At 43.1% G+C, this 116662-nt stretch overlaps 3 protein-coding genes across 4 annotated transcripts; 2 read left to right on the forward strand and 1 right to left on the reverse strand.

The window, feature by feature from the left end:
* Positions 1-14026: 14026 nt before the first annotated feature.
* On the reverse strand, positions 14027-89348 carry DGCR2 (DiGeorge syndrome critical region gene 2). Of its 2 annotated transcripts, XM_054007023.1 has the most exons (11): positions 89007-89348; positions 65553-65585; positions 56831-56953; positions 51547-51672; positions 47567-47777; positions 46388-46464; positions 39392-39568; positions 37919-38122; positions 22272-22424; positions 20542-20778; positions 14027-18828 (listed from the first exon to the last, which is right to left on the reverse strand). In XM_054007023.1, the coding sequence occupies exons 1-11, from the start codon at positions 89083-89085 to the stop codon at positions 18587-18589; spliced, it is 1662 nt and encodes a 553-aa protein (XP_053862998.1). In that variant the 5' UTR covers positions 89086-89348; the 3' UTR covers positions 14027-18586. The 2 variants fall into 2 exon arrangements, with proteins under 2 accessions (XP_053862998.1, XP_053862999.1); XM_054007024.1 differs by lacking the exon at positions 65553-65585.
* An 11498-nt stretch (positions 89349-100846) lies between these two features.
* Positions 100847-101692, forward strand: LOC128824916 (testis-specific serine/threonine-protein kinase 1-like). Its single transcript, XM_054006844.1, has one exon. The coding sequence runs from the start codon at positions 100847-100849 to the stop codon at positions 101690-101692; it is 846 nt and encodes a 281-aa protein (XP_053862819.1).
* Positions 101693-110092: 8400 nt separating this feature from the next.
* On the forward strand, positions 110093-111187 carry LOC128824859 (testis-specific serine/threonine-protein kinase 1-like). The gene has a single exon (XM_054006731.1). The coding sequence runs from the start codon at positions 110093-110095 to the stop codon at positions 111185-111187; it is 1095 nt and encodes a 364-aa protein (XP_053862706.1).
* The last annotated feature ends 5475 nt before the right edge of the window (positions 111188-116662 follow it).

The following is a 116662-nucleotide window of genomic DNA, read 5'->3' on the forward strand; positions in this document are numbered from 1 at the left end:
GCTACAGGCTATGCTGGGATCAGTTTATGAGCTCTAGGATTAAAGAAATTGCAGATTAATTTGCACAGGGGGCTGGAGGAGGCTGAGACAGACATCTCATCTACACCCTGGTTCCTGAGATGAGGGCACTGGTGAAACAGCAGCCCTGTTCTGTGCGTCCAAGACAAGAGAGCAGGTACCAAGCTCCATCTCCTGCTTCAGCAAACTCAGCTATTCGAGCGAGCCCCGGATGAACTGCTGGGTGGATTTCCTGCAGCGATAGTGCAGGGTAGGAATGGTCTCCAACGATGGAGTAGATCAACGGGCTCAAATCCAGCCCATGCCACCAAAAGCTGCTCATGTGATGGCTGTTCAGGGCTGGCTAAACAACAGGCAAGCGTCTGGTTCACAAAAATTCCCCCCCCCCCCCTTCGTTCACTTGTACTCTCTGAGTGCCAACGGGACATGGCAGGTGAACTCCTTGGGGACTTCTACAGCTGGGTGCCCCAGGCTAGGAGTGAGGTCCAGTAGAGGGGCAGGCTCAGGTGTGCTTTAGCCCACGGTTACCCACACTGTGCCTGTTCTGGGTCTAGAAGACTCCCAATGCCAGCAGATCGAGGAACGTGATCATTCCCCTTTATTCAACATTGGTGAGGCCTCATCTGGAGTACTGTGTCCAGTTTTGGGCCCCACACTACAAGAAGGATGTGGAAATATTGGAAAGAGTCCAATGGAGGGCAACAAAAATGATTAGGGATCTGGAGCACATGACTTATGAGGAGAGGCTGAGGGAACTGGGATTGTTTAGTCTCCAGAAGACAAGAATGAGGGGGGATTTGATAGCTGCTTTCAACTACCTGAAGGGGGGTTCCAAAGAGGATGGAGCTCGGCTATTCTCGGTGATGGCAGATGACAGAACAAGGAGCAATGGTCTCGAGTTGCAGTGGGGGAGGTCTAGGTTGGATATTAGGAAACACTATTTCACCAGGGTGGTGAAGCACTGGAATACGTTACCTAGGAAGGTGGTGGAATCTCCTTCCTTGGAGGTTTTTAAGGCCTGGCTTGACAAAGCCCTGGCTGGGATGATTTAGTTGGGAATTGGTCCTGCTTTGAGCAGGGGGTTGGACTAGATGACCTCCTGAGGTCCCTTCCAACCCTGATATTCTATGATTCTATGATCTCCATGGCTGTCCCAGCATGACCGTCCTGTGGGAAAGGACTGTCCTTTAAAAGCACGGATGGGAAAGGAAGTTCACAAGAGGTGTCCTTCTTGCCGTCCTACCCTGCATTGCTGTACAGCACCAGGCAGCTACTATGTTCCACCCCAGAGCTGGCTGCATTTGCAGGGCAGTCTGATATTTCCTCTCCATGCCCTCTGCAAGGCTCTTCCAGAGTGCAAGGTGCTGCGTAAATGGGAAGCAGGGATCACAGACCCTGCCTCACTAGGCCAGAGCCCAAACCATCTCATCAAACCGCTTGGTTCCCAATCTGGGAGCTTCGCTGCCATCTGCAGCCCATCTCCCCCGCGTCCTGGGAGGAGGGCTGGGCTGGCCGCAGTGGGGAGGGGCCAGCTGAGCTGCTGGGAAGGGGGAAGCCCCAGGACAGCAATAAGCTCTGATAACTTGATCACAGACAGGAGCACTGCGCGCACACACACACGCACGCGCACACACACACACACACACACACACACACACACACACCCTGACCTCTCCAGAGGGAGTCCAGCTAGGGTCCTGCCCCCCTTCAGCCCCACCCCCTGCAAAAATGGGGCAGAGGGGGAGTTTGCAACCCCCAGCAAAGCGCTAGCCGAGACAGCTGCCCCATCAGCTCCAGCATGAGAGAGAAGAGGTGGGCAAGGGTTAATTGCCCTCCACAGCAGCCCTTTTGTGCTGCCCTGCAGCTGCAGGCGGCTCTCTTCCAAGGGCAGGGCTGAGTACAAAGGGCCTGGGAGGGGGGCAGGCTGAGGCGGGGGGGGGCAGGGGGGGGGAAGAGAGAATCCAAGAGCAGCTGAGGGTCCTGGCAGGGATGGTAACAAGGCATTCATGGCCAGTGACTTCAGGTGGCCCTTTTCCACCCCAGCTAGCCACCGTAAGGCCAGGGCTGCCCCCACGTTCGTTAGCAGGGCAGCAGGCCAAAGGATGAGCATAACTAGACCTAAGGGGCCGCTGGTTCAGCCAGCTCACCTGGGGGATCACCACACTGTCAGGCGGGACGCCGGCCATGCCCGCCGGCCACGCAGCAGGAATGGCTACGTGGGCCTTCAACACCCTAACGAGCAGCCTTCCAAGGCAATGCAAGCGTCACATGCCAGCCTCGCGTCCCATACATCAGCCCGGCATCACAGGGCCTCACGGAGGGAGCAATTACTGCCAAAGAATGGCCCTTTCCCTGCACTGCGCAGGTCGGAACGCACGATTGGCTGCCCTGTCTCGTTGCCCTAAAATATCTCCAGCCTCCTGACACTCTCAGCGGCCAGGAAAACAGAGAACGGGGCCCATTACTCTTCTCCAAGTGCTAATATTTTGTGCTTACAACCCTTGGCTTAGATGCCTTTGCAGATCTATTGCTGGGATAAATATCCCCCGTCTGAGCTCAGGGATCCAGCCTGATGGAAGCTTGGCTGCAAACAGCTCTTTGGCATCAATTTGTTCCATAGGAAAAAGGAAGAGTTGGATTTCCCTTGATAAATACTCAGTGATATTCTCCCCCGAGCGCTTTGGGACGAGTCACTGCCGGGGACCAATCCGAACCGGCAGGCCTGCACTTGGCCACCGCCCTCTCTTCGTGGCGTAAAGCAGGGGCAACTGCACCGATTTCTGCTGAGTTCATCTGGATTTACTCTAGTTAACCTGAGCAGAATTCGGCCCCTTGTTGTCCAGCCCTGAGACAGGTGCACTTCTACAAACAGGAGAACGCACAATAACTGCACAAGCCATGGAGAGCAGAGACCATGCTAAGGCAGAGAGCCTGGAGCCTCCACAGCAGTGGTTCTCAACCTGTATGGCCCAATCAGCAAACAGCTGCGGCCCATGTGACATGCTGAGGGCCATACGGGGAGTGTATCTATTGTGTGGATGTGGCCCATTGTAACAAGTCGAGCACTCACTGTCGCGGCGCCGCCTGCTGGTCGTCTGGGAATTGGCGCATCCCAACCTCAAAGCGCCTCCTGTTGGCCGGTGTCTCTCCTGCTGTCGCTACTTGTCTTTTCATTATCAATCTCCCCACTTTACTTCAGGCCCCGCGTCCCTCCTGGCCCGTGGCACTCCTCCTCCTGGGTACTGCCCTGCAGCAGTACCCCCTCACTCGGGGTCCTCCCCTAACCAGGGAACCCCAATCCCCTAATCCCACCTCGCCTCAGTGACCCACTGCCAGTCTTCATCTAGCCCCTTCCCCCAGGGGCACAGAGCAGTCTGAAGTGGCCACTCATCGGCCAGGGGGGTGGACCTTCCCTGGCTGCCTCTCCACAGCCCTGGTACTTCCTCCAGCCCTTAAAGTAAGGCCTCTGCCTGGGGGTTTGCCCGGCTGGAGCTCCCCCAGCTCCTCCTGCACTTCCCCAGCACTGCACTGACTAAAGTACCTTTTTTTCTTTCAGGCAGCCAGGTCCATCTCTCACCCAGGCTGGAGAGACACTGAGTGCCTTGTGGCCCCGCAGAAGGCAGTCAGTCTAATTTGATAAAAAAAAATGGGAGGGGGGAACCCTCCAGTGCCTTCTGTGTACGGCAACAAACCCCCCCAAGAGCCCTTTGTCTTTAACAAAGGGGGGGGTGGGGAGCCAACACCCCAGCTGTGAGCCGTGCAGAGGTGGAAGCGGTCATTTCCTGCTCGGTGGCATGAGGTTCGGTAACGACTTTCTGGAGGGCTGGAAAAGTCTTGTACAGCGACAGGTGCTAGTCTTCTAAAAAGGCAAAGCCCCTCAGCTCCCTTTGCAGCCTGGCGGGTGTAAACGGACCTTTGTGAGGCCCACAGGGAACCGAGGAGAGGCTGTTTGTGTAGTGCAGACACCTTGCAGCCACATTCACGCTCTTCTCAGAAACGGCCACATCGCTGCTTTGACACCAACGCCCTGCGCTTCACCACAGAACAGGATGGAATGTGGCTTTGGACACTTGCCCCCCTGATGTTTTTGGTGCTGCAGCACCAACAAAACCCCAACTGCGTAAAGCAGGTCAGCTGTAGAACCGCAGCAGAATCCCGGATTTATGGGCTTTAATAGAGAAATCATTTGAAGAGCAAATATATGGGGACAATAAGCGACATGACGTTTAGACACAGTCTGCCAGGGGCTGAGAGTATTCGATTGTCAAAGAACACTTGGGTACTAGCAGAGCTCACTGCCTGGGATTGCTGGTGGCTGCAGATTGGGCAGCAGCTAACATAAGAGCAATAGAGCTGGACGGCCCTCCAGCTCCAAGCAGAGATAGTGCCTCTGACATCAGAGAGGAAAGATGGGCCTCTCTATGCACCATGAAAGATGCCAGGCCAAAGGGGAATGTACCCTTCTCTAGATCACCTTCCAGCTCAGAATCCCCATGTGACAAGTGTTATCCCAGCTTCCATGGGTGTGTGGGGGGGAGGGGGGCACAGATGTCACATCAGAGTCAGCAGTGGCAGAAACAGAAGCCATTTGTGCCCCTGGAGCAAGGAATGCTGAGATCCGGATGAAAACTGGAGGATCTGCTCCTGGGCCCAAGAATGGGACTTGAGCCACATTTGCGAAGTGCCCTGCAAGTTTACAGTGGTAGAAAAGCAAGTGTCAACACCACACAAAGCCCCGACCCAGGGGAGTCGACCCGCTGAAGGCAGAAGTACATTGGAAGAACAACTAAAGGCAAGAACGGGCGACCCGAGTGCTGGGAATCCCTGCTGAGGTCTGACCGGCTGCTTTAGATGGATGTGAGGAGCCACCAGTTCTCAGGGTGCTGGAATAAAAAAAACACACAGGAAGAGCCAGTGCTCTTGGAGAGAGGGATCGAGTTCCCTCCAGACACCTGGCCTCCGAGTCTTGTGGAGGGCACAACTGCAGCCCCCTGACTGGGCAGGGTAGAGAAGTGAAAAGCAAGGTCTGGAGGCACCGAGCTTTCTCTGCACCGGGCTGGGGAAGCAGCCTGCCTCAGGGTTTGTCTACACTGGCACTTTACAGCGCTGCAACTGTCTCGCTCAGGGGTGTGGAAAACCACCCCCGAGCGCAGCAAGTTGCAGCGTTGTAAAGCACCAGTGTAGACAGTGCACCAGCCCCGCCCCTTGTGGAGGGGGGTTTTTTAGCGCTCTGGGCGAGCTCTCGCCCAGCGCTCTGCCACGACTACACAAGCCACGTGGAAAGCGCTGCCACGGCAGCAGTGTAGACAAGCCCTCAGTCTTCTCCCCAGCAGCACAGAGCGGCGACAGCCTGTAAAACGTGCCTCTTCCAGGCTGCCAAAGCAATTAAGAAATTGCTGTGAAAGGCCTGAGGGCGGCTGAACAGTGACAGGCGGCGGGATGAGGAAATAGAGGGAGGCAGAGCCTCAGAGAGACTTTACAGGGACCCAGTGAAACCTGGGCAGAAAACTTACCTTTTACCAACCGCCAGTTATGCCGGTAGCCCAGTGGCACCGAGATGTCCCGAGCGAGACCAAGGCCTCTCACGCTAGGCACTATCCAAACAGAGCCAGCCAGCCTGCTGCAGAGAGCCACCAATCGAAATCAGCCGGAAATAGGAGAAAGGGAGCGTTCTTGTCCCCATTTTACAGATCAAGCTGTTCCATTTAAAGAGCGACTTAATATGGACCTTTTGGGAAGGGCCACCCAGCAGAGTCTCAAAATCCAGAGCTTCGGCCTTCTTGGGGTAATCACGAAGCCCCCAGTACCCCCGGGAACGGTCACGTGAGGTTTTTACTCACGAAAGCTTATGCCCAAATAAATCTGTTAGTCTTTAAGGTGCCACCAGACTCTTTGTTGTTTTTGTAGATACAGACTAACACGGCTACCCCCTGATACTTGACAATTGAATGGTCTCTCCCTGGGCACAGATACCGCACACAGCACCATGGAGGGAGAGCCACTGTCGTTCTCCCGCTGGTTTCATTTGGATATGGCAATAGGCTATTGGTAGCAGCACTATGTGCTCTCAAGGCCCAAGCCCGGTCCCTCTGACTTCAGTGGGAGTTGGATCAGGCCCTCAAACAGCTGCTGCGCTCTCCCCCAGAGAAGCCTGCATTTTAGTGGGCTGAGGTGATCCCTCTGTGCATTTCCTCAGGCATGGGTGAGTTGCGGCTCAAATTGCAAAAGCTTTCCCAACTTCTCCAAGGAGAAGCAGCCCTTTCTCTCCCAGGGTTTCAGACCAAGAAGGCAGCCCCTAGGCTCCCCCAGCCACTGGTGCATGGCAGAGGATTCCCACAACACAATCAATACGGACTGACGTCAAGGGCAAGACCAGAAAACGTTGCTGAAGGGCAAAACCAGTGGCTTCAGTTGTGAGATATTGATCGCAGCCTTTGGGCAACATGCAGCACACCCAGGAGTTCCCTTCTGCCTGCGCCATCTGCAAACATTTAGGTGTGCAAGTCTTAGTAACATGAGCCCTGGCACAGGGGGTGGGAGGCGCACAGGTACCTTACTCCTGGAAAGCAAATCTTCCCCCTCTTTTCTGGGAGCATTCCCACGAGAACCCCAACGAGAGAGCTGGGGGCAGGTACAATCCCATGGGACTTGACTGATCAGTGCTAAGCCCCACAATTCACATGGTCAAGGGTAATTGGAATTTTTAACAAAAAAAGTTGAATAATTTCAATAGCTACAAAAATGGACATTCTGTGAACAGAAAGAGAAGCCAGTTCCATCAAACTAAGTGACCTGTTGCAGATTTGCCGAGATCTAAAGCACCTGCAGAACACCCAGGGTGATGGAACAAGACACTTATCACGGGGGATAATCAGTGACCTTGAAAGCACTGCAGTGCCAGATCCATGTACTAGAAAGTGTTAAAACAGCCCCTCTCCCAAGCCCCTGATCACTTTTAACAGGGGGTGGAGCTGGGAGGTAAAGACCATCCGTACACATACACTCGTAAGCGAACCAGAATAGATGACAATGGAGGCAGTGTCGAGAGCAGATGTATGTGAGCTGAAGGCTGACTTCACAACCCACTCATTCACGGCGCCGCTTCCCTCCACCAGTCGTGAGCAGTGACGTCTTTCAATCTCCGCAAACAAATCCAGGCTCAACCCTGCACCCGGCCTGTGTGCCGGAGAAAGGGGGAGCTCGCTCACCGAGGCCTCTTGTGAGCTAGGCGCTCAGCCAGGAGGTTTGCTGTCAACGTTCTGCTCTTCAGCCCTGCTACCGTCATCCCAGTTCAACCCACACCGCCACCACAGGCGCCAGCAGCGACAAGGTGCTCTGGAGCGAGTGCCCAAACCCCCTGGTGTTCTCCTCCACCCCGGAACATTCTAAACAGGTATCACAATGTGAAATAAAGACACGACAGGAGATGCATTTCCTGGAGTAGCACCTGATTGCAAAGCTCAAGAGCTGCTCTCCTGTGTGAACCTTGCCCTCCCCCAAACACACACCACAGCAGCTTTCTTACTGACCTGCCCTGAAGGAGCCTGGGCAGTAGCCGTTGGGATATGAACTAGTGATATGTGCACTTGATCCCTTCGTTTAGACAGAGATCCCAGTCACGGTGTAACGTGGCGGCAGTGACATCCCCGCCAGTGAGGCAGCCAGGCCATACGGCTTTAGCTTTTAACGTGCTCAGTTATCAGACAGAGATGCTCTGAATCCCTGAATAAAAGAACTACGACAAGGTGCCCTAGGAGTCTATATCTGCATAGCAGCTCCTCAGCTGGGGATTACATTTCCACTTGGGTTTAAGCCCATCTCCAACTAGTCCAGACCAGGATGAGACCTGTTGGGGCGGCAGGGGCAGATTATTCCACAGATCAACCCTTCCTCTGAAACCTCTGTGCTAGCCACGGTCAGACACAGGACGCTGGACCAGACGGGCCTTGGTTCTGATCCAATCTGACAATTCCTATACCTTGCACCAGACCACACACAACAGCTTCGTACAGCAGGATTTCCCTTTGTCAGGTGGCTGCCATAAAGAAAGGGCATTTGTACTATACCAAGTTGCTGAGCCACTAACCAAGTCCTGTGCATGGTCTAATTTTAGCAGGACAAATTTGCAGTTGTCCAGAGCCATATTGTTTTAGGCTGGAAGAAACCGAGGCTGAAGTGGCAACATTTTAAAGTGCTAAGAGCCCCTCAGTGCCGACTGACAGAGGGCCTACAGTTCTGTAACTCCTCTCAGGCCTGACAACTCGCCACACCTAGCACACTGCCGCCCCAATATTTATCTGTAAAGAACATTGTGTAAGGTGTCAAATGAAAACATACCTCAGCCTGGTCCCCACAGCTCATCCGCGTACGGGTGTTAATTAAAAAATATTCATCTCCCCACCGGACCGGGGGATGTTGATGGACGGGTCTGCCTTGGAATCAGTTGTGAATTAAGTACTATGAAACCAAAACAAAGGACGCTTCATCTGCATTTTAAGTCAACAGAAGAGCAAGTTATCAGACAGAGAACACAGCACGGCACCGGCTCTTGAAGCACAAACCGCAGGGGAGAAGCACTTCATGCGGGGATACTTCTAAAGAACACAGTTCAAAGGGTTAGTGGACTGTAAGAGGAAGGGGAGAGAATCCCTTTGTTATCCATGACTTCAGGGTCACAAAGAAGTCAACATGCTCTCTTTGAACAGAGAATCCCTAACCCTGTGGGTTGAGGATGCTGAGAAGTAGCTGTAGGTGAGAAAAGTGCCTTAGAGAACGTTTGGAGCCTGCTAAGTTCACATGTAATCGCTCAGAACCGCGTTCTACTTTTGTTTTCTTTGTCACCATTTTCTGTTTCTATTATCTCTGCTTGGTATCCTGTCAATCTGTGTTCTCAAGGAATAGACTTATCCTTGTTTTAGTATAAACTCCTCTGGAGGCTGTTCTGTTAAAGCCAGGCGTCCATCCTCAGTGGAGCCAGCCGGCTGGGGGGTGTTCCTGGTCTTTGGAGACCGCAGGGTTGGTAACTGCAGTGCATGGACCATGACGGGCTGGATACTGCAGAGGAATGCTCATCCAGGTCGTTCCGGAAGGGGCTGGTCCAGCGTCCTGTGTCTGACAGTGGCTAGCACCAGAGGTTTCAGAGGAAGGGATGGTCTGTTGTAATAATCTGCCCCTCCACCACCCCGCACAACAGGTCTTGGGAAGAGTTCCCTGCAAGGCAAGGCAAGACTAGACTGGCAGTGGCCTGAGAAGTTTGCTGGCCTGGCTAACAGACCAGAGCAGCAGGGGGTTGACAACTTAGCAGCAGCAAATCTCTCTCTCACTAAGGCAGAGGGGTAACAGGATCACTCACAATTCTGGACGCCTGCAGAAAGCGTCACAGTAACTTGATTTAACAGCAAGCCTGATTCAGAGACTGCAGCCAGAACACATTGCGCCTGCTGCTGCTGCTGCCCTCTGGAGGCAGACAGCGGCATGGCAGGCGCTTTCCATGGTACTCAAATGGACGGATGGAAGAAATGAAGGAGCTGGGTGACACTATCAGACACTGGATGATTCCCCGCAGTTATGAGCACAGCTCGGTGGGAGTGGGGGACCTGGTTCTGGAATGGCCCCTGCAAATTAGAAAACAGTTCAGGGATGCGGATGCCTGAAAGATAAATTCATTTCATAGCAGGTGGCTTCCAATGGGTCCGTGAAGTGGGCGCAGTATAGTCCAGATACTCCGCTGCTGTAAAGCTTTACACTAGCGGAGAATCTGGCCCATCACGCCAAGTCTGAAATCTGGAGCACGTTTGAACTCTGCATTGTTCGGCCCCTACCATGTAAACGAAACGGGAAAGGGAAACTGAAAGCAGGAGTAGTGTGTGTTCACACTGGACACACTAGTGTAACCGTGAATAGCGAGAACTGTCCTTTGGTGGATGCTTTCAGCTCCAGTTTAACTACTAGGCCCCTTTCCCCCTTATCGTTACCCATAAATTATAACGTCTATTTATCAACTTCCAGGACATGCTTGATCATTTTCTTGTCACTCCTCACAAATAAAAGAAGAATGGTCTGAAGGATAGAAAAATGTATCACCAGCAATAGGAGACATAGCTGCATAAATGCAGTTTTTCCATTCAGAGACAGTCTCAGGTTGGATAGGGCAAAGTTTCAGTTTGCTGCAAGGATTGCATTCTCTGGATGGATCCTGGAAAGCAAACCCCACAGCAGTGACCAATGTACAGGAATGAAGAAAGTCAAGATCTGGGGGATAAAACAGACACCTGCTCAACTGTACCCATAAAGGTGAGAAAAGCAAAATCTGTCATTGGGACCCTCCCATCAGAGACCTAGAACGTCAATAGAATAACAAGCTTTACACACACATCAACGTACTAGACGGAGCGTTTCTCATTCAATGACACCCCAAAGGACTTCACGGGGAGCGGGGAGACATACAGGAGCATGTTAAAGTGAGAGAAACCCAATGAAACTTAAAAAATGCATCTTAAATTGAAGGTCTAGAAAGAGACCTGCTTTCTGAATTCAAGAGACTGTACCATAGACTTCACAATCAGATGGGCAGCTTTTCATGATGGTTTAGCTTAGATTTTCAAGGTGTAATTCACTAGCTCCTTAGAGAATCTTGCGCCGGTGTAATTCTGAGCTCTGCATTGGAAAAGCAGTGCTGGTGTGCTCGCTCTCCCAAGGGTAACGGAAGAGAGTGGCAGCCTCCTTAAATACTCCCCAAATGTCTCCCACTTATTTTGATTATTCTAAAGAGGAAGCCCCATTACAATAAGAGAGGAATTCAGTGCGTCATAGATAAAGACCACAGAATAGGAAGTCTCCCATGTGTCCAAATATCGAATCCTAGGGAGGCCAAGAGAAATGGTATGGAACTACGGGGTCTACTGCCCAGGTGAACACTGCTAGATAGGGACAGATGTGTCACCGTCTTTCTGTACTGCACTATTGGGAAACTATTGATACAACAGACCCACGCTCAGAGCTTTTCAGTAACGTGCGTGGGGAAGCAGCTGTGGCCTGACAGAACAACAGCAAAGACTGATGCCACTAAAGTCTGCAGTGCCACAGAACAGACACCATCTAACGCTCCTCTCAGAGCCCCATGGTACCTACCTTAGCTCTGGATTGCCTGGTTCTCCGAGGCTTAAGAAAAGGCACACTTGGTGTCCTGGAAGGGCCCGGGGCTCTGCCCATCTCTGCATTAACAAAGTTTTGGGGCAGCCGTTTAAGTGTTCACAGCACTGCAGGGAGTCAAAGCAAAAACACACTACGCCGGAAACCAACCCAGCCAATTAACTGACTTAGAAAAATCCGCCATGTGCGGGGGGCATGAACAGTGCCGCCTCCCATGGGCTATTTTCAGTCTAGGCGGCTTACAGCGAGCTGCTTTCGCAATGAACTGTATCACACCGGATCAGTGCTAGGCCCCAGCTTTTAGACATAACCTTGGAGGAACCTCTTCAGTTTGCCCGACCCCCAAAGGGTCCCACACTTCCTCAAGGGTAGGCCACAGCCTCAAAGCCTCCAAGACCGAGCCGGAGGGCTCCAGCACTCCTGTTTCACACAGGAAGCTCTGCCTATGAGTCCAATGGAGACAGACGCCCATTCAGAGACTTTTTGCCCTTTCAGGGATCAATGCATTGTGGCATGTATTTGCAGGGACAAAGTAGGAATTACTCATCAGCCGGATGCAGCACTGGGCAGTCCTGAGGTTAGCACAGAGAAGCAAAGGTGAAGACAGTTCATGAGCCACGCTGCTGTAGGAACCATCTTGGTTTGTTGTCTCTGTGGCTCAATCCCTGGTAGGAGCTCCTATGTTTCTCTGCAGGCTCAGCTCTTAACAGCCATGTAACACCCTTCCTCTTTGTTCTCCAGCTCCGGACCTTCGCTCTGTCTCCCAGCAGGAGGTGATGGAGCTCTCCTTCCCCTGGGCTGTCAGTCATTGGATGGGAATGCCTCTGCCCTTGGGGCTTCCATTGCCTGTTAGCCTCCACTCATAGGAGTGGGTTTCAGCCAGTCCTGAAAGACCCCATTCACACCACCCTAGACAGTTGGGTGACCCAACACCTCATGCCTCCCCCTCTGCCTCCAAAGCAGCTTTTACAATCTGTGCATAGCAATGCAAAGCACAGAGAGAAACTGAGGCAGATAGTAATCAAAAATATTACCAAAACTCCCACCCTTGTCGTACTCACGCCTGCCTCCTACAGATAAAATGGAAGCTTGGGGAGGAGGAGCCAGGCTTCCCGACTCCACGGAGCCCCGCATACCTCAACCATTCAAGTTGTGCTGAAGCGCCATTGTTACCGCCCCTGCTATATAAACCAGCATTAAACGCCACCCACCCAGATTCCAGTCTTGGCTCTGGAGACAGCACAGGAGTGGGAATGAACATCAGGCCCATGCGACATTCAGCTTCCAGCCAGAAGCTCTGGCTACCCGATCCCAGCTTGGCCTCCCACAGGGTTCTCCAGATTTTGGCAGGCTACTGAGGTGGGCATCAGGGGCAAGTGTTTTAATTTCCCAGGTTTTATTAAATTACAAAAAGGCAAAAAAAAAAAAAAAAAAAATCAGTAAAAACTAAAACAAAGGGCAGCAGGGTGAGGGAAGGCAGGAAATACCCACCATGCGGGTGTCAAGGAACCTTTCCACTCCCTGCAGTAGTTGGGCTGTCTTGGCTGCCGGGACCCACCTCCCTGCCCGTCCCACTCCCTCACTGCACAGAGGAAGTAGACAGGGCCACACTGAAGGCCTGGGGTCAGGAAGGAAGTGAAAGGTGGCACCGTCCGTACTGGCCCCCTGCTGGACAGAGCCCTCTCCTGACCTTGCCAGCCCTTCAGCAGGGCCTCCTGTGCTTCCCCTGTGGGAAAAAGGGGGAAAAAATCCAGAAAAAGCTAAAATTTGGGTGAAAAACATCTTTAAAACCTAAAGAGTGGGTTTTTCAAAAGCAGAGAGGGTTTTTTTGTGGGGGGGGTGGGAAGGGGGAGGGAAGAAGAGAAAAATCAGTAAACACATAACAAAAGGCCTTAGGTAGGTGGAACTAGGGGCCTCCCCGTCAGCCAAACAAGTCACTCCCTGCCTTTGGTTACCCCAGTGGCACACCGAGCACTAAGCAACTGGCAAGGGGAAGAGAGGGAAGACCAGCTAATGGTCCAGCGGCTGCTGCTGAGTAGCCCAGAGACCTGATCCTACATGAACAGACTCGCTGAGGTATGTGGAGAGGGCACGGAATGGATTGCGAGGTTAGCTGATGAATTCAAGAGTTATGCAGCAGGTGCCCACTTTATTTTATCCAGATACCATGCAAAAGCTTTACATATGAATGTCTCCATATTTACTAAGCTCATACAGGTAGGTCTGGGAAAACGTATGTTAATGTGTCTAGTTTTATCTTCAGAAGTGTAGATCCAAGTGACATTTCAAATACCATTTGGCCAACAGCTGACAACAATGGGAGGGGGTAAAAACTGTTTAAATTTTAAACCTAATTCACTTGCATTGCAATCTCTTTACTCAACACACTGTGGAAGGACTTTGTTCGCAGCACCTCTATGAGAGAGCTGACTGCCATCTATAGGACACTTGACACTGGCTCTATGAATTCTATGCCTCACCTCCTGTCCCAATGCATTGTGGGTAAACAACAGTGGCAGGATCAGGCATGTAACTGACTCTGACTTGCTTTAACTCACAGACTGTAATGGAACAGTGTTTTACCAAGCCAGGTCAGCAACACTGGGTGAGGCTTTTGCCTCAATTGGTTAGTTGAGGGATAGAAACAAGGTCCTTTCTCCAAAGAAATGGTATCAATGGAATTTATTGTGATAGTTAACAGTATATCAATATTTATTCAAGGGGACTTCTAGGGAGCTACACGTAGTGTGTAAGTTAAGCATGTGCACAAGACTTTGCAAGATCTGGGTTTAAGACTGATTTGACCAGTGGATCTTTTACTGTTCAGAACAGAGCAGATTCAAACACCACCATAACATTAACAGTCCATTTCTCTTACAGAACACCATTTATTTGGCATTTGGATGAAATGTTTCTCACAGCATCTTGAGAAAAAAAAAGATTTAGTGCCAACCCCAAAGAAGAAATTAAAACATAAAAACACAAAATGTCACAGACAGAATTATTACAGTATCAAATTTCATTTCTACATGGTAATTTCATGGAATATCAAAATCTTTTATACACTGCCACGGTTACATTCAGTCACAAATCAACTACACAGGAGGAGTCTGCAAATGCAGCCTTGGCTGAAAGTATTTTTCAAGAGAAGGTAAAAAGCTGGGTCTCATTCTCTCTCTCTCTCTCGCAACCTCCCAGGCATACAAAAGTCTGGCACTCAGATCACAATACAGCATGGTGATGAAAGTGGCTGAGAGTGCAGCAAGTCTCTTCTAGAACCACCCCCAACACATTCTGCTCTGCAAGGTGCACAATACTGAAAGAAAAAAAAAATCTTACGTTGTACCTCAGCAGCTGCTTGATCCAGAATATTGATATGGGAAGCAGATCTTTGTCATTTAATTAATCTAGCCAATATTTTATTGGGAGTGGAATCAACGTCAGAACCCAAATGCATGGGCTGCTACTGATTCACTTTCACTATCTTTGCAAGCTGTAATTTAAGGGTCTAGCCTCCAAGTCATGCATAAGGGCTTTAGAGGGAAATTTCACATAAAACAAGTGTTGGATAACTTTTCTTTCCCCCACCTACTTAATGGGAAAGCAGATTTTCTAGAGGAAAGAAACTATGCTTTGTACAGAAAAAACTAGTGCTTTGAAACGGAGATCCACCACTGAAGGGAAGAACACTTAGTTTGCCAAACTGTGTGTGTGCAGAAATTCATTATTTGATAAAAATCCTCAAAACACCCTTATGGCTTTAGGTGGGGAAGGAGAGCAGTTTAAAGTTCATGAAGCTGATTTTTCCAAATGAAGACTGACAACGTTTAAGAGTGCAATACTGCAATCCTTACACCGGAAAGTTCCCCTTGAACCGTGACTTCAACGAGAAGACTGCCTGAACAAGGGCCACACAATTAGGCCTTAATGTTAAATTCGTTTCACACTTCTGTTCAATCATGCACCGTCATGACAGGACAGAAGTCTAATTTTGAACCTCAAACTATTCCAAGACTGAACATCATGCAAACAAAATAACTCTTGCCACACCTACATGACCATAATTTTAATCTCTGGTATAGAATTAAAACCTTTTAGCTTTCTGAAATTAAAATAGGCTATTAACCCACCCAATAGAACACTAGATGCTGCAGTGAGAATACGTGGGCATGCACAGTTGATAACAATCGATACAAGTGGATATCTAAACAGTTCTTGGAGGAACAGCAAAAACCTTAACAATATGGCACCACATTTTGTTGTAGGGGAGGGAGATCTGAGGAAGAGTATTTTGTACAAAGCCAAAATGGAGCCCATCAGCAAGCCCTAGATGGAACAGTCTTGGAATCTTGCAAAACTAACTGCAATGAACAATTATTCAAAGTGGAGAGAAGTGCACATTTTTCACTCACTTGCACTGCCAGGAATGACGAAGTAACAGGAATCTTTTCAACTCGCTCCCTCATGCTTGGAGAAAGGTTCAAGATACACCACTATTATTTAATAACAGCAACCAGAGGAGTGTGATAAGGAATCAATGCGTAAAATAAATGTGAATTCCAAAGAAATAATCAACCCATTGGCATTAAGAGGAAGGGTTTCCTAGGCTGAGCACCAGTGTCTTTTGAATTGGGTTCATAACAGGAGCTTCACAGCTGCCATCTTTCCACTGGCTCTGAAGTTCTGATAAGGAGTCAGCTGCTCTCATAGAAACTAACTCTTCCCCAGTTGGTCCTGAAGTCTTGGTAGAAATGACATTTTCAGAGACAAAGGATCTTACTCCAAGAAGGAGTATTATATATGAAAAAATGCTACAGTGATCTAGGAAAAGAGAAATATGACCATTTTATTGCCAAATTAGATGCTCATGGAGAGGTAAACAAGATCTGTACCGAGTGAGCTGCTTTGTTCACAGCAGAGTTTTCCCATTTACTGTTAACCTTAACAAAAACAGGGAAAAGCTGTAGCCTTTATTTCACCACTGAAGTGGGAATAGATCAGAAGCTATGAAACATATTACACTCAGACATCTACAGAAAAGAGTCTGTATTTGGAATAATTACAAACCATGAGCCATCACGAAATTGAGTTGAAACCAAGCTTATTTTCATATAAATGTACCACTGAGAAACAAGTGAAAGTAAAAACTGACTGAGGTCAGATTCACGCAGTCTTGTGAGACATGTGAGGTAAGGTATCTGTTCACCTCAGCCAGGAAGCTATTAGAAGAGACAAAAACAAGCCTAAAGGCCTTTCATTATTGCGCTAGGAAGTTATATAGAATGAATATTCCACCTGGCTTTAAAGGAACGATAAGAAAGAAGCTTGCCATTGGCCAGTGCTAACAAAATCCTTGGCCAGTGCTAACAAAATCCTTTCTGGAACAGTTCGGAGTAGAGACTTTGTATCCTAACCATGTGAACTAGGATACTCTGTCCTATCATATAGTGTAGCCAGCTTTATAGAAGCGTTAACTCTGCAGCCTGGGAGACAAACTCATATCCCAGAGCTTAGCTTCACCTAGTTTGATGCAGCACAAAGGGTACCATCTACAGCATGTATTTATTAATCACCACCCAGAAACACGCACTCATACAGATAAAACTAAAGAAAAATCAGTACATACAATGTATAAAACGTATGAATGTGCTCCAAAAGTGCACAAAACCCGCTTTATTTTCATACTTCAGAAATGCTTGATATAGTCATAAGCTGTATGCATGGCTCTGACTTCTGCTATCCCCTCCACTTGACTGGACCAGGACTCGAATTCAGAGGAGGAACTGGCAATGACTCCATTGGGTGGAGAACTGTGCCACTCATTTTAAAACAGATTATAAGTTAAACAGTGAATGGTAACAGGCCATGTTTACAAGATTCCCCAAGTGGAGGGGCTTTTCTAACAGTGCTTCCTAATGCACTCACACCTGCATTAGCAGCACATGTGAGAGCTGTTTTATACACTCCAAGGGGTTTAAGATTGTTAGCAAGTGCCTGAATTTCAAGAGACACTAAATACAACCTGGATGATGAAAATCAGGTGTTTTGTGCGAACAGGCTGAACTATCAAGCCACTCCCCAAGTACAATAGGGCAGATAGCAAGATACCAAATAGAAAGTAGCAGCATTTACAATGGAGGGGAAAGTCAGCTACGCTGGGAAAGCACATTGCTGGGATAGGATCCCATTAATCAATCCTGTACTGTTTCTCTGTAACTAGCAAAATTAACCAAAACAGCACAATACCCTTCCCATGCAGTGCTTTCTTCCTGTCCCTCTAGGCTTGCTACCTTTCATAAGGCAACAGGACAACACTCATGAGAAGTGTTCAGTACAAATTCCTTATATGACTAACTTGATCTGCTCTGACTGTGGGGACTGCTACAGTAAGTCAGGGAGAATCAGATGCAAGAAAGATGGGGTAGAAGAGAAAGGAAATCCCGTGTACATTAAAATCCCACTTCATTTTGAGAACACAAACTAAAAAAAGTATTCAATATTCATAAAATCCAAGCCAATAGAATCCATCTTTGCCTAATTTGAAAGTTAAGTTTAGTGAGTGATTGACAAGAGCCTCATGTTGTAGTACACAAGTTAGTTTTGCTAATTTAAATGAAGCTAGATTTAATGGAAAGGGATGATTTAAAGGTTTAAACACAACGGAAAAAATCTCAAATGACTGAAGTATCAATTAGGGAGTTAATCCCTTCCCATCTCTTCCCCAAAGCACTACCTAACACGTGCTGTGCCTCTACTAAAGAGATGCCAGTATTATAGACACATCCTTGTTTATGAATCAGAAGTTTACCCCTCAGTACAAGATTTGCAGCTACAGATAAATAAATAAGTTGTAACTGCAAATCCCAGTTTTGTTTTGCTCAATACCCATTTCCATAGAAAGTAGAAGAAATCAAACGTTATGCTGATCCTTTTCATCCTCCAGTTTTTCCATGAGTGTAGCACTAGAGCACAAAAGACAACAGATTACATGGCAACTGCCCCTTCTCCTCTTTTCTTGTCAGTGTCCACTTCCTGGGTCCCACGGTATTCAAATTCAAAACAAGCTTTTTTCTGATGTCGATTTTTTTTGTTTCTGCTCTGTGATTAAAAAAGAAAAAAGCTACCCATGCTTTTTCCTCTTTAGAAGTCAAAGAAAATTCTCTGCACCTTCTTTCCCATAGCCAGTGGAAAAAAAGCACAGGTTCAACAATCCGTATTTACAGGACAAACTAATTAGTGAATGAAATGACAGCCAAAAACAAGAGGCACAGTCCTATACTAGAACATAAAAGCAGGGTGCTCAAAATCAAAGTGGAGCTTCCTTCTGAAGTTCACCCCATGGATTAGTGTTTGCCTGTACAGCTGTGTGTAAACAGTTGCTCATATTATTTCTGCCAGCAGTAAGCATTTTATTCCTTTATACAATGGTATTAAGAGAACAGTGACTGTGGCGGCTTCCTGCAAGAGTTTCTGACGGTGTGTTTTCGCTGAGGGGCGTGTCGGGAGGTACAAGGAAGGTGCTACTATCTGCAGAATCTTCTAGTTCCACGGAAGAAGGGCCAACTGAGGGAGGATGAGATTCCTCAGTAAGCCGTGGTGATAAATCACTGTTTCCTAGTGATGGTTGACTGCTCTGCACTGTCTGGGAGAGAACGCCATCTGCAAGGGAGAAAGGCAAGAAGAATCAGAAAGCTCTGGCCTATCAGTGTGTACTCTGGGTGGTTATTCTATGAGGAAGTTGCATTTAAGTTTGTTTGATTGTCATATGAGGTGCTCCTCACACCTAACCCCAGAAAGACCAAACAAGTAACTGGCAGGAGTTAAATCTAGCTAGTTGGTCCAAAGAGACAATATTTGGTATAAGCAACAACATGACAGGATGTGACTCATTAGTCAACATGTATACTTTGGGTGTGCAGCACTTCATGAATGTGCACTTTTTAAAACAAATAAGGGGTTGGTTGCTTACGTCACTTTAGAAATATAAATACCGTTACTGTATCACTAACATACAAATCTATTAAAAATGAGAACATTTTGCAAAATCTAGTTTACTCTGCTATTTTTGTAGGCTATTCATCCAAGGACATTTGAAACAGACAAGTCAGTTTCATGTTTCTAGTTAGTTTTACTTGCAACGTTCTCAGGCACTGAAAGTGCTGTAATGCTTTGGCTAGGAATTATTATAGAAAAATGTTTAAAGTTATACTAACTGCTTTCACCAAAATTATTTTTGTTTTGAAGTTTCATAAAAGCTTCTGATAGATAGCATCTGCAAAACCTAAATTTAAGGTCAGTATCTCTTATACTATGAACCCTGAACTCTACCTTGCTCTTCCTTGATGCCAAATACTGGCATTTATAACTTCAATGGCTCAGAATTCAGGGTACAAAGACTGTTGCTGCATTTGAGTCTCCCCTATTTAGGTAGTTTTGTTTGGCTGTGTTCCTCATTTGTGTGCCATTAACACATGCACACTTCAAGAATTCCAGGATAGCAAGAGTATACTCAAAGGTGATGGTAACTGCATGTATATGTAGAGCTCTCAGAGCATATTACTGGTTTACATTTTAGTTACTTTTATAAACATTCAACCCAAAACAAAATAATAAAACATTCCTCAAAAAGCTTATAATATATTGAAGACACTTGTCAATTTTTTTTCGAACTTCAAAATACCCCAAGGTGTCCATCATCCTGCTATCAAGCGTACTGAAGTGCTAGTGACCTACCGTTTGTTTTATAAAAATTCAAGCTTCATCTCAGCTCAGGATGTAATACAACAATATCAACTTTTAGTTGACCACCTACGACAACTAAAGGACTAAAACCTTCAATTAAACAAAACACAACCTTCATCAGGCAAAGGCCTGTATGAACAGGTGAGCTGTGCATGAAAGGTGTGCTCTGTAAGGCATGGAGGAAACAAATTCCAGCATCAAGAACCCTCCCGTTGTGATTACTCCACCAGCGTACACCCAATTTACCTATCAAGAGACTGTTCACTCTCCTGCCTCCAGCTGCTGTAGTTTAGGTTTCCTCCATCACATTTAAGTCATAAAAAACTTTAAAGAGCTAAAAACAAGTTTGCAGCACTCAGACAAATACTGATTTAGAGGCCCAGCGAATTTTAGTATTAAGAGTAAAATTATTATAGAACAAGATTTGTATTAAAACATTTGCCACAAAAAGTGAAAGATTTGATTCTGAAATACATCGTTGCTCTTCTATCATAGAATCCTTAAAATAGGTGTACGTTCCAGTTTAGTTTAGATTATCTTCCCTTTAAGCAGAACAAAAGAGGACTGGAGTGTTCCTCGTAAGATATTTGTTACCAAGCTCGTAAAATTATGAAACTCCTGCCCACGTACCTGGAGTAGAACAAAGGATACTGTCTGGATTGATGGAAGCCTCATAGGGAGGAGGCGGGTCATCAGGATGCTGAATATCAGGATATTTGTAAGCTGTATAGGGTGGTGGGGGGTCATGGAAATGAAATGCCCCGCCTTCCCCATCATCTGAAAGATGCAGTGGAGTAAGGCCAGTTCCAAAACCATCTGGACCATAATCAAAACCAGGCATCCTGCGGCCCAAGTTAAAATGGTGCACTGTTGAAAAGAATAAAATATGAGAAAAATGTGTGGCTTTATCCCATTTCCTTTCCCTCCAGACTAAGGCCCACCTCTGCGCCTTCTTCCATTCTGCCCCTTATTCACAGAATCTCTCCTAAAACCTACATAATGAAGCCATACTTTTGCCTCATTCAAACTCACCCTAAATCCCACAATGCTACTGCCATGCCTAAATGTCAGTCATCCAGAAGCATATATAAACCTTAGCAAACCACCACAAAACATCTATCATTTCTCTCTCCCCCCATTCATTTGTCCTCACCCATGTCACATCTAAATTCTAGACTTTAGAACTCTTTAAGGTAGTGATCTTGTTTATTTGTTCTACAAGGCGCCCAAGCACACCTCGGGGCATGGTACAAATGTTATTACCATTGATATTCCCTCAACGAATGGATAAAGAGAAGAATGTTGGAACTCTTGATAAGGGTACCATGTCAAATGAGGACTTTATCATGTGAGCAAGTATACTAATCAGGCACATTAACGTTTCTACCCATTAGCCTACCAATCAGAGAAGGAGAAACAAGACTGGTGTCAGTACAAGATCTTTAGAAAGATCAGGCCTGCCCCACAGAATTCAATTTTTTGAAAATCATGACAATTAGAGCCAGTATGCAGAGGTGTTCAGGTACAGCCACTGAACAGGTCAGCTCATAGCCAGACTCCCATTTCCACTTGCTCTCTTTACATGGTAGAGACTTGTAATTCTATTACTAAGGGCTTGTCTACACAGGGAATTCATGGGGAAGTTAGTGTGCAACAGCTAGGCTGTGAATGTAAGGCGCAGAAGCTATTCCACACTATCACCCCATGTGGACACTTGGATTCCACACTAAGATGCCTGTGTGCAGTTTAGGTTAATCCACTTTGGAAGCACGCTTATATAACTGAGCTAAAGCTGCAATGTGGGTGAGGCAATATCTTTTATGGGACCAACTTCTGGTGGTGAGAACCAAGCTTACACAGAGCTGCTCTTCAGCTGGGAAGTGTACTCTGTCACAGCTAACTACAAGGTGGAACAGATTGTTTAGTATAAGTAGTAAACACACATTTCAAGGAACCAATCAAGATGAAGGGGACAGCTATAAATCAGTGTGTCTATTCAGCCCATGATTTTTAGTACCTAGCAAAGTTATGAATTTAAGCTCCCAGGTTTATTCTTTGATGAGTAAACAGGGGAGGATCCCAGTGTCCAGGCTCCAGTCCGAGCGCCTACACATTTTACAGCCTGCAGCCTGAGCCCCACAAGCCCATGTCAGCTGACACAGGCCACCCGTGAGTGTTTAATCGCAGTGCGGACACACCCTTTAAGTACATTTCCTAGACCTGAAGAGCTCTGTGTAAGCTCAAAAGCTGGTCTCTCTCACCAACGAAGATATTACCTCACCCACATTTGTCACTCGAATATCCTGGGACCAACACAGCTACAACACAACTGGCTAAAACTGCAGTTACAGAATACTTACAATTTACTCCAATCAAAGACTCAATGCGCTCTCTGCGTCTCTGGCGCAGCCGGTGGACCATGAAGAGCAGCAGAGATAAGATAAGGAAGGAGGAAATGCAGCTTACTATCAGCCGCATTCCACTTGCCATCGAGTCAAATAAACTGTTGCCATCTGTTAGGTGAATTAAATTAAAAACAAAAAACAAAAAAACAATTACTACTTTGACCAAGTGTTATTTGTCTTGAAGTTTTCTTTCAATACTGGGGAAGAGTGAAAATTAATAACTAGGTTTTAAAAACGTATCTATATTTCATACATGCAGAAAATTGTATAATAAAAAGTTATTAGGAAATCCATCCAATTTGCTCAAGGTCACACTGCAAGCCAATGGCGGATCCAGGAATTGTACCAGATATTCTACACTCCCACTTCTACGCCATATCCACTAGTTCCAGATCCTTGGACCTCCTGTTGAGAAAGTATCCATGTTCCTCAAATGGCATGCACTAGAAGTGTATTATTTGTACCATAAATAAGAATCATCATCATTTTTAAGGAGGGTACACATGCAGATTTTTTGTATGAAAATATACACAAGTGGCCAAATCCTGTCCCCTCACATAAATCGCATGTTAGAGGCCTTTGAGTAGAGGACCACCACAGGGTTAGGAGGGGATTGAAGCATGACATGGGCATTTGTCCAACTTGGCTACAGCAGTTATTGCAGATCACAAGCTCTACTAACTAGAAGCCCAGGTGTGCACCTCACTCCCAAATAAACATTCCACTGACGGGTTTGTAGCCACTGAATCAGGGCAGCTCACAGATCCACTAGCCACTACCTGGCCCACCCAACTCAGACTATGTCTCCCACATGCCTTCTCCTGTCAGCTGCGTCAGAGCTGGGAGAATCCATTTATAGGAAGAGGATAGTTAAAAAGAAGGCCTGCATGAAGTGACAACAAAGATTTGCAGTTTGGCCTAAGTGCTAACGAATATCACAAAATACCACCTTTAACTAATGCTTTGTTAAATATCATGTTTAGCTGACTAATCACTTATTGCATAAATTATTGCCTCGTTCACTTTTGAATCGCTAACCATGTGTTATGTTAATAAAGATAAAAGGGTTTTTTAAAGTATTGAGATGATGTAGAAGCCTGGTAATTAAGCAGTTTCAAATCCCAAGACAGTGGTAGGTTAGGTTGTCCATCTGAATGTACCATCCCCATATTCTAATTCGACACCACTCCACAGAAAGCCATATGCCATAATACTCTGCCAAACATGACAGGTATAGAAAGTAAAACTTCTGCGAGCCATAAAATCTTCTCCACTGTTATCACAGAATGGTGGCGCTCACCACAGGCTGCTTGAAGGTTCCAGTATAACTTCCTGAACAGTCTGGAGACTGCCCTTGGTCCTACTTCCAGAACACGAACGCTGACACTACAAATGGCATTGCCTGGCTCTAATGTACAGCCTTTTTAAAATAGAGTAGGAGTTTTTTAAATCTTTAAAAAGGTTTAAATTTTTAACTGAGTTAGACGTACATATTGAAACTTGATACGGTCACAATTCAAATCATGTTATTACAGCTACTTTAAACTTTTAAATGAACTCACTGAAGTTGGAAATAAGTTTTGGTTCAAAACATGCAAGACACGATGCTGAGATACCAAAGCCGGCAGCGAGTGCTGAATCTGGGCATTTATAAAGCGCGTACCACAGCAGAACTTTGGTATTTTACATGAACAAATAACAACAGAATAGTGATATATGCCCAAAAGTGATAGTCAATGCTCCATTCTACTTTCACTTCAGCTGTCAGCTTCTACATCTGCAAGTGCTGCCAGTTTATGCAGTAACTGTGGCTATTTAACAAATGCTTTGGCAAAGAGTCTGACATGAAACTTCTAGACAGCAAGTGTTGTACTCTTCCTGGTCTCCATTCCGGAGACTTGGTCTGTTGAAAGGGTTCTGCCTCTAGCTCTTGTGACCCCATGGCTTTGTTAGGTGCAGCATGCCAGACAACTGAAATTCTGGCGGTGGGCTGCAGAGGGAGAGGACATCTTTGAGATAACGTGGACCTATCCATTAAGGGCTTTGTAGATCAGCATCAGAACCTCGACATGAACATGGAGTCAGTGCACTTTGCAGATACGCTCGGTTTAGCTTGTTTTACTTCAGGGATGAGCTGCTGTGAACTTTCTGCCTATTCCCACATAGAAGCAATTACAACAGTCCAACCTGAAGATGTCCATCAGATAGTCCACAAAAACTAGATCCACCGTCCAAGGATTCAGCAGTCTTCTTGCTAGCCAAAGATGGAAAGTATTTTTAGTGACTGATCCTGAACATCCAGGTAACAGAGAGGAGTTCTACATGACTCAAAGACTGCATCCTATCCTGATTAGCAGCAGGTCTTGTATCAAATGAACGCTAGCCGTTCAGAGTCGCCTGGAGTTAGCTTTATCCATCCTTTTTTTCTTTCAGGTACAGCAACGGCTAAGAGACAAGACTGTCTGCACTGGATGAAGAGGACACAGCTGTAGATTACCTGCATATTGCTGTTAAATAAAAGCAGTGATTACACGGATCTCTGCAAACTTCTGCGCATGAGCTGTGGGAAGGGTTGAAACCTTATCCTAAGTATTGTGCTTCTAGAATGAACTTCACCACAAATCTCCAGCACTTTTTATGTCATGCACCAAGTTATTTTGTAAAATGAGCACAATTCTATAATTGATTTTGAAAACAAATCACTTGATCCAAAGACTGCCCTACTAGAACAGCCAGAAACATGGGAACATAAGCAACTGTGCTAAGGAATTACTAATTGGGCACGGTCTTCAGTGCTGCTGTTCCTTGGAAGGGCTGCTCTTTTACAGCTGGACATTTCCCAGCTTCCTATGTCGCATTTTATGGATCACTCACAACAGATTAATACATCCACATACAAAATAGTCTGACTTGTGCTAAGCTTCTATTAGAGAGACTTACTACAAGGAATTTTTGCAAAAGGTCTTCTACACTTTCCAGTTTGATTCTAAAACTGAACTACTTAACTTTAGATAATAAAATTAACACACAAAAAAAACATTTCCTCTGCATGATGTACTCCTATTAGTATTCTGCATTGGTGCTATTATAGTAATAAAACGGTCAGATGAGGTTATAGCTGTGAAATATTTCAAATGGGTTTATTTTCTATGTGTTTATGAGGTTATGAATCCCACCTCTAGTGTTTATACACACTGCTTGTTTCTATAACTTACTGTCTCACAGCTAACACACAATCTTATTTTTAATTCGTAATAGAAGCCCTCCCCACGCAATGGACTTTCATCGATATGTGCCCCCTCACAAGTTAGCCAGATATCTCCCACCCAGCTGTTCAACGACCTCGGAGAACACCCACAATCCCAACTGGGCTCTCCACTCCCAGTGACAATATTTGCCTCCCCCTTCAGAAGCTTATGCATCCCAAGCCACCATTCCCAGCTTGCACTGCTCTTTAGTTGCTGCCTGACATTTGCATTATAGCAAAATTTACCTTGAAATAGTTTAAGTGCCATTTTACAAAGCGTGTGTGTGTGTGTTTCTGAAAAGACAGTGGAAGTGGGGATGTAGGATAAGGCTCTTCCAAGTCTTTTCCTTCATTTTCTGTCAAATTCAGCAAGTGAGATGTATCCTTTAGGAAATCTTGTATTTCGACCGAATAGCTTTACCAACCCTCCTGACTCGTCACCGTAACCCAGAACTATCTTGGTTCCCTAAGCTTAATCACAAGCAGAACTAAGCAACCACCCAAACAACTATAAAATCACATGCAGGGTTTGCAAATGACTTACATTTTCAGTATTTTAGCTAAATGTATCAACAATAAATCTGGATATAAAACCTACCTCACCTGCCATCTCATTTTCTTTTCTGCTATTCTCCTAGTTTTCTGCATTTAACAATGTAAATGAAACAGTACTTTCTCTACTTTCGCTGTAAGAGAATAGCTTTAACAAGCTTCTGCAGCCTCCCTCTATCTATCTTCCCCTCCAGTATCCCCTTCTTTAGCTCGTCACTGCCGCCTCCTAATGGCACACAACAAAAAGTTAAGTGGATTTATCAAATTATCATTTTCACTTTTATCTAAAGCTGCCCCTTTAACCTCATTTGCTCAGTGTGAACACATTAACACAACAGCCTTCCTCTTTTTGCTCGCAATCATCAGTTTGTGGTCATCCCCAACTCACTCCCTCACCCCTGCCCACAACACAATATATACTGCCTGCTTCTGCTTCCATGTATTCTCTTGACATCCTACCACAGCTGCAAGTCTCAGCTCATTTCTGGTCACAGCCCTCTTTCAAAGTGACCCTTGTCATGGTCCTGAAAGGTTTGCCTAGAAATTCTGCCTGCTTGGCCTGGTACCATTAACCAAGTCCTGGCAATGGATGATATTCTACTCTACTTTTATAGAGGTACAGAACATAGGTCTCTAGTGTGACATTTTATTCCCAAATTGTCTATTTCACCAAATGCTGGCAGCTGAGTGTACAACAGCTTTCCGGAACTGGAGACAGCAACAGTATCCTATGACTATGCATCAATTTACAGTCACTACAGAGGCTTCTACACACTGAGCTCTCTAATTCATAGAAATATTAAAAGAAACAAAATACACTGAAAGATACGGGTGGATCTGTCTGAACAGATGTCACACAAATGTATTACTTTGTCACTCCCACAGAGAGCAAATAGAACCACATACATACTTCTCCTCAGTTGTGGTATTGTAAATGCAAGGCACTACAATAATTCTTCCTCAACAAGTCAAAATGGATACAGTGTCTTTTGAAGTATTGCAGATGTGACAGCTCAGCAAATTCCTAGCACTGAAGTGTTTCCTCCCTTCCCAATTCCTTTAAAAAATAGTCTTGTGTACTATTACAGTTGCTGCTTACCCAGACAGTAAGAGCTTACAATCTGCCAACTCAGCAGCAAGATTTATTTCCCCATGGTCTCTCTTTGGAGGATTACTAATCAACAGTAGGTAAATTAAACAGTTTGTTTCTCCTGAGATAGAGGTTTTGGGAAGATATCCAGAAATATTTGACAAAGACAAATCTGTGCTGATTAAAGAAAGCAACTTACTAGGGCCTGGTCTACACTAGGCGTTTATGTCGAAGTTAGCGCCGTTACATCGAATTAACCCTGCACCCGTCCACACCGCGAAGGTATTTAGTTCGACATAGAGGTCTCTTTAATTCGACTTCTGTACTCCTCCCCGACGAGGGGAGTAGCGCTAAATTCGACATGGCCATGTCGAATTAGGCTAGGTGTGGATGGAAATCGACGCTAATAGCTCCGGGAGCTATCCCACAGTGCACCACTCTGTTGACGCTCTGGACAGCAGTACGAGCTCGGATGCTCTGAACTGCCACACAGGAAAAGCCCCGGGAAAATTTGAATTTGAATTCCTTTTCCTGTCTGGCCAGTTTGAATCTCATTTCCTGTCTGGACATCGTGGCGAGCTCAGCAGCACTGGCAACGATGCAGAGCTCTCCAGCAGTGATGGCCGTGCAATCTCAGAATAGAATGAGGGCCCCAGCATGGACTGATCGGGAAGTCTTGGATCTCATCGCTGTGTGGGGCGATGAGTCCGTGCTTTCCGAGCTGCGATCCAAAAGACGGAATGCAAAGATCTACGAGAAGATCTCTAAAGACATGGCAGAGAGAGGATACAGCCGGGATGTAACGCAGTGCCGCGTGAAAATCAAGGAGCTGAGACAAGGCTACCAGAAGACCAAAGAGGCAAACGGACGCTCCGGATCCCATCCCCAGACATCCCGTTTCTACGAGGCACTGCATTCCATCCTCGGTGCGGCCGCCACCACTACCCCACCAGTGACCGTGGACTCTGAGGATGGGATAGTGTCCACGGCTGGATCCTCGGACATGTTAGCGGACGGGGAAGATGAGGAAGGAGATGAGGAGGACGAGGCAGTCGACAGCGCTCACAACGCTGATTTCCCCGACAGCCAGGATCTCTTCATCACCCTTACAGAGATCCCCTACCAACCCTCCCCAGCCGTTACCCCGGACACAGAATCTGGGGAAGGATCAGCCAGTAAGTGTTGTAAAAATCTAAACATTTATTTGTAACAGAACAGGAATATTAACAATTTAAAAAATGGGTTTCTCATGATTAGTTTGATTAGCTTAACGGTTCAGTCATGGGCAGTGCAACTATTGAAAAAAAATCTAGCAATGTCCGGTTTTGCATGATTGTCCTGCCCAAGCCGCTCTACTGGTTAGTCACTGCTACAGCAGCTACAGTAAAATGCGGTCTATATGTCCGGGGATGGAGCAGAAATCCTCCTGTGACATCTCGAGGAAGCTCTCCTGGAGGTAATTGGAAATCCGCTGCATTAGGTTCTTGGGGAGAGCGGCCTTATTGGGTCCTCCGTAGTAGGACACGTTGCCACGCCACGAGACTATCAAGTACTCTGGAATCATTGCTCTGCACAGCATGGCGGCATACGGCCCTGGTCTTTGCAGGCTTTCCCGGAGCATTCTCTCTTTCTCGCTGTCAGAGATCCTCATGAGGGTGATGTCGCTCATGATGACCTGCTTTGAATGAGGTAGGGGAATGTTAGTGTTGGGACTGCTTTGCCGTTCCTTTACAGAACTGTAACCGCTGGTTTGCAGCCACGCGGTGGAGGCGGGAGAGGGGCAGCCGAAAGGGATCGTTCCCGGGGACAGCCGCGAGGGTGTGGGACAGGAGCAGACTTCCTGCTTGCCGAATTGCTGGCAGCAGGGACCGACATTGATTTCAATGTGAAATGAGGCCATTGCTAATATTAAAGTTTTAAGCTGCCACAAGTCTACGGCTTACCATGTCTGCCTGCAACAGAAATTCCGTTCTCCTGAGAGGCTTCTCAAAGCCTGCTGTAGAAGACCCCAGGCACTGAATGCGAAGGCCGAGAATTCGACCTTGTGCTGAGTGCGCGTGTGATAGGTGCTGTGCGTGGTCTTGTTAACAGAGAAAGACTATGTTCTTTGTTCACAACTACATTTATCTTTCTGAGGAATTCACTCCCTTTTTCCCATTCCCACAGCCCCATCTGCGACTGTCTCACAACCTAGCCTGTCATCACACTCCCAGAGGCTAGCGCGGATTAGGCATAAGAAGAAGAGGACACGGGAGGACATGTTCTCGGAGCTTATAGCCTGCTCCAGAGCCCAGGCAGCACAGCAGACCCAGTGGCGGGAGAACTTGACCCGAATGCACCAAGCCAACATGGATCGGGAGGAGAGGTGGCGTCAGGAAGACCAGCAGGCGACTCAAACCCTGCTTGGACTAATGAGGGAGCAAACGGACACGCTCCGGCGCCTTGTGGATGTTCTGCAGGAACGGAGGCAGGAGGACAGAGCCCCGCTGCAGTCCATCTCTAACCGCCCTCCCCCGCCACCAAGTCCCATACTCCCCTCACCCAAAGTGCACAGAAGGAGAGGCGGCAGAGTCCCTGCTAACTCTCACTCCACCCCTGCAGAGAGCTCGAGCAGCAGAAGGCTCTCATTCCCCAAAATTTGACAAGTTCTTTCCTTCCCGCCTGACACAAGCCCCCGTCCAAGTTTCACTTTCCCAGTTCCATGTTTGGTTGATAATAAAAAATACGTTTCTGTTAACTACTGTTTCCATCATGTTCTTTTGGAGGAGGGGGGGATAGGGGGTTGGTAATTCGACAGGACAGTCACCTTTGGCAGGGTATATAGTCGGGGGCAGGCACAGCAGCAGGGCACATACATAGTGCAGTGATGCAGTGACTAGTTACCCTGGTTAGTCTGGGAGGTTGTTTTCATGTTATGTGGTGGGGGGTGGGTTGCTCTGTGACTTTGTGGCAGGGGAGGGCAGTTACAGATCTTAAGCGGCGGTCCTTAGGCAGGATCACAGAGCCACACAGCAGGGGATCTGTAACCGTCCTCCCCCTGCCACAAAGTCACATAGACCCCCCCATACACACAGTCCCTATCAGGAGGGGTGACAGGCTCCGTTGAAACAACCATCCCACCGCAGCGGAGCCTGTCAATCCTTGAGTTTAGAAGCTGCATTCGCGCCACTACAGTACACCCGCTCCGCACCACAGTCTGCGGCCCAGTTTTAAAAAATTCCCGCGAATACAGTATTAAAGAAAACGGTGTGCTTTAACAAAGTACAACTATTTTTATTTTGAAACGTGTGTTGGAAGTGGGGTGAAGGGGGTATGTAACTGGATAGGATAGTCAACATTAACTGGGCAAAGAAACGGGGGCAGGTTTAGCTTCTCAATACACAAACTTTAAAGTCACAGGTTACCCTGCTCACTCAGGAACTTTGCTTTCAAAGCCTTCCGGATGCACAGCGCTTCCCGCTGGTCTCTTCTAATCGCCCGGCTGTCTGGCTGTGAGTAATCAGCAGCCAGGCTATTTTCCTCAACCTCCCACCCCGCCATAAAGGTCTCCCCCTTGCTCTCACAGAGATTGTGGAGCACACAGCAAGCTGCAATAACAATGGGGATATTGGTTTCGCTGAGATCACAGCGAGTCAGTAAGCTTCTCCATCTCCCCTTGAGACGGCCAAAAGCACACTCCACCACCATTCTGCACTTGCTCAGCCGGTAGTTGAAGAGTTCTTTTTCAGTGTCCAGGGCGCCAGTATAGGGCTTCATGAGCCAGGGCATTAGCGGGTAGGCTGGGTCCCCGAGGATGACTATAGGCATCTCCACATCCCCAAGAGTTATTTTGTGGTCCGGGAAGTAAATACCTTGCTGCAGCCGTCTAAACAGACCAGAGTTCCTGAAAACACAAGCGTCATGAACCTTGCCCGGCCATTCCACGTAGATGTTGGTAAAACGTCCCCTGTGGTCCACCAGTGCTTGCAGCACCATGGAAAAGTAGCCCTTTCTGTTAATGTACTGGCTGGCCTGGTGTTCCGGTGCCAGGATAGGGATGTGAGTTCCATCTATGGCCCCACCGCAGTTTGGGAATCCCATCGCTGCGAAGCCATCTATGATCGCCTCCACGTTTCCCAGGGTGACTACCTTTGGCACAGTACATCAACGATTGCCTTGGCTACTTGCATCACAACAACCCCCACGGTAGATTTGCCCACCCCAAACTGGTTCGCGACTGACCGGTAGCTGTCTGGCGTTGCAAGCTTCCACAGGGCTATGGCCACTCGCTTCTGGACAGTCAGGGCTGCTCGCATCCGGGTGTCATTGCGCTTCAGGGCAGGGGACAGCAACTCACAAAGTTCCAGGAAAGTTCCCTTCCGCATGCGAAAGTTTCGCAGCCACTGGGATTCATCCCAGACCTGCAGCACTATGCGGTCCCACCACTCAGTGCTTGTTTCCCGTGCCCAGAATCTCCTTTCCACGGCATCAACATGACCCATTGCGACCGTGATGTTCTCGGCGCTGGGTCCCCTGCTTTCTGAGAGGTCTGTGCTACTCTCAGACTTCAGGCCATCACCGCGTTGACGTAGCCTCCTCGCCTGACTTTTCTGCATCTGCCTCAGGGAAAGGTGTATGATAAGTTGCGAGGCGTTGAGAGCGGCCACAACTGCAGTGATGGTTGCAGCAGGCTCCATGCTCGCAGTGCTGTGGCGTCCGCGCTGTCACTGACTAGAAAAGTGCGCGAACTGATTTCCCGCCGGCGCTTTCAGGGAGGGAGGGCGGGAGTGATGGACGGATGACGACAGTTACCCAAAAGCACCCTGGACACATTTTTTTTACCCAGAAGGCATTTGCGGCTCCACCCAGAATTCCAATGGGCAGCGGGGACTCCGGGAACTGTGGGATAGCTGACCACAGTGCACCACTTCCAATGTCGACGCTTTCCCCGTTAGTGTGGACTCACAAAGTCGAATTACTGTCCTTAGTGTGGACACACACGTTCGACTTTGCAATATCGATTCCAAAAATTCGATTTAAGTAAAATCGAACTACTCTCGTAGTGTAGACAAGGCCTAGTTTAGTCACCTAATATCTGTAAAACCTCAGAGGGGAAAATTGACATGCTTCATTTTGAAATGTCAGTGTTGAACACCACCAGCGCAGACTTCATTATGAACTAAGTTTTACAGCTGCTTAATGAATCTCTTCCCCAACAATTAAGTTACTTAATAAAACAAAACTAGCTTCTCAGACAAGAATACAATGCTATTTCTAAGGTGTCTTCAGTTTCACTAGAGAATGAAGCGTCTTAAGACAGGGAGTACAGAGAGGTAAAATATACTCTTCAAAAATTGCATGAATGAAATAGTTAAAATCCACAGCATAAACAAGGATTAAAGAACACCGCAACTAGGTTATCCCAGGTCATCTCAATTCTGTCTGTTGGCCGATGTTGCAGTAAAATAGTTTAAGATAAGAATTTGGTGCTAGGGTATAGGCAAATCTTAACACTGCTGATAATAGGAGGAGAAAAGCTGTCATTCCCCCCACCCCTTCCTAGTGCAAGTTTAAGCTTAACTTTCATACTGAATGTGACTGAAAACAGGAAGCAGCTAGCAGCTTTTAATCATGAACATAACTTACAGATCAGTCTTATGATAAGCATGGCTTCCGGACAGATTTGTAGTCGATAAGCACTTGCTAGGTTTCTGTTGCCACACACTCAGTAGAAGGGTTTGGGGGTGGGTTTTTTTTGGGGGTGGGGTGGGGGTGGAGGGAAGAGAAGAATCTCCACACATGCCGTATGGTAGGGTGTTCTGAAACACAACCACATCTTTTGTAACCTGAAATATAATTAGGTGATTTTATTATGCAGAAAAATGTCAAATAAAAAAAATTGTTTTTTGAATAAGCCCCTTTTAAAGGGAAACCAAGACTTAAATTCACATCCCAACTTACAAGTAATACAGTGTAGAATGAACTTCAATTTGTACGTCTCAAGAACAAAAAAAAAAAACAACCAGCTTTCAAATATCTGTTCAAGTGATCAGTATGTTGCATGTGTACTGAGTGATTACTGAAGCTCTTCTGCACAATTTATAACTACTTCTTGAATTATACCTACATATAGGTAGCTAATACCTGGAACACAAAGCCATAATCATCCAATAACTCCCTTGAGAAAACAGAATCAATAGATTCTTAGACAAATGCAAGCAAGAAAACTTAGATCAATTTCTCCTGGACCATCCTGTAAAATCATAACTCACAGTACACAGTATTTGTACCAACACAAAGTCTGATGTACCTTAATACCAAGTGAACATTAGTCCTTTCTCCCCCCCCCCCCCCCCCCCAAAAAAAAAAACCAAACACATTCTGGTATGAGTGCTCTAGGGCAAAGGTTTCTCTTGTGCCAGTTAGGTAATGTGGCAGAGAAAAATAAGCTTCAGTGAGGTAGGGATTATCAGTGAAAGAAAGGAACCTGCTTCCAAACAATTCTAGCGGAGGTGGTCCCAGGTACCCCAGGTATAGATTTCCTATCTCGTGCTTTTAGATGGCCAAAGCCCCTTAAAACAATTGAGGCAAAAGGAATTGGCCATGCTGGGTTAAACTGTGTCTCCACAGAGACTGCACCTTCTCATTTTGGCTGTAACCCTGGTTAGAGAGAGTTCTGGATCTTAGCCAGTCTGTATACCTATTTGCATAGTAGTTAATGCACGAGAGGCCATGGGCACTGAAGCTTCAGTTAGACACTGTGCAAAAGTGCAATACCAGTCTGACATCAGGAAGAAACTTATAGAAAATCTTTCTAAGTGACTTAAAAAAAAATCCTATGTTGTCAGTCCGCCTAGTCTTTGAGAACTCCAAATACTCTGTTACCTAGAGAACTATTCCACCTAATGAAGATGAAACAAGTTGGGAATCTGACCTGGCAAGCACCTTACATAGCATGGGATGTCAAATTGCATAGAGTGCTCTCTCTCCACTTGCTGGTTTGAATGAAGTATATCCAAATGACTGGGCTGGTACAGAAGAATAAAAAGAACAGTGAGGACATTTGCTTTTTTAAATAACTGAATCTAATAAAATCATCAGATTATTTGCACCAAATTCTGTACAGTGATGAACAGCACCATCTACTGGCTAGCACACACTAAAAAAGAAAATGAGTTCTAGTCCAGGCTGCCTTGTTCAAAGCTATTGTTCTGATTGAATTTTGATAAACAGTAGCATCATGCTATTCTCAACGAAAACCAGGGGAAACTGACGAGTGAATAGGTTTGTTAAAAATAAACTCAGTCTTTACTTAACATTACTGAAAAAAAACAAAACCAAGCTCAAAAGCTTCTGTTTGCTGTCTGAACCAAGGTATACTGGAATTGCCATACCAGATCACACTAGTGGTCTATCTGGTCCAACATTCAGGGTCTAGAAGTGGCTAGTACTTAGATGCTTCAGAGGAAAGTGCAAGAATTTCTGTAATGGACAATTATGAAAACCTGTCCATAGAAGAAGGTTTTTTCCCCTAATCTGCAGCAGTTGCTGGCCTGCTTGAAGGAAGAGTTTCTCTCTTTATAGTTTAGCAATTCCCTTTTATCCACCAGACCAGGGGTTCTCAAACTGGGGGTCGGGACCCCTCAGGGGGTCACAAGGTTATTACAGGGGGGGTCGCGAGCTGTCAGCCTCCACCCCAAGCCCCACTTTGCTCCAACATTTAGAATAGTGTTAAATATATATATAAAAAAGTGTTTTTAATGTATAAGGGGGGGGGGGGGTGTCGCACTCAGAGGCTTGCTATGTGAAAGGGGTCACCAGTACAAAAGTTTGAGAGCCACTGCACTAGATGATGACATGCTCAGGAGTTCTGGACTGGAGATTATTTTTCTTTATAGATACCCTGCTGATTTACCGTATCTAGATCAGTGGCTCAACCTTTCCAGACTACTGTACCCCTTTCAGGAGTCAAGTTTCACCACACTTAAAAATTATTTGCTTACAAAATCAGCCTTAAAAATTCAAGTGTCATAACACAAGATTACTGAAAAATTGCTTACTTTCCTCATTTTTAGCGCATTATAAAATAAATCAATTGGAATATTAATATTGAATTTACATTTTAGCATATAGTAACTAGTGCAGTATAAACATGTCATTGTCCATAGGAAATTTTGACTTCGCTAGTGCTCTTTATGTAGCCTGTTGTAAAACTAGGCAAATATCTAGATGAGCTGATGGACCCCCTGGAAGACTTCTGCATACCCTGGCTGAGAACCACGGATCTAAATTTCTAAAATTTTCAACCAATTCACTCAGTACTGAAATAAGAATTCACTGGTTTATAATTCTCAAAATCCTTGCAACACTTATGGCAAAATGCCCTTCCATTGCTAGGCATTCTAGGTCACCTATTTCTGCTTCTAAGCTTCTTGCATTGGTATACAGGCACATACAGGTTTATTTATCAGGTTTAAATTTGCCTCATAGTAGACATCATGGGTATTTTGGCCCTGAACCGTACCACAGATTTCAACCTGTCCCTTCTCCATTTCAGTAGTAATTTCTGTCCTATCTTTCACTACCATCTACAGATACTCCTTTATGTTTTTATGGAGTTCTTGGTGTTCCCAACATTCCTAGTAGATATTACTGGGACCTGAATGCTCCTCAGACCCTGTGGATCAGTTCCCTATCTTCCAGTTTAGGAACATCAAACACTTGCCAATTTTCTGTGCTGTTTTCACTTTGATTCTGTGGGAAACACATCTCTTGTTGTTAGCTTTCCTCTACCCCAAAAGTTCATCAGTGCCATATAAACTTAAACCTCTTTATATCACCTAACACTGAGGCTTTGAATTTCCTCATCTAGCTGGTCCTGCGCAAGGAACCAAAAGCATTTGAACCTATAGACTTTCCTAATCTGAATTAAGGTGCTGGGACTTCTCTTCTATCCCCCCAAGTCAATGGTGGTAATACGTACCATGATAGGCCCCTGACCACCACTCACTAGAACTCTGTCTACATGTTTTGAGAGACTGACCACATACACGTGGCAGGCAAGGCACCAAATGATTTTCATTGTCACCATCTTCTTGGGTATCAATATTCCCAATACCAAGAACTTTCCACCATATGGTAAGAATGACACACACCACTGACACCCCTTTCTATCCTGAAACACCAACCACCACCAAAAAGCCTTTGAAACAAATCAACTTAAGAACAAAAATAATAGAAGTACATGAATAAGATTATAGACACCAGAGAAAAGGAGACGTACCCAGGACTCCAGCATAACATTAACTGTAACAACTCTGAACAGTCGTGTTATCCATCTGTGTATCCAACCCTTTTTTGAAGCTTGCTATGTTTTTACCCTCAGTGACATCCTGGAGCAATGAATTCCACAGCCTAATTACATGTTGTGTCAAAACCTTACAAGTTTTGAATCTGCTGCCTTTCAATGTCATTGAATATCCCCAACTCTGGAGAACTGATGAACATAGAAAGAAGAGGCTTCTTATGAGCTCATCTCCAGACTGAAATATTTGTCTATACTGAGCAACTTGTGTCTCTAATACCCTGGAACCAACACAGCTCCAACACTGCAAATGCACTGAGCACGAACATTCAAAGTTACAAATACAATTAAGATACATTAAAATACACTCTGGGGATTAGGCACAGCAGCTAATATAAAGAACAGGCTCAAAACTGCAGAATGTTTTGCCCTCATTTATCCATAGATAGCCAGCAGGTACCATCAGGACACTTGGGAGGGAGGGGGCAGACAGATAGGCCCCTACTCAGTCCCACCAGCAGCAGGCTTTTAGACACTGTTGGCCAGTCTAAGCTCTTGGGTTACACCTCCAGACTGAACCTAAAGCTATTCCTGTGGGGTAAATGAGGAGAAAGGAGGGCACTCTGTGTCAGCAACATCAGAGGCACCTGGAAAGAGGAGAGGGAGCACTGTGTACCACAAGTTTAATAAAAGGCTACTTTCTACCAATACAGATTCAAATACTTTTATTAATCTGTTCCTGGCAAGATCACCTTAACATTAATGTTTCTGTCAAGGACATACCAAGCCCCACCAAGATGAAGAGCAATATCTTGGTTCTCCTCAGTTTTCTGTGTGCCACCCTCACAAGGCCCCTGCAAGTCTCCTCATCCCTTCCTTCATGCCAGAGTCCCACATTGTCACTCCTCACACAAGGGTCTGTGCTCTCCACCCATCTCCAGATGCCCCCCTCCCCACTTCAGGCCCTGCTTCCAATCCTCCCAGCCCCCCTGCATTTCCTTGAGGGTCCCAGATTTGCTGCCCACCAGTCACCAAGTCCACCCCCTTCCATATCCCTGCTTCCCCAGAAGATCCCCAGCAGTACCATTTCCCTACTTCCTCCCTCCACCACCTGTACTCCCCACTCCACCCAAGTCAAGCTGCTGCCTCTGACCTGTATCTGGATGTAGCAGGGGGCCACAGGAGACATTCTTCTGCCTGCAGCACCAGGCAGAGTGGGAGCCTACTTTTCCTGTCAGTTAGGCTTTTCCAGTGTTCCTTAATTTGGTGCAAATTTGGAGGTTTGTGCCCACTGATACCTAGAACCTTCCCTGGAATGTGGTAATTGATGGGAAATAGCATTCCAAAGTTATCATGTTACAAAGACGCCATCCAGTTGAGCGTTAGATCTCATTTCACTCAGCCGAAAATATGCAATTTAAAACATTTACCTGGGTCTAAACATGTAAATTTGCAACACTCCTTTGGGTCTTTGCGATACTGCTGACAACCCTGGGGCCGTTCACACAGGGCTGCCACACACATCTCCGGTTCCCCATTGTGACAGGTACAGCTCAAACAGGGGTCATCCCCTTTTGGGGTGAAATAGTAGCCTTCATCAACAATGTTGTCTTTGATATCAACACAGGTCTGGCCTGGAACAGAAATGTGTATCAATACCTCACCAAAAGAAATAGTTTGTGCAGCTCTTCCTGCTAGAGTAACAGGCACCTAACTCAACCTGTATGTAAAACTGCTTAAAAATAAGCAAAAGCTGGAAATGAAAAGACAAGTACAAACTGGATTGTTTACATTAAAAGAACTGTGAAAAGCAATCCTCAAGGGTTATGGTAATACCATGGGCTGGCATGACAAAGCTGAAAGATTCTAGACATGCAAGGTTGTTTTGGGTTTTTTTTTTTAAATTGAAGGCAAATGTTAATAGGACGTAGTTGCTAATCTTTTAGACATTTCTTATCTGAGGGTCATTGAAAGAAACAGCAGTGCAAGTGGACTTCTGCTCCTGCCATCTCCTAGGACCCATAAATGCCACTTTGCTGTACTGATCCTGAAAGATGCCTTAATTAGACCAAGTCAGAGAGAGGAAACCAGAATTTAGCCAAAGCTGGTGGAGGTGGTAATACTGTCTGACCACCTAGGATGTAAGTCTTCAATTTCTGCTGTCATTCCTTCCCTTATGTATTATTTTTCTCCCCCATCATCTCTCTCTCTCCTCTTTCCTGTCTCTCTTCCTGCCTTCTGTCTATTAACAGTCTGCTTAGCTGGACAAGACAACTCCAGTCATTGAAACACTGTGCTTATAACTAGTGACCAGAAAGGCAAGCTAAAAACAATGCCTTAAACTGTCAGATGCTAGAAGTTTGGCAGGTCTCAGGAGTAGCAGTCAAGACCATGTGCTGTGTCTGCAATTTCTCAGCACCTAGAGTGCAAGCAGCAGAAAGCACCAGAGATAGAAGTTATTTTTCTCCTCCCTTTCTGTGAGAGTTAATCTTATCCTGTTTCCTTTATAACAAAGTCAGACTTCAACAACAGCTCAAAATGATCTAAACTTTCTCCCAAAAAGGGCCACTAATACCATCCATCTTCAATACCATCAGAAAAGATTGTGAAGCAGGGGCATCCTTCTAAAGAGACGACTTTATACAGCTTGAGAGGGAATAAGAAAGTCTTACTTCTTCACATTCAAATGCTTTAATCGTTTTTTCTACAACTGGCAACCAATGGTGTTAATTCTCCACTTAAACAGGCAACTAATTCAGAGAACTTTTGCAGCTGTTTGAAATTCATTGGTGCAGGACAAGAGGCCCGAAGGACAAAACAGACTTCTACTCAGAGCTCTGCATGTTTATAAGTCATCTGCACAAACATTTGTATCCGATTATCTGCACTGTATTACAACTTACTCCTTTTGCAGAGGAACGAAGATTTCTCATAGCAGTTTTCAGCGTACCAGCTGTGTAAACCATGGTGCCGAAGGGTGGGTAAATGGAAACATTGAAGCTGGGCACAAAGAACGTTTTCATTTTCAGACATAGCCGTACCAAAGATAGGATCCGGAGGCAAGAATACTTCTGAGGAACCTAGGGTGAGAATTTATTATTGGTGTGAGCAGCCTGCAGGTTTATGAAGCTTTAGAAAAGCTCTCTAGAGTGTCATTTACTCCGTGCACAGCCAACTTCTAGTACAAGGCTACTATCCTTTAATTTTAGCAATGCTCCTTGAGGTGGAAGGGAGTTGGGAGGAACAGGAAGACAAGTTGCTGTCTCTTAAGATAAAAGGTGTTTGGTAAGAGGAAAGGCTGCCATAGCTACACTTTAAGGTGCCAAAATGTCATTTTATATACCCTTGTAATCTTATTCTTAACATGGACAGATCCTGATCCCACTGCAGCTGCTTTGCTCCAGCCCACCCTGCAATGCTGGTTTGGTTATTTGAGGATTCCATCATGCTGTAATGGCCGTCTGGAGTCATTAACCAGCATCTTTATTTCTCCCACCCGCAGCAACTCTGATGGTTTCCAACAGCCAGGCCTGAGGATCTAAGCCTATGTTTTTCATGCTAATGTTTTCACAAGGTAATCTCATTTTCCCACATTTGTGTATGTCTTGGGGCACAAGGGGCAGCTGTGGATTAGCGGATTGAGCACAATGCATGGAGTCAACATTCCTGGACTCTATTTTGCAATGCCACTGACTGCAAGAGACGACATAATTCAAGGTCTTTGTGCCACAGCTACCCTGCCTGTAAAATGGGGATTACACTTACCCATCTATACTAATCCCTTTCAAAAACTATGAAAAAATTGCTGTGAGTGCAAACCGTTTAAATAATATACTAATTAGGGCTGTCAATTAATCACAGTTAACTCACGCAATTAACTCAAAATAACTGCAATTAAAAAAAATAATCGCAGTTTTAATCGCACTGTTAAATAATTGAATATCAACTAAAATTTATTAAATATATTTGGGATGTTTTTCTACATTTTCATATATATTGTATTCTGTGTTGTAATTGAAATCAAAGCGTATATTTTTATTACAATTACTTGCACTGTAAAAATGATAGAAATAATATTTTTCAATTCACATCATACAAGTACTATAGTGCAATCTTTGTCATGAAAGTGCAACTTTAAAACGTAGATTTTTGTGTTACATAACTGCACTCGAAAACAAAACAATGTAAAACTTCAGTGCCTATAAGTCCACTCAGTCCTATTTCTTGTTCAGCATAACCTTGCTAAACTGTTTAACCAACACACAGGTAGAAATCAACAAATGAAGGCAAGGAAAAAAAACAAATTGGTAAAAAAAATGTAGTTACACAGTAACTACAATTGGGTAAACAAATTGTGTTAGTACCCGTCATAATTTGGGCTACTGACACTGCATCCTAACTAAGACAAATGTTATTCAAAACAATCTTGCTCAGTGTCTGAATACCAATACTACATCTTAACACTGCAATATTTGATAAATTGGTTACTGTCCATTCAGTAGGTTATCTGGAAGACAGCATCCATAAAAAACAACTGGATCTACATCAACAACTGGTGTATCACAGAGCAGTTCAACCAATGGAACAGAGAAGCTAGCCACTTCTGTTTCCTGGCCAGTAAAGCTTACCAGAGGGTGACAACCAGCAGTAAGGGTAATCTATAACATGGATGGGCAGTACTGGGTAGTAACTAGTTACAGTATATTTATATATAAAGGCCTCAGTGGTAGTGTCACTACTCCAAATTTCTGTTTTACTTCTCATATACATAGAACACATTATCACAATCCCTATCCCAGTATTTCAAAACACTCAGCCTACTACTAACAACACCACAAATGGTAACTGTAATTGCCCTAATAAAAGTGGGTTGCTATCTGCAGTACCACAAGGGCCAAAATACACAGATTGAAAAAGAATTGTTATGCTTAAATATAAAGTGCTGTTATATGTATGTATACATACTATACATATATGCCATATCCATATTATTCATAGAGAGAGAGAGCGAGCAAGCGCGAGCGCCCCTCTAAGGCTCAATCATAATACTACATTCCTCAGTCATGGTCCCGGGCCTAACATTCCCAGGCCCACCATAAGGGACTAAAAGTTATTAAACAATAAAATCTGTCCATCAGTCGTACGAGGGAATGTGCAGACTAAGGACAGATGGGGCATAAGTGTATGGATGGTAAAATGAAGTGACCACATAACCCAGTGGGCTAAACACGGTTATCTTTAGTCCATGCATTATGCTTTTCTGGGACGATGGGTAAACTCCCTCCCCATAAAAAGACAAATAGCGGGGGAATGTAGTAAGATGAGGCCCTGAAACAAACCCTTGGTATCAGAGGCCCAGTATAAGGCCTGAACTGAAGTAATGGTCAAGACATTGCTAACAAAGCAAAGTTAGGCTGTGAGCCAGAGGCCGGCCCTGCTCACAGAAGTTGGCAAGAGCATATACACATGTAAGTACTAATAAGATGAACGTATGCCAGGATGGCACCCACACAGATAACAAGGAACAGGCAGACCCAGTCTAAAGACAGTATGAAAGGACAACACGATGAATAGACAATATGATGAATAGACTTATTTGTTCGAACCAATCCGCACCATGAGAAAGGCAACACCGTAATGCATAGAGGGGCTGTACCTCAGTGCATTCAATGATGCAAAACCTGTTTGTACCGGTGTATAAGAATGCTTCCCTGAGTGGACGTCTTTGTCTGGCCTAGGGGGCAATGGCAAATCCCACCACTGACTGAGCTGATTGTCAGGGGGCACGTCTTCGGAGTATGTCCTGTAGAGTCTGCAGGAAACTATTACTGTGCTTCGTTTGACAATAAACCTGGCCGGGTGCCTTCGTACCTTATTGGAGTCTGTGGTCATTGAGCGGTTAACTCAAGATCTGCTGTGCCAGTGATCTGTGCAGAGCTGGGAGAGAGACACACGCACGCAGCCAACTGTTATCTTTGTACTGAGCAGAGCACCACACTGGTGGCGTCTGACGACAGCATGAAAGGACATACTAATTTTTAATGCATCTAGCATGTCAATATCTTGCGACACTGACTACAACAGTGCCATGCGAATACCTGTTCTCACTTTCAGGTGACACTGTAAACAAGAAGCCGGCAGCATTATCTCCCGCAAATGTAAAAACTTGTTTGTCTGAGCGATTGGCTGAACAAAAAGTAAGACTGAGTGGACTTGTAGACTAAAAATTTTACACTTTTATTTTTGAATGCATTTTTTTTGTTTGTTTTTTACATAATTCTACATTTGTGAAGTTCAACTTTCATGATAAAGAGATTGCACTACAGTACTAGTATTTTTCAATTCACCTAATACAATTTTTTTTTTACAGTGCAAATACTTGTAACCAAAAATAAATATAAAGTGAGCATTGTACACTTTGTATTCTGTGTTGTAATTGAAATAAATATATTTGAAAATGTAGAAAACGTCCAAAATATTTAAATAAAATGGTATTCTATTATTGTTTAACAGTGCAATTAATCGCGATTTATTTTTTTAATCGCTTGACAGCCCTAATACGAATATAAATCACCTTTGTTAAACTCAGATTTGCTATCAGCAATACTAAACTACTAATCTGTTCAACTCTGGAGAGATTCAGTATAATTGAAATATAGAACACACTGATTAAATGTGATTCATGACACAATCCAAAGAACATGAATGTTCCATATGGGCAACTTCTCTAATTTATACATTTTAATGACAAGCGAAAGTGATACAGATAATGTAGCTGGAGATTAGAGGAGCCAAGTGTGTGTTTTGTAATAGGTTTGAAAATTTTGACCCTAAGTGCCTAAAGTTAAGGTGTCTAAATTAATATTTAGACAATCAAGCCTAAGTGGCCTGATATTCAAAGTTGAGGGGCACTTGGACCCTTCCATTGACTTCCAGGGTCAGCAGCTGTGAAAAAAAATTAGATCAGTGCATATGGATTTAGGAGCCCAACATTAGGTACCCAGGCTTGAAAATGTTGGTCTTAATGCCCTGACTCCCACACATCATATGGTTAAATGATAAAATGATCCTCTGATAGCCTGCTGAAGTAGTGTTTGACCTGATAGGAGAGATTTCTTTTATGAAACTAGGATCTCTACTGCTATCTCCTAAGAAGAGAGTCCATCCACCAAACTATACAGAATTGTCATGGAGCAAAATTTTCAGAAGTAGCTAAATGATTACTTTTGAAAATGGGACTTGGGTACTTTTGAAACTTTCCCCCATAGCCCACTTTTAATAAACTTTCTTAAAGCAAAGTTCTATGGCATCAAGAAAACATGAATTGATGCCACCATCTGACAAATGAAAAGTCAGAATTGTAACATTAACTACTAAATGGTACACATTAAGAAAAAAATAAAGTTATAACTGCTCTAAATAGTTTCACCAGCAGATGGTAGTGCAGTCAGCTTCCCAGTAAAGAGCAATGACATTTCCCTTCAGGAGAAATAGAGATCTGTATTTTCCCTAGGTTTTATAGGTTAACTGATAATTTAGGATACTTTTTGTCCATCAAGATCCATTGCAATCCAATCCAAGAGTTTGCAATTTTTCCCCCTCGAGAAACACTGAAGTGCTGCTCTAGTCTTCTAAAGCAACTGTGAAAGTGGTACTTCCTGGCTTAACAGAGAAGTGCTCTATGAATATTCAGAGTCAGATCTGCTCACTTTCGTGGCAAAAATAGGTTTAAGTACTTCGATTCCTGATGGCACTGTAAAGCCAATGTTACTGGGGAACAGTTGAGCTGTATGTTACTTAGGCAGGCCATTCGTCTGGTTTTAAGCTGGACTGTCCTGATTTTGTATGGTTTGTTCTCTACCCAGTTCTATCATAAAACTGGATGTGGTTTGGTCTGGTATCATGCACAGAGGATGCCATTTTGCAGAACATGCCACCTTACCTTGAAAAGGTGTGACATCAAATGCATGGTGTGTATGAGGTCACACCAGAGGAGGTGAGGTGGCACATTCGGTAAAATGGCATCCTCAGTGCAGCATGACCTTGCGTGCACTGTGCAAGGTCATGCTGGCAGGGGCAGGGACAGGGACAACTGAGGGGATGTTCTGTATACTGGGGATGTGTCAGTGGCTACCCCATTGCTACTAATTCTTGCACATCAACTGAACGGTTAACCAAGTTCTGTTTGGTCAAATTCTGCTCTAAGTTATGTTTACGTATAATCGGTTCGCACACAATGGAGTTAGAAGGGTGTGAGCGCAGGATTTACCCTGCACATCCTCTATTGCCAAAAGCGATGCCTGAGAAGGAAATAAGGCAGATTGACTTAGATTTTAAGGTGACTTTGCAGCACTGCCTATCCGAAAGCTTGTTTTTCCACATGTCAAGGCACCAGTCCAGCAGAGCATTTAAGCACGTGCTTAATTCTACACAAACAAGTAGACTCATTGACTTTAATGGAACGACTCATGCTGACATGCTTTGCTGTACTGGGGCAGTGGACATATTTGATCTGAACATTACTGCAAGCAAACATCCAGGGTGGTTTAAAAAACAGACCCAAAAAGGCCTACATTCACTTTTGAGAGTACAGCTGCTTTTGAAAGTCAATCAGCTTGGCAGTCTTGCACTGGCAGAGCATTTTGTTCCGTTGGATAAACTAAGGGAGAAACTATTTATAACCTAGACAACACTGTACATCAGCATTTCAGAAGAGTTTTCTTTTACATTTTTAAAAAGTTTTAAGGAGGTTTACAGCTATTAGAGCTGTAAATTGACAGCCTTGCAGACTGAGGCTGTTTGGGTATAAATAGTATAACATAGGTGCAAGCTTCTTCGTACCCAGGAGTCAATGTGCTTTATCTTTGTTCTGGAGAAGGTATAAATGCAAATATTTCAACCTCCATTTCAAACAATTTGAAAATTAAACTAGAACAAGAAACAGGTGATAGTATCGCTGAGTTTTTAAGTGTTATTTCAATGAACTCTATCAGAGGAATCAAATGATACCTGCTATATGGAAAATTCTGGCCCGTACAAACTAGACTCACTTTAAAACACCAATGTGAAACAATTTTGTCACTCATTCTGGTACAGACACCTTCTATTTCCATACCTACCTGTTTATGATACTTGTTAATTTTTATGGAAATGTGGGAAAATTAAACTGTAGATTACTTGTATGTAACATTCACTTTGTTAACACTGCAGATTTAAAACTCAGATTGCTCAAAGCTTAATCTTGGAATTTCCTGGGCTAATAAACTATTCAGTTGTTTACTTATTTTTGTTAACACTGAGCTGCTGCAAACAGCTTCTGATTAACATCTGAGTAATAAAAGAGGTAGCAATACTTTCACAGGTGTCTGGAGAATTGAGTGACTCTTCCAAAAATGTGGTCAGATTACAAAATGAGAGAAGGCAATACCCATGCATTTCAGTGTTCTTTATTCTTTTTACACTGAAACCACAAACTTACCTCATCACAGCTAAACCTACTTATTCTACAAAGTGGTTTCCCACAGACGACAATGTTTTTTATGGAGATTCTGTAAATAAGATTAACCGCTAGTATATGGAACTACAAAATTCAGCCAAATGTAGTTCCCATCTTTCTCAAAGGAAACCCCCACATAGGATAGAAATCTTCCATTCTATTGTATTTTGCAGTCATTTAGTACCAGGAAATTTCTAAAGCCTAAACTAAAGTGGTAGTTACCATTCCAATTGATGTTGTGAAGCAGTTCTCCCTTTGAATTACAGCAACTTCTCTCCCCTTGAATGAAACTATCTTTATAGATTACATTCATGCTTGAGGATAGCTGTTTTAAGCTTATGTTTAACTAGCTTTATTTTTAAGCGAGCTGCATGGAAGTTAGCATCTAATTTCAGAAACTTACCTTTATAAGCCACCTCCCAGTGACCTTCTAGAGAACGATTTCGGTTGGTTATGACATACTGATATCCAACCCAGAACCTAGTAGTTAAAAAATAGGCATTTTTAAACAATTCCAAAAAGCAAGAGGAGAAAAATACTACCATAAAAATGAGAACAAGTAATACAGAACTTTACTACTAAATTTCCTGTTTTTCCACTTTTAAATTGACCTAAAAATATTTTAATGCTTTACATTGCTATATTCCAAGTCCACATTTTGGAAATATATTCACCAACAGTAACTTATTTTTAAAAAGGGATTGATAATACTACATAGATATCAGTATTTATTTTATTGATATACATTATGTTGTGATTTGTAAAAACTATACACAAAGATCAAGCTCATAATTTTGTTGCTTTGATAGCGCTGAAATATCTTGAAGCACCACAAATTCAACTTACTGCAGTGCATGTTCTTAAAATATCTGTCAAATGCATTTCCTGTCTGATGCTGAATTAGAACCAGAAGTAGCAACAGTAACAAAAAAGAGTAATAGTACTGGTGACCGGACAGCACAGCAGAGAACTGATGGATAAAATAATGGATAAAATAATGGTAATTCTATTTTTTAAGTAATTATATTCTGGGGGAGTAGTCCTCTCTCAAATAGAACAGCTGAGAACATCCTCGCCTCAAACTAAACTAGCGCAGATGTTCAGAGACTTCTCTCAGAATGGCCCTTTCATTCCTATCTCACGCTAGCAACGTTGTCCGTGTTATTGGTCTTTTATTGCCAATAAACTTGAACATTCAGTTTAAACGTTTAGAGAAAACTAGAACTCTCCCAGTACTCCACTGAAAACCTCAACATAATGCACACCGCACTAAAATAATTAATTCTTCGCTACGGTTGTTTTCTGTTCAGCAATGCAAAGACATTCAGACTGAAAAAAGTTATTTACTTGACTGCAAGCAATCATATGAAGTTTGCAGTTTATTCATTAATGCTGGTTAATATATAAAACTGATGACAACTGGCAGTAGCTTAGTCAGAATGGTAACAGAGTTACTTAAATTTTTTATTAAATTCTAAGCAAAGTGAACTACTCAGTTTGCACAACATTAGCAGTTATTTGTTAATTCATGTAAAAATCACTTTCATCCAATATGAAATGGTTATTTTTCCTCTTGACTCACCTACGTTGGTCCTTCCTTCCAAAGGCTCTCTCTTCTAGGTCCCACTCCTGGGCCAGGATGAACCTGAGCTCCTGATCTGTGGTAAAAGTGGCCAGCGATCCATTCACCCTCTGACATGTCTGCACAGCATCCCAGTAGTTCTCTCCATTTAAATACACCCTGTAACAACTGGCTGTGCCCTCATAGTGATGCCATCCTGTTGGGCACTTTCCTAGGAAACATGGAGAATAGAAGGGAAAACCATCCCCCAAAATTAGGATCTTAACTTGAGACAACACAGACCTACTAATTAAATAAGCCAGTATATATTATAAATATTTTCAGAACACTATACACACCTCTACCCCGATATATCACGACCCAATGTAACACAAATTCAGATATAACACGGTAAAACAGTGCTCGGGGGGGAGGGGGGGTAGAAGTGGGGAGGGGAGCTGCACACTCCAGCGGATCAAAGCAAGGTCGATATAACGTGGTTTCACCTATAACGTGGTAAGATTTTTTTGGCTCCAGAGGACAGCGTTATATTGGGGTAGAGGGGTGTGTGTGTACACGTACATGTACACACACACACCCCTACGTATATAGATATAGACACACACACACACACACACAGTCTAAAATCCACCCCACAACTGTGAGATGACGTGCATTAAAGAGTATGGTGACGTTTCCTGATGAAAAAGTTTCTTGACAAAAACTTGTCTTTCTAGGATTTCATTTAAACATGATTTACTTCTTACCACTTTTCATTTGCACTGTGGTAGCACTCAAAGGCCCTGATCAGGTTAGAGGCTCTACCACGCAAGACATCAAACATAAAAAAAAGACCTGATCACACCCCATCACTGCCCTGAAGATCTTAGTCTAATTTGAAACAAGCAGCAAAAAGTGTAATAAACAGTAGGAAGAAAAGAGTGGGAGCAGGAGGAAGAGAATGATATGATCATGCAGTTACACAAGTCAGCAACATGCACAACTTGATGCTTCCAAAGGTTTTTCCTTCTTTTATTACAAGTAATAATTGTTAAGTAAATAGTATCCATGTTCCTCTATTGTCATTAAACACAGCCACTAGTAACCCGTTACATTTCTTGTAGACTTCACAGCAGAAGTGGGTCTTTAAGAAGGATGTGAAGGTGGTCTTATGGATTAGTTCAGGGAGGGCAATTTATAAGGAAGGTGAAGTGCAGAAGAAAGCATAGAAATGTTTGTTGAAGAAATGGACATTCAAGGCTGACACTACTGGAGTGGATGAGCATCCAGTGGTGGGACTTAGGGAGAGAGAAAGCACAATCAGAGTTAACAGGAAGAAAGATGATCTTAGCTGTTGCATTTGGTATGGACTGGAAGCAAGGCAACATTAATTCTGCAACACTTGCCAGGGCACAGTGATCTCATCAGTTACTTAACTCTTGCTAGAACATTTATCTGGTCTCTGTTCATAACCAAAAGGACCCCAAAACTTGCTTTGGAATTACCGTGATCTCTGTCAAAGTAGTGAAATAATACAACTATTTACCATACCCAAGTTCTTTCTAAATTTGCTAAAATTCAACAAAGTGGAATATTCATTTTTCACATGCTAGAGAATTATCAAGGTTTTTACAGCTCTGAAGTCCTTTTGTGATCTTCCAACCCACGTCTTTAGAATTACTTAATGTCTTAAACGAATAAAAATCTGACTAATCTGTAATCATTCAAATGCTTTGAATGAGATACAGGTTGAATGCAATACCATATTATTGACCCAAATACGAAAATGACGTAACCAGGATTTGAGGAGTCACATTTATGCGGAGTTCATTGAAACAGACATAGGTAGTATAGCATAACTGAAACCATGACCTGATAAATCATGTTTAAATACTCAAATCTCAGTACCCCCCTTCTGCCTGATTTATTTTTAAGTGCATGATCAACAGCTTGCTTTCAGGGAAGAGAGGAAAAGTTTTATGCAGTGGGTTAACACAGTTACCACTTACTTCCTGAACTACAGCTCTCAAGCCTTTTTATAAAATAGGGTTTCCTTGACTATTATTTGCAGTTACATTTCAGAGACAAAACGCTACCACAGTGGTGTGAGTGGCGTAAGAACAGATAGAATGGTCTGCCAACACACTGGATTACATGGCATATTAAGTTATAGCCACCAGAACTACTTCCATACCAATTTGTTATAAAAGAATTAAGTAATTTAAAAAATCAGCAATTTACCAAAACTAGTTAAGTCCATCACAAATTTTATAAAATATATTTAAAAAACCTCTTTGCTTTTCTTTAATCTTAGTGAAATGTTTATTTTAATTTTGGCTTGTGTTAGCTGTCTGCCTCTGTGACACAGCTTCTGTTTATAGCAATACTATGGTTGAAAAATTTCACTACCGCTTTCAACACCTGTCCCCTTATCCACTTATCAATGAAATTCCTCATTCTACAGAAAATGCATTCTGTGTAAAGTCACCACCACACACGTTACAGACTAGTTCTCCTGTTGGAATCTAGATCTTCAACTCTACTTAACTACTATCCAGAAATTGCATTAACCACCCAAAAAGCAGCATTTAAGAAGTTTAACACTAGTCATTTCAGCATAGGGTAGGAGAGTTCTCTACTCTAGTCAAAAGGCATTTTATTTTAAATAGCATATTAAATGGTGAAGCAACATTTTTCTGCATCTTGCTTCCAATAAAAGAAATTCTTAAGCCTTACTTATTTGGATTTTCCGCTCCTATGTATCTGCTTTTAGTTTAGTCTCTATCACAATAAGAATGCTAGGGATTAAAAACCTAGGCTAAAACAACCATGCAAAAAGTTTTACACAGTATTCCCATTTACCAAGACTGGGTCATTTTCTGACTGGCAAGTACCTCAGCCTAGTTATCATCATCAAGGTTAAGTAAAGAGCACCTGTGCCAAGGTTGGAGAATATTCATGACAGCTGAGCAAGGACAGGTTAAAGTGATCATTAACAAAATTTAGGTAACTGACTTCTGAGTGGGTTTTTTTTTTTTTTCCCTTTAGAGGGGTGAGAGGTAACAAATTTCCAAAGTGCTTTATTTCTTAAGAACATTTTTCCTTGAAGGCTAACACTCATACTATCAGATAAACTGCTATTATAGTTCCCAGTTTTCTTAAAAATTCAATATTTCCCTAGGAACTCACTGTTGAAAATTTAAAGTATTAAACGTGAATGACTTAGGTCTAATTTTTATCCCACCATTTTTCTAGAGCAAACTCAAATAAGTAAGGTTTTATTCCCCACTTATAAATGTGAGCACCTGAACTTACCCTTAATGAGCCAATTGGACTACTCATGTGCTTTACTTAAAGCACGTGCATAAGTATTTGTAACACTGGGGCACTAGTTTAAAAAGAATGCTTCTGTGCTGAAACTAGTCTCTCAAGACAAAAAAAGACCAGATTTTCACACCCACTGAAGACCCATACTTCCAACTGAAGACAAAGCAGCCCAGAAAAATTAAAGCCCATAATTTACAACAGAAAACTGCAACTCTTTTTTCACAAAACCACTAATATGAAGTACTATTCTATATTAATATATTAGCAACAATAAAACACAAGGACAAAGATGTATTTTAGGGTTCCATTCTCAATCTACCATGACATTAGAATTGCTTTAAGAAACAATTCATAATTACCATGTTATATATACACCAGTGTTACAAATAACCTTATCAAAAGGATAGCATACAAATATTTAGATCTCTGGCATGTATGTTCTTCGGGGCACTTTAGTTCAAGAAAAGCATGCAATTTAATGACAACTTTTTTTAAAATTAAGTGTCCTTGGACATTTTACTGTCTACTAGCTCTGGAACCACTACTTTTAATACAAAAATAAATAAATAAATCCTGCATCCTGAAGTATTAAATCTTTGTCTTGAGAGGAAATGGCCTAATTTTGTGAACTGACTTCTAGGAATTTGAACCAGGTTCCCCAGTCTGCAACTTACTGCTAAACCGGACAGGCTGTGCCACATTGACAGTGTGAAAGCGAGTTGTGTCTCCTCCTCTTCCTCGATTGTGCCTGGAGTCCACATTTTCTTTCCCATGATAAGATCGTTGGTCCCCTGTCAAGCCTATAGATAAAAGAAACGCACATGCAAGGCAGTTTTTCATTTAGCCAAAGGTAAACTCTTTCATGAATGTCTCTCTAGGTTTGAATTCAAGACAGACAAAATAAAAAATAAAAAATGACAATAGTAATTATATATTTCAGTTGTACTGTAGTTGCCTGTAAGAAGACACACGCAAACTATACAGACGATGCCAATGTGAAACACCTACCACGGAAAAGAGCCAAACTGTTACATGAGTCTTGCTGATTAAGCTAAATATTTGTGGCAGGGTTTCAATCAATGCAGCACAGAGCTTGACATGCTGCAGTTTTAGCTGTTCCAGCAGATGCGTCATTCCCAGAGTTTATCTATTCTTCTTTGCATAGAACAGTCCACGCTCCTGCTGCTCAGTTTGTCAGTTACATGAGTGTGGTTATTCGAGAGCTTTCTCTGTTCCATACATTTTCAAAAGCTTTTTCAAAATTCTTGGACAAAATTAAGATGCTTGTCAAGGCAATCTCCAGACAACAGGCTAACACTTTTCCACTTACTCCCAAGGCAGATGAAGGTCTAATTTCTTGAGGTAAGTATCAGCTTATACATAACCCGCTACATGCAGAAGGACCACTAAAGTAAACCCATGGAGAGTGAAAAACACACTTTGCCCTCCCCAGGCTCAATATTGTTGAAGAGTGCCCTGCTTCAAACAGGATAAACAGACTGAGGTGGGGTCAGGCCAGGAAGCTACTGAAGCTGGGACTGAACTGGCCCTGTATCAACACAGCAGAAGAACTGAGCCTGCAAAGAGACATTTCAGTTGGGATATTTTGATTTTGGGGATCCACAAAAGAGGAGGGACTATAGCCTATAGGTATGAATTAAGGCAGTAGCGCAAAAGCCTACAGGCCTCAAGTCTGTAAGACAATAGCCTTGGCAAATTAACTGAGGCCAAAGGCCTAAAAGTCTCTACATGAGCAACTAACCAACAGTGACCCTATAGCACAAGATAAAATGGTGTAATAAGCAAGTACGGCTAAACTGCTGATAGGTAACGCCGATATTATAGTGATAAGTGCTACAGAACAGCCCTGAAGGAAATTACTAATTATGTTCAGAGCAGGATTTGAACAGTGTGCAATAAAGTAGTCCTCGGACCGCACAATGAGGATGAAGCTATTTAATAGCTGCTCATTCAGCAAACACCCTCCCTCTGATGTGCTGAATGAGACCGACTTCCTGTGGAAGAAAATAGTAATCATGTAATTAACCATCTCAATGCATACACAAAAGGCAACCTACATTCTGGCATTTCCTAATTTGAGTGCTAGGCTTTGTGACCTAAACATTCTTTTAATGTAGATTTCTGTATGACATTTCCATAAAGGTTGCTGGTTTCCATACATGAGCTGCTAATGTGCTCATCTGCTGGGAAATGCAGGAGCTATTGGGGTTTTTTGTTATTGTTGTTTTTAAAACATACACACGCTCACACTCTCCAGCTGTTTTGTCCAACAAGACAGTTTTAACTGCACAGAACAACCTACTGGATAATAAAGTTTCCAATTCTGATTTATAGTGGAGGTGGGAGGGGAACTAGATCTCAAGATTAACTGCCTTTTGGGCCTAAAATGAACCCACCAATTTTTTTTTTATAAATACTTCCAGTTGTAAGTGTTTTTTTTACCTGTTTTCTACTTTCATTGTGCAAAGGACATTCAACAAGTTTAGCCCAGACATTATGCAAATAAATTCCTATTGGCTAACATTACTTAACATCATGGGACGACTAATTCAGGTCACATATAGTGCATGTGTATTTTAAGCTTTCATGAGAACCAAGTCAGAAGAATAATTTCAAAAGGCTTGAGTTCACAGCAATCAGACTACTGCTAAATGATTATGTTTATAAAGATTTAATAATGGCCATATCTTTGGCTGATTTTTCTGTGAAGAAGGGTGGGTGTGAAGGAGTGCAGGACCACATAGGAGTTCTTCCTATGGATTCACAAAAGGTCATGTTACGAAAAGTAATTGAGTGGATGTTGGATGAGACCAACACAGTTTCCTCTCAAAGATGTTGCTCCTAGATTACTGGGTTCAGCACAGACACCTTGTTACCAGCTGGATTGCAGACCCAGGAATGGAACCATAAAGTTCTGTTGGAGAGCATCTTGAAACATTGAGGTCTCCTGACCAAGGGCCCTTGGGAAAAGCCTTATTGTAGGGCAATTAGTTCAGGGTGAAGATGAAGTTATACAAAAGGGCTGTGATACAGTGTCTGATCACAAGAGTTTAAATGTTAACAGTCAGACATGAACTGCTAACTCTGCACTGCTTACTCCAGTGATAGGGGCTATAGAAAACAGAAAGAGACAGAGATGATTGTCAGCTATAGTTGCTTGAAGCAACTGCTGTGGAGAAGATTTGGAAAAAGAGTTAACAGGGTAAATTTAGGACAACCATTCCCTGTCCGTGAACAGATTTTATTTTATCACGTTACATAAAGTATAAGCAGAACAAACTGAAGACGTTCTGCACAATTCTGGCTGTTTATCTGCTCACTCCCACTATTCTCATTACTGAACGAAGCTGATCCACACAGTTGAGCTCTTTTAGTGGCAAAAAAGAAATTGGGGAATCCAAAGAGGAGTAAGAAAAATATCAAAATTCTCATCTCCTATTGGTACAATTACAGAGGGTGAAGGTGGAAAAGCACAACTACTGCTACCTCTGAATATATATTGGCATTCTTAGATTCTTACCATTTACATCGAAGTTTAAACTGCAAGTAGCTAGAAGTAGAGACTAGTATTAACAATTAAGAAATTACTACCATTTTAGTGAGTTTCAAGTAAAGGCCTTAATAGATATGACCTTCTTATTTACTAGAAATTTTACAGCAAATACTGTTTCACCATGAATTACTTTCAAATCTATTACTCCTGATAAGGATCAGAAAAGAATCATTTCATGTGACTCCAAGACTAAAGCAGAAAGGAGTTGCAAGCACGTGCTGTGTAAATCCTCCCAATAATTTCTAGTATGCAGACAGAATCAGCAGTCAAAGGGCTTTATCCTACTAGAGCCATGGATCAAGGACAAACACAGATGCAAAGATTCCACTAATATTTATGCAAGAGTATGGAAGAAAAGCAAGCATTTCTACATACCAGAGCTTAAAACTAAAGTTTGGAATTGAAAATAATTCTATCTTAAAAATAAATCTGTATTTTAGGAAGGGAAGAGAGAGGGAAAACAGGATGTTATGAGACAAAAAGGCTATTCAATTTCACATTGGCTTTTGAAAGATAAATATTACAGCTCACTAACAAAAATATGCATCCTGTATACTTATCCTGACTGGTTAATGGCTATTAACCATTTATTGACAAAATGGGTTTTGAAAAAAAAAAAAAAAAAAAAAAAAAGATTGGAACTGCTGCTAGCAAAAGGAAATTGTTGCTTGTGGGACAATAGCTAAACTCAGAACATACTGAATTTATTGGGAAAGTCCCATATCATACACAATTCAACTCCTCTTGGGGTGAAAGGGAGTTTTGCTGCTAACATGAATGGAACCAGGCCCTAAAAGAAATAGGCAGGCAATAGGATATAGCTTATAATGGCCTTTCATTGACCTTTGGAAAGGGAAATACACCACAGTAACAAGTTTATAGTGTGCATTCCCACCGAGACTACAAGAACCTAATCACCTTTCATTAACCTTTACTGTATAAATTGCATGACTAACAATTTCTAGCCTCTGGACTGCTACAGCAGTCCAACAATCCTCCCATTTCCATATCTGTAAAGCTTCTTTCCATAGTAAAGAGCAATTATGACAGCAGGAGTAACCATCTTACGTTTATGGTGAACAGGAGATATCTACCCCACATTTTCATAAATCCTTCCTTCAATTGAAAGCTGAAATGCTTTCTAGTAAAAACTATTTTACCCAGCAAATCTGCTACATTTGACAAAAAGTTAACCCTAACGAGACTGATTTCCCCATTTAGCCATATGCATAGCACGAATTTTGTTCAGGTAAAACCCTGAACACAATATGCAAGATAGCTGCATCAAGGCTAGCTAAGACAAGTTCTGGATTTATGAAGGTCAGGCTCATAAAATCCACACAAAGTGTGCTCTATACAGATATGTAAAGGATGTAAGAAATGAGCAAAGTTTGGCAGAGACTGTTCCTATAAAATACTTACTCTACTGCAAGTATTGGAAATACTGTAAAAATAATTCTCAGGCCCAGAATTCAAAATGCAGCTGGGCAGCCCAAAGGAGTTAACTAGATGCTCTACAGTTCTGATTCATTAGTTCAAACAGAGAATGAACTCAAAAACTGCAATACTTCAGTGTAGTTTGAGTCTCTCTAAAGACCCTAACTTAAAAATCTAACCCAAGCTGCAATTTAATTCTAGTTGTCATTTCCAGATTTCTACTTCGCTATCCCAAAAGAAAGCCTTGGGCATTTCCTCCTGTTTTTAAATTATCTTAAATTGTACTGGCCAGATTTCCAAGAGTGTTTGGTCACAACTGAGGCCAAATAGTCAGAGACCAATGCACAGCTGTTCCCACTTAGAATAATGGAGCTGATGGGTGATCAACTCTTGAAAAATGACCTTATGCAAGTTTGAGGGCAAAAAATAACAGTTTGATTGCTTCCTGCACTGACGTGTTCTGTTTATGCAAGTGAACAGCACAGCATAGGCAGCAACAGGGCAACCTCCCCTATACTGTCCAACAGTGTGCCTCAATCCAGTTTCTGTGTGGTACATTTTTAAGGGCAAGAGACAAGTTTAGACTTTAACTGCAGATAAGGGTATCTGTTTGATTCCACTGTAAAGGTAGTTTTTCCTGTCCCTTAAGAATTAAAACAGTTTAGCAACTCATTTCACATTTAGAATACCTACACATAGATTGCAAGAACAGAGGTGTAACCCAATCAAGGAAAAATTGCTTGTGATGTTACTGAATAAGCTGAAAAGCGAAGCTGAGTCAAGGTTTATCATAAGGAACATCCTCTACCAAATGTAATAGTGTCCTCCCATAGTGACGTCTGTTTGAACCTGGAATTGCTGTCATTTTATAAAAACCAAACCTGAAGCGTAACACTGCCACACAAAGTAACAGTTCAGAGAATAGAATTCTTTTTAGTTCTACTTACCTGGACAGTCAACTTCATCACTCTCATCCTCACAGGTGGGCCATCCATCACACTGCCAGTTCAAAGGGATGCACTGGATGGTACCACTGCGACATGCAAACTGCCCTGGGGTACAGCGGAGCTCTATGGAAACAAAAAGGAAAGTTTTTTCCCCCTAAAGAGATATATTCTATCCTGAATAAAGCTACAAAGAAAACTAATTGTCCACCACTATGCACACTACAGACAATATTTAAGCAACTTGGCCCTTCAAAAAGATCTCTAATTCATACTGTCCCCTGTTTTAAAGGGGAAGATTAATAGGACTTTCTTTGCCCAGACTACCACTTGAGGAAGCACTTTATCAGACCGCTTTACAGCAAGAACCTTATATTGAAGCTGTCAACATTTTAAAGCCACATGTAAAATTTACAGGCCAGATCCTCAGCTGGTCCATGTAGGCATAGATAGCCCCAATTAAATCAACCTAACTCTCTAATTTAAACCAACTGAAGTTCTAACCCTACATTTTTAATTTCAGTATTCTCAGAGATCAGTACTTTTCTTCATTCTAGGAAGGACATGCAAACTGATTAGAGCAATTCCCCAACTTTCTGTAGGATGAATACAAAATACGTCTGACATGCGTCTGATGAAGTGGGCATTCACCCACGAAAGCTTATGCTCCAATACATCTGTTAGTCTTAAAGGTGCCACAGGACCCTCTGTTGCTTTTTATAATTTACTAAGACACCCTTGTGGAATTTCTACACAAGTACAGCCTTTAAATGAAACTATATGGGCATATTTTCACTATTTCACATCATGGTTTTGCTGCCCTTAAAAATAATTATAGAAATAAAGATTTCCAAAGCTCTAGTCATTCCCTTCTATCAAATACCACAGCTTAAGAATTCTGCTGCTCTTTCAATTTTCCTTAAAATATTTTGCAGAGATCAATACAAACGACTGTCTAAAGGGGAATTTAGAGCTGTTCATCTGACTGCAAGATGTCATTAACCTCAGTGGACTCACCTTCATATCACCAGAAGTCCATCTGTCACTGCAATTAAAATCTCTTAAAGAAGGTGACTATATGCCCCTGAATCTCCTACGTTATCAACAACATTTCTGTTTTCCTATTAGTGAATTAGAGTTCTCCCAGTTTATCTAGGTTGGAGAACAGCTGCATTTCCATACTTTCACAATTTTAGGCACAAAAAAACCCAAAAGCCAAACAAGATAAAAAACCTTATCTTAACTCTGAAAGATGTAGATTTACAAGGGCTTTTTATGTGACTTTACTTTAAGATACAAAATCCTTATTCTTTTAAACCTTCAGTTATTAACATGTATTCTCAACCTGAGCTCCATCTTAATGAAGTTTGTTTTTAAATTAAATAAGGTTTATTATCATGTTTTTTGTTTTCCTACTGAAATGTATACTTCCAAACTAAACACAAATCAAGGCAGACTTACTTTAGATACCGTGTGGATAAATTCCTACAGCATACCAAAGTTCAATGGTTTCTTTATAAGCATCACTTTACCTTACAGAGCACAGGAACGTTCACATTAGAGCTAGAAAATAAAAATAGGCATATCCGCTTCTTAACACACCACCTACGCAGAACGAACACTCAGGTCACAAAATAGCTAAGAACTCAGACAGACCTGCTAGACTACAACTGACAACAACATATGGTACAACTAGGCAAGACACTTCTGACCCATTTACAGAATTTTATTCAGCGTGAACATATCCAACAATCCAAAAACAATGCATGAACCACTTCTAACACCATAAGAAATAAAGCAAATACTGAGAAAAGTGAGAATGAAAACTAAGTTTTTCAGAATATAACTATAGCAAGTACCAAGTGGTCTCAAAAAAGGAGAGAGGAAAAAGGAGGAGTTGGGAGGAAAGGTGAAGCTTAGATAACCAGAAAGTTTTTGAGATTAAAAATCATAAGGGCCACATTTGAAAAATCCAGTTAATGTAAGCAGTAGGGTGAAACTTCCAAATATTCCTATTTATAAGTTTATGGTATTATGGTCACACTTCACTAAGTTACTGACATTGATTTCATCATTTTAGTGCTGATGTCAGAAATATCTTGTTGCCATTGCAAATGTGGCATTGCATTGGAGACTATGGTAATTTTGTGAATGGAAATGCTGCAGAAATTAAAATTAAAAAAAATAAACAAAACCCTTTACATTCTAGCCAGCTACAAGTTTCTATCACTCTTTATCTGCAGCTGTGGCAGAGTTTAATTTGCACTTTATCACACCAGATTTTTTAATATATATAAAAATAAATAATTCTGGAGTACTTCTGTTTAAATGCAAACCACACATGCGGGATGTAAATTAAGATATTCTACCACACTGTGTAACAAGAGAAATCTGTCTGACTTGCAGAATCAACAGAATGAGGATTATAGGACACCGCATGGGAGCGGTTGTAGAGGCGAAAAGGGATGCAACGACAGGAGTAGAAGGAGCAAAAGGACAATACTAACAAACAACCAAAGCGTTACTATTTTATGCACAAATAATTATACACTCAGAGGCCAAGATAAAAGGATATTATCATTAGTGGCATTAAACTACTTAAGCAATGCTCAAGTAGTTTATGAGGTCAACAGAAATACTCAATGGAATTACAGCCTTATATGGATCGTAAATGCACTAAATAATTAGGTTTATATAATGTTGCCTTGATTATTCATTTGATCTCTCTTCTACATATTCAAGCAAGAAAGGTAAGTGATTGCAAATTACATGCCATACCAATCTTCCCAGTGTCAATACCTCCCACATTAGACTATTTTTATCACAAATGTGTGTACATTTTAGAAGTTTAAGTAGAGAATTTTTTTTTTAAAAAGTAAGTTTAGAATAATCAACTGAATGTATCAATGAATATTTTCTCCAAATGCCAAGCACACTACTAATGCCACATAACAAAATGTTTCAAACTGAAAAGCAGGAATTGTAATATGATTCGATTCCATTCAAAGAAATTATATTAAAGGAACACCGACTACAAAGTGAAACTCTCTCTGGAAATACCAAAAATAAGGTTCCTGTCAGTCTTAACTCTGAACCCTTGTTTCCCTACATTTTGAAGTTTAATGATAAGATCACATTTTTTTTTTTTACACAGAACTGCCTGATTCACTATGCAGTTTGGACAATACTGTCCAAATGAAAGCTTTGAAATATCTGTATCTTCACTTTTTGATGTGTGCCCATACTTAACACATTACTGCACTGACGGAACTCCATCCTCCATAGGGGGTCTTAACTCCTTTACTATGTGCCTTCAATCACCATATGGAAGAAGGCAAGACTCCATAAAAAGTTTCTTTACATTCACACTTCTGTGCAGGGTGGAAATAACACTGATAAAAATACAATCAGTGAATAGTCTAAGAAGTGGACTTTTTAAATCCTTACAATAGTAACAAACCACAACCAATCTCCACAAAATCACTAATGAGATACATCTGTGACCTAGCAGTTAAAGCCATGCCAAATTCCAAGTTTCTGGTAAATACCATTGAAATGCCAGAGCAAGTGTTTAAAATAAATACTGTATATATAGTTTTTAAAATGGGAAAAGGGCATCTCCTTCCAGTAGGCACTCTCAAACATTTTAACTCTATTTTTCTAAAGGAAGTTTGCTTCTGGGCTGAAATCAAATGTGCCATTTCTGAACCAATCGCCCCCCCCCCCTCCAAAAAAAAGGTGGGGGGGAGAAGAAGAGTTACAAACAGCTACAATCCTCTAGACTTAAAACTTTTGGACAATCTTAGCTCCAGGCATCAATATGTACTCTGTCTATAGTATTATGAGACAGTTCTTCCAATTACATAACTTATTGGTAAAAAATGTTTTTATTGAATTAAAGAAAATACCCCCAAAAATTACAAGAGAATTTGTTAGCACTGTAGCTAACGTTTCTGCACTTAGGTTGACTTAAAACTCTCTCCCCATTTCTACACACATCCTTTCCAATTTACAGTGCTATATACTGTGTTCAAGAATACCAAGCCAAGACTTAGACAGAATGAATTGGTTGCAGAGACTAAATGTTTTCTTTTTCAGAAGGTACTGAACCAATGGGAAACTGAACACTTGCTCCAAAGTTAGAATCTAAAAGCAAGGCACACATGCAAGGTGTAAGTACTAATCACTAGATTCAAATCAAGAATCCCATCTGACTGACAGCCTATTTCTACGTCATAACAGCACAAAACTAAATAATGCTTCAGGGAATCCTAGTCCCTTGCTGCAAAGGCCAGGGCAATAATTGACCAGAAATGTAATATAATAAAACTCCCTTGCACCTCTGAAGAATAATTAGCATTAGCAAAGAGAAATGCAACATCTTTTGACCACCCAGAGCTTTTGTAAAAGGTAATTATGCATAGCATGTATGGAACACATTGATTCAACTACATTAGGTCATAGGAGACTATGCCTATATATCCTACATCACACAGAGGTCCTTCTGAAGACTTGGTAGCAGCTGTCACAACATTTGACTTGCTCGAGGTGCACATATTTAATCACTGCACACTTTTAAAACCAGTTATGCTTATGTGATTTCTCAAACAACTGATCTCTCTCATCCCTTATGTATTTGCATGCAATCCGATAATGATTACTAAGAATGGTGGGAGGAGGGACACTAGATATTTTACTTGTCTTCAAAAATCAAAACAAAAAACTGTGTTTACCCTGGGGAAACCAAATATAGCAAGACTGAAATACTAGAAATACCAAATATCCAAGATACAGTATCAATAATATGCATAATTATGGTATTAGAAAAATCTCTTCTGTACTACTTCCCCCTATTCCTCTCAATTCACCCTCCTTTACAGATCTAGAGTGCTCAGTAAAATGTAAAACTTCGATTAAAGAAGTTTGCTGGTTTTTAGAAGTAATACTTTCAACCATTCAAGTAGAAAAATGTATTTATTTTGCATTTAGTATCTTGGAGATTACATAAACAAAAAGTCTATATGTAGAAAAAGTGCTTTATCTCAAGAAGCAAGTGCACAGTATCAAATAATTTCTTCAAGTCCCATTGTTAACTAAGAAGTATGGAGAATGCACTGGTGATGTACAAACACCAGTATAGACAACACAGAAATACCCAGGTTGTCGGTCTTATGGATCTCCCCCTTCTTCACACAAGTGGCATCTCTATATACCAACTCTAGCCCAGTATTTTACACATTTAAAAACCTCTCATCTTCCACAAACCTCCAGCCAAAGTGGACTAGATGGGACTTTTAGGTGAAGGAGTCTACCGTTTTCTCTCCTTTTGAGGCTAAGCCAGAGATGGGCAAACTCCAGCCCACGGGGCCGTCCTGCCCAGCCCCTGAGCTCCCGGCCAGCCCCAGCCCCGCCCCTGCTGTCCCCCCTTCCCTGCAGCCTCAGCTCACCGTGCCAGCAGCGGAGCGGCATGGCTGGCTCCGGACAGGCAGCGTGGCTCAGGGGCAGATTTACAAGTGAACCCAGGGAGCCCTGGCACAGACCCCCCCAACAACAGGGGGCCCCAGGGCCAGGCACTCGGGCAGCTCAGCACTGGCAGACCCCCCATGGTGGGTTTGCACTGCGGAGGAGGGGAGCAGGCGGGTGTGGGTGATGGGAGCACAGGGAACACAGGCGGAGGACTCAGGAGCGGCACTGGGAGGCCACACAGCTGGCTGGAGAGAAGTAGCGCTTTGAAGGGGAAACCACCTCTTCTCTCTGGCTGCGCGGCTGCCCCTGCTCCCCCTGAGTCCTCCGCCCATGGTCGCAGGGCCACATTCTGAAAGGGGCTGGGGGGGATGGATGGGGGAGTCGCAGGGGGGCAGTTAGGGGCAGGGGGTCCCGGGGAGCGGTCAGGGATCCTGGGAGGGGGTTGGGAGTTCTGAGAGTGGCAGTCAGGGGGCACAGAGCAGGCTGTTTGGTGGGCACAGTCTTTCCTACCCAGCCCTCCATACCATTTCGCAACCCTGATGTGGCCCTCGGGCCAAAAAGTTTGCACACCCCTGGGCTAAGCACTACTTTAGCAGTGCTTGCTAGGCCATTAAACCAGGAAGAGAGCTTGCATACTTTTCTGGAAGGAGATAAAAAGTGTCAGAATGAATATGGGAGGGATTTTTGTATGTAGGGCTTGCTGTTTTAGTTTGCTTTGGGGAGTTTTAGTTGTAAAAAAACTTAATCTGATAGACATCTTTGGGTTAGAGTATGTACCAATTGTGTGACCTCAGACGCAGGATTATTGTTCTTGCAGGATCCTTTTTCTTATAAGGGTCAAGCACACAATCACTGTGCTATAACGTGAAATGTAGAAAGTAGCTTAAATTGTTTTGGATGGATTTCTGATGACATCTGTCCTCAAAAAGACAAAAATAGCACTAGAAATAGCCCATGAAAACAGTTTTAACCGACATCTTTAGTTTGAATTTACTAATAGGACAGAAGGTTCATGAGTGTTTGGTTTTCCCTTAATTTTGAGGATGTGGAAATAGACTTGAAAAACATACATAAGATACCTTCAAAACACTGAATAAAGGGACTATATAAAGACAGTACTTTTTAAACATCAAGCCTCAAGTAGTATATCTTTTTTACAAGTGGGTAAACTGAAGAAAAGAAAGGTAACATTAGGCTAAATATGTTGCCCATCAGCTCTGTGGTCTTGGGGGAACCAAAGCACAATACCCAGCCTGTCTGACTCACGAAAGACCTTCCCCCACCCCAGCCTCTGCTTGAACCAAAGCCAAACTTACAAAAAGCAATGAAAAGGCAGTGGAAAAGACACCTAAACCCCTCCGGACCAGCTTCATTTGCATCGAAGATGAGACAGGGAGGCATCTCCATTAGCATACAGAATGGAGAACAGAGATTCCAAAGCAAGAACCGCACTGGACTATGGGACCAGAAAAGCAGGGAAGCACTGCATGATGGGAACGTCTCCTCCAGATGTTAATGAATGCACGCCTGCACATACCCAGCTCAGTAGTTATCAGACCAATTCTAGTAATAAATCCTTTATTGGTATCCAAAATACTGAAGCTGCCTAATTGCATGGTGAGCTCCCTTGAATGAACACTGCCCATAGCCAGGAATGAGTAGTTCCTATTGTCTAGCCTGAAAAAAACAACTTTGGTATACTCCCTTGAGACATCAGTTTACCCACAAACAAATCTAGTGTTCTCCCTTGAACCACTGTTTTTTCCCTACAAAAGCCCCTACCCATGCTCAAGTAAGTGCTCTGATGCCTGGATCCAAAATCTGCATCAGTTCTATTGGGACTGCATCTTCTTCTGACTGATCGTGCTAGGGGCTCTGCCTGTCTCCAGCACTCCAGACCCTCAGCTACCACCACCACCACCACCAGGGAACTCTGATCGATTCAAGCTTCACAAAGTAGTGAAAACCCAGCGCTCTCTCTCTAGGTATAGCCTTCTGACCTGGTCTTGTATGATTAGTTAAAGTTGAGTTTTCTAAACCTGACTTTTATAATCAAATAAAAGTTTGATTTAATATTATAACTGTTGTGTTTGTTTGACTCCCTGTGTATGGTTATTACCGAGCAATAAATAACTTCCATGGTTAAGCTGGTTGCTTCTCTTTCTCTTCCCCTCTGCCCCTTGTAGGTGTTTTTTGGCTTCCCCATTCGCTCTGCAGCAACACTTCTCGTAACTAAGCTAAAGATCCCTGCAGCGCCCAAAAATCCTGTGGGGTTTGCTAATCAAGTGGGCTACTACCAGATAGGATAACCAGTCAGCAAATGTGAAAAAATCATGACGGGGGTAATAGGAGCCTATATAAGAAAAAGACCCCACAATCGGGACTGTCCCTATAAAAATCGGGACATCTGGCCACCCTACTACCAGAACAATTATAACATGAAAGTGGGGATAGGGACGTGCTGAACCTGGGGCATATGAGGGTGACAGCTTGGAAGTGCTGCTCGACCCAGCCTACCAAGTCCAGGGACATATTAGGAGTCAGCTTGGGAGTGCTGATTAACCGGGTCCTGTCAGATGCGCTCTGTTAATGTGTGTGTGTTCGTCTGATTCTGGGGCTGAAAGAACCCAGCCCTGGGGAACCAAGGTCCTGCAGGATAGCTCCATTGGGAGGGAACTTGCAGAAGGGAGAAGTAGAGCTCCATATGAGAGCACAGATGGCACAAGCAGTACATTGATAGAATTACAGAAACACCCCCCACCCCAGAAGAGTAACCCTAATAAATCAGCATACCCCAAAGTAATGGGCAAAACTGGTAACACCAAGGTCAGAGTTCAAGTCAGCAACAGCTGGAAACAGAACCAATGAGTCCTGGCTACCAGTTCCATACTCACTACAAAGCCACATTTCCTCCCTATCAATCACCACTATGGCTTTTCAATTCATCAGCATACTTCTAAATAGAACAAACTCTGTCCTTTAGACAATATCAATGTTCATCAAATGTGGTAGTACATTTTCTGGAATAGCAACAGCTTATCAATAGCTGTGAGATGATCAATGGGGTAAGCATGAGGGGTGAGGTAGATAGGAAATGGAAAAAAATGAATTTGAAATATTAATTTAGTTTTCAAGTCAGTTATAAAAGGAAAACATGGAATCCAATATTAAACTTCAAAAGCCTAACGAGTTCAAGAAGAGACAGCCTGTTGGTCAATGTATTAAGTAGTAATGTAATCTGTCCAGACGAGACACTCACCTGAAAGAAGTCTTGCCAGAGCTAGTCGTGAACCTGTAATTTGAAATTTAAAAGAAAACTTACAAAACAGTTGGAAACGTAATTGATCAAACACCAGAAATAAAGGATAAAACTGTCAGTACGTTAAAACAATATCATTTACACAAGATGGCAGGAAATTTGTATCTCCCTCGACCAAGTACTACTTTTCAAGTCAATGACACACAGTAGAAAATTTAGGATCCAGTGTATGTAATCCAATCACAAGCATCTCATTTCTCTGAAATCTAGGTCTTTATGTGAGAGGAAAGAACTTGTAGCAGGAACTGGGTCACAGTTTAACATTAGCAAGTTCTTGGAATTCCTGGACAATAAAAAGATCATTTTGTTTAATCCAAAATCTGGTACAGTTTCACAAATTTCATACAGTAAATTAACACCTTTCCTCAGTTACAAATACAGTATTTTTGGCCCCAAGAGGCCTTTGTATCATCTGATTTAACTCTTCTGCACTATGTAGGACTTTTTCCCTACATTATTCTTACTAGATGGAAGCCTGAACATTAAAAGGTCACATCCTTAAGCACAATTCTCAAGAACAACATGTTGAGCTAACCAGAATCAGTTACTTTAAATCCCAAAGCAAGTAAGTAACTTGTATTTTCCAGTTTAGTTCATATGTATTTTAAGTTGTTTGAATGGCAGGAGCACTATCTGCTCTTTAGTGAAGAAGTACTTAACTCCAGCTCATCTTCCCCTTTCCATTTTACAGTCTAGGGAGTATATACTTTCTAATATTACATTATTTTACTAATTATAATCACTATCTCTGGCAGAAGAATCCTTCTAGGACTTTCTGCCAAGTTATTCCACCAGTTTACAACAGCACTCTTACTTTTTCAGCTTCAGAAGTATGGATCCCTCGTAGACCAGAAGGCAGTTTATCTACAAGAATGCTTCTCTGAAGTTAATATCTCAATTCTCCCTCACCTACCAATCTGCCTTTTGAGATCGGTTTCATCCAAACTCAACTTGGGATCTAAGTTTGGCGAATTACTCCGTTTAATCAAGTCATAAATTATGTCTCCAATAAAAATACCAGAGGCCATACGACTCAAAAAGGTATACGTGATAAATATGTAGATAATTCAGTTTTCAAAACCTTATAAAATTATTTTAAATTTGCATAATACTGAAATCTAGCAAAGTTACCAGCTCAGAAAGAGAAGAGCTTGAAGCACTACCACTTTTAAAAGAGATGCAACATTCACCATACTGGTCTGAGAACTTCAGCTGGCTCTCAATTAAAACAAGGTGTGCAGATGCTTTGGCCCCGATTAAGAATAGCACTTGAGCACATGCTTAACTTCAAGTCTAATTAGCTCCCACTAACATCAATAGGAACTAAGCATGTGCTTACCTAAACATTGATCTTAGCCAATAATTTGGCTAAGGATTACATATTAATAAAGACAAAATCACTAATAACTTTTGAAAATCATAACCATTATATATTACGTACACATCTTGTTTATAGAAATTTAAAAGCAAGTGCCATGCATACGTAAGTGGTACTTTATATTTCTATATGTATTCTGCATATGACCCAACACATACATTTGAAAAGATGCTAACAATTCTACTGATAACTTGTCGCAGTTAAATCTACATGCTCTTCAGTATCAAGGCAAGAGAATCCTTCAAAATATCTTTGATAGATCCAGCATGGTGGCAGTGGTACCATAAGTTGTCGGCGTTTAAAATTACCCACTTTTCAGAGGACTAAAAATCTTTCAAGCACAATGGACAAAATTAAGGACAGGTAACAGAGAAATCAATTTTCTTGCTTTTATCCACTTTAATTAGGTCTCTGGTTTTGACTGAAAGCTTCTTGAGGCAGGAACTGTCTCCCCGTGTCTTATACAACAATCAAACTATCAGCACCTAAATAAAGGATCATGAAACAAATCATCATGAAACCTGTCTTAAATGATCATTCAAGGCACTAACAAAAATCAGGCGCTCAAATGGAGCTAGTCTTCTAATGAAAGACACGTAACATTGTACTCAATACATTTCAGGATACTATGGAATGGTCAATTCAGATGGCAGGTTGTTGAATAAGAACAGCCTCTTGAATACATCTGTCCACTTTAAGCTCATCTTTCATTTCTGATCAAGAGTGCTCTACAGTACAAAGTCCCTATACAAAACATTGGTCTCAAAAGAAGGATACAAAAATTAAGTCATAGCTCAGTGGGATCTCCTCTCAGCTATAGGCCTCAAAGAGACATTTCTCCATCTGTAGCCACTCATCCAAAACCTGGTTTCTTTGCTTCACTACCATTGCCACTGTACTTCCTTCTGATGCACCCTAGTGACATCACATTGTGCATTTACATAGGTCCTGGTAGTTTATAGCAGTGGTTCTCACCCTGGGGGTACACAGAGATCTTCCAGGGGGTACATTAATGTAGCTAAATATTTGCCTAGTTTTACAATAGACTAGAAAAAGCTCTAGCTAAGTCAGTACAAACTAAAATGTCATACAGACAATGACCTGTTTATATTGCTCTATATACTGTACACAAATATAAGTACAATATTTATATTTCAATTGATTTTTTTGTAATTATATCGTAAAAATAAGTAAGCAATTTTTCAGTACTAGTGCGCTGTGAGACTAGTATTTTTATGTCTGATTTTGTAAGCAAGTAGTTTTTAAGTGAGGTGAAACTTGGGGATACGCAAGACAAATCAGACTCCTGAAAGGGGTACAGTAGTCTGGAAAGGTTGAGAACCACTGGTTTACAGCAGCTCTAAGACAGTAAGGCAAATTTTCAGTGGACGTTTGCTGCCTCCAGTTGATTTTCTTTGATAGTTTCTCAGAAATGTTTGCACCATTTTAGCTGAACGAATTTAATTAAAAACAGGCAATTTTTACCTTGGTTGGGGAATTTTGTTATTGTTGGCAAATGGACGACTTGATTTATTTCTTTTAAATATTTCTAGCATCTCAGGGGCTTGGAGTAGGAATATGAAGTTACAAGGAGCAATAGTCCTAGGGTTAGAAAAGTGCCTTTTGCTATCCGCATGAAAATCAAGACAGATTTGATCAAGGAATAAGCCACAGAAAATTCCTATTTGCATGCACAGAAGAACTTGCTAGAAGCTTGTATTTAATTCTGAGCATTCAATCTGCACTGTGCATATGTTCCCCAGTCCTGCCTACCCTCCTGCAACATTCTAGAGCAGCCACACAGACCAGAACAGATTGCACAGATAAGAGACAATCGCCACCTTTACAGAGGTAACCTTTGTCCTACAGAGGACTGAGCTGGAAACAGCTCTTCTGACTGGTGTTAATTCTCTGAATTCCCTAACCTCTAATATAAGCAATGCCGCAAATCATAGAATCTCAGGGTTGGAAGGGACCTGAGGAGGTCATCTAGTGACTCCAACCCCCTGCTCAAAGCAGGGCCAATCCCCAGACAGATTTTTGCCCCAGATCCCTAAATGGCCCCCTCAAGGATTGAACTCACAAACTTGGGTTTAGCAGGCCAATGCTCAAACCACTGAGAAGGAAAACCATCAGCCCCTCCACACACTGCCTTGTCCATGTCCACTTTGCAGAAGAAAAATCCAATAGGTTGTACAGTCAGTTCTCATAGAGCTAGCAATAAAATCCAGGTCTCCAATATGCCAGACTCTACATTCTGCCACTTAGCCACACTGCCTATCATCAGAAAGTGACTCCAAATCTGTGCACTTTAAGTATGTCATCAGTAAAGTGGGACTACTTTTATATAAGTAGTCGAGTGTTTCAGTGAGTTATATGTGCACCCTCCAGCTATTCCACAGAAGATTACAGTAGCTAGCAGAAAGAAGGTGGTTATTACTTCCCGAATTCAAGTAGCAGAGATTTCTGCAGCACCGTTGAAGGTTCTAGGTTCAAACCTTGCTGATTATTTATTCAGTGGATTAACTGTACAATTGCATGTGATGGTGTTCTGCTCATTAAATAGTCAGAAATCTTGTGGGAAAAAACTAGTATGCGATTGTTTTAATTAAAGACTGCATCATAATGCACATAAAGGAGCAGAAGTAAGGGTTTACAAACAATCGTCATTTCTGCCATTGCCTAGCATTTGAAAGCTAGACTTTTCAACGATAAATATAAATATTACATAAATTGTTGAATGTTTATGTACTTTATAAACACAAGGCCCTGCTTTTAGTAAGCACATTTTGATAACCAGTACTACTGCCCAATTTTCATATTAGATAGCAGAATTTGTAAAACGGACAAGAAATCACTGTCATAAGAACGGCCCTACTGGGTCAGACCAAAGGTCCATCTAGCCCAGTATCCTGTCTTCCAGCAATGGCCAGTGCTAGGTGCCCCAGAGGGAATGAACAGAATAGGTAATCATCAAGTGATCGATCCCGTTGCCCATTCCCAGCTTCTGGCAAACAGAGGCTAGGGACATCATTCCTGCCCATCCTGGCTAATGGCCATTGAGGGACCTATCCTCCGTGAATTTATCTAGTTCTTTTTTAAATCCTGTTATAGTCTTGGCCTTCACAACATCCTCTGGCAAGGAGTTCCACAGGTTGACTGTGCATTATGTGAAGAAATACTTCCTTTTATTTGTTTTAAACCTGTTGCCTATTAATTTCATTTGGTGACCCCTAGTTCTTGTGTTCTGAGAAGTAGTAAACACTTCCTTATCTACTTTCTCTACACCAGTCATGATTTTATAGACCTCAATCATATCTTCCCTTAGCCGTCTCTCTTCCAAGCTGAAAAGTCCCAATCTTATTAATCTCTCCTTTCTTTTGTTTTTTACATTGCAAATATTTGTAAGCAAAAAATATGAAGTGAGCACTGTACGCTGAGTGTTCTGTCTTGTAATTGAAATAAACATGTTTGAAAATGTAGAAAAAACATCCACAAATATTTAAACCAGGGGTCGGCAACCTTTCAGCAGCGGTGTGCCAAGTCTTCATTTATACACTCTAATTTAAGGCTTCGCGTGCCGGTAATACATTTTAACGTTTTTTAGAAGGTCACTCTATAAGTCTAATATATAACCAAACTACTGTTATATGTAAAGTAAACAAGGTTTTCAAAATCTTTCAGAAGATTTAAAAATTAAATTAGAATGTAGATCTTATCAGTTTAGTGTGATCCTTGCTCTTCCTTGCTGAGTTTTCCAATGTCTGGCATGTATTTGAATACTTTAAGCTGCACACAGGCTTCTGAGTGATCACTTGTTAATCGGCTCCAAGAGGGACAGAGGACAGATTTCATGTGTGAAAATACCTGTTCACACAGGTATGTGGATCCAAATGCTGAAAGCACTGCAAACTCAATTTTCTTCAAACAGTTAAATGTCACTGGCAGGGACGTCCAGCAGGTTAGAATAGAGGCCCCATGATCTCTCGCGGTAGCGTCAAGTGTGCGCCGCAGATCCACAAACTTTGATGTCCACAATTCTGAGCTTTTTAACTGAATGAGTTGCATTTCGAAATCTTCAACACCCATCCACTGAAATACAGACCAATCCAAGTCGCTTTCATTGAACTTTTCAGATTTAATTAGAAGAGAAAGCATTGGGCCAAAATCGCTGGAAATCTTGATTCCAGTTCTTGCATGTACTTTCCAATCTCATCGACACTGACAGTGCATCGTGTCAATAGCTCTTTTATGAGTTGGAAGTAGTGGAAAGTAGAAGTTTGAATATCTCTGGAAAAAACTTCTAGTTTCACAACAAATGCTTTCCAGGCTTCATAAAGATCCAGAACTGTTTGCCCTGCACCCTGAAGACAGAGGTTGCATTCGTTTCGGTGAGCGGTGATAGTTAGAAACACGAGCTTACACAGCCATTTGTCATCATCCAGTTAGGGGTAGTTTTGTTCTTTTTCCAACAAAAAGGTCTTGATTGCATCAAAACAGTTTACAAAGCGCACCAAAACCTTGCCACAACTTAGCCACCGAATGTTGCTGTGAAGTGGGATGTCATTATAAGCACTGTCCATCTCTTCTAGCAGTGCTTGAAATTGTCTGAGTCGAAGTAGATCGAGCAACAAGGAAATTCACAATTCGCACCACTATATTCATCACATTAAGCAGCTCTGAATTAGAAATTTTAGCACACAGGTTTTCTTGATGGATGATACAGTGAAATTTGACTGTCGGATGGCCAATTTGACCTTCAAGTAACTTTACAAATCCCTTCTGTTTTCTGACCATGGCAGGAGCACCATCTGTTGTCACACAAAATATTTCTGATGTCAACTCCTCGTTCTTCAAAACAGTTTACAGAACTTTCCAGTATATCTTCCCCCTTTATTGTGCCATGCAGGGGTTTTAGGCAACAAAGTTCCTCTTGGATTTCATTGGAAGCACAGTATCTTGCAACAACTGCCAAACGTGGAACGTCGTTTATATCCACGCTCTCATCAACTGCAACACTAAACACTGCTGTGCCTTTCAATGCAGTCTGCTTTTCCTTAATGTTTTCTGCCATTTCACTTACGCGTCTCTCAACTGTTCTGGCAGAGATGGGCAGTTCTTTTATTCTAGATATGATTGTATCTTTCTTTGGCAAATCATTGAACAAAACCTCCGAACTGCTGAGAAAAACTTTTTATATATTCCCCATCTGTATACAGCTTTCCATTTTTTGCAATGCACTGTGCAATCTTGTAACTTCCTTCTGTAGCTTGATTTTTACTTACACTTAAGCTTTTAAAAACATTGCTTTGCTTCTCATAGGCTGCTACTGCCTTTTTGATTGATTCAGTCTTGTTTGCTTCGTCAAGAAAGGTTCTCGTGCTTCGTTTCAAAATGTCGAACACTTGATGTGCGACAAACAACACTTTCATAAGTGCATCTGTCCAAGGAGGCTGAAATGATCGGACATCTGGCTTCGCTTTCTTAGGAGCTGCCATTTTGTCAAGTGTTCCCTTCAACGCTCAGTGGGGGAAAATATGGCGATAGAAGGCAGGCACAAGGTCAAACGCAGTGTGGTCTGATATAAGCAATTTTAAGCTCAGCACCCCCTCTTGCCTTTGTGCAACCCTCACTGTCCCAGGCTGGGGACAGTGGGCCATAGCGGGGAGGCTGCAGAGCAGTGATCCAAGGCCAGGAGCAGAGCCCAGGGTGGCCTGCTGGGACTCCAGGGCGGAAAGCAGACTGAGCAAGGCTGGAGATCCAGACCCCGGCTGGCACGAGGTCAGCGGCTGGAATCCCAGATCAGCAGGTGAGGTGAGTGGAGCCGGCGGCTGGTAGCACTAAGCAGGGCCAGAGGCCTGGATCCTGTCTAGCAGGGGGCCTGCACAAGGTGAGTGGGGCTGGAACCCCAGAGCAGCAACTGAGCGGCTCAGCCCGCCGCCCCTCTGGAGTTTCGGCCACTGGCTCCTGCCAGCCAGGGCCTCAGCCCGCTGCCAGCCTGGGGTTCCTTCACCCAGGCCAGCAGTGGGTGCTGAGTGGAACCGGCGGTGGGATCCCGGCTGGCAGGAGCCAGCGGTGGAAACCCCAGAGCGGCAGCGGGCTGAGTGGCTCAGCCCGCGCCGCGTGCCATCAAAAATTGGCTCGCGTGCCACCTTTGGCACGTGTGTCGTAGGTTGCCGACCCCTGATTTAAATAATACAGTACCATTTAACAGTGCAATTAATAGCGCAATTAATTTTTTTTAATCGGTTGACAGCCCTAATTAATACATTTTATATATTATTTATTGGTTGTGTTTTGGCACAAAAAGTTACTGCCAGATTAACCTCAATTCCATTCATGGAATTTGGATCATTCCAAGAAATTCTAATAGAATATTTTCCACCTTCCTTTAAACTGCCCCTTGTACATATAAGCTCGGAACTCAGCCAGATTCCTCTTGCTCACAAGTGTCACATTCCAACTCATTTTCTATTCTTTGTTCTGAAGAGGACAGATGCCGTGTCCTTGTGCTCTTAAAAACAGACTTTCAATGGTTTATAAATATGTGGACACATTTCTTATGCTAAGGCAGGAAAAATATATTTTTCCGAATTCCTCAGGCTTCCCAATATGAAGCAGAAGTAAAAAGAGAGAACTCGCAGCCTCAATTAAACAAAAATATTGTGGATTATGTAATTTAGGACTTTGGATGGAACAGTGGTTTTTTACCTCTAAGTCAGTGCTAAGGAGGCCAACTAATCAACAGGCTTGCTTACCTTTCCTGAGTAACTATTACATCATGACAGCAAGTGAACAAGAAGCAAGTGTGTAACAAAAATATTGGCACAAGTCAAATGAGAGCAATCCATGACCAGTTTTGAACCAAAACCACCACCACCTTTGCTCCAGGGCCCTTTAAGAAAGTTCTGAATTAAAGCCTCCATGTCCACTCCACTGATCACTCTGCTTGGAACTTCAGGCATTTTTGTAAGGTTTTATTGCTCAATGTTTAAATTTAGAAATTTAAAATGAAACTGCAAAGTGAATGCAATCTGCATAATGCCAATTTTTTCCACAGTACTGGGGTTTTAAATGTTTAAATATTTACTACAAAAGAAAGAGTCCGTAATGACCAAGATTCTTATCCTTTAGTGAATTTTATAGATGGTCAAAACAATACAAGCAAGTGAGCAGAATTAGAACTAACCTTCATGTTTAAACTATATTTTTTGCAATCTTTTATACTTGCATCATATTAATCCCTCCAAAAGATGTAACCAACAGACATAGGAGTAAAAAACTCAGTGAAGGAAGACAAGAGCACTGGCATCCTAAAGAAGTTGGAAATTTTATCCAATAAGGAATGCTGTTAAAAGTATAATTTTTTCTGTACAATCCAAATGACCATATAGACCAAACAGCAGGGTGGATTAAAAAAAATAGATATTTTTATTTAAGTTGGATTTGATTTTTTTTTTAAATAAATTTATAATTTCAAACAATTTTGAAATAACTTCTATGAAGACCTAAACTTACTATAATTAGAATTATTATTTTTGTGTTTAATTTACCATTTCATTTAATGTTAACTGCTGAACTTTTAAAAAAAGTCAAACAATGAACTTTGAGCCAGAGTTTGCTGAAGTGCTACACCAGCTTTTGACAGCAGTAGCCTCTTTCGCAGATGCAGAAAGAAAGTTTTCTTCATTTCAGTTCATTTAACTAGTTCAGTTCATGACTAGTTCACTTAAAGTTGAAAAATCTACTGGGAAACAATCAGGAAATCTTCCAGTCGATGAATAAAAATGAGATATGAGAGGTCGAGCTCTACTAGTTCTAAAAATCTTGGACATGGTGATCAGAAACAATCAGTTAAATTCATTAACCACAGATTATACTTCCTCTGCTTTAAAAAAGTGATTTTATTTATTTATTTTTTTTTAAATAACACAAAACATTGATAAACTTTTTTTTAAATGTAGCCAGCACATTTAAGGTAGATTTTAAAAAACAATTCTAATATGATGTTTTTGTGCATTTTTTATTGAAGTCCAACTTCCATTCAAGTGCATGTGCTTGACAAATCATGAGTAAAAAAAATTAATCTAACAAATAAGAAATGTCATTCACCATCTTCTAACATTAAAAAACTTAAGCTATATAATGGCTGAAATAAGTGTGTATATATAGTATATCCTCTTGGTTAGCAAAAAGTACGAAATTTAGCAAAAAGGCTATTTTATTTTTTTTGCAAATCATATTTTAATGATAATCAACCTTTCTTTAGGAAAGCACCTAAAATGTAAGAATGCATAAGATTACAATTTATTATTTAAACCATGATTAAAAAGTCAGTGATTTAAATCAATCCACCCTTACAGATAGGCTTCAGTATACTCCATTTCAAAAATGCACTAGTAACCAGTAGGCAGAGTTGTCTTGCAGCCCTCTTGTAATTTCCCTTTAAAGAATAATACACTATATACGTGAGTGCTATAAAGTCTTAGATCAATATATGCACACTTTTAGATCTTTTTTATTGGTTTCCCGTAGGAAGGGGTCATTCAGAACAGACAGGCAGAGAACGAAGTAAATTTTGGGGCCAGACTCTCGGCTCTGCCTCTTAAATTGGAGGAACTATCTGCACCTCCTGGGACAAATTAAACACTAGCTTTCCATTAACCTGGTCCCCTCAAGGTTACTCTGGACTCTTATGTTGGTACCATCAGCCCTCAGCATGACAAATTGGGATCATTTGGGCACAGGGACATTACTTTTTCCTCAATTTCTGAGGGTGTTTGCAACAAACAGCTTTTGTGGAAAACACCTCTGAAATACAGCCAGAGAAAATAGAGAGCTATAGATTACCCATCAGAGGGCACCAAAACATCCTATTTTACTGACTGATTGCAGCATGTTCACAATTGACATATGTGGAAGACATGCACTGCGGGATAGTCCATTTTTCCCTCCTAACCACTCAATTCTATTCTAAGGGTCAATCCAGTGCACTTCAGATGCAGCCAAACTTTTACCGATAACCACCTACAAGCGCAAGCTGATAGTACACCTCTACCCCGATACAACGCTGTCCTCGGGAGCCAAAAAATCCTACCGCGTTATAGGTGAAACCGCGTTATATCGAACTTGCTTTGATCTGCCGGAGTGCGCACCCTCCCCCGCCCAGAGCGGTGCTTTACCGCGTTATATCCAAATTCGGGTTATATCGGGTCGCATTATATCAGGATAGAGGTGTACTTATTCTTTACCTAGCAAAAATGACTAACTTCAACAGAAGCATAGGGACTCCACAGCAGAATACAATAACTAGTCAGAAAAGAGCAATACTACTGTATAGAGCTTTGAGAAATTGCCTCTAAAGAAATGGAAAACTTAATTCCAAAATATTAGATGAATAGCACTTGTGTAAAAATCTGAGATTAAGGAAATATGGAGTACATTCAAATGAGCCATGATTTACAAAATTCCATCACGTGAACTACCAAAGCAGCCCAGGATAACTCTTAGCAATCATACAATATTAAACAACGCTTTCAGAGTTTATTAGGAATATTGGTGAGTAACCGATTTGTTTCCTCAAGGGAAGAGATGTTTCTAGTCTGCGGGGCGGGGGTGGGGCGGAGGAGGAAGACAGGCACAAATTAAAACGCCTTTAGCAAGTATTGGAGCACATGCCTAGACTTAAAGCATATGAGAAGCCCAAATGAATTTACTACTCAAGAGTTAAAGGTTAGGCACAAATACCTTCCTGAATCAGGGCATGATTCTTGCCCAGAACTTGAATAAGTGAAAGCATGCATTTCAAATCTACTCTATGGAATCATCAGTAGTTTAAACCACTAAAACTATTTCCAACTTCCAAAGCCAAAAGGACATTCTAATACTAAACAGGAGTAAATTGTAAGAGACTACCTCATATAAGATCCCAAACAGTATTAAACCTACATCTAAAACAGTGACTTTCAACCTGTGGTCTGGAGACCCCTGGGGTTCCACTGACTGTGTCTAAGATTTCCAAAGGGGTCCGCACCTCCATTCAATTTTCTTTTAAGGGTCCACAAATGAAAAAAGGTTGAAAGCCTCTAATCTAAAGGATGTATACCACAATATAAGTGCACATACATATATCCGCAACATTCAAATACTGGTTACACTAAAGAAAAATCATTTGTTGTTCTAATTTTTCATAATACTTGTTACATAGACACCCATAAAAGGCTTAGCGGGAAAGTTCTAGAACACTTGAAAGCAGGGTCCAAAACTAAGTTACATAGAAACATTTTATTTTGACTCTGTATATATGAAAGTGAGTATTCTTTCCTTTACGAGCTAGCTGATCCAATACATGACAGAAATTGTAGCAAATGGTTCATGCTCTGAATAGCATTCCACTGCTTAAATTAAGCCCTAACATGATAGGAATGTAGTCAATATTAGTTACTACTACATATATCCAGATTATTTGAGCCACTCACTTTTATTCTTCCATCGAATAAATGCAGTTAACCCAAATAAGAGTTCCAGATATTAGAATCCAGTGTAGACCTACGAAAATATCATGGTAATAATGAGTTTTAAAAGTTGTGTTTGAAACCGCCAATATAATTGGCTGGTCTTTGAAAGATGCCATATCCATTAAGTCAGGGATCGGCAACCTTTGGCACGCAGACCGCCAGGCCAAGCACCCTGGCAGGCCAGGCCGGTTTGTTTACCTGCCGCATTTGCAGGTTCGGCCAGTGCCGCGTCCGCAGGTTCACTGTTCCAAGCCAATGGGGGCGACGGCCAGCACATCCCTCAGCCCGCGCCGTTTCCCGCAGCCCCCATTGGCCTAGAGCGGCAAACTGCGGACAGTGGGATCCACGATCAGCCGATCCTGCGGACGCAGCAGGTAAACAAATCGGCCCAGCCCTCCATGGTGCTTACCCTGGCGTTCCGCGGGCCAAAGGTTGCCGATCCCTGCATTAAGTACACCTCTACCCCAATATAACATGAATTCGGATATAACGCAGTAAAGCAGCGCTCCGAGGGGGCGGGGCTGCGCACTCCGGGCGATCAAAGCAAGTTCGATATAATGCGGTTTTACCTATAACATGGTAAGATTTTTTGGCTCCCGGGGACAGCGTTATATTGGGGTAGAGGTTTATATAGAAATCTATACAAAAGGCTACCAGGCCCCACATTATGCAACGGTCAACTTAATGCCAAGCTTCTTTGAGGCAAGGCCTATCACTCATGTTTGTGCTAGCCTAATCTTTATGGTTTGTGGGCACTACCTCACTATAAATATTAAATAATTTGTTATTAGTCATGTTATTACAGTCATGTTATGTTAAGATACAGAGGGCTGACAATTTATAACAGGGCCTGAAAAAAAAATCCATCTGTCAGTTGCATGCAGAAACTTTTCCCTGACTTGCTCAGGGATTTAAGCTATCAATTTATTTAGAGCAGAGGTTCTCAAACTGTGGTCTGCGGACGAGTTCCATTCAGGTGGTCAGCGGATAGTTCCCTCTAAGATGCATTCCTGGGTGGCCGCACATGAGAGAATGAAGGGGCACCCACCTAATTAGTGGAGCCGTGCAGGCGTGGCTCCACTAATTAGGTGCCTGGACCCTGGAGAAGACGCACACGTAAGGTGAGGTGGTGGCCTTTGGGGGATAGGGGGTAGGTGTGAGGGGGCAGTGGGGTGACAAGAGGGGGTGTGGGGAATTTGGGACATGCCGGGCTGTGGTGGCCAGAGAAAGAGGCAACTTTCCCCAGCTCCAGGGCTGTGGTTGCTGGGGAGAGATGGCCCTCCTTCCCAGCCTCAGCTCTGTGGCTGCTGTGGTGGGAGAGAGACTCCCCCTCCTTCCCAGCCCCAACTCAGGGGCTGTGGCAGCAGGGGAGAGAGGGCACATTCATTGCATTAGAAGGGTAAGGCTACTGATATTAAAATAGGAGTTCTGTGTTTTTATTTGTAGAACAAAAAAAGTTAATTACTCGGGTTTTTTTATATAGCACTTTTATCCAAAGCACTTTACAATAGTTAGCTAACGGTACAAACAACATTTGGAAAGATCATTAAATGGTCCACCAAGATCTTAAACAATTTCCAATGGTGAAAAAGAAAATTTGATAACCGCTGCTTTGGAGTTTAAGCCTTCATTCTTCAAAACAAACAAGCAAGCAAACTTTTAGTCTGTAAGATTGCAAAGAACCAAGAACCGGATGCAGTGTTATCTTCCTGAGTCTAAAGAAAGGTCCAGTACGACTGTTGCAGCACACAGATTTGTCAAGCAACAGCAAAGTGAATTTGAGACTGGTGAGGTTAAGTTCAGAGCCGCATGAATAAAAATGAAGCTGCTGTTAGAATCGTGTTAGTGTAGTTCTGCTAATGCTTCGTAACGTTATGAGCACCAGAAGACATTGGTGCTATGCACAGGGAAGGAAGACTTAAGAGAGACTATGGGAAAGGATGGAATTATGGAGACATAATTGCTCTTAAAGCAACCAGAAGGTTCTGAATGTGGAAAAAAGAGCTGCCTCCTTTAGGCAGATTCAAATTAAAACACCTATTATCCAGAGACTGACAAGATCATAAGCCCCCTCAGCCAGGTCCAAGTGGCAGCACAGAAATCCTAGTGTCCTACTCTTTCCCAGATACCACCAGAGGCAGGGGGCAATGCTTCTTACTGTGTCATTGGGTACATGCCTACACTGCAATCCAAGGTGTGACTGGAGCATCTGTAGACATATGAGAGCTAGATTTCATCTAGTTAGCTTCAAATACAATAGCAGTGAAACCACAGCAGCATGGAGTAACTGCTTGAGTACATCCCAGGGTCCCAAGTAGGCTTGTCTGAGTATTGCTGCAGCAGCATTCCTACCTTTGTCTTCTATATATTTGCAGCAAGATTTTCCAACCTCTGATATTACAGAGTACATTTCTGTTCTGCTACTGTATTTAGTGACTAAGCAGCACCTTTGAAATATAGCCCAAATCATTCTCCAAGACCTGCACAGCTAAGCAGATAAATTAATAACCTAAAGATCACAGAGCAAACGCAGTTTGCAACTCTAAATGACAGTGGTAAGGAAAACTCATAAGATCTCATTAGGTAAGTTGTTCACAGTAGAAAAATAACGGCCTATAACTTAGCACAACTAATACCTAACCTAGACTATGAAAAAATGATGTAGTGTTAGCTAACATTCCAACCAACATGTTCTAAAAGTTCTTACATTCAACCAGCTAAGCCAGTGTTAGCAGCAGTGTGATTTATCTACGTTACACTGTTAGATCATCTTAGTTAGAACATGCTGGCAAACACACACACCCCTTTTATTCTAGCCTGGACAAGGCATATTCATCTTAGATGAGAAGAAATCCAAACCTATAAAACTATACCGACTCAATGCCAACAGAGGCTCATTCTAGCCATCTGCCTAACACCATTCTCAAAACCCTCAATCCCATAAAAAGTCACAAGAACAGCAGTGTCTTGCACTAAGCCCTGAAAGTCATCAGATCCAGGTTCTGGTAGAACAAGGAGAAGAGGTGAGTTCCAGGGTCAAGTATCCCTTACCATGAACACCCACCTGTAGCTCCTTCCAATTTAAACCAAAGACCCTCTAACTCATGCACCTCAGATGTCTGTAGGGTGACCAGATGTCCCGATTTTATAGGCATAGTCCTGATTTTGGGGTCTTTCTTATATAGGCTCCTATTAACCCCCCCACCCCCTGTCCCGATGTTTCACACTTGCTGTCTGGTCACCCTAGATGACTGCAACTGTGGGGTCACCCAAGGTGGTCTCTACTGGTTTGTCTACACTGTAATCAGAGAATGTGACTACAGATCACCTAGACATACCCAAGCTAGCATTTTAAGCTGATTAGCTCAGGTACCAGTAGCAGTGAAGCTGCAGCCACACTGACTTCAGTGAAGGCTGTACAAGCCTGCCCAGAAGGCTTGGTAATTACTCAAGAAGTTAAGCGCTACCATAGCTTCTTTGATACCAGTAGTCCGGCATGTTCTATACAAGCTGCAATCACTTTGTGGACATACCCTAAGGTGGGTGAAACCCAAAACATTCAGGGCTTTAGAATATTCAAAAAGAACACCTTAAACTCCATCCAAAAACCACAGTGTCAGCCAGTACAGAACATGGAATAGATGTGCATTCTGAGAGAAACATCACTTAACGTAGATGCCTTTTTCAGTAGCTTTACTTCCCAAATGATTTTAAGGTGTTGCCCAATGTAGAGTGCATACAGTAGTCCTATCTTATGGATAGAAAGGCATGGTTGACCATGGCAAGGAGGTAGCGCACATGAGAGTAGATGACAACTCAGGAGAAGACACACTGTGATCCATTACAGAGAAGAAAAAAAAAAAAAAAAAGCAGTGGACTGAAATCGGGAAGCCAAGACATAGAAAAGTGAGAAATGTAGCAAGTAGTCAAATAGCATTTGATGAATAAATTTTGACTAATTCCACCAGTATTGACTGAATATTTTATTAGACACACTTTGCAATGGTCAACCATCTCTACAAATGGTCAAGTACTAAGGGATAAACGCCAGTAAAATTAACTGAACCTATTCACTGAATATTTTGTTCTGCTGTATGACCAAGTAGTAAGTCAATTTTTTAAAAATATTAATTAGGAAATGGATTAATGTTTCATTTAAGTACCATAAACAATAAACATGACAACTGTGACTTGAATGGAACGGAGGGTGTCACGGTGACCAGAGTAAAAAAAAAAAAAAAAAAAAAAAAAAAATCTGTGCTTATAGGCATCAAGTCCTGTATGCTGTCTTGTTCTACAATATCTAGCTCATTTTCTCAAAAGTTCCATACAATTAACAAATACCATTAAAATGCTGTTACCTCATAGAGGGTTAGCAGACTGATTTTTTAATTAAGAGACAAGAGGTTAAAATGTCACCCTAGACATTGGAGTCTCCAGAAATCGCTGGCTTGGGAGATAACAGAGCATACCATTTCTAGGTTGCAGGTTAAACTTCAGCCCAGGTTTTTAGCAACAGAGTTATAATCCCGTAGTTATTCCAAGAGACAAATTAGTCGGGGGCTTAGTCCACTACTCAGTGAATAAGTGTCTATGCTAAAAAAAGCAACCCCCACAGTTGGTTCTCTTGTAGACAATCTCCAAGGACAAAAGCATGATTAGCACTGAATCTCAACAAACCTCACCAGCAGAGGTGGTCTTTCTAGATTAGGAGAGAGGCACGCTCTACTTCTCCAGAGGATTTGATACTTCCTTCTCTGGGGCTGTCAATCTTGCCCTTTTCATGAACACTCAATTCACTTTATAAACACTCATTCTCAGTCAATTATTTAGTCCACAGTATACCTGCTACTGAGCTATTTCTATATTCTGTATCCCATAACGACGATAAATGAAGTAGACAATTTTCTATTGGATAAGCATAAACATATAGAATATAAATAGAAGTTTTGCTACACTTAATAAACTCGGTAGAAAATGTCAGCTATAATCATCTCTCAGGATAACAACAAACTTCTTTGATTAAGTTACAAGAAATTATCCAATTCATATTAGAAAGAGAGCTCAGAAGTTAAGAGGCATTACTCATGAAGACAGATTCTAGAGCTAGTTACAACTCTTGCATTACAGATAAAGATCAAAACCAAAAAAAGGACAGGATTAATTCCAGAGAATTGATTTGCTAATTCAAGTCTTACACTATATATTTTTCCATACACTGAGTGGGGACCTAGCTAAGGGTTTCTCCATCTTTCATATCAAACTTAGGGCTTGGCTACACTTGCGAGTTACAGTGCAACAAGAGCAGCCCTGGGCACCCTAGCTCACTACCCGTCCACACTGGCAAGGCACATAGAGCACTTTGACTCCGCGGCTACAGCGCTGCTGGTACTCCACTTCAGCAAGTGGAATAACGTTTGCTGCACCCCCTCTGGAGTGCCACAGCGCCAGTGTGGATGAGGTGTTGCATCACTGCGCTTCGATTAGCCTCCGGGCTGCCAGCGTCCATCCCGGTTGTCGAGATCCGCACCGGGGCCTGCACCCCACCCTGAGACCCCGGGCTCGCTGGGATACAGGACAGGGATCCCCACGTAAAACGTGGGGGTGCTGCAGCACCCCCCGCACTCCTAGTTCCCTGGGTAAACGTTTAACCGTGTAACCAACAGAATTTTAATCAGTTACATGGTTACTGTTTTTACATGTTATTTACATCCCTGGTTGCTGCTCTGTGCGGTGCAGCAGGTGCCTGCGAGAGCCTGGTGGCGGCCCACTCCCTCCTCCCCTCCCCCAGCTGCTGGAGACTGGGGCCAAGCAGGCCGGAAATGTGTTGGTGGAGAGGGGGGCCTCTGGCTCACTCGGCCCCTGTCCTCGGCAGCCGGGCCCAAGCTGTAGGCAGGGTGAACTGGTGTCCCAACCAGGCTCTCTCAGGCAGCTGCTGCACTGCACAGAGTAGTGACGCAGAGCGGCCAGTATGAGAAGCAGCTGGTACCGCCCCCTCCACTCCCCACCCAGTCCCGGCTGTCAGGAAAAACTCTCGTGGGGGTCCCTGTGGGGCCCGGGGCAAGTTACCCCACTTGCCGCCCCCACCCCCAGGCGGCCCTGGGGGCTAGTATCTGAAGAACGTATTTAATTCAACTGGAAAAGAGAGGGTAAAAACCATCCAGTCATAAAAGTGCACTTTTTCTACACAATACACAAATACGGGTGATCATTCATGAACAATTTTAACATGTCTTGTGATTAGCTTTCTTCATCTAAGAAAGGGATCAATTCTGTATTTCATATCTATGACATTTTAGTGTTAGTACATTAAATACAAAAATGTTGAATTATAGAAGTGATGTTAAGACCTATAAAACTGTTTGGGACATGGGAGAGGATGACAAACTCTTGGTGATTTAAATGCATGTCATGCGTCAGCATATGCGTAAGGCAAACCGCAGCACAACATTCACCCACCTGCAGTACGCTTGCATCAAAGCAAATCAAAATTTTAACCTCACAGCTAACGATAAGATTGAAATCAAATTTTAATTAAACTACCTGCGCTGGCAAGTCTTGTAGCTAATACTAATTAGCCCAGTCACACAAGATTTTAAGCATTAAATTATTTACTCTATATAGTCCACTCATTCTTACTTCTTGTTCAGCCAATCGCTAAGACAAACAAATTTGTTTACATTTACAGGAGATAATGCTGCCCGCTCTTATTTACATCACCTGAAAATGAGAACAGGCATCCGCATGGCACTGTTGTAGCTAGCACTGCAAGGTATTTACATACCAGATATGCTAAACATTTGTATGCTCCTTCATGTTTCAACCTGTAGGCTCTAAAGTTTTACATGGTTTTGTTTTTGAGTGCAGCCATGTAAAAAATAAATTCTACATTCATAACTTGCACTTCTATGATAAAGAGACTGCACTACAGTACTTGTATAAGGTGAATTGAAAAATATGATTTCTTTTATCATTTTTACACAGTATATTTTTGTAATTAAAATATAGCGAGTACAATACACTTTGCATTATGTTGAAATTGAAATCAATATATTTGAAAATGCAGAAAAACATCCAAAATATTTATAATAAATTTAAATTGGTATTCTATTACTGTTTAACAATGCGATCAAAACTGATTAATTGCAACTTTTTTTTAAATACAGCCCTAATAAATTACAGCCCTAATAAATGGACTATTCTGATATTTTATAGTTCAAAGTTCACATCTCAACTTTTAAAAATACACAGCCAATAATGCAAGTACTGTCCGGACAAAAAAAAGTAATGCCCCTTGAATACTTAATCAGTGCCTTATACCGAATATTTTAGACATTTTTAAATGTATTCTCTTGATCAAAAATAGAATCTCACTTTTTAAATGTACAACAGAATAACTGAGTCTCAAAGGTACGGTTAAGTGCCAAACTCCCATGGAAATTTGATGGCAGTTAGGCACCCAACTGCCTTTTGCCTTTGAAAGCCTCCCAAGTGTCTAAGGACAGACCTAATGTCTAGTGCTTTAGGAGTGCCTGATAAAGTCATGGGTGACCACAATAGCCTAAAACGAACAAATTTATAACAACCCTAGGAAGATAGCATGGTTGATTTTTCTTCTAATTGGCTTTGCTCTTAGTATTAACTTGCAAAAAAACAGAACATGCCAGATACAAGATGTAGGGCCATTCAAACTATTTTCTGTGGGGTTGCTCTAAAAAGGTTATGCACTTGTGAAGGCTTGGAGAAAAGAAGGAAAGTTTTGAGTCTTTATTTTTAAAATATTCTATAGCAACAACAGGGGCACATGGCAAGTCTAGAATTAACACAATAGAATATGGAGCTGCGTGACGAGAATGGACTGAGTTATGCAAGCAGCACCTTCTGCCCAAGGTAGGAAGTCTCATATTGCTCTGTAACCACCCTTTTGGTTATTTGAGAACAGCCTTACGTAAGCTGCAGCCATCCTTCCTGAATCAATGGGACAGTTGCTGCAACACAGGAGCCTTCAGAAAATGACAGGAGAACCATTGTTGGGAAGACTGAAGTCCTCAGCGTTCCAAAACCTTTCCAAGACTGCCCCCACCACCACCACCCTACTAAAGGTGGACCTGGCCTCAGAACATGAATCTTCTAGACTGTTATTGACTTCCAATAAAAGTATTGTGCCTCCCACACCTTTGATTTTAAGGCAATATGAAGTGAACTTCGTACACACCTTTCACTTAAGTGAGCAAGTCTTTTCCAGTCTGCAACTCTGGAGTCATCAGATCCAATACAAGTGGGATACAGCAAGATGATTTCATTTACACCATTACAGTTGGAGCTTTGTTTGTGGCTGGTAATTTGAAGACATTAAGTGTAAAGAAAACAACACTGGCAAAAAGTCTAAAGTTCTTGTATATACTGACAGGCTTTGAAGTTGTGGGCTTTTTTGAGAAAAAGATGTGGGAGTCACCATGGACAGCTCAATGAAGATTTCTGCCCACACAGCATTAGCATTCAAAGTAAATAGGATGCTTGGGTATATTCACAATCGGATTAAGAAATTCCACAAACAACAAATGGCACATTCCATCTGGAATACTGTATCTGATTTTGATTACCTCAAAATAACAGATCAGAGTCCAGAGAGGGGGAAATGGATACGGTTATAGGTATAGGAGAATCTTTCTGTTATTGCCTTCAAAAGCTAGGATTATTTGACCTGAAGAGGAGACAAGGGGAGTTAAGGTTTGTCTACATTGGGGAGGTTTTCACTAGTGTAGCTACACCAGCACAAACTCCCTGAAGTAGACATACTGCACCAATGTAAGATGAGGCTTGCAACAGTGCAACATACCGCAATGAAGGTCGGAACTTACTAAGAAACATGAGGGATTGGCCACTGAGAGGTGTGATGTCATACTAGATGGACCAATGGTCTTATCCAATATGGATCCCTCTGTTACATGAATTTCTAAAAGACTACAATGATCAGATGTTCACTCCATCAGTGTTTAGGGTCAAATTTCACAACCTGCAAGAGTATGTAGAAAGTCTGAATCTCTATAGAGTATTTGTAAGTAGCAATTCTGCTGACTATTACACTTAGGCCTGGTCCACACTAACCCCCCACTTCGAACTAAGATACGCAACTTCAGCTACGTTATTCACGTAGCTGAAGTCGAAGTACCTTAGTTCGAACTCACCGCGGGTCCAGACGCGGCAGGCAGGCTCCCCCGTCGACTCCACGTACTCCTCTCGCAGAGCAGGAGTACCGGCGTCGACGGCGAGCACTTCCGGGATCGATTTATCGCATCTAGACAAGACGTGATAAATCAAACCTAGAAGATCGACTGCTTACCGCCAGACCCGGAGGTAAGTATAGACGTACCCTTAGATGATTTGATTTATATTCAGTCTTTTTACTATCAGCTAATTTGTTAGTTAGTTTTAAAACAGAAAACTTATGACTATAGAAATGTTAATACAAGCTCCTACTAACCTATAAAACCAATTTCATCAGGAGAACCCAGTTACAACATGGCACTGAACTGTGTTGGTGGGACTGAATACATTATTTGATCCAGCTATGTTTTAACTGTGTTTGGGAAATACTGTCTCATAAGGACATCTCCCAACATCTCCGTTTCATAAAACAGTTTGTCTTAAGGTCAAAGTTATGACGCAAACAAGCAAAACCAAGAAGATTCAAAATTATGACTAGAACTTTACCCTTTTTATCTCAGTTCAAAAATGGCCAACCACATTCAAGAATGAACTGAGTGTTAAACAGTAGGGTCCTGGCTCAACCTATGCCTTGCTACAGCTCCTCTCTAGTGTCAATACTTTTTAAGAGATGAGAGAGCCCTGCCATGACACCCATGAATAAGAATACAAATAGACTGTACTTTTAGATAAGCAGCAGCTAACAAGAGGTAAACAGTAATGACTTTTCAAATTTCCATATCTTGACTAACATTTTAATGAGTCACTTCTTAGCATACGTGTAACGTGCTTCAAGTGGCACATGACCAGGATTCGTCACTGAATTTGGTCCGCTGGTTGGATCATTAGCTTCCCCAGTGGACCAAATTCCATTTAAAAAAGCCACTGACCTAATTTTTAATACCATCACTACCCAAACACAACTGGGAAACCAGGGAATGGGGACTGAGGGGTCAAGGAGAAGAGAATCCTTTAAGTGATCAAATGGAATTTAGGGACTCTGATAGGAAAGGAAACTTGGAATCACACTGCAGTAGCACATGGAAATCTTTCAACACTAACAGTTACATATTTTCTACTGAAGTTTTCAAAGGTTATAAAATATTAACTCCCAATCCACAGAATGCCAATTTCATCAAGAAGACCAACCAACAAACTGAGTGACTGACGTTTCCCCTTGTTCAATCACAACCAACATCATTTTATATTTACTAAGGAGTTAACAGTGAAGACTGCTGTAGAATCTGCATGCACAATTTAACACAGCGAGGGTTCTCCCATCAAGAACTTGAATTTCAAATCAGCTCCGAGGCCCCAAGATGGAGGCAAACCGAACTTTTCTCAGTTCTTGGCCACATTAGCAACCCACATATAATACAAACTAGTTTTAACGCAGATGTATTCCACTAAAAATACAACCCCAACAATGTTAAATTTTCTATAAAAGCCTGCTTAGTCTTATTATACAACAAATGATTTCCAGCTAGAACTAAGTTCTTGCTCATTAAAACAAAACATCACAGTATGTTTTCCTACAGCTACATGCAAAGCCCAAATTCCTCTGACAAAACAAAATGCAATATACAAACTGATCTATTACTACCCAACCAGGGCTTATAAGTCATCTCTACATGTAACTACAATAGGTACAAAACTTTCAGACAACTGAGAACACTATTAACTTGAAAAAATCACTTAAATAGTCTCAGAAATATTTACGACGACGACAACAAACCACTTTACAAAATAACGCAATCCAACTCCCAGCTGCTAACGAAGGGTCCACTACAACATGAAGTTCTGTGTGGGATAAGGGAATGAGGGGAGCAAACAGCCCCTGAATGCAGTGAGGGGCAGAAGCAGATCAGCTACACAGTCCTCCTACCTGGAAACGGTAGTATAAACAAAATTTACTAGCGCAGCCTGCAAACAAACGTTGAGCAGCACAGTCCTCACTACAAATAAAGCAACCCTGGGTGCAATGCTACTCCCCCCAAGCAGAACATTGAAAGGACCACACACACACCCCATGCCTCCACTGAGGTTAACCCCACAAACCCTGACTTGCTCCGCAGGCAGGGCCAGCACACCCCACTGCACAGCCCGCCCCCTGCCCTCCAAGCTTCGCCCCTCCCTGGCCCTCTTCTTCCACGAGTGGCCCTATTGCATCACCGTGAGCCTCCCGCCGCCCTTCTCAAATTGCCAGCCCCTCGCATGCACCTTTCCCTCCCTCCCTCCCCCGGTGCCCCCGCCTGGGTACCCCTGGGGCCCCGCCCCTCGCGGCCCCCGTACCTGGCCGCAGCGGCTCGGTGATGCTCAGCACCAGGAGGAAGAGGAGGAGGAAGGTGCCGCTGTCCGCTTTGGGCACCATTTATCCTCCGTTCATCCTCCCCCAGCGCAGCACCATAAACCCGGGGGAAGGAGGGAGGAGGAGGAGGAGCCGCCGCCGGGCCGCTCGGGCCCCGTCCGCACCGAGCCCCCCCCCCGCTGGAAGCCAGCGGCTCTCGCTGCTGTTGCTGCGGCTCGCCCTGGCACCCGGTCTGGGAGGAGGTGGGAGGCTGGCGGGGGCGGCAGGAAGGTCAGGAACAGGCGCCGAGGGCCGCTCGCCTGGCTCTGGCTCCGGCTCCACACAAGATGGCGGCCGCACCCCCCCCTCCGGCCCCTCCTCCCCACAACAAAGACAGGCAGCCAATCAGCGCCGGGGGGCGGGGCTTTCGGGTGGTAATCTGCATATGCGCCTCCTCACTGAGGTGAGGGGCGGCTCTGGGCGCGCGGGTGGCCGCTTTGAACAGGGGGAGGGGACGCGGCGGTTAAAACCCCGGGGGGGCTGCAGGATTCTGTCTTCACTAGAGCTCCAGCCATTGCTACCCCTGGTGGAACTGCCGGGGGGGGGGGGGAATCTACTGCGGACACAACCTGGGAAACTGACCAGTAGCTGCCACTAGTTTCCATTCATCCTGCAAACAGTGAGGGGACTGGGGAAGAGATGGGACAAAACCATGTTCAGGATAAGTGCAGATGCAGAATTGAGACTTGGTTGCATCGAGTGCGGGTATATTATGATCTGTTTCGTGGTTGCCCTCATCACATTGAGAACCCCAGATTTAATCTGCATTGAGTGCAAATCTTTGATTGGCTATCACTAGTATTAGAGACAACTTGGTCCTGCCCCTGCTACAGTAGTTTAAATGAATGGTCTTTGAAGTGGGGTGCAGACACACACACCCCAAACATCTCAAACGGGATGCTTTGTACACAGTAGTGTTTAAAAATGAAAAGGACAATGAAATGTAGCTGTGTCCGTCCCAGGATATTAGAGAGACAGCACCTTATCTCTCTGAGGACAATGAAAGTCCCTCTAAAACTAAAAATCTGCTAGTAAGAATTGTAGCTAGTGGCCATCAGTCAGTTGCTGGGCTACCTGATTTAAAATCAGCTGGGGAGTATGTAGTTTCTTTTTCACTATGATTTTTAATATAGGTTCTAATAGATCAGTGACTCAGTGAAGTAAGCTTTGAGGCGGTAAACAATCATTTCATAGTTAGTCCCTCAGTAGCCCTTCTGTAGGTCCAAATCCAGCCCAAGTACATTGAAGAGCAGGGGAACTCCCTGGGCCCAAAGGAGGGATGGAGTCTTCTCCATCAGCCATGGAGAAGGACTAATTATTATAATTATTTATATTGTGGTATCACTTAGTAGTTCCGATCAGGGCCCCTTTGTGCTAGGCACTATCCAAACACAACATCAAGACTTCCTGGAAGAGCTTACAGTCTAACTCATCTCTCCATCTATGCATTTATATCATGCTCATCACCATGTAGGATGACCAGATGTCCTGAATTTATAGGGACAGTCCCGATTTTTGGGTTTTTTTCTTCTATAGGCTCCTATTACCCCCCACCCCCGTCCCAATTTTTCACACTTGCTGTCTGGTCACCCTATCACTATGGTATCTAAGTGCCTAGCTTTGTTACTATGTCATAGTACAAGTCATGAATGCCTAGAAAGATCTGTTGTGGTACTGGTAGCAGCAGATCCTCCAGTCTTGTCCCTCACATAGCCAGCCCCCATTTCCCCCTGTGCAGCAGCATGCAGGCAATTCCTGCTGATGTGCTATCTACAGAGGGCATTTACACTCTTTGCAAGGTCTCCCCTGCGCAGTAGTTCCAATACCCACAAAAGAGTTAAAGCCGCTGCAATACAGCATGCTGCAGTTTACTGATCATATATCCCCTGAATTACCTTTGTATGTAAACACTGACAGTCACAAATTGCACTGACGACACAGAGCACAGTCAGCTGTTCAGAAGCCCCCAGTGCTGGGAGATATAACTCGACTGGAAAAATGCACATCTGAAAGCAAGGTCCCGCCTTGTATGGCTTTTTTCTTGCAAAAGATTGTATTTTTTAAAAATAATTTAATTCAATGAAATGTTAACTCCAGATAGGGGCCAGTTTGTGATACCATCACTCACAGTGAATACTACCTTACACTACAAGCCATCTGTAGTCCTTATGGAGTAAATAATGAATCACTTTGAGTAAGGGAATCACAGTCTGTCCCCATGTTAGTGATGATTAAAGGTACCAACCTGACAATCATTGAGATTTAAGTTCTCTCTAGAGAACAGAAAAGTACAGGCAGCAGCAGTTCAATCTTCCTCGCCAATACATCTCAAGCCAAACTTGGAAGTAGAGAGGCCAAGGAATAGGGCACCAGCCCAGGAGTCAAGAGATCTTGGTTTTTATTCTTCACTCTACTAATGACTTACCATGTGACTTTGGGCAAGTCAGCATTCCCTCTCTGGGCCTCAGTTTCTCAATCAGCAAAATGGAAACAATTATTCCCATTTTTGTAAAGGACTGGTTTCATGACACAATGTACACGCTAAATATTGTTATGGAAACGGTTGGTGCTAAGGCATTGGATTAAGGTGCATCCAGATAGAGCAAGCAGGGGTCTGGTCATGGTAGGGGAATGGACAGTTAGAGCAGAATACAGTTTTCCGAGGTGGATCAACAGAGATGGAGGCAGCTGTTCCTGGCTAGTGGGGACTGACCTAAGGTTTGAGGAGTTTCCTGTCCAGTCTTTGTGATCACTTATGAATTTGTTGTAAATAAATCAATCACAGGAAAGATACCTGACTCCACAATCCAAATTTCTCTCTCAGTGGAAACTGACTTGCTGCTACGCCCTGAAATCGACTATCACTTGGCCAATTGGCAACAATATTATTACTGTCTAACCTCTCTAAGGTATTCCTAGGGAGCCTATCGCCATGCTGTCTGAGCTACAATATGGGAGTGAGTGACTCCATGTTCCCACATGCCTCTGCTGATACTGCCAACTCCCCAAAAGGGTTTTTCAGCATCGCAGAAATCACGCTAACAATTATTACTGCAATCAAGTATCCAACACTGCCACATCATGCATTAGTTTCACTGTATGTGTAGGCTCAATAATTACAAAAAGCATTACATTTTAAAGCAAAATAATATAAATCAGTTTGTTTTGTCATACCAGCGGTGACAGTTCATCCCAGGTGTCAAAGCCCATCCAGGAGGGAGAAAAGAAGAAAATATACAGGAAACTAATTATGCAATTCAGAGCATCTTGGAAATTAGTCAAGCTGGTAAGGAAGGAGGCTGGACTGCCTGGATGCAGCAATACTTCCTGCAGTATCACAAATTGCAGACCTATAAAGCTGGGAGAGGAGAGTGAGTTTTAATTTCAGCAGGTTATTATGAATTAATTCTTTCCACTAAGATGTGTGCACACTATAAATGAGTAACCATGTGATCCTGATATAGAGTAGCAGTAACCACCCAATATTGAAGCAGAAGCTAGTTTCCCTTTGTAAGCCTAATTATTCAAACAACTGACCTCCCACTCTGCCATAATAAACCATTGTCTTGAAACTTTGCATGCCATGTCTCAGTCCTGCTTAGTGTTTTTCTGAGACATTTAGGGGGGAAAATCAGAAAAGGCATTTTTAAATTATAATATCTAAAAATTGACTTCAAAGTTCACTACCTGGCAGCCTGATGTTTGGGGGTTTGAAGATGTGGAATGTTTGTAAGGTAAGTAATATTGCTTTGCAGAATAGCACAGTCCATGCAAACCCACTTTCAGCCTTAACTCCTTTCTAATGAAGCTTTCTGTGTATGTTCTCCTTCTTCACTCCATCATACTCCTTTGGTTTGTTACTGTCACGCATTGCATCACATCTGTAATCAGACTGCGTGCTCCTTGGGGCAGGAACTCAGTCTTTGCCTTTGTTTCGTAAAATGCCTCACACTATGGGTGTTGTCTAAAACAAAATAAACAATGCTTTTTATACAGCACCTTCCGGAACCCACACTAAGATCATTCCTGAGCTATGCTTCTTATAGTTTAAATGCCTGAAGGCTTGTATGACCTGTTGAGGATTAGTCTGTTAATAATTTGTTTAGAGTTAAGGGCCAGTGAGTATAGGACTGTCTCTTTGGTTCATAAGAGCAGGTGAAATCCTGGCCCCACTGAAGTCAATAGAAGTTTTGTCATTGATTTTGATGAGGCCAGAATTGCACTTTATGTGCATACTGTTCCAATATATTTGTATACATCTATTGGGCTAAGGTACAGCAATCCACTTGTATCTTTTTATTCGCCCTCTGACTGATTATGCCTAGTTTATAAGCAATATGGGAGAGACCGATCTCACACAGCGACCTGCTCTTAATAACATGCTACAATTTGGCAGGTAGATATAAAGTGATCAAGGAGGTTACTCCTTTTCCCACAGTAGCTTCTGCCACCTAAGTAAGAAGTCAGTAGTAACATGAACAAGTGCAACTCACTCCCTTGGTAAAAGGCGGGTTTCTGCTGGCAGGAATTGGCCATAGCCCAACCAGGGCCGGTGCAAGGAAGTTTCGCGCCCTAGGCAAAACTTCCACCTTGCGCCCCTCCCCCCAGCCCTGCGGCAGCTCCCTGCCCCCCCTTCCGCCCTGATGCGCTCCCCCCGCAGCACCTCCCATCCCCTGCCCTGAGGCTCCACCCCCCCCACGGCAGCTCCCCACCCCAGCTCACCTCTGCTCCGCCTCCTTTCTAATTCTCCCCTCCCAGGCTTGCGGCGCCAAACAGCTGATTGGCGCTGCAAGCCTGGGAGGCAGAAGAAGTGGAGCAGCGACCGCACGCTCGGGGAGGGGGCGTAGGAACGCTGTAAAAAAAACTGGGGGCACCGCATTTTTGTACCCCCAAATCTTGGCGCCCTAAGCAACCACCTAGTTTGCCTTAATGGTAACACTGGCCCTGAGCCCAACCGAAGAGACTGTTTTGCCCCCAACTGCCATTCTCAGAAACTTCTAAAACTCCCGGTTTGACCAGCCTTTTCCAGTGCTTGGCAGCCCTTTAAGAGAAAGAACTACCCTTAGAGATCACCCCCGTTAGGTATCATTGCAGAGCAAAGTATGGTTAACCCTTCCCTGGCAGTTGGACAGGCTGTCCCTTCTGCTTTCCCAAGAAGTGAGAGAGCAAATCAGTGATGTTAATGTATATCTATACAGCACAAGTTAGCATAAAGATATAAATACATTCCTAACTGCCATGTAGGACTGTTACAAATGGGTGCTGTACAGCCCAAAGAGAAGTTTGCAAGGTGTCTGCATGGCTGCACACAGATGCATGTTGCATTAATCAGTTATCAGGAGACTTAACTGCTTCCAAATTCAATTTGGAGGGAGCAGGAAGCCAGAGTCTTAAGTTGCTTTGATCCACTCTGTGAAGCTGGGAGCTTGAAGTCACACAAAGGATTTGTTTGCTTTCTGGGAGGTCAGAGGAATTAATAAGAAAAAACTGGGGAGTTAATCGTGAGCTCAGCCTCTCCTACCTGAGACAACTCTAGCTGAGGTGTGTAATGAAAATTCCCCAGAAGATCTAAAAGAAATGCAGAGGAAGTCTCCAGCCTGATCTAAATCTCTGTGAAAGGTTAATACAAGGTATTTCCCGCCTGTCATAATTAGAGCTGGTCAGAAACCAGAATTTCCACTCTGTGGGAAATTGACGTTTAAAACAAAATTAATTCAGAACCAGAATAAAAAGACAATATTTTGAAATTTCTCATGAAACAAGTTTTTCTTTGGTAAAGTTGAAAGTGTTGTCTCTGTTTTGACCTTGTTTATTTTGTTCTTGTTATATTATATTGTCATTTAAAATATAAATTTCAAACCAAAAAATCATTTCAAAGCAAAATGTTCTCATTATGGAACATTTTGACCTTATCAAAATGCTTCATTTCCCTTTTTTTTTTCAAAATTAAATGTTGTTGACATTGCCACCTTCCCTCAGACTCTTTTGATTTTGACAAACCAACATTTTCCAACAGAAAAACGCTTGTGTCCGAAAATTTTCCACCAGCTCTAGTTATAAAGTGCGTATAGTTCTGCCATTGCTTTTATAAAACATTTGTTTTCTTGTATTATATACCTGTAGCGTGGTTATATCAGACATAAGAAAAAGGCCTGACCTCTCACTTCGTCTCTGCTGCTTCTAAGTCCTAAGGAACAGTGATCATGGAAGGAGTGAAGCATTTTAATGTGACCATCTTTGAGGCCATCACTTTAACTTCAGAGAGGGATTATGGTAACAATCCTGAGCACTGAACATTAAACAGGGTTAATTTGATGGCAAGCTAATTATAGTTCACACTTTTATCTGTGCCAAGCAAAGTATTGTGTAAGATCATAGTCCAGCGTATATCAGAGGCAGTTGATAGCGTTCTCAGAAAAGAGCAATCTGGTTTTCGGAAAGGGCATGGATGCACAGACCAGATCTTCACTCTATGAAACATAATAGAACAGTGCTTAGAATGGCAACGGCAACTCTACATAAATTTCATAGACTTTGAGAAGGCGTTTGATAGCATTCACAGGACCAGCCTATAGTGCATTCTTTCCTTATAATCAACGTCATCAAAAGCTTCTATTTCAACTTTACATGCAGTGTTGATCACAGTGAGTTCAGTTTTGAAGTCAAAATAGGAGTATGTCAGGGGTGTGTCATGTCTGCAGTCCTCTTCAACATTGCCATCAACTGGGTAATGTGGCGTGCAACAGAAGACATGCCAAGAGGCATTAAATGGACACACTTTCATCCCTTGAAGACCTGGACTTCACAGATGATTTTGCTCTCCTATCACATACCCAACACCATATACAAGGAAAAACAACTCAACTCAACACATTCGGCCAGCAAATTGGACTGAAAATCAACCACAATAAGACAGATATCATGACCTTTAATATTGCCTCACCATCACCAGTATGGATAGAGGATTATGTTCTCATCAGTATAGAAACATTCACTTACTTGGGCAGCACCATCAGCCAGGACGGTGGAACAAACCAGGACATCTGGAACAAAATCAGTAAAGCCAGGAACACCTTCAGGAGCTTATGTACAGTCTGCAAATCATCAAAATACAACACCAAAACCAAACTCAAGATTTAGCAGAGCTGCATATTTTCAACAGTGTTGAGTGTTGAGATTGGCTAACCTCGTGAGGAGGGCTTTAAACTAGGTTTGACGGGGACAGGTGAGCAAAGCCCACAGGTAAGTAGGGAACATGGAGACCTGGGAGATGGGTCGGAAACAAGAGGGAGCGTGGGCTATAATGGCAGAGAGAAAGGAGGGTTGGGGCAAAATTGGGAGGCAAGATCAAACCAGTATCTTAGATGCCTATATACAAATGTGAGAAGTATGGGTAATAAGCAGGAAGAACTGGAAGTGCTAATAAATAAATATAACTATGACATTGTTGGCATCACTGAAACTTGGTGGGATAATACACATGATTGGAATGTTGGTGTGGATGGGTACATCTTGCTCAGGAAGGATAGACGGGGAAAAGGGAGGAGGTGTTGCCTTATATATTAAAAATGTACACACTTGGACTGAGGTGGAGATGGGGACATAGGAGACGGAAGTGTTGAGAGTCTCTGGGTTAGGCTAAAAGGGGTAAAAAAACAAGGGTGACATCATGCCAGGAGTATACTACAGGCCACCTAACCAGGTGAAAGAGGTGGATGAGGCTTTTTTAAACAACTAACAAAATCATCCAAAGCCCAAGATTTGGTGGTGATGAGGGACTTCAACTATCCAAATATATGTTGGGAAAATAACACAGCGGGGCAGATTACCCAATAAATTCTTGGACTGCATTGCAGACAACTTTTTATTTCAGAAGGCTGAAAAAGCTACTGGGGGGAAGCTGTTCTAGACTTGATTTTAACAAATAGGGAGGAACTCGTTGAGAATTTGAAAGTAGAAGGCAGCTTGGGTGAAAGTGATCATGAAATCATAGAGTTTGCAATTCTAAGGAAGGGTAGAAGGGAGTACAGCAAAATAGAGACAATGGATTTCAGAAAGGCGGATTTTGGTAAGCTCAGAGAGCTGATAGGTAAGGTCCCATGGGAATCAAGACTGAGAGGAAAAACAACTGAGGAGAGTTGGCAGTTTTTCAAAGGGACACTATTAAGGGCCCAAAAGCAAGCTATTCCGCTGGTTAGGAAAGATAGAAAATGTGGCAAAAGACCATCTTGGCTTAACCACGAGATCTTGCATGATCTAAAAAATAAAAAGGAGTCATATAAAAAATGGAAACTAGGACAGATTACAAAGGATGAATATAAGCAAACAACACAGGAATGCAGAGGCAAGATTAGAAAGGCAAAGGCACAAAATGAGCTCAAAGTAGCTACAGGAATAAAGGGAAACAAGAAGACTTTTTATCAATATATTCAGAGCAAGAGCAAGACCAAGGACAGGGTAGGCCCACTGCTCAGTGAAGAGGGAGAAACAGTAACAGGAAACTTGGAAATGGCAGAGATGCTTAATGACTTCTTTGTTTTGGTCTTCACCGAGAAGTCTGAAGGAATGCCTAACACAGTGAATGCTAATGGGAAGGGGGTAGGTTTAGCAGATAAAATAAAAAAAGAGCAAGTTAAAAATCACTTAGAAAAGTTAGATGCCTGCAAGTCACCAGGGCCTGATGAAATGCATCCTAGAATACTCAAGGATCTAATAGAGGAGGTATCTGAGCCTCTAGCTATTATCTTTGGAAAATCATGGGAGACGGGAGAGATTCCAGAAAACTGGAAAAGGGCAAATATAGTGCCCATCTATAAAAAGGGAAATAAAAATGACCCAGGAAACTACAGACCAGTTAGTTTAACTTCTGTATCAGGGAAGGTGAACACTTGGAAGGTGATAAGGAATAGCCAGCATGGATCTGTAAAGAACAAATCGTGTCAAACCAATCTGATAGTTTTCTTTGATAGGATAACGAGTCTTGTGGATAAGGGAGAAGCGGTGGATGTGGTATACCTAGACTTTAGTAAGGCATTTGATACGGTCTCACATGATATTCTTATCGATAAACTAGGGAAATACAATTTAGATGGGGCTACTATAAGGTGGGTACATATCTGGATGGCTAACTGTACTCAGAGAGTTGTTATTAATGGTTCCCAATCCTGCTGGAAAGGCATAACAAGTGGGGTTCTGCAGGGGTCTGTTTTGGGACTGGCTCTGTTCAATAGCTTCATCAACTACTTAGATATTGGCATAGAAAGTACGTTTATTAAGTTTGCAGATGATACCAAACTGGGAGGGATTGAACTGCTTTGGAGGACAGGGTCATAATTCAAAATGATCTGGACAAATTGGAGAAATGGTCTGAGGTAAACAGGATGAAGTTTAACAAAGACAAATGCAAAGTGCTCCACTTAGGAAGGAACAATCAGTTTCACACATACAGAATGGGAAGAGACTGTCTAGGAAGGAGTACAGCAGAAAGGGATCTAGGGGTTATAGTGGACCACAAGCTAAATATGAGTCAACAGTGTGATGCTGTTGCAAAAAAAGCAAACATGATTCTGGGATGCATTAACAGGTGTGTTGTGAGCAAGACACGAGAAGTCATTCTTCTGCTCTACTCTGCGCTGGTTAGGCCTCAACTGGAGTATTGTGTCCAGTTCTGGGCACCGCATTTCAAGAAAGATGTGGAGAAATTGGAAAGGATCCAGAGAACAGCAACATGAATGATTAAAGGTCTTGAGAATATGACCTATGAAGGAAGGCTGAAAGAATTGGGTTTGTTTAGTTTGGAAAAGAGAAGACTGAGAGGGGACATGATAGCAGTTTTCAGGTATCTAAAAGGGTGTCATAAGGAGAAGGGAGAAAACTTGTTCACCTTAGCCTCTAAGAATAAAACAAGAAGCAATGGGCTTAAACTGCAGCAAGGGAGGTTTAGGAAAAAGTTCCTAACTGTCAGGGTGGTTAAACACTGGAATAAATTGCCTAGGGAGGTTGTGGAATCTCCATCTCTGGAGATATTTAAGAGTAGGTTAGATAAATGTCTATCAGGGATGGTCTAGACAGTATTTGGTCCTGCCATGAGGGCAGGGGACTGGACTTGATGACCTCTCGAGGTCCCTTCCAGTCCTAGAATCTATTAATCTAAAACACTTCTTTATAGTGCAGGATGCTGGGGAATGAGAAAGTATGACGTGTCCAAACTGTCTTCATTCCATACAACCTGCCTCAGAAAAATCCTCCGTATCTTTTGGCCCAGAACAATCTCAAACCAAGATCTATTGACACAGTGCAGTCAAGAAGATCTGAGCACCATCATTGGCGGGAGGCGGTGGAGATGGATCGGTCATGTGCTTCGGATGGAAACTGATTCCATCACTAAAGTAGCAATAAGATGGATACCTGAAGGCAAGCGAAAACGAGGTCGCCCCAAAACAACATGGTGAAGAGCTGTGGAAGCCGAGCTGAAAAACGTGGGGCACAGCTGGGGAACCATTTGAAAGACTTGCCAGAAACAGACCAGAGTGGAGGCTTTGTCACTGCCCTAAACACCAGAGGCGTAACAGGAACATGATGATGATGATGAATTATAGTTCACCTCTAAAAGTAAGACACCAGCTCCCTTTTGATAGCTGGCTTTTGGGTCTGCTGTTGGGATTTTTAATATATAAGACTCCACACGGACATGTTTACAAGACTTGTATCCAAAGCACATCTTGAAACACCTGTTGCAAATTCTGTAGGCCAGCTCCGAGGAATAGCTCACCTCTTTAGGAATGCGGCAGTGGGTCTGGATTTTTAGCCATGATATGAAGGTATGGAGTTCAGGGTTTACGGCACCAGACTGGAAGTCAAAAGATCTGAGTTTTCTTCTGCTCTCTGCTACTTGACTTTGGGCCTCAGTTTCTCAATCAGAAAAATGGACAATACCACCTGCCTTTGTAAAAGGCTGGTTTCATAGATTCTGCCCCCAACACGTACTGGTCTCACAACCACCTAAACTCCCTGAAGTTTCCCCCCACTGTTCTGGGTTTGGCCAACCTTTTCCAGTGCTGGGCATCCCCAGCCACGCATAGCTGTTGTCTGTCACAAATACCTGTGATGGAGTTCCCAATATACATACTGAAGTTTTAGTGCTTATGTGATTGGGTCATGAACAGCAAGGAATGAGCATTGCCTTATTTTTCCCCTTACATAACCTCTCCTTCCTATGTACAAACCTGGCATCAGTACAGCTATCCACCCTAAGGATAGTACTTTAGACCAAATTAAAGGATTTTTAGGCTAGAAAATTCGTGTGCGTTGAGGCTGCAGTAGAGGCACAGAGTAGCAGGCTCAGAAGAAGGGATATATAATACCTAAGTACTAGGCTGAGCAAATAATTGGAATGAAGCGATTTTAGTTTCAAAACCAAACAGGAGATCTTTTAAAACCAACCTCTTTCCCCTTGCAAGATAGAACAATCCTCTATTAAGGAGTTCCAGAACACGAGGTGATGTCTTTTTTCGTTGATGCATGAAACTTTATCATCCCTGTGCTTGGCTTTCACTTTATAATGCCACTGAATTATACAGTCTGTCACCACTCATGACAGCTTTGCTTTATGACCTCACCTGCTGACATCATCTATTAAACAATGCCAAGAGGTTTCAGATCAGTAACCTCCAAAGGACTCAGGCACCAGAGTCAACCATCATGCAGTGCAAAGGAATACACTGCTAGCTTATGTACAGATGAGTTGTAGGTTTCACCTTCCGAGGCACTTGTTGCTTCTGGCACCATGGATGATGCTGCAGTCCTTAAGAGGAAAGGTTACATCATGGGGAGCAATTTAGGAGAGAGCTCTTTTGCCAAAGTGAAATGCGCCTACTCTGAGCGCCTGAAATTCCACGTGGCAGTGAAGATTACAGATAGGAAAAATGTTCCTCCTGAGTTCTTGGAAAAATTTCTCCCCAGGGAATTGGAGATATTGGCAACAGTGAGCCACTGTTCTATCATCAAGATCTATGAGATCTTTGAGACATCTGGAAAAGTCTACATAGTCATGGAGCTTGGTGTACAAGGAGACTTACTGGAGTTCATCAAGAGAAACAGAGGTCTGCCTGAAGAAGTAGCACGCAAGATGTTTCGCCAGCTATCTTGTGCCGTCAAATACTGCCACGATTTGGACGTTGTCCACAGGGACCTAAAATGTGACAACATCCTCTTGGATAAAGACATGAACATCAAACTGTCTGACTTTGGCTTTTCCAAACGGTGCTTCCAGGATGAGAATGGGAAAGTGATCCTCAGTCAAACCTTCTGTGGTTCTGCTGCTTATGCTGCTCCTGAAGTGATAGAAGGTATTCCTTATCAGCCCAAAGTTTATGACATCTGGAGCCTGGGCGTCATTCTGTATGTGATGGTCAGCGGATACATGCCATACGATGACTCCAACGTTAAGAGAATGCTCCGCTTTCAGAAGGAACACCGAGTGATCTTCCCTGAGTCTTTGACACAAGAATGCAAAGATCTTATTTTCCGTATGCTGCAACCCGATGTGTCTCACCGGCTACAAATCGAAGATGTTTTGAACCATGCTTGGGTGCAGGGGAAGCGCCAGAAGCCACACACCATGCTTGAATAATCAATCAATAAACCACTAAGCACAAACAAAGGGGAAGGCATATCTGTTTCTAGAGGCTGTCACACCGCAGAGTGCTGTAACTGCGGCTGTGATCCATGGTTTCCTTTGCTCAATGTGCCCTGTCATTCTCATGGTGAGATTTCTATCCACTTGCATATTTAGAAACCAATTCAGTTGCAGCCAGCTGCTGCGTGGAAGCTATTATTTCCTTTATTTGCCTTGCTGCTGAGGTCAACATGAATGACAATTTCTCAAGGCACTCAGATTTTTAGCAGTAGTTCTCCCTCCAGTGAGCCAGCCAGCAATTTTAGCCTCTGCCCATCCCACTGTTACCTGACTTATTCAGTGTGTCATAAACATGCCTTGGTGCTCAATGGACAGAGGCTCTGTGCTGCCCCAAAGAGCTGCTTACAAGTTAAGGTTGACACAGGATGATGAGAGATGGGGGCACACCAGCAGAGTAGGAAGGGGCCTCCCATAGTGATCCCGTAGAATTAGTGTCGGCAGGAGAGAGGGCTTGGTTATTGATTCCAGGGGCAGTCGTGGTAGAAAGGCCTGGAAGCTCCTCAGAGTAGCTGTTTGCTTTTCTCAGCCTCCAAATATTGTTTCTTCTTGCTTCTCCTCCTAATCATCCTCAAACAGAACCCTCTGCCAATCAGAGAGGGGCTCAGGATCCGAATCCAGGGCAGGTGGAATTTGTTCCTCTGTTGCTGGTATCTACTAGTGAAGAAGGTAATTTGTAGTCAGCCTGACCAGAAGTCATGGGAGCTGATGGCTTCTAAGTCCCTGTTCTCACTCCAACTTTGAACTTGTGATCACTTAGTGCCAGGGTTGGTGTCACAGTTCAAAGCTACTGCACCTGGTTTTCCCCTCCATGGTCCTTCTTCTGAGCTGTCACTTCTCTGGGCAGAGACCCATGGCTCTCTCTCTCCTGACCGAGAGTTCATCCAGGCTTCAGAATTCCCCGCCTACACTGTGATACTCCCAGCAAGCCAAAGTGCCTAAACAGGCCAGCATCTGCGCTTTGCTCTCTCTCTTCAGAGCCTATACACAGTGTGATTGCCCACAGCTCTTTCTAAGCAAGCACATTTATTCATTACAGAGAAAACATACTAAAGCAATAAAAGAACCTACACGCATGCTAACAGGCTTACCAGAGGTCACCCCCCAATTCCAGCAGGGGTTCTGGTAGGAGTCAGTCCTTCAAATCACACCAAGGGATTTTTCTGTGTTACAAGTTCATAGCAGCTTTAGCTCAGAACTAGCTCCCCCGCCACCCCCCGGGAAGCTCAGTTTTTCCTTTAGACAGCTTGGGCCTTTGATCTTGAGACTCCGAGGTAGACAATGGTCCTCTCTTCAGGGCGTAGCTTCAAAAGGCTTGTTTTTTTCATAACTGGAGGTGGGAATTTGCATTCCCCTCCCCCTAGATACTCCCTAGGAAAAACCACTTGACCCTGTTTGTCCAAAAGTCTATTCCTGTCTGGCACATTGTCCCATGATAATACATACACCATTCATTTACTAAAATGGACCCAAAGAGATGTAAAACTTAATTCAATGAGATTTTGCAGGAACTTGCTATATCTGTCACAGCTGGCCCTACACAGGGTTTCTGTCACGCCCAATCTGGTGAAAGCTGTTAATAGCCATGCCAGCTAGGATTTTTTTGCCCCTGCCAGTGCCTAAGCTGACATCAGTTCAGTCCAGGATGTTCAGTTTTGTTTCAGTTGTGGACAGAATCCTCTAATCAGGTTTGTGTTGTAAATTTGGTCAGTGGTCCTCCCTTCCCAGCTGTATGAAATGGGACATCCCAGACTGCATTGCTGCACAAGCTGCTGATTCCGTTGGGTTTGTGTCCTATGGGTGCTCTATCCCCTGCTGAGGCACTATGGGATAGCTGTCCCGATTTTCCTAGAGTGCACTATTACAAACACTACTAGGTGGCACGGAAGTGAGGAAAGACACACAAACTCAGCTGTGATGGCAGAAAAGCTGCCATTTGACACAATCTGCACCGCACAAGTTGTAACTGGTCAAGGGGGTTGTACCACTCACCAGTTACAAAATCATGGGGAAGAGATGTACAGACAGGAGTTATATAGCTTTCCATTGGTCTCTTTCCCTTCCTAGTGAGGCATGGTTTGCTCAGGACTCTGCCTCCGGCTGTGTAGTGCAGTGCAGTGAGACCCAGGTCCAGCAATTGTAAGCCCAGGTTTAGCGTGAAGTGTGGACACTTAGGGCTGGTCTACACTGGGGAGGGAGGGGGGGGTTGATCTAAGATACGCAACTTCAGCTACGCTATTCGCGTAGCTGAAGTCGAAGTATCTTAGTTCGACTTACCTGGCCATCCTCATGGCGGCAAGTCGACTGCCGCGGCTCCCGCATCAACTCCGCTTACTCCTCCTGCCGAGGTGGAGTACAGGCGTCAATTTGGGGATCGATTTATCGTGTCTAGATGAGACACGATAAATCGATCCCTGATAGATCGATTACTACTCGCCGATCCGGCGGGTAGTGTAGATGTGGCCTTAAGCACAGGCCTGGAAACACTGAGTCCACAAGCCCAGAACCCACAGACCCACATTTACAATGCAGTGTAGATATACCCTAAGGGGGCCACTTAAACTGTCACCAGAACTGGAGCCACAACATCAGAGGGGAGTCACCCAAGTGGAAAAGAAGACCAAAAAGGCAGCCACTGCTAGAAAAGGAGGGAAAGAGGCAGCTCTTGGGGGGAGGAGGGAGGAATGTGTCAATTTCTTTGTAACTTGCTCACTTGTAATATACAGCATGAAAGAATAACAATCATCACTCTCTGTTGACAATATGCATTTTTTTCTCCTTCTGATATTTCGGCAAAGAGCCATGATCGCCCTGTGCAGCTGGGCAGAAGACAGAGTAGGACGGAGGCTTGCAGAGGGACAGGATAAAGGCCTGAAGAAGCCATTGATTTACTTTCAGATTTTAAAAAATGCTCTCTCCGAACCTTGTGAAGCAACACGACTGAACAACCAAATATTATCAAGCGGCACTTTGCTGGGAATGCGTTCCTGGAAGATAGCTTGAGTATATTGGTCGTGTATCAGTGGTCAGCTTGTCTCAACGGTAGAGGCGGGAGGAGTCTAGTCTGGCTATATCCTTCCCAAGGCATTCTTTGTTAATACTCCACACTCGGCACAATCTGGTCCATTGCAAAGACAAACTGATGCTGCTGAAGTATTTTTACAATGCCCAGTGATATGTCACCTCTGGCAGGGATGATTTAGCAAAGTCCACCTGAGGCAGGAAAATCATCCCCACTTCCCTGTAATCTAGTGATGGATTTTTTTAACATGAGCCTCCCTGCCGTGTGCTGCTGCTAAAATATTTATCTTCGTTAATAACAATGGTCTCAAAAGCCCTGTTTAATTCAGCTTTGACATTTTACCCAAATGCACAAAGATTTGTGCTGTCTAATAAATACACACCATAGACTTTGCGTGCATTGTGCATTCAGTGGACTCTGCATTGTCCCCAACTCACTGTAGTTTAAGATCAAGTCACTCATTGCTGGCCCCATTTAGTGTCTGATGTAATTCTTAGGAGGCTGGAAACGCCAAGATATTTTCAAACATTTGTTATAAGCTACTTTAGTTGGCCGGTTTAATATAATGCCAGATTCTGCATCCACAACCAAGCCACATATTGCAGACAGGGCTTTACCCATTCATAAAACTGGGTGTACTGTCACTAACGTAAAGATTTCATTATTCCAGAGTGCCAGAAAATCTTTCCAATTATTTTATATTAGAATCCCAATACATATTTTAGCAATGTCAGAATTAAGCTAAAATACATGCATTAAGCTTATGAAACAAGCAGAAAATGTTGTGCATACATTGTAGACACAATCTGTAACTAGCTAACAATGCCCAGAAAAACTGTCGGTCAGTGCAAGCATTTCATTTAAATATTGGCCACTCTAAGTTTTACAGGTTCTTGGCCTCCCTTTTTGGCTGTTACTGTTTTGTAGTTCTTGCCCAAATGTGCATTAATTTCACTGTTTATACATTTTAGGCTGGTCTTGCTGTGTAATGTATGAAAAGTTCATAAGTGAATGATCAAAGTCTTCCTTGAACTATGAGGTAAATGACTGTAAAGTATTCATGGGTGCTTGACTCATGATATTAAAGAAAATGTGATGTCTCTCTGTGGTAAAGTATTGCATGTGGGTGTGCATGTGTAAGATACTTTAGATAAGTAATTCATTTTTTTAGCATGCACCTTTTTCTGTGTAGGCCTAGCCTGAAAAGATGCTGAGCGATTGAAAATCCCACTGATTTCAAATGGAATTTGCAGGTACTTAGCAAACTCTGGGGATCAGCCCTTATGTGCTTGGTTCTGCATAAACCTCCCCACACTTTTAAACAGTAGATAGATGGGGAAGCAACAGGAGCTGTTCAGCATATCAGCTTTAATGGGCAATATTTGCAGGAGGGCACTTGCTTAGAGACTTGTTCACACAAGGCTACCCCTCTTCCTTCCCCAACTCCGCACATACAGTTATTACCCTACAGAAACTCCTCACACAGGCCAGAAGAAGAGAGTCACTGAAGTCAACGGCAGTTGCGAGCACTCAGTATCTCGCAGGATTAGGCTGTGACATTCCCCTCTGGTGTTATCTGGACCGGTGATCTGCTAGGTCACTCCAATCCTTGACTCTGGGAGCCAGCCTTACCCTGCTCTGGTGTGAGAACCCCCACTCCTGGACTGTTCATGCACAGCCTCTGGCAAGTAAGCTACTCCTTGGATTGTGCAACCGAATGCCACTAGCCAATATCTCCGGTCCCAGGCACAACCCTAGGAACCTCCGTCTTGCAGTGTCCAGTCATGCCCACTGGATGCTGCAAGATTATATGAGTTCGTCAATTTAACAAAGAAATTGATATGCATCAGGCTTGTTATCCCAAGGGGAGTTACTGTAGATGTCGGTGGAAGAAAGAGGAAGAGCATAGCAAACATCTCTCCCTTTTATCATGTCCTTTCTTCCCTCTTGGCTTTGCCCCCCTTCAGAGTCAGGTGAGCATGACCTCATTGCAGTTCCAAACTGACCAAAAGAAAGGGGGTGACTCACTCGAGAGTCCAACAGATCCTTTGTTGTTGCCTAGGCCAGTGTCCTTTGTTCCTGTGAGGCTGGGCTGGGTTTGTCCCATACATGCCCTGATGAGGTGTGAACTGCCCCTCTGCTCTTGGAGAGCCTTTGCCTGGGCTTGCTTTAAGCCATGAGAACACATTCTCAGCCTCATAACTATATACGTGAAATTACAACCTATAACAAACATTGCTATAACATTATTATAACAACAATGCTCTCAGTGCATCATGAGCCTTCCAAAGACACCCAACATGACAAACTTTGCATTAGATACCACGCAATCACATTATAAGGATGAACATGGGGGTGGCTGCATGTTCCCCCGAGGTACAGAATGTCACATAGGCCCATAGATCATTTTAAATGGTGGAATCTGGAAATTTCCAATGTTAAGAGCTTTTTTTCCCAGCTGAATCAGCTCCCATCAACATACTGAGGTTTTGACATGTTAGATGCTGACTGTTTGGCCACAGGATAGAGAGCCAAACAGGGATAACAGATGCTTATCACTCTGTTTTCCATATTTTTTTCCATACCATCCTGTGATGAGATTATGAGGTCATAATCTAATTCATTGTTAAATCAGAGGCATGGTCTGCAATGTCATATGGCACAAGGTATTGCCTAGTTAAAGAGCTAATACAGAATCTGCACAGAGAAGAGTCACTATGTCTGGATTTTTTTTTTTCTTGATTCAGACAAAAGACTGGTCTAGATCAGAGGTTCTCAACTTTTTTCTTTCTGAGCCCCCACCCCCGCTATAAAAACTCCACAGCCCATCTGTGCCACAACAACTGTTTTTCTGCATATAAAAGGCTGGGCCAGCGTTAGGGGGTAGCAAGAAGGGCAATTGCCCAGGGCCCCACACCACACGGGGCCCTGTGAAGCTAATTTGCTCAGGTTTCAGCTTCAGCCCTGGGTGGCGGGGCTTGGAACCCCGGGCTTCAGCCCCATGCGGTGGGGCTTCAGCTTTCTGCCCTGGGCCACAGCAAGTCTAATACCAACTTTGCTTGGTGGACCCCCTTAAATCTCAGGGGCCCCAGACCCCTGGTTGAGAACCACTGGTCTAGAAGGCTAGATCCAAGGAAGGCTCGGGAGAATACTAAACCATCCCCTAAACTGATCAGGCAGCGTGAACAGGAGTCAACCAATGGATAGGAACAAAAGTGAATCACTTGACTAGAAAAGATGGGGGGAGGCAGGGGACGAGAAAGAGCGAGAGAAGCAGAGATCAAACTAGAGGACACATGGGAGCCAGATGTGGAGTGAGAACAGGAAAGTTCAGCTCAGAAGGCCAAATAGGGACGTGGCTGATCTCATGCTAAGATTCACTGATCTCTACATAACCTGTACGATTAGCCCTTCCTGTTCAATAGAATCTTGGCCTCCCCAGCAAGGTTGCGCGTAACCTTCGACTCTGACATGGCTTTGCAATTTACGTTTCTTTAGTCCCTCTCCATTCTCCCTGTTGAATTAATGTACTGTATTTAAACTAAGTCAGAGTTGGCAAGGGTTTGGGGAGTTATTGCTGCCATCTATTCCGAGGGGAAGTAAATGATCCTTCTGCCTATAGAGGAGGAGATCAGAGTTGGGCATCTAGACCTAATTCCAGCTTGGAGTCTCGGCCAAGGGGTCATTTCCTAGAAATTAATGTTAGCAATCTGGCTGCAGTCAGACCAGAGCATGTCCGAAGCCCAATGACTGTGGATCAGAGTTTGAAATGAAAAGGTAACAGACCCCGGAAAGGTCTTTAAAATACCAAGAAAGAAGTGTTTCAAACCGCAGCTTCCTTTCTGAGCTAAGTAATCAGGGAAGTGAAAAAATCAAGCTTTTAATGGAGCTGTGTTTCAACCTAAATCCTGTTTACAATCTAAACAATGAAACCGTTCTCAAGCAACTCTATAATGGCGCTTTGCACTTTTATAGCATAGTCCCTAATATCAGAGGATCTCAACCCTCATGACAAACATCCGAGTAGTTTGGCCTCAACAACCTGCTGATATAGGAAAGTACTGTCCTCTCCAACAAGGAAGGAGGGTCCAGTGGTTCAAGTACTAGCCGTGGACACAGGAACCTAGATTCAGTTCCCTGCTCTGACATAAACTTCTCGTGTGACTTTGTGCAAGTCACTAAGGAAAAGGAGAGGCGATGGGGGCCATAGTGGATGGATTTCTACATAGATTTTACAGAGGAGGAAAATGAGGCAGGGAGAGATTAATGAATTTGCTCAAAGTCACAAAAGAAGTCTAGAATTAGAGCCCATGCCTCTCACTCCTGCACTTCCCCCACAAGAATCATAAACCCGGGCCTGACACACGAGGCTACAACACTGTTTTTACAAGACCCAGATTCAAATACCGGTAAGATTCCATGTTCCATCCATGACCGCTGCTCAAGTCGGGACTGCATCACCTGGTCTGGATGCTTACACAGAGCACCCCTCAGTCATAGCCCTCGCTGTGTTGCCAGATTAGTCTCACCACGTTATTCGTTCCTGTGTGTTGGAAAATGGGTTTACCATTCACCATTGTCTTACTAGTGACCTGCAAAGAAAAAACAAGTTGGGATTTGTTCTTGTTTTTACTTCTTTATGGCCTGAAAGTTGCTGGGTGGGATTCACGGCTTTTATATATTAGAAATAATTCTCTTGGACTTCCCATTTTTATAGGCAATACTGATCACATTCCATGCAAAGAAGCATTATCCAATCCCATATCTCATCCTGGATCTCCTATCACTATCAAAACGCTGACATGGCCAAATCTGAACGCCTTATTTTCCCTCCAAAATACACAGCTCTCCCTTCATTCTCTGTCACTGTTAACACCACCCACTTCTCCTCTTGTCCACTCAGGCTCATAACTTAAGGATCCTCTTTGACTTTTCCCTCTCCTTTGCGCCATATATCTACACTGTATCCAAATCTTGCCTCTTCTTCCTCCATAAAATATCAAGGATTCAACCTTTTTCTGTGTCGCCATACAGCTAAAAATCTCTTCCAGGCCTCCTTATGTTCCCTTCCTGTCCAGCTAGTTTTGTGGGAAATAAGTCATATTTTATACATTCAGTCACCACTAATATCAGCTCTGCTTTATGACATCATGTGCCCACATCACATATAAAACAATGCTAAAGGTTCTACATCATCCAACTAAAGAGAACTACAGTATCTCAGATGACCACCATGGAATGTACGAGAACAAGCTGTTAGCGTGTGTGATGCACAGTCAATTTCAGTTTAGAAATCTCTCGTTGCCTCTGGCACCATGGATGATGCTGCAATCCTTAAAAAGAGAGGCTATGTCTTGGGAATCAATCTGGGAGAAGGGTCATATGCTAAAGTGAAATCTGCCTACTCTGATCGACTGAAATTCAACGTGGCTGTGAAGATAATCAACAAGAAAAAAGCTCCTCGTGACTTCCTGGAAAGATTTCTCCCCAGGGAAATAGAGATTTTGGCCAAAGTGAATCATCGCGCAATTGTGAAGACCTATGAGATTTTTGAGACATCCGATGGCAAAGTCTACATCGTGATGGAGCTTGGCGTACAAGGAGACTTACTGGAGTTCATCAAGAGCAGAGGCGCCATCTCTGAGGATGTAGCTTGCAAGATGTTTCACCAGCTGTCTTCTGCCATCAAGTACTGCCACGATTTGGATGTAGTCCACAGGGATTTGAAATGTGAGAACCTCCTTCTAGACAAAGACTTTAATATCAAACTGTCAGATTTTGGCTTTTCCAGACGACTGACTCGAGATGAAAATGGCAAGCTTATTCTCAGTAAAACTTTCTGTGGTTCTGCTGCGTATGCAGCCCCTGAAGTGTTACAGGGCATTCCCTATGAGCCTAAGATTTATGACATATGGAGTCTGGGTGTCATTTTGTTTATAATGGTCTGTGGATCAATGCCATATGACGACTCAAACATTGGAAAAATGCTAAAGATTCAGAAAGAACACAGAGTGCACTTTCCCAAGTCCAAAAGCTTGACAGTTGAGTGCAAAGATCTTATTTACCGCATGCTGCAGCCGGACGTGGCTCGGAGGTTGCACATAGAGGAAGTTTTTAATCACATGTGGATGCAGGCTCCAAAACCCAGAGTTCCTTTGGCAACTTCATCTGTAAAAGAGGGAGAGTGTTCTCAGAATCTCAAAGAGTTGAAGTCAGAGCACAGACAGGAAATAGAACCCCTGGGGGAATCTAAGCCAAATAGACCAGATTACAAAACTGAGTTTAAAGTAGTGCCCAGATTGGAAGCAGTACCGGAAACAGAGGCTGCTGTTCCCGAGGAAGAGCAAGCAGAAGTTAATGATCTTATAGATCAAATGCAAAGAACGGGGATCAAAAATGATCAAAAATAGTGATGATTAAAGGATAGCCAAGGGTAGTATTTTATCTAGCCCCCAGAGGACTAATTGACAAGACTATGAAGTGAGGAGTATGAAAAGGACCAAAGCAGAAAGACGTAAAAAACAATTTTATGAATTCTTTTAGATCTCTATATTGGTAGCGACATGGCTGAACAATCCATCAATAAATCACTACATTCATAACGAAAGTGTAAATGTAAGGAAAGGAGTATTTTTTTCTCCTAGTCAGATCCGGCTGTAGAATGGTGTAGACACTGCTACAATGCATGGCTTCTTTTGCTACATGTCTCCTGTCACTGTGAAGCTGTTATGAGATCTGTCATCATTTTGATATTTGGGAACGCACTGAGCTGTAACCAGCCTCTGACAGCCTGTTCCCTGAAGCAGTAGAACAAAAAGTGATTGTCTCCTTCCATTAATCGTATCTTTGAGCTAGTTCTCAGTGCCAATTCCTGAAGTCATCTGAAAATGCACAGTTGAACTTGGAAAGACCTCTAAGCAAGTCAGCATTGCCAGTTCTCCCCATATGGACGAATTCAGGCTTAACAAGACCTAGGTCCACCAAAACACTATGGGGCTCCAACTGTGCTTACGTGGCTCCAATGCAGGCAGGAGCATAAAGGTACATTTTGACACAGACTTGCGTCTCTCTGCTATAGCTACGTGAACCCTGAGGGGTTTCATTTTTGATGGTGTCCATCAAATCAGCTCTGTTGTTCAGTTCACGGGGGGTTGGAAGGAAAACACCCCCTGCATGTTCTGATGGAGGCTTGGCTTTGCAAAGACAAACTTCCATCTGAATAGCCACTCCCTACCAAGCTCTGGAATGGCCCCTTGTGAGCACCTCAAGGGCACCTCTTTTCTCCCACCTCTTTCTGTCCTGGGGGCTGTGGTTTGCACCATCAGTGTCATGTAGTGGGGGGGGGGGGGAAAACAAGGTTGAATTCTGCAATTTACAAAACAATTGCACGGGAGTGTCCCTTTGGGCTGAAGAATCAAAGGTTGCCTGGTCTATATGGACAGCAGCACAAGTAGCTGCAGCCTCCCTACCCCAACTCTGCCTATTCCTGGCAGCCCTGACTGTCGCACCAGGTCTATAGAACCAGCCAAGGGATTTGTTTTTGATTGATTTTGCAGAATTCCAACATTTATTTGGTCCTGAACGTTGGCCTCTTCATTGGAATTATTCTGCCAAGTTTCCTAGTTCGGTGCAAAGCTGTTCCCATGTCAGGCTTGTCCTATAAAGCTTGACCCATAAAGCTGTAAGGATGCAGCAAGTCTTGCTTCACACAGGATCTCACACTAGCCTAATTATTTTAATGTAATGTCACCTAAGGGGTTTCCTGGCAAAGTGGGTTAATGCTCTAATCTCATCTCTGGGGACCCAGATGCCCAGCCTGATTAAGGCAAGCCTAAAGAAGTCAGATGGCTTCGCTGTACGTTTGACTATCCACCCACCGAAGCATTAATACAAAGTCTTCTAGTACTGGTTCCCCTTTAAAGATTTCAGGTGGAAGTACTGTACAGTGTGGATGTGGTTTTGTAGACATTGGCACTAGGGTCCCAAGCACATATTAAAAGGGCTGACATCATTCCAGCGGGATGTCTCTGAGCAAAGCAATGCCGGTGAAACATGGACAACATACTGCACTAGATCACTGCCTCACTTTCATAAGAATGAAGAACTCCCCAAAGCCCTTAAAAAGAGTGTGGGGTGAGGAGGAGGAAGGCGGCAAGTTAGAAGCACTGATGCCTTTCCAATGTCCAGAAGGGCATGTTAGAGATAGCAGTGATGTGCCCCCAGACTCCAGCACATAGGCCCATTACTGCTCTGTCTCTCTCTGTCCTCAATGGATCTTAGACATTTTTCTGTTTCTCGACAAACTACCGAGGATTATGCCAGGGTCAGCCAGGACCTGCACTCAGCTTGGACCCTTGGCTTTTAAGTACTGTCATCCCTCATGCTGGTAACTTCTCCCTCTCACAAAAGCAGCTCACACTGTACCAAACCCAACCATTCTAATGATCAGATCCTCTCCAGCGTTCCTTTGGCTTCCCCAGACATCAACCTGATTGCAACCTACATATTAACGTACATGGCGCTTTACATCTTCTGAGAGCTTGTACAGACGTTAATTCATTTGCACAACATCCCTGTGCAGCAGCCAAGCAAAATCACCCCCACTTTGCAGGTGGGTCAGCTGAGGCATGAAAACCTGAAGTGGATCACCCTGGGTCATACAGCAAGTCAGTGGCAGAGGTGAGATTAGAAATCGGATTTGCCTGGCTCCTAATCCCAAATACAAGACACTAGCTCAAAATGCCTTCAGCTCCCAGGGCAGCCCACCACAGAACTAGTCTATTGAATAGATTTCTCTCTGATTACAGAGCCTGGCTCTGTAGAAATGTTGGCACAGCTGGGGAACAGCGTTCTGCTTCGCTCCAACTCCCTTGTCATGTGTGATATTGGCAACCGCACCTTTGTATTGATATAGATCTTATCTGGTCTATCCTCCAGTGAACTGCTTCAGACCTCTGTATCCACTGGCTTTCTACACATCTTCACTGGAACATGTTTTACACCTACATACAGCCCCTTGGTAGTCATCATTCAGGGAGTCACTAATGGCCCTAGCTTAGTCAATGACTCCCAGCCCCTATTTCAGTTCCTCTGACATTGCAGCAGCCAACCATAGGGCTTTGCCTACTCTGTTTTGGGTCAGACACAGTGTGAGCGCTACCTGCCACTGTGTATTGGCTCCAGGCAGTACCCTCACCAACGCCCTTTCAGATATCACAGGCTCCTACTACTGCATTGTCAAAAGCTCTGCAGAGACTAAGGTTTAGAAGATGAACGATTACTTTGAGATGAACACAGACAAAACAGAACCGTTGCTTCCCAGCACAGCTGGTCACTGTCTTCTCCTAAGAGATCTAAACTGTGTAATATTGGAGGCACCTGGGAGGCTGTATTGATTGGGCAGTAAAGAAATGATGGTTCATTACCTGTAACTGGAGTTCTTTGAGGTGATCTTTACACATTCGCACTCCTGGGAGCGCTGGCAGGTCCAGTTCAGACATGGAACATTTTCATAACAGTGGCCATTGGAACACACACATGACCCTCCCCTCTCCATTCCTGAACGTTCGGAGGGTGAAGCTATAAAGGAGGGGTGGGAGTGGAGCCCTCTGATGCCTCAATTCCTTCCACCACCTCCTCCAAGTCAAGTTCTAGGAGGACTTAAAGGAAGGGATGAAGATGGGTTGGAAGTGCGACTATGCAGGGTCTAGCTCCAAGAAGTGCAGGTACAGGTAAGGCAGGTCTACACTACAGACCTATATCGGCATAACTGTGTCACTCGGGGTGAGAAAAATCCACACTGCTGAATGCTGTAGTTGTACCAAGCTCACCCCCCCACCATGTAGACAGTACTAGGTCTCCAACATAGCTAATCCACCTCCCCAAGAGGCGGTAGCTATGGGGATGGGAGAAGCTCTCCTGTCAGCATAGGAGAGTCTACACTAAAGCGCTACAGCAGCGCTGTACACAAAGACAAGCCCTAAGTAACCTTCATTTCTTCAAGTGTCTGCTGCATATTCCCATTCCTGGGGTAGTTTGGCAAACAGTACCCCATAAATGGAAGGTGAGATTCGGAGTCCTACTGACTGGGAATTGAGGTAGTGCTCTACCAAACTGAGCAGCCGATGTAGATTCTAGCTCTAGGGAGTAGTGCTTTGTAAATGTACGTACAGCGCTCCAAGCAACAACCCTACAGATTTCTGCAATAGCAATACATCTATACCATGCTATAATGGAGGTAGCCATTGCTCAGGTAGAGTGTGACCTAATGCCTATGCAGGGTGCAATAGATGCTAGTTTACACTTTCCGCTGTGCATTAACTGACACTAGTGAACATCTGTGAAGCGACAGCATGACCTTTATGTCTGCACGTGAAATAAAGAGACTAGAAAACTTACAAAATCCTTTACTTCTGTTTAAATCTGTTTGTTCAGTTTTAGAAATGTTATTCCATGAGATAAATGAACAAGAAAATGCTTATAATGTTGCATCTAAAATACATTCTATTTGCTGTAGCATAAAAACGCTCTCAACACCCAAAGAACACAGCTTTGACTCACCTGTGTGAGCATGAAATCTAGGGGGAAATAAATACTGGCAGCTTTATCACTCGGTTAACGTGAAAATCACGTACCACTTTGGGGAGGAATCTAGGGTTTGGGTAGATCACCACCTTATCCTTGTGAAAGACGGTGAATGGAAACTCAGCCATGAAGACACATAGTTTACTCATGCCCCTGGCAATTTGCCACTGTAATTCCAAGCGCTACTGATTAAAACACCTTTCTGCTGATTGAATCCATCTTCTTTCCCTCCCGATCAGAAAGTCTGGAGGGTGATTGTCCTCCTCTGGATCTTTGGACAGCTACTGCCACAACCAGAGAGCTAAGGTAGGGTGCATGTGAATGAATGAAAACCCTTTGTAGGATAAATGATATCACATGTCAGTATTTTTTGAGGTAGCCTGACATGATGAAAGAGTAGACCACACTGCCTTCACAGGGTGCAGTAGTCCATGGAAGGGTAATCTTATTTTTGATGGAGAACCAGAATGGAAGGTTTCTTCCAGAGTGATCAGCGTCGTCACCCTACAGTTCCAGAACTTATGGACAGAAAAGCATCCTCAGAAGGAGAGGAAGCCAAAGCAATCCCAACATTTGCAACTGGGGTAAGATTCAGCATCGAGTTCTGGCTCCAACTCTTGATATTCTTCCTGAGCTGCAGGTCACTCGTCGTCTTCTGACAGAGCGTGAGGGACTATGATTGGAGAATGCTCCCTGAAAGCACGTGATATTGACAGAGCTGGGAATCTTGAAACTTTTCTGGACCCCTAGTAGGGCAGGAATTCTCTGAGAATGTGGATTATTTCTGTAATGCCTAGGTGAGAGCTAATAGGGCCATCCAGGCCAGGGAAGTACCTGCCAATCATGACAGTTTGTTGAACTGTTGGCTGCATGACTGGTGTGAAGCTGAAGGGTCCGGTTTTGTGGAACACTGGGCCATATTCAAGTGCAAGAGGGGTCTGTGTGAACAGGACAATCTGCATCTCACAATTAGTGGGGGCTAATCTTGGTTGGAGGCTAGCTGGACCAGCCAGGAGGACATTAAACTAGCAACACACAGGGAGGAAGCTAAGAAGGCAAACGTAGTACAAACTCAAACGCAGCTTGTCACGAACAAATTGAACCTATGTGGCAAAGAAAATTGCATAAAGAAGAAAATTTTCAGTTGCTTATATAGCAATGTTAGGGGGTCTGGGTGCCAAGCAAGAGGAATTGGAATTTTCAGTGATGTAGAAAAAAAAAAAGATCTATTTTGGCTTTCCTGAAACCTGGTTGGATAATTCAATGATTGGAATGTTAAAATTAGTGGTTATAAACTGCCT

This window comes from Malaclemys terrapin, chromosome 16 (assembly GCF_027887155.1).
Source record: "Malaclemys terrapin pileata isolate rMalTer1 chromosome 16, rMalTer1.hap1, whole genome shotgun sequence".
Classification (NCBI taxonomy): domain Eukaryota; kingdom Metazoa; phylum Chordata; order Testudines; family Emydidae; genus Malaclemys; species Malaclemys terrapin.

What these genes read in the sequence shown, in the direction of transcription:
- LOC128824859 (XM_054006731.1), top strand. Translation starts at nt 110,093, where the DNA reads ATGGATGATGCTGCAATCCTTAAAAAGAGAGGCTATGTCTTGGGAATC.
- LOC128824916 (XM_054006844.1), top strand. Translation starts at nt 100,847, where the DNA reads ATGGATGATGCTGCAGTCCTTAAGAGGAAAGGTTACATCATGGGGAGC.
- DGCR2 (XM_054007023.1), bottom strand. Translation starts at nt 89,085, where the DNA reads ATGGTGCCCAAAGCGGACAGCGGCACCTTCCTCCTCCTCTTCCTCCTG. An exon ending in TCTGGCAAGACTTCTTTCAG is followed by an intron (nt 56,954 to 65,552) that starts GTGAGTGTCTCG and finishes TTGTTTCCATAG; the next exon opens with AGCTCCGCTGTACCCCAGGG. An exon ending in TTCGTTCCTCTGCAAAAGGA is followed by an intron (nt 38,123 to 39,391) that starts GTAAGTTGTAAT and finishes TTTCTGTTCCAG; the next exon opens with GCCAGACCTGTGTTGATATC.